This window comes from Protomyctophum bolini (assembly GCF_963924005.1).
Source record: "Protomyctophum bolini genome assembly, chromosome: 4".
Lineage (NCBI taxonomy): Eukaryota > Metazoa > Chordata > Actinopteri > Myctophiformes > Myctophidae > Protomyctophum > Protomyctophum bolini.
The window spans coordinates 36,010,176-36,132,900 of NC_137865.1; the positions used below are offsets into that span (position 1 = coordinate 36,010,176).

General features: G+C 42.3%; 2 protein-coding genes across 3 annotated transcripts; both read right to left on the minus strand.

Moving 5' to 3' along the window:
* Positions 1-27,465: 27,465 nt before the first annotated feature.
* Positions 27,466-74,029, minus strand: LOC308314316 (filamin-C-like). Its single transcript, XM_080761883.1, has 48 exons — positions 73,178-74,029; positions 68,144-68,392; positions 65,521-65,618; positions 63,756-63,906; positions 63,307-63,425; positions 62,881-62,958; positions 62,584-62,746; positions 61,869-62,069; positions 56,006-56,143; positions 55,273-55,399; positions 54,693-54,829; positions 53,718-53,911; positions 53,072-53,185; positions 52,468-52,611; positions 52,060-52,183; positions 51,612-51,772; positions 50,976-51,066; positions 50,325-50,497; positions 50,039-50,156; positions 49,376-49,638; positions 48,375-48,653; positions 47,812-47,937; positions 47,373-47,565; positions 46,697-46,870; positions 44,501-44,663; positions 43,663-43,991; positions 42,844-42,967; positions 42,465-42,621; positions 41,828-42,017; positions 41,253-41,276; positions 40,912-41,153; positions 40,148-40,247; positions 39,882-40,022; positions 39,144-39,272; positions 38,541-38,714; positions 37,698-37,865; positions 37,020-37,223; positions 35,814-35,966; positions 35,100-35,222; positions 34,431-34,688; positions 33,541-33,810; positions 33,044-33,181; positions 32,520-32,635; positions 31,641-31,773; positions 30,856-31,032; positions 30,348-30,566; positions 29,566-29,799; positions 27,466-28,665 (listed from the first exon to the last, which is right to left on the minus strand). Exons 1-48 carry the CDS (start codon positions 73,557-73,559, stop codon positions 28,478-28,480), a joined length of 8,151 nt encoding a protein of 2,716 aa, XP_080618009.1. The 5' UTR covers positions 73,560-74,029; the 3' UTR covers positions 27,466-28,477.
* Positions 74,030-76,367: 2,338 nt separating this feature from the next.
* On the minus strand, positions 76,368-116,965 carry LOC308314719 (uncharacterized protein). Of its 2 annotated transcripts, none has more exons than XM_080762379.1 (12): positions 116,727-116,965; positions 116,485-116,556; positions 102,806-102,936; positions 101,359-101,539; positions 98,990-99,064; positions 94,795-94,964; positions 93,523-93,655; positions 90,983-91,100; positions 87,405-87,696; positions 85,644-85,775; positions 82,705-82,817; positions 76,368-80,958 (listed from the first exon to the last, which is right to left on the minus strand). In XM_080762379.1, exons 2-12 carry the CDS (start codon positions 116,534-116,536, stop codon positions 80,946-80,948), a joined length of 1,410 nt encoding a protein of 469 aa, XP_080618505.1. In that variant the 5' UTR covers positions 116,537-116,556; positions 116,727-116,965; the 3' UTR covers positions 76,368-80,945. The 2 variants fall into 2 exon arrangements, with proteins under 2 accessions (XP_080618505.1, XP_080618504.1); XM_080762378.1 differs by having other exon boundaries at positions 101,359-101,554; positions 102,812-102,936; positions 116,727-116,964.
* Positions 116,966-122,725: the final 5,760 nt, after the last annotated feature.

Genomic DNA, 122,725 nt, shown 5'->3' on the forward strand with positions numbered 1-122,725 from the left:
GTCATTTCGTCATTTTTTTAAAATCTTCAAAAATGATGAAAAACTGCGCGCTATAGTATGCCGTACGATATGGGCTATAGCCCACGGTCCAAAATGATGAGAAACGAGGCTAACTTTTTTTTTCGAAATTTCAAAAAACATGGGCTATAACCCATCGTTTTTGTCATTTCGTAATTTTTTTTAAATCTTCAAAAATGATGAAAAACTGCGCGCTATAGTATGCCGTACGATATGGGCTAAAGCCCACGTTCCAAAATGATGAGAAACGAGGCTAACTTTTTTTTTCAAAATTTCAAAAAACATGGGCTATAACCCATCGTTTTTGTCATTTCGTCATTTTTTTCAAATCCTCAAAAATGATGAAAAACGGCGCGCTATAGTATGCCGTACGATATGGGCTATAGCCAATGGTCCAAAATGATGAGAAACGAGGCTAACTTTTTTTTTCAAAATTTCAAAAAACATGGGCTATAACCCATCGTTTTTGTCATTTCGTCCTTTTTTTCAAATCCTCAAAAATGATGAAAAACGGCGCGCTATAGTATGCCGTACGATATGGCCTATAGCCAATGGTCCAAAATGATGAGAAACGAGGCTAACTTTTTTTTTCAAAATTTCAAAAATCATGGGCTATAACCCATCGTTTTTGTCATTTCGTCATTTTTTTCAAATCTTCAAAAATGATGAAAAACTGCGCGCTATAGTATGCCGTACGATATGGGCTATAGCCCACGGTCCAAAATGATGAGAAACGAGGCTAACTTTTATTTTCAAAATTTTAAAAAACATGGGCTATAACCCATCGTTTTTGTCATTTCGTCATTTTTTTAAAATCTTCAAAAATGATGAAAAACTGCGCGCTATAGTATGCCGTACGATATGGGCTATAGCCCACGTTCCAAAATGATGAGAAACGAGGCTAACTTCTTTTTTTTTAATTTAAAAAAACATGGGCTATAACCCATCGTTTTTGTCATTTCGTCATTTTTTTTAAATCTTCAAAAATGATGAAAAACTGCGCGCTATAGTATGCCGTACGATATGGGCTATAGCCCACGTTCCAAAATGATGAGAAACGAGGCTAACTTTTTTTTTCGAAATTTCAAAAAACATGGGCTATAACCCATCGTTTTTGTCATTTCGTAATTTTTTTCAAATCTTCAAAAATGATGAAAAACTGCGCGCTATAGTATGCCGTACGATATGGGCTAAAGCCCACGTTCCAAAATGATGAGAAACGAGGCTAACTTTTTTTTTCAAAATTTCAAAAAACATGGGCTATAACCCATCGTTTTTGTCATTTCGTCATTTTTTTCAAATCCTCAAAAATGATGAAAAACGGCGCGCTATAGTATGCCGTACGATATGGGCTATAGCCAATGGTCCAAAATGATGAGAAACGAGGCTAACTTTTTTTTTCAAAATTTCAAAAAACATGGGCTATAACCCATCGTTTTTGTCATTTCGTCATTTTTTTCAAATCCTCAAAAATGATGAAAAACGGCGCGCTATAGTATGCCGTACGATATGGCCTATAGCCAATGGTCCAAAATGATGAGAAACGAGGCTAACTTTTTTTTTCAAAATTTCAAAAATCATGGGCTATAACCCATCGTTTTTGTCATTTCGTCATTTTTTTCAAATCTTCAAAAATGATGAAAAACTGCGCGCTATAGTATGCCGTACGATATGGGCTATAGCCCACGGTCCAAAATGATGAGAAACGAGGCTAACTTTTATTTTCAAAATTTTAAAAAACATGGGCTATAACCCATCGTTTTTGTCATTTCGTCATTTTTTTAAAATCTTCAAAAATGATGAAAAACTGCGCGCTATAGTATGCCGTACGATATGGGCTATAGCCCACGTTCCAAAATGATGAGAAACGAGGCTAACTTCTTTTTTTTTAATTTAAAAAAACATGGGCTATAACCCATCGTTTTTGTCATTTCGTCATTTTTTTCAAATCTTCAAAAATGATGAAAAACTGCGCGCTATAGTATGCCGTACGATATGGGCTATAGCCCACGGTCCAAAATGATGAGAAACGAGGCTAACTGTTTTTTTTCGAAATTTCAAAAAACATGGGCTATAACCCATCGTTTTTGTCATTTCGTCATTTTTTTAAAATCTTCAAAAATTATGAAAAACTGCGCGTTATAGTATGCCGTACGATATGGGCTAAAGCCCACGTTCCAAAATGATGAGAAACGAGGCTAACTTTTTTTTTCAAAATTTCAAAAAACATGGGCTATAACCCATCGTTTTTGTCATTTCGTCATTTTTTTCAAATCCTCAAAAATGATGAAAAACGGCGCGCTATAGTATGCCGTACGATATGGGCTATAGGCAATGGTCCAAAATGATGAGAAACGAGGCTAACCTTTTTTTTCAAAATTTCAAAAAACATGGGCTATAACCCATCGTTTTTGTCATTTCGTCATTTTTTTCAAATCTTCAAAAATGATGAAAAACTGCGCGCTATAGTATGCCGTACGATATGGGCTATAGGCCACGGTCCAAAATGATGAGAAACGAGGCTAACTTCTTTTTTCAAAATTTCAAAAAACATGGGATATAACCCATCGTTTTTGTCATTTCGTCATTTTTTTTAAATCTTCAAAAATGATGAAAAACTGCGCGCTATAGTATGCCGTACGATATGGGCTATAGCCCACGTTCCAAAATGATGAGAAACGAGGCTAACTTTTTTTTTCAAATTTTCAAAAAACATGGGCTATAACCCATCGTTTTTGTCATTTCGTCATTTTTTTCAAATCCTCAAAAATGATGAAAAACGGCGTGCTATAGTATGCCGTACGATATGGGCTATAGCCAATGGTCCAAAATGATGAGAAACGAGGCTAACCTTTTTTTTTTTAATTTCAACAAACATGGGCTATAACCCATCGTTTTTGTCATTTCGTCATTTTTTTCAAATCTTCAAAAATGATGAAAAACTGCGCGCTATAGTATGCCATACGATATGGGCTATAGCCCACGGTCCAAAATGATGAGAAACGAGGCTAACTTTTTTTTTCAAAATTTCAAAAAACATGGGCTATAACCCATCGTTTTTGTCATTTCGTCATTTTTTTCAAATCCTCAAAAATGATGAAAAACGGCGCGCTATAGTATGCCGTACGATATGGGCTATAGCCAATGGTCCAAAATGATGAGAAACGAGGCTAACTTTTTTTTTCAAAATTTCAAAAAACATGGGCTATAACCCATCGTTTTTGTCATTTCGTCATTTTTTTCAAATCCTCAAAAATGATGAAAAACGGCGCGCTATAGTATGCCGTACGATATGGCCTATAGCCAATGGTCCAAAATGATGAGAAACGAGGCTAACTTTTTTTTTCAAAATTTCAAAAAACATGGGCTATAACCCATCGTTTTTGTCATTTCGTCATTTTTTTCAAATCTTCAAAAATGATGAAAAACTGTGCGCTATAGTATGCCGTACGATATGGGCTATAGCCCACGGTCCAAAATGATGAGAAACGAGGCTAGCTTTTTTTTTCAAAATTTCAAAAAACATGGGCTATAACCCATCGTTTTTGTCATTTCGTCATTTTTTTAAAATCTTCAAAAATGATGAAAAACTGCGCGCTATAGTATGCCGTACGATATGGGCTATAGCCCACGTTCCAAAATGATGAGAAACGAGGCTAACTTCTTTTTTTTTAATTTCAAAAAACATGGGCTATAACCCATCGTTTTTGTCATTTCGTAATTTTTTTCAAATCTTCAAAAATGATGAAAAACTGCGCGCTATAGTATGCCGTACGATATGGGCTATAGCCCACGGTCCAAAATGATGAGAAACGAGGCTAACTGTTTTTTTTCGAAATTTCAAAAAACATGGGCTATAACCCATCGTTTTTGTCATTTCGTAATTTTTTTAAAATCTTCAAAAATTATGAAAAACTGCGCGTTATAGTATGCCGTACGATATGGGCTAAAGCCCACGTTCCAAAATGATGAGAAACGAGGCTAACTTTTTTTTTCAAAATTTCAAAAAACATGGGCTATAACCCATCGTTTTTGTCATTTCGTCATTTTTTTCAAATCCTCAAAAATGATGAAAAACGGCGCGCTATAGTATGCCGTACGATATGGGCTATAGGCATTGGTCCAAAATGATGAGAAACGAGGCTAACCTTTTTTTTCAAAATTTCAAAAAACATGGGCTATAACCCATCGTTTTTGTCATTTCGTCATTTTTTTCAAATCTTCAAAAATGATGAAAAACTGCGCGCTATAGTATGCCGTACGATATGGGCTATAGGCCACGGTCCAAAATGATGAGAAACGAGGCTAACTTCTTTTTTCAAAATTTCAAAAAACATGGGATATAACCCATCGTTTTTGTCATTTCGTCATTTTTTTTAAATCTTCAAAAATGATGAAAAACTGCGCGCTATAGTATGCCGTACGATATGGGCTATAGCCCACGTTCCAAAATGATGAGAAACGAGGCTAACTTTTTTTTTCAAATTTTCAAAAAACATGGGCTATAACCCATCGTTTTTGTCATTTCGTCATTTTTTTCAAATCCTCAAAAATGATGAAAAACGGCGTGCTATAGTATGCCGTACGATATGGGCTATAGCCAATGGTCCAAAATGATGAGAAACGAGGCTAACCTTTTTTTTTTAAATTTCAACAAACATGGGCTATAACCCATCGTTTTTGTCATTTCGTCATTTTTTTCAAATCTTCAAAAATGATGAAAAACTGCGCGCTATAGTATGCCGTACGATATGGGCTATAGCCCACGGTCCAAAATGATGAGAAACGAGGCTAACTTTTTTTTTCAAAATTTCAAAAAACATGGGCTATAACCCATCGTTTTTGTCATTTCGTCATTTTTTTCAAATCCTCAAAAATGATGAAAAACGGCGCGCTATAGTATGCCGTACGATATGGGCTATAGCCAATGGTCCAAAATGATGAGAAACGAGGCTAACTTTTTTTTTCAAAATTTCAAAAAACATGGGCTATAACCCATCGTTTTTGTCATTTCGTCATTTTTTTCAAATCCTCAAAAATGATGAAAAACGGCGCGCTATAGTATGCCGTACGATATGGCCTATAGCCAATGGTCCAAAATGATGAGAAACGAGGCTAACTTTTTTTTTCAAAATTTCAAAAAACATGGGCTATAACCCATCGTTTTTGTCATTTCGTCATTTTTTTCAAATCTTCAAAAATGATGAAAAACTGTGCGCTATAGTATGCCGTACGATATGGGCTATAGCCCACGGTCCAAAATGATGAGAAACGAGGCTAGCTTTTTTTTTCAAAATTTCAAAAAACATGGGCTATAACCCATCGTTTTTGTCATTTCGTCATTTTTTTAAAATCTTCAAAAATGATGAAAAACTGCGCGCTATAGTATGCCGTACGATATGGGCTATAGCCCACGTTCCAAAATGATGAGAAACGAGGCTAACTTTTTTTTTCAAAATTTCAAAAAACATGGGCTATAACCCATCGTTTTTGTCATTTCGTCATTTTTTTTCAAATCCTCAAAAATGATGAAAAACGGCGCGCTATAGTATGCCGTACGATATGGGCTATAGCCAATGGTCCAAAATGATGAGAAACGAGGCTAACTGTTTTTTTTTCAAAATTTCAAAAAACATGGGCTATAACCCATCGTTTTTGTCATTTCGTCATTTTTTTCAAATCCTCAAAAATGATGAAAAACGGCGCGCTATAGTATGCCGTACGATATGGGCTATAGCCAATGGTCCAAAATGATGAGAAACGAGGCTAACTTTTTTTTTCAAAATTTCAAAAAACATGGGCTATAACCCATCGTTTTTGTCATTTCGTCATTTTTTTCAAATCTTCAAAAATGATGAAAAACTGCGCGCTATAGTATGCCGTACGATATGGGCTATAGCCCACGGTCCAAAATGATGAGAAACGAGGCTAACTTTTTTTTTCAAAATTTCAAAAAACATGGGCTATAACCCATCGTTTTTGTCATTTCGTCATTTTTTCAAATCCTCAAAAATGATGAAAAACGGCGCGCTATAGTATGCCGTACGATATGGGCTATAGCCCACGGTCCAAAATGATGAGAAACGAGGCTAACTTTTTTTTTCAAAATTTCAAAAAACATGGGCTATAACCCATCGTTTTTGTCATTTCGTCATTTTTTTCAAATCTTCAAAAATGATGAAAAACTGCGCGCTATAGTATGCCGTACGATATGGGCTATAGCCCACGGTCCAAAATGATGAGAAACGAGGCTAACTTTTTTTTTCAAAATTTCAAAAAACATGGGCTATAACCCATCGTTTTTGTCATTTCGTCATTTTTTTCAAATCCTCAAAAATGATGAAAAACGGCGTGCTATAGTATGCCGTACGATATGGGCTATAGCCAATGGTCCAAAATGATGAGAAACGAGGCTAACCTTTTTTTTTTAAATTTCAACAAACATGGGCTATAACCCATCGTTTTTGTCATTTCGTCATTTTTTTCAAATCTTCAAAAATGATGAAAAACTGCGCGCTATAGTATGCCGTACGATATGGGCTATAGCCCACGGTCCAAAATGATGAGAAACGAGGCTAACTTTTTTTTTCAAAATTTCAAAAAACATGGGCTATAACCCATCGTTTTTGTCATTTCGTCATTTTTTTCAAATCCTCAAAAATGATGAAAAACGGCGCGCTATAGTATGCCGTACGATATGGGCTATAGCCAATGGTCCAAAATGATGAGAAACGAGGCTAACTTTTTTTTTCAAAATTTCAAAAAACATGGGCTATAACCCATCGTTTTTGTCATTTCGTCATTTTTTTCAAATCCTCAAAAATGATGAAAAACGGCGCGCTATAGTATGCCGTACGATATGGCCTATAGCCAATGGTCCAAAATGATGAGAAACGAGGCTAACTTTTTTTTTCAAAATTTCAAAAAACATGGGCTATAACCCATCGTTTTTGTCATTTCGTCATTTTTTTCAAATCTTCAAAAATGATGAAAAACTGTGCGCTATAGTATGCCGTACGATATGGGCTATAGCCCACGGTCCAAAATGATGAGAAACGAGGCTAGCTTTTTTTTTCAAAATTTCAAAAAACATGGGCTATAACCCATCGTTTTTGTCATTTCGTCATTTTTTTAAAATCTTCAAAAATGATGAAAAACTGCGCGCTATAGTATGCCGTACGATATGGGCTATAGCCCACGTTCCAAAATGATGAGAAACGAGGCTAACTTTTTTTTTCAAAATTTCAAAAAACATGGGCTATAACCCATCGTTTTTGTCATTTCGTCATTTTTTTCAAATCCTCAAAAATGATGAAAAACGGCGCGCTCTAGTATGCCGTACGATATGGGCTATAGCCAATGGTCCAAAATGATGAGAAACGAGGCTAACTGTTTTTTTTCAAAATTTCAAAAAACATGGGCTATAACCCATCGTTTTTGTCATTTCGTCATTTTTTTCAAATCCTCAAAAATGATGAAAAACGGCGCGCTATAGTATGCCGTACGATATGGGCTATAGCCAATGGTCCAAAATGATGAGAAACGAGGCTAACTTTTTTTTTCAAAATTTCAAAAAACATGGGCTATAACCCATCGTTTTTGTCATTTCGTCATTTTTTTCAAATCTTCAAAAATGATGAAAAACTGCGCGCTATAGTATGCCGTACGATATGGGCTATAGCCCACGGTCCAAAATGATGAGAAACGAGGCTAACTTTTTTTTTCAAAATTTCAAAAAACATGGGCTATAACCCATCGTTTTTGTCATTTCGTCATTTTTTCAAATCCTCAAAAATGATGAAAAACGGCGCGCTATAGTATGCCGTACGATATGGGCTATAGCCCACGGTCCAAAATGATGAGAAACGAGGCTAACTTTTTTTTTCAAAATTTCAAAAAACATGGGCTATAACCCATCGTTTTTGTCATTTCGTCATTTTTTTCAAATCTTCAAAAATGATGAAAAACTGCGCGCTATAGTATGCCGTACGATATGGGCTATAGCCCACGGTCCAAAATGATGAGAAACGAGGCTAACTTTTTTTTTCAAAATTAAAAAAAACATGGGCTATAACCCATCGTTTTTGTCATTTCGTCATTTTTTTCAAATCCTCAAAAATGATGAAAAACGGCGCGCTATAGTATGCCGTACGATATGGCCTATAGCCAATGGTCCAAAATGATGAGAAACGAGGCTAACTTTTTTTTTCAAAATTTCAAAAAACATGGGCTATAACCCATCGTTTTTGTCATTTCGTCATTTTTTTCAAATCTTCAAAAATGATGAAAAACTGCGCGCTATAGTATGCCGTACGATATGGGCTATAGCCCACGGTCCAAAATGATGAGAAACGAGGCTAACTTTTTTTTTCAAAATTTCAAAAAACATGGGCTATAACCCATCGTTTTTGTCATTTTGTCATTTTTTTAAAATCTTCAAAAATGATGAAAAACTGCGCGCTATAGTATGCCGTACGATATGGGCTATAGCCCACGTTCCAAAATGATGAGAAACGAGGCTAACTTTTTTTTTCAAATTTTCAAAAAACATGGGCTATAACCCATCGTTTTTGTCATTTCGTCATTTTTTTCAAATCTTCAAAAATGATGAAAAACTGCGCGCTATAGTATGCCGTACGATATGGGCTATAGCCCACGGTCCAAAATGATGAGAAACGAGGCTAACTTTTTTTTTCGAAATTTCCAAAAACATGGGCTATAACCCATCGTTTTTGTCATTTCGTCATTTTTTTAAAATCTTCAAAAATTATGAAAAACTGCGCGCTATAGTATGCCGTACGATATGGCTAAAGCCCACGTTCCAAAATGATGAGAAACGAGGCTAACTTTTTTTTTCAAAATTTCAAAAAACATGGGCTATAACCCATCGTTTTTGTCATTTCGTCATTTTTTTCAAATCCTCAAAAATGATGAAAAACGGCGCGCTATAGTATGCCGTACGATATGGGCTATAGCCAATGGTCCAAAATGATGAGAAACGAGGCTAACTTTTTTTTTCAAAATTTCAAAAAACATGGGCTATAACCCATCGTTTTTGTCATTTCGTCATTTTTTTCAAATCCTCAAAAATGATGAAAAACGGCGCGCTATAGTATGCCGTACGATATGGCCTATAGCCCACGGTCCAAAATGATGAGAAACGAGGCTAACTTTTTTTTTCAAAATTTCAAAAAACATGGGCTATAACCCATCGTTTTTGTCATTTCGTCATTTTTTTCAAATCCTCAAAAATGATGAAAAACGGCGCGCTATAGTATGCCGTACGATATGGCCTATAGCCAATGGTCCAAAATGATGAGAAACGAGGCTAACTTTTTTTTTCAAAATTTCAAAAAACATGGGCTATAACCCATCGTTTTTGTCATTTCGTCATTTTTTTCAAATCTTCAAAAATGATGAAAAACTGCGCGCTATAGTATGCCGTACGATATGGGCTATAGCCCACGGTCCAAAATGATGAGAAACGAGGCTAACTTTTTTTTTCAAAATTTCAAAAAACATGGGCTATAACCCATCGTTTTTGTCATTTCGTCATTTTTTTAAAATCTTCAAAAATGATGAAAAACTGCGCGCTATAGTATGCCGTACGATATGGGCTATAGCCCACGTTCCAAAATGATGAGAAACGAGGCTAACTTTTTTTTTCAAATTTTCAAAAAACATGGGCTATAACCCATCGTTTTTGTCATTTCGTCATTTTTTTCAAATCTTCAAAAATGATGAAAAACTGCGCGCTATAGTATGCCGTACGATATGGGCTATAGCCCACGGTCCAAAATGATGAGAAACGAGGCTAACTTTTTTTTTCGAAATTTCAAAAAACATGGGCTATAACCCATCGTTTTTGTCATTTCGTCATTTTTTTAAAATCTTCAAAAATTATGAAAAACTGCGCGCTATAGTATGCCGTACGATATGGCTAAAGCCCACGTTCCAAAATGATGAGAAACGAGGCTAACTTTTTTTTTCAAAATTTCAAAAAACATGGGCTATAACCCATCGTTTTTGTCATTTCGTCATTTTTTTCAAATCCTCAAAAATGATGAAAAACGGCGCGCTATAGTATGCCGTACGATATGGGCTATAGCCAATGGTCCAAAATGATGAGAAACGAGGCTAACTTTTTTTTTCAAAATTTCAAAAAACATGGGCTATAACCCATCGTTTTTGTCATTTCGTCATTTTTTTCAAATCCTCAAAAATGATGAAAAACGGCGCGCTATAGTATGCCGTACGATATGGCCTATAGCCAATGGTCCAAAATGATGAGAAACGAGGCTAACTTTTTTTTTCAAAATTTCAAAAAACATGGGCTATAACCCATCGTTTTTGTCATTTCGTCATTTTTTTCAAATCTTCAAAAATGATGAAAAACTGCGCGCTATAGTATGCCGTACGATATGGGCTATAGCCCACGGTCCAAAATGATGAGAAACGAGGCTAACTTTTATTTTCAAAATTTCAAAAAACATGGGCTATAACCCATCGTTTTTGTCATTTCGTCATTTTTTTTAAATCTTCAAAAATGATGAAAAACTGCGCGCTATAGTATGCCGTACGATATGGGCTATGGCCCACGTTCCAAAATGATGAGAAACGAGGCTAACTTTTTTTTTTAAATTTCAAAAAACATGGGCTATAACCCATCGTTTTTGTCATTTCGTCTTTTTTTTCAAATCTTCAAAAATGATGAAAAACTGCGCGCTATAGTATGCCGTACGATATGGCCTATAGCCAATGGTCCAAAATGATGAGAAACGAGGCTAACTTTTTTTTTCAAAATTTCAAAAAACATGGGCTATAACCCATCGTTTTTGTCATTTCGTCATTTTTTTCAAATCTTCAAAAATGATGAAAAACTGCGCGCTATAGTATGCCGTACGATATGGGCTATAGCCCACGGTCCAAAATGATGAGAAACGAGGCTAACTTTTATTTTCAAAATTTCAAAAAACATGGGCTATAACCCATCGTTTTTGTCATTTCGTCATTTTTTTAAAATCTTCAAAAATGATGAAAAACTGCGCGCTATAGTATGCCGTACGATATGGGCTATGGCCCACGTTCCAAAATGATGAGAAACGAGGCTAACTTTTTTTTTTTAAATTTAAAAAAACATGGGCTATAACCCATCGTTTTTGTCATTTCGTCATTTTTTTCAAATCTTCAAAAATGATGAAAAACTGCGCGCTATAGTATGCCGTACGATATGGGCTATAGCCCACGGTCTAAAATGATGAGAAACGAGGCTAACTGTTTTTTTTCGAAATTTCAAAAAACATGGGCTATAACCCATCGTTTTTGTCATTTCGTCATTTTTTTAAAATCTTCAAAAATGATGAAAAACTGCGCGCTATAGTATGCCGTACGATATGGGCTATAGCCCACGTTCCAAAATGATGAGAAACGAGGCTAACTTTTTTTTTTTAAATTTCAAAAAACATGGGCTATAACCCATCGTTTTTGTCATTTCGTCATTTTTTTCAAATCTTCAAAAATGATGAAAAACTGCGCGCTATAGTATGCCATACGATATGGGCTATAGCCCACGGTCCAAAATGATGAGAAACGAGGCTAACTGTTTTTTTTCGAAATTTCAAAAAACATGGGCTATAACCCATCGTTTTTGTCATTTCGTCATTTTTTTTAAATCTTCAAAAATTATGAAAAACTGCGCGTTATAGTATGCCGTACGATATGGGCTAAAGCCCACGTTCCAAAATGATGAGAAACGAGGCTAACTTTTTTTTTCAAAATTTCAAAAAACATGGGCTATAACCCATCGTTTTTGTCATTTCGTCATTTTTTTCAAATCCTCAAAAATGATGAAAAACGGCGCGCTATAGTATGCCGTACGATATGGGCTATAGGCAATGGTCCAAAATGATGAGAAACGAGGCTAACCTTTTTTTTCAAAATTTCAAAAAACATGGGCTATAACCCATCGTTTTTGTCATTTCGTCATTTTTTTCAAATCTTCAAAAATGATGAAAAACTGCGCGCTATAGTATGCCGTACGATATGGGCTATAGGCCACGGTCCAAAATGATGAGAAACGAGGCTAACTTCTTTTTTCAAAATTTCAAAAAACATGGGCTATAACCCATCGTTTTTGTCATTTCGTCATTTTTTTAAAATCTTCAAAAATGATGAAAAACTGCGCGCTATAGTATGCCGTACGATATGGGCTATAGCCCACGTTCCAAAATGATGAGAAACGAGGCTAACTTTTTTTTTCAAATTTTCAAAAAACATGGGCTATAACCCATCGTTTTTGTCATTTCGTCATTTTTTTCAAATCCTCAAAAATGATGAAAAACGGCGTGCTATAGTATGCCGTACGATATGGGCTATAGCCAATGGTCCAAAATGATGAGAAACGAGGCTAACCTCTTTTTTTTTTAATTTCAACAAACATGGGCTATAACCCATCGTTTTTGTCATTTCGTCATTTTTTTCAAATCTTCAAAAATGATGAAAAACTGCGCGCTATAGTATGCCGTACGATATGGGCTATAGCCCACGGTCCAAAATGATGAGAAACGAGGCTAACTTTTATTTTCAAAATTTCAAAAAACATGGGCTATAACCCATCGTTTTTGTCATTTCGTCATTTTTTTCAAATCCTCAAAAATGATGAAAAACGGCGCGCTATAGTATGCCGTACGATATGGGCTATAGCCAATGGTCCAAAATGATGAGAAACGAGGCTAACTTTTTTTTTCAAAATTTCAAAAAACATGGGCTATAACCCATCGTTTTTGTCATTTCGTCATTTTTTTCAAATCTTCAAAAATGATGAAAAACTGTGCGCTATAGTATGCCGTACGATATGGGCTATAGCCCACGGTCCAAAATGATGAGAAACGAGGCTAGCTTTTTTTTTCAAAATTTCAAAAAACATGGGCTATAACCCATCGTTTTTGTCATTTCGTCATTTTTTTAAAATCTTCAAAAATGATGAAAAACGGCGCGCTATAGTATGCCGTACGATATGGGCTATAGCCAATGGTCCAAAATGATGAGAAACGAGGCTAACTGTTTTTTTTCAAAATTTCAAAAAACATGGGATATAACCCATCGTTTTTGTCATTTCGTCATTTTTTTCAAATCCTCAAAAATGATGAAAAACGGCGCGCTATAGTATGCCGTACGATATGGGCTATAGCCCACGGTCCAAAATGATGAGAAACGAGGCTAACTTTTTTTTTCAAAATTTCAAAAAACATGGGCTATAACCCATCGTTTTTGTCATTTCGTCATTTTTTTCAAATCTTCAAAAATGATGAAAAACTGCGCGCTATAGTATGCCGTACGATATGGGCTATAGCCCACGGTCCAAAATGATGAGAAACGAGGCTAACTTTTTTTTTCAAAATTTCAAAAAACATGGGCTATAACCCATCGTTTTTGTCATTTCGTCATTTTTTTCAAATCCTCAAAAATGATGAAAAACGGCGCGCTATAGTATGCCGTACGATATGGCCTATAGCCAATGGTCCAAAATGATGAGAAACGAGGCTAACTTTTTTTTTCAAAATTTCAAAAAACATGGGCTATAACCCATCGTTTTTGTCATTTCGTCATTTTTTTCAAATCTTCAAAAATGATGAAAAACTGCGCGCTATAGTATGCCGTACGATATGGGCTATAGCCCACGGTCCAAAATGATGAGAAACGAGGCTAACTTTTTTTTTCAAAATTTCAAAAAACATGGGCTATAACCCATCGTTTTTGTCATTTCGTCATTTTTTAAAAATCTTCAAAAATGATGAAAAATTGCGCGCTATAGTATGCCGTACGATATGGGCTATAGCCCACGTTCCAAAATGATGAGAAACGAGGCTAACTTTTTTTTTCAAAATTTCAAAAAACATGGGCTATAACCCATCGTTTTTGTCATTTCGTCATTTTTTTCAAATCTTCAAAAATGATGAAAAACTGCGCGCTATAGTATGCCGTACGATATGGGCTATAGCCCACGGTCCAAAATGATGAGAAACGAGGATAACTTTTTTTTCCGAAATTTCAAAAAACATGGGCTATAACCCATCGTTTTTGTCATTTCGTCATTTTTTTAAAATCTTCAAAAATTATGAAAAACTGCGCGCTATAGTATGCCGTACGATATGGCTAAAGCCCACGTTCCAAAATGATGAGAAACGAGGCTAACTTTTTTTTTCAAAATTTCAAAAAACATGGGCTATAACCCATCGTTTTTGTCATTTCGTCATTTTTTTCAAATCCTCAAAAATGATGAAAAACGGCGCGCTATAGTATGCCGTACGATATGGGCTATAGCCAATGGTCCAAAATGATGAGAAACGAGGCTAACTTTTTTTTTCAAAATTTCAAAAAACATGGGCTATAACCCATCGTTTTTGTCATTTCGTCATTTTTTTCAAATCCTCAAAAATGATGAAAAACGGCGCGCTATAGTATGCCGTACGATATGGCCTATAGCCCACGGTCCAAAATGATGAGAAACGAGGCTAACTTTTATTTTCAAAATTTCAAAAAACATGGGCTATAACCCATCGTTTTTGTCATTTCGTCATTTTTTTAAAATCTTCAAAAAGGATGAAAAACTGCGCGCTATAGTATGCCGTACGATATGGGCTATGGCCCACGTTCCAAAATGATGAGAAACGAGGCTAACTTTTTTTTTTTAAATTTCAAAAAACATGGGCTATAACCCATCGTTTTTGTCATTTCGTCATTTTTTTCAAATCTTCAAAAATGATGAAAAACTGCGCGCTATAGTATGCCGTACGATATGGGCTATAGCCCACGGTCCAAAATGATGAGAAACGAGGCTAACTGTTTTTTTTCGAAATTTCAAAAAACATGGGCTATAACCCATCATTTTTGTCATTTCGTCATTTTTTTAAAATCTTCAAAAATTATGAAAAACTGCGCGTTATAGTATGCCGTACGATATGGGCTAAAGCCCACGTTCCAAAATGATGAGAAACGAGGCTAACTTTTTTTTTCAAAATTTCAAAAAACATGGGCTATAAGTTACCCATCGTTTTTGTCATTTCGTCATTTTTTTAAAATCCTCAAAAATGATGAAAAACGGCGCGCTATAGTATGCCGTACGATATGGGCTATAGGCAATGGTCCAAAATGATGAGAAACGAGGCTAACCTTTTTTTTCAAAATTTCAAAAAACATGGGCTATAACCCATCGTTTTTGTGATTTCGTCATTTTTTTCAAATCTTCAAAAATGATGAAAAACTGCGCGCTATAGTATGCCGTACGATATGGGCTATAGGCCACGGTCCAAAATGATGAGAAACGAGGCTAACTTCTTTTTTCAAAATTTCAAAAAACATGGGCTATAACCCATCGTTTTTGTCATTTCGTCATTTTTTTAAAATCTTCAAAAATGATGAAAAACTGCGCGCTATAGTATGCCGTACGATATGGGCTATAGCCCACGTTCCAAAATGATGAGAAACGAGGCTAACTTTTTTTTTCAAAATTTCAAAAAACATGGGCTATAAGTTACCCATCGTTTTTGTCATTTCGTCATTTTTTTAAAATCCTCAAAAATGATGAAAAACGGCGCGCTATAGTATGCCGTACGATATGGGCTATAGGCAATGGTCCAAAATGATGAGAAACGAGGCTAACCTTTTTTTTCAAAATTTCAAAAAACATGGGCTATAACCCATCGTTTTTGTGATTTCGTCATTTTTTTCAAATCTTCAAAAATGATGAAAAACTGCGCGCTATAGTATGCCGTACGATATGGGCTATAGGCCACGGTCCAAAATGATGAGAAACGAGGCTAACTTCTTTTTTCAAAATTTCAAAAAACATGGGCTATAACCCATCGTTTTTGTCATTTCGTCATTTTTTTAAAATCTTCAAAAATGATGAAAAACTGCGCGCTATAGTATGCCGTACGATATGGGCTATAGCCCACGTTCCAAAATGATGAGAAACGAGGCTAACTTTTTTTTTCAAAATTTCAAAAAACATGGGCTATAACCCATCGTTTTTGTCATTTCGTCATTTTTTTCAAATCCTCAAAAATGATGAAAAACGGCGTGCTATAGTATGCCGTACGATATGGGCTATAGCCCACGGTCCAAAATGATGAGAAACGAGGCTAACTTTTTTTTTCAAAATTTCAAAAAACATGGGCTATAACCCATCGTTTTTGTCATTTCGTCATTTTTTTCAAATCCTCAAAAATGATGAAAAACGGCGCGCTATAGTATGCCGTACGATATGGCCTATAGCCAATGGTCCAAAATGATGAGAAACGAGGCTAACTTTTTTTTTCAAAATTTCAAAAAACATGGGCTATAACCCATCGTTTTTGTCATTTCGTCATTTTTTTCAAATCTTCAAAAATGATGAAAAACTGCGCGCTATAGTATGCCGTACGATATGGGCTATAGCCCACGGTCCAAAATGATGAGAAACGAGGCTAGCTTTTTTTTTCAAAATTTCAAAAAACATGGGCTATAACCCATCGTTTTTGTCATTTCGTCATTTTTTTCAAATCCTCAAAAATGATGAAAAACGGCGCGCTATAGTATGCCGTACGATATGGGCTATAGGCAATGGTCCAAAATGATGAGAAACGAGGCTAACCTTTTTTTTCAAAATTTCAAAAAACATGGGCTATAACCCATCGTTTTTGTCATTTCGTCATTTTTTTCAAATCTTCAAAAATGATGAAAAACTGCGCGCTATAGTATGCCGTACGATATGGGCTATAGGCCACGGTCCAAAATGATGAGAAACGAGGCTAACTTCTTTTTTCAAAATTTCAAAAAACATGGGCTATAACCCATCGTTTTTGTCATTTCGTCATTTTTTTAAAATCTTCAAAAATGATGAAAAACTGCGCGCTATAGTATGCCGTACGATATGGGCTATAGCCCACGTTCCAAAATGATGAGAAACGAGGCTAACTTTTTTTTTCAAATTTTCAAAAAACATGGGCTATAACCCATCGTTTTTGTCATTTCGTCATTTTTTTCAAATCCTCAAAAATGATGAAAAACGGCGTGCTATAGTATGCCGTACGATATGGGCTATAGCCAATGGTCCAAAATGATGAGAAACGAGGCTAACCTTTTTTTTTAAAATTTCAACAAACATGGGCTATAACCCATCGTTTTTGTCATTTCGTCATTTTTTTCAAATCTTCAAAAATGATGAAAAACTGCGCGCTATAGTATGCCGTACGATATGGGCTATAGCCCACGGTCCAAAATGATGAGAAACGAGGCTAACTTTTATTTTCAAAATTTCAAAAAACATGGGCTATAACCCATCGTTTTTGTCATTTCGTCATTTTTTTCAAATCCTCAAAAATGATGAAAAACGGCGCGCTATAGTATGCCGTACGATATGGGCTATAGCCAATGGTCCAAAATGATGAGAAACGAGGCTAACTTTTTTTTTCAAAATTTCAAAAAACATGGGCTATAACCCATCGTTTTTGTCATTTCGTCATTTTTTTCAAATCCTCAAAAATGATGAAAAACGGCGCGCTATAGTATGCCGTACGATATGGCCTATAGCCAATGGTCCAAAATGATGAGAAACGAGGCTAACTTTTTTTTTCAAAATTTCAAAAAACATGGGCTATAACCCATCGTTTTTGTCATTTCGTCATTTTTTTCAAATCTTCAAAAATGATGAAAAACTGTGCGCTATAGTATGCCGTACGATATGGGCTATAGCCCACGGTCCAAAATGATGAGAAACGAGGCTAGCTTTTTTTTTCAAAATTTCAAAAAACATGGGCTATAACCCATCGTTTTTGTCATTTCGTCATTTTTTTAAAATCTTCAAAAATGATGAAAAACGGCGCGCTATAGTATGCCGTACGATATGGGCTATAGCCAATGGTCCAAAATGATGAGAAACGAGGCTAACTGTTTTTTTTCAAAATTTCAAAAAACATGGGCTATAACCCATCGTTTTTGTCATTTCGTCATTTTTTTCAAATCCTCAAAAATGATGAAAAACGGCGCGCTATAGTATGCCGTACGATATGGGCTATAGCCAATGGTCCAAAATGATGAGAAACGAGGCTAACTTTTTTTTTCAAAATTTCAAAAAACATGGGCTATAACCCATCGTTTTTGTCATTTTGTCATTTTTTTCAAATCTTCAAAAATGATGAAAAACTGCGCGCTATAGTATGCCGTACGATATGGGCTATAGCCCACGGTCCAAAATGATGAGAAACGAGGCTAACTTTTTTTTTCAAAATTTCAAAAAACATGGGCTATAACCCATCGTTTTTGTCATTTCGTCATTTTTTCAAATCCTCAAAAATGATGAAAAACGGCGCGCTATAGTATGCCGTACGATATGGGCTATAGCCCACGGTCCAAAATGATGAGAAACGAGGCTAACTTTTTTTTTCAAAATTTCAAAAAACATGGGCTATAACCCATCGTTTTTGTCATTTCGTCATTTTTTTCAAATCTTCAAAAATGATGAAAAACTGCGCGCTATAGTATGCCGTACGATATGGGCTATAGCCCACGGTCCAAAATGATGAGAAACGAGGCTAACTTTTTTTTTCAAAATTTCAAAAAACATGGGCTATAACCCATCGTTTTTGTCATTTCGTCATTTTTTTCAAATCCTCAAAAATGATGAAAAACGGCGCGCTATAGTATGCCGTACGATATGGCCTATAGCCAATGGTCCAAAATGATGAGAAACGAGGCTAACTTTTTTTTTCAAAATTTCAAAAAACATGGGCTATAACCCATCGTTTTTGTCATTTCGTCATTTTTTTCAAATCTTCAAAAATGATGAAAAACTGCGCGCTATAGTATGCCGTACGATATGGGCTATAGCCCACGGTCCAAAATGATGAGAAACGAGGCTAACTTTTTTTTTCAAAATTTCAAAAAACATGGGCTATAACCCATCGTTTTTGTCATTTCGTCATTTTTTAAAAATCTTCAAAAATGATGAAAAACTGCGCGCTATAGTATGCCGTACGATATGGGCTATAGCCCACGTTCCAAAATGATGAGAAACGAGGCTAACTTTTTTTTTCAAAATTTCAAAAAACATGGGCTATAACCCATCGTTTTTGTCATTTCGTCATTTTTTTCAAATCTTCAAAAATGATGAAAAACTGCGCGCTATAGTATGCCGTACGATATGGGCTATAGCCCACGGTCCAAAATGATGAGAAACGAGGCTAACTTTTTTTTTCGAAATTTCAAAAAACATGGGCTATAACCCATCGTTTTTGTCATTTCGTCATTTTTTTAAAATCTTCAAAAATTATGAAAAACTGCGCGCTATAGTATGCCGTACGATATGGCTAAAGCCCACGTTCCAAAATGATGAGAAACGAGGCTAACTTTTTTTTTCAAAATTTCAAAAAACATGGGCTATAACCCATCGTTTTTGTCATTTCGTCATTTTTTTCAAATCCTCAAAAATGATGAAAAACGGCGCGCTATAGTATGCCGTACGATATGGGCTATAGCCAATGGTCCAAAATGATGAGAAACGAGGCTAACTTTTTTTTTCAAAATTTCAAAAAACATGGGCTATAACCCATCGTTTTTGTCATTTCGTCATTTTTTTCAAATCCTCAAAAATGATGAAAAACGGCGCGCTATAGTATGCCGTACGATATGGCCTATAGCCCACGGTCCAAAATGATGAGAAACGAGGCTAACTTTTATTTTCAAAATTTCAAAAAACATGGGCTATAACCCATCGTTTTTGTCATTTCGTCATTTTTTTAAAATCTTCAAAAAGGATGAAAAACTGCGCGCTATAGTATGCCGTACGATATGGGCTATGGCCCACGTTCCAAAATGATGAGAAACGAGGCTAACTTTTTTTTTTTAATTTCAAAAAACATGGGCTATAACCCATCGTTTTTGTCATTTCGTCATTTTTTTCAAATCTTCAAAAATGATGAAAAACTGCGCGCTATAGTATGCCGTACGATATGGGCTATAGCCCACGGTCCAAAATGATGAGAAACGAGGCTAACTGTTTTTTTTCGAAATTTCAAAAAACATGGGCTATAACCCATCATTTTTGTCATTTCGTCATTTTTTTAAAATCTTCAAAAATTATGAAAAACTGCGCGTTATAGTATGCCGTACGATATGGGCTAAAGCCCACGTTCCAAAATGATGAGAAACGAGGCTAACTTTTTTTTTCAAAATTTCAAAAAACATGGGCTATAAGTTACCCATCGTTTTTGTCATTTCGTCATTTTTTTAAAATCCTCAAAAATGATGAAAAACGGCGCGCTATAGTATGCCGTACGATATGGGCTATAGGCAATGGTCCAAAATGATGAGAAACGAGGCTAACCTTTTTTTTCAAAATTTCAAAAAACATGGGCTATAACCCATCGTTTTTGTCATTTCGTCATTTTTTTCAAATCTTCAAAAATGATGAAAAACTGCGCGCTATAGTATGCCGTACGATATGGGCTATAGGCCACGGTCCAAAATGATGAGAAACGAGGCTAACTTCTTTTTTCAAAATTTCAAAAAACATGGGCTATAACCCATCGTTTTTGTCATTTCGTCATTTTTTTTTAATCTTCAAAAATGATGAAAAACTGCGCGCTATAGTATGCCGTACGATATGGGCTATAGCCCACGTTCCAAAATGATGAGAAACGAGGCTAACTTTTTTTTTCAAAATTTCAAAAAACATGGGCTATAACCCATCGTTTTTGTCATTTCGTCATTTTTTTCAAATCCTCAAAAATGATGAAAAACGGCGTGCTATAGTATGCCGTACGATATGGGCTATAGCCCACGGTCCAAAATGATGAGAAACGAGGCTAACTTTTTTTTTCAAAATTTCAAAAAACATGGGCTATAACCCATCGTTTTTGTCATTTCGTCATTTTTTTCAAATCCTCAAAAATGATGAAAAACGGCGCGCTATAGTATGCCGTACGATATGGCCTATAGCCAATGGTCCAAAATGATGAGAAACGAGGCTAACTTTTTTTTCAAATTTTCAAAAAACATGGGCTATAACCCATCGTTTTTGTCATTTCGTCATTTTTTTCAAATCTTCAAAAATGATGAAAAACTGCGCGCTATAGTATGCCGTACGATATGGGCTATAGCCCACGGTCCAAAATGATGAGAAACGAGGCTAGCTTTTTTTTTCAAAATTTCAAAAAACATGGGCTATAACCCATCGTTTTTGTCATTTCGTAATTTTTTTCAAATCCTCAAAAATGATGAAAAACGGCACGCTATAGTATGCCGTACGATATGGGCTATAGCCCACGGTCCAAAATGATGAGAAACGAGGCTAACTTTTTTTTTCAAAATTTCAAAAAACATGGGCTATAACCCATCGTTTTTGTCATTTCGTCATTTTTTTCAAATCCTCAAAAATGATGAAAAACGGTGCGCTATAGTATGCCGTACGATATGGGCTATAGCCAATGGTCCAAAATGATGAGAAACGAGGCTAACTTTTTTTTTCAAAATTTCAAAAAACATGGGCTATAACCCATCGTTTTTGTCATTTCGTCATTTTTTTCAAATCCTCAAAAATGATGAAAAACGGCGCGCTATAGTATGCCGTACGATATGGGCTATAGCCAATGGTCCAAAATGATGAGAAACGAGGCTAACTTTTTTTTTCAAAATTTCAAAAAACATGGGCTATAACCCATCGTTTTTGTCATTTCGTCATTTTTTTCAAATCTTCAAAAATGATGAAAAACTGCGCGCTATAGTATGCCGTACGATATGGGCTATAGCCCACGGTCCAAAATGATGAGAAACGAGGCTAACTTTTTTTTTCAAAATTTCAAAAAACATGGGCTATAACCCATCGTTTTTGTCATTTCGTCATTTTTTCAAATCCTCAAAAATGATGAAAAACGGCGCGCTATAGTATGCCATACGATATGGGCTATAGCCCACGGTCCAAAATGATGAGAAACGAGGCTAACTTTTTTTTTCAAAATTTCAAAAAACATTTCGATTTTAACATTAACGATGCGACTACATCGATGCACGTGCGTCTGGATCGGTCAAAATAGCGTCTGCATCGGACGTTGGTTCGATCCTAAAGCTGCGAATCGATATAATTCAACTAACTGCTGGAAAAACACAGATGTACAAGCCCAAAGCGCCGTGCATTGCGACGGGTAGATAGCTTGTAGATCTGCTACTTCCAGCGCAGGACGGGCGCATGCTTATGATGACGCTCTATATGCATCAGCAGCCAGCAACAACAGACGAGCACTATAGCAGCATAAACCACTCGTTGTCAGACGGAATACACATGCAGATACGAGTCACGACACAGCATTATTGCACATCTGTGCTTTGCCTTTCATCCACGCTTCTATAGCCTTTTACATTTCATTTCCCATCCACGGGCACAAGCAACGTGATATCAACAGCTTCCACCCGATCTGGATGGTCGTGTTGTTTCTGACGAGGGTAGCATATAGTTAGCATGGGAGCTAACATTAGTTTAACTCTGGTCCATATCGTTAGAATAACCTTAATAACTCTATGGTCCATTCGTTCCCCAACCCTCACAGTCGATGCTGCGTTTACACGGGCAGACACAAAGACGAATGGGAATATCATTTGGAGCAGGCCGAGCAGCTACTGTACACGTCTGTTTGCATCGACAGTATGACTGTATCGTTGCGTCCAGTGTTGCCAACTCTCCACTAACGGAAGTAGCTAGTGGCTCCTCGAAAAGTAGCTAAAAGTCGCCAGGGGTGGGATATGCGCGCGCATAGCGCGCGCCGCCCCTAGCGACTTTTTTGCGTCCCTAGCGACTTTTAGGCGCCCCTAGCAACGAAAATATGTAGCCAGCCCAGAATTTTCTTTTTCATTTATGTGCACTTAGTTTGTATCATCTCTTGCTGTTTTTTTATATTACAATGAGTTTAAACGAGCAGCGAAATTTCAGAGTTCAGACCACAGCACAGAGTGCCTCTGCTGCTGCTGCGTCGAAAAACCCCTACCCATTAAAAAACAACAAAAAATAAAATCCTCTCCAAGGACCATCACCTTACCGTGGTGGCTGCCTGACACTGTTTTTTTACACTGTTTGGATTTTATCTCTGGCGCATATCTGGCGCCTGTCAACACGATTTGTCCCCAATTCACTGAGGAAAAAAAGCTAGATTTCTCGCCAGAAGCTTTTCACTAATTCAGTCGCTAGGGGGGTCTGGAAAGAAGCTAAATATGGCGACAAATCCGCTAAGTTGGCAACACTGGTTGCGTCTGGTTTCACTGTCCACAGCAGGCAGACGCCGCAGACCTGTCAAAACAATGCACTTTCCAAAGCTCAGAGATATGCCACCACCTATAAATTCAAACCCAGAATGTCTTTCCCCAGCTATCTCATTCCACTTTCATTTATTTTATTCCATAGTCTTAGTTTTTCTCTTATAAAGTTGTTTTTATTAGTTTTCTAATGTTCCCCTTAAAAAGCGTCTAAGTACTCAGAGAAGCATTATATAAATAATAATATTATCACTATTATTATTACTACTTTTTAAATTGCCTATTCATTCATTGATTCACTAGTATCCAAATCCATTTGAAAAAAAAGCTCACTGATCAGGTCAAATAGGCCTATTGATATGTGATTAATTTAGATTAATTAATCACAAATCCTCCAATTAATTAGATGTTTTTTTTAAGTTCCAACCCTATTCTTTATAGATCTAGCTTCAAATAAAAAATCTAAAAAAGGTTAAATGTGTCAGATCGCACCGTATCGTATCGCATCGAATCGCCTCAAATTCCACAAAATCGAAATCGCATCGAATTCCACCGAATCGAATCGAATTCGAATCGTTCTGTGTATAAATGTATCGTCTCTGAATCGCATCGTAGCCCATGCATATCGATACGTCGAATCGTCTTGTAAAGGACAGATGCACACCCCTAGCTATAACCCATCGTTTTTGTCATTTCGTCATTTTTTTCAAATCCTCAAAAATGATGAAAAACGGCGCGCTATAGTATGCCGTACGATATGGGCTATAGCCCACGGTCCAAAATGATGAGAAACGAGGCTAACTTTTTTTTTCAAAATTTCAAAAAACATGGGCTATAACCCATCGTTTTTGTCATTTCGTCATTTTTTTCAAATCCTCAAAAATGATGAAAAACGGCGTGCTATAGTATGCCGTACGATATGGGCTATAGCCCACGGTCCAAAATGATGAGAAACGAGGCTAACTTTTTTTTTCAAAATTTCAAAAAACATGGGCTATAACCCATCGTTTTTGTCATTTCGTCATTTTTTTTAAATCTTCAAAAATGATGAAAAACTGCGCGCTATAGTATGCCGTACGATATGGGCTATAGCCCACGTTCCAAAATGATGAGAAACGAGGCTAACTTTTTTTTTCAAAATTTCAAAAAACATGGGCTATAACCCATCGTTTTTGTCATTTCGTCATTTTTTTCAAATCCTCAAAAATGATGAAAAACGGCGTGCTATAGTATGCCGTACGATATGGGCTATAGCCAATGGTCCAAAATGATGAGAAACGAGGCTAACATTTTTTTTCAAAATTTCAAAAAACATGGGCTATAACCCATCGTTTTTGTCATTTCGTCATTTTTTTCAAATCTTCAAAAATGTTGAAAAACTGCGCGCTATAGTATGCCGTACGATATGGGCTATAGCCCACGGTCCAAAATGATGAGAAACGAGGCTAACTTTTTTTTTCAAAATTTCAAAAAACATGGGCTATAACCCATCGTTTTTGTCATTTCGTAATTTTTTTCAAATCCTCAAAAATGATGAAAAACGGCACGCTATAGTATGCCGTATGATATGGGCTATAGCCCACGGTCCAAAATGATGAGAAACGAGGCTAACTTTTTTTTTCAAAATTTCAAAAAACATGGGCTATAACCCATCGTTTTTGTCATTTCGTCATTTTTTTCAAATCCTCAAAAATGATGAAAAACGGCGCGCTATAGTATGCCGTACGATATGGGCTATAGCCAATGGTCCAAAATGATGAGAAACGAGGCTAACTTTTTTTTTCAAAATTTCAAAAAACATGGGCTATAACCCATCGTTTTTGTCATTTCGTCATTTTTTTTAAATCTTCAAAAATGATGAAAAACTGCGCGCTATAGTATGCCGTACGATATGGGCTATAGCCCACGGTCCAAAATGATGAGAAACGAGGCTAACTTTTTTTTTCAAAATTTCAAAAAACATGGGCTATAACCCATCGTTTTTGTCATTTCGTCATTTTTTTTAAATCTTCAAAAATGATGAAAAACTGCGCGCTATAGTATGCCGTACGATATGGGCTATAGCCCACGTTCCAAAATGATGAGAAACGAGGCTAACTTTTTTTTTCAAAATTTCAAAAAACATGGGCTATAACCCATCGTTTTTGTCATTTCGTCATTTTTTTCAAATCCTCAAAAATGATGAAAAACGGCGCGCTATAGTATGCCGTACGATATGGGCTATAGCCAATGGTCCAAAATGATGAGAAACGAGGCTAACCTTTTTTTTCAAAATTTCAAAAAACATGGGCTATAACCCATCGTTTTTGTCATTTCGTAATTTTTTTAAAATCTTCAAAAATGATGAAAAACTGCGCGCTATAGTATGCCGTACGATATGGGCTATAGCCCACGGTCCAAAATGATGAGAAACGAGGCTAACTTTTTTTTTCAAAATTTCAAAAAACATGGGCTATAACCCATCGTTTTTGTCATTTCGTCATTTTTTTCAAATCCTCAAAAATGATGAAAAACGGCACGCTATAGTATGCCGTACGATATGGGCTATAGCCCACGGTCCAAAATGATGAGAAACGAGGCTAACTTTTTTTTTCAAAATGTAAAAAAACATGGGCTATAACCCATCGTTTTTGTAATTTCGTCATTTTTTTCAAATCCTCAAAAATGATGAAAAACGGCACGCTATAGTATGCCGTACGATATGGGCTATAGCCCATGGTCCAAAATGATGAGAAACGAGGCTAACTTTTTTTTTCAAAATTTCAAAAAACATGGGCTATAACCCATCGTTTTTGTCATTTCCCCATTTTTTTCAAATCTTCAAAAATGATGAAAAACGGCGCGCTATAGTATGCCGTACGATATGGGCTATAGCCCACGGTCCAAAATGATGAGAAACGAGGCTAACTTTTTTTTTTGTTTGTTTTTAGAGGATAAAGCTCACATGTTACCCAAATAGTTGAATACACAAAAGCTAAGGCACTGGTACTGGTACTTCTGGTTTACCGGAACGGGGTTCAACTCCCTGCAGTGCCCTGCTAAATGTGTTGTATTTTCCACATTTTTTCTGCAATTTCCACAATTTCCACAATTTCCGCAATTTCCGCAATTTCGAATTTCCACAATTTCCGCTTTCCGCAATTTCGGCAATTTCCAATTTCAGCAATTTGCAATTTCCGCAATTTCCGGAATTAGCAATTTCCGCAATTTCCAAAATAAAAAAAAACATGGGCTATAACCCATCGTTTTTGTCATTTCGTCATTTTTTTCAAATCCTCAAAAATGATGAAAAACGGCGCGCTATAGTATGCCGTACGATATGGGCTATATTTTCGGAATTTGCAATTTCCGCAATTTCCGCAATTTCCAAAATTAAAAAAACATGGGCTATAACCCATCGTTTTTGTCATTTCGTCAACAATACCAACAATACAGCATGGAATTGTGGACATTATATCCAACATCAACAAAATATTCAGTTTATATAAAGATGCGGAGTAGAGTCAGAGTAGAGTCGCTGCTTCTTCGCCTGGAAATGAGCCAGCTTAGGTTCAGGTTCGGGCATCTGGTTAGGATGCCTCTCAGGCGTCTCCCTAGGGAGGTGCACGTCCCACGTCCCACTGGGAGGAGACCCCGGGGCAGACCAAGGCGCAGTTGGAGGAAATACATCAGTGGAAATACAAATCACTGGCCTTGGAACGTCTCGGGATCCCCCAGGAGGAAGTCACTAATGTTGCTCTGGAGAGGTAGGTCTGGAGCACTCTGGTGGAGCTGTTGCTTGGATGGATGGATGGATGCCACTGCTGCATCCACTTGTTGGAGTCTGTGTCCTATCATCACTCATGCAACAGGATTCATTACACCCACAACAGAACAGAACAGAGACCCCTGTGGTTTACTTCAATCCAGAGGCTCCCTCTCTAGTTAATCTTCACCAGGAACAATGGAGGGATTTGTCTTGTGTTATTTGCTGCAGTAGGCCTACAGTACAGTACGGCCACGGAGAGCCACGGGGGAGCTAGTGGGACTCTGCTGCCATCTTGTGATTAGATTTGGTACAAGTATAGGCAAAATTGACACGTCAACCATGACACGACAGTCAGTCCTAAAGATCCGGATTTGCCTGCAGTCTGAACAATGAGAAATAATAAACTCCAACATAGCCTGTAGAGTTAGCAATTTCATCTTTATTAGGTCTGCAGACTAACCAAAAAATAGGTTAATATAACAAAAGTCATCTTTTTTCCTCATTCTTCAAGCATACAAAAACATATAGGCCTAATATCACACTTTAATGCTGTTTAATACTTAAAGCATCTTTTTGAACATTCACACATTAAGCCGTTCATTTGCTACACAAACTGGAAGGGCAAAGGGGGGGGGGTCAATCAATTGGACCAATCATAACACTCAACTCAAAGTGACTCAGAAGACATTCGGGCCACGCCCCATCATCACCTGACAGTGACACCCAATCACCTCGCTCTCTCAATGTACATGTAGGATAAAATGTCTATGGTGTCTAAAATGTCTTTTTTTTTACAAGTTAATACAAAAGTTTGGCACGTTTAAAATTCAAACTGGGGGAGGGCAGGAGGAACAAGTCTTTGCGTGGTTTTAGTGCACAACGAGTAGACCATTGAAGAGTGTGGACGAGGAAGGTTGGTGTTGCATCTACGCAGGCGGTGGGGGTGGTTCCGGGGTGGAGGAGAGGGGGGATAGAAGGACTGGTTCTCAAACAATGGGGATTGACTTTTTTTTCCCACATTTTGTTTTTAATTATTATTATTTCAAAACATAAAAAAAAATACATTCCCGAAAAAGCTACTTTTTTCACGAATTAAAAACAAATTCTGATGTTGTTTTCGCCCGGAATTTCATGAAGAAATCAAAGAAAAATGTGAGAAATTCCATACATTATAAAATAAATGTTTTTAAAAAGTTGTGAAAATAGCCGAGCTTGTCGATCTGTTGTTTTCACAAGTGTGTGTCCCGGGGCCCTTGCCCTTGCGAACCGGATAAGCGGTTGAAGGTGGATGGATGGATGGATGGATGGATGGGTCCCGGGGGTGAGACATCACATTTCTCTTTTGGGTCACGGGGCTAAAACATTTTTGGGAACCAACTGGGATAGAAGGGTGTAGGTGTGTGCCGTCGTGCGTGGTGACTCCTCCTCCGCTCAGGTCACCACCACTTTGTAGGGGCTCCCGGGCACGTTGTCATCGCCCCACTTGACGATGACCGTGTAGCTGCCGGTGTCCTTGACCGTGTAGGTGACGTTGTACAGCTTGTTGCCCATGTGTTTGACGTACACCTCCTCGCAGGGAGACCGCGGCCCGTGCACGCCCACCATCAGCATGTTGGTACCTGCAGAACAACACACTGCAGGTGAGTGTGTGTGTGTGTGTGTGTGTGTGTGTGTGTGTGTGTGTGTGTGTGTGTGTGTGTGTGTGTGTGTGTGTGTGTGTGTGTGTGTGTGTGTGTGTGTGTGTGTGTGTGTGTGTGTGTGTGTGTGTGTGTGTGTGTGTGTGTGTGGCGTGTGTTTCTTTATGTACATAGAGCGTCACAGATCCTGCCCCCTTTCATGACGACGAGAGGCCCGGAAGAGAATTCCCCAGAATAAAAAGAAAAGGAAATGTTGTACCCTGCACTTTTTTTCTTCGTTCTAATTATTTGATTGGCTCAAAACATTGTGTTTATTGTCATGATTTGTCACAATAAGAGTTGGCTTTGGCTTGTCCAAGGCTTAAAAGGTTTTGAAATGTCTATGGGGAAAATTAATGGGGAATTCTCTTCCAGGCCTGTCGTCGGATGTGGGACTGCGATGCTCTATAGCAGTGGTTCACAAACATTTTCATGTCAAGGACCCCCAGATTTGACACTAATTAGCCCCGCGGACCCCCATTTGAAGAGATATGCCAGGGACCTCCATAAGAGAATATGTTAACCACTCTAGCAGTGATTCTCAGCCCGTTTAATTTCAAGGACCCTCAGTTTGAAATGCATTAGTCTACGCCAGACCCACCATTTAATGGCATTTCTATCTCTGAGACCCCCATTTATATTGTAAAAGCAATGTTAATTTAACTCCAAGTGTGTACAAATGGAACCAAACGGATCCTAACGGGTCCATTTGGTTCCAAACTATCATTTAGTTGTGGACCTCCTGGGGGTCCCTGGACCCCCCTTTGAGAACCACTGCTCTATAGTTATGTGTATACTGTATGTGTTTTCATTGTCCAACCACCAACTCCCCCAGTAACTCACCTGCTTTGCTGCAGTCCACAGTGAAGTTGTTCTTCTGGCCCACCAGAGCCGTGGACAGGCCCTGGCCCCGACACACCACCTTGCTGGCGTCCGACGAGAGCTTCACGGCCGTGGAGGAGGACGAGGAGGAGGAGGAGGAGCTGAAGGCTCCACCCACCTTGGACGTCTTCGTGACCGTTTCTACGAGAACGGAGGACGTCTCGTGGAGGCTGTGGCCCCCTGATAGACGAACGCCTGTAGGAGGGGAGAAGAGAAGAGAAGAGGGGAGGGGAGGGGAAGAGGGGAGGGGAGGGGAAGGGGAAGAGAAGAGAAGAGAAGAGAAGAGAAGAGAAGAGAAGAGAAGAGAAGAGAAGAGAAGAGAAGAGAAGAGAAGAGAAGAGAAGAGAAGAGAAGAGAAGAGAAGAGAAGAGAAGAGAAGAGAAGAGAAGAGAAGAGAAGAGAAGAGAACTTAAGTGAAACATAGAACCACTTATTTCCTCTCCTCTCTAAGGAAAAGCACCACAACATGTACTAACACATCTGTTGAATGTTCTACACCATGTCCAGTTGTCCACAGTAAAGTATTCCACATTCTCAAATCCCTTTGCAGCCTTAAAGATGGAGTGCTGTGATTGTGATGTGATTGATCCTAAAACAAAAGCATTCCATTGATGTCATACTGATGAAAGGTCTCCCTGACATTCTGATTTGTCCGTCTGTTTGTTTTGCAGTCACACATGCTTTCCATCAGAGACATGTCCATTAGAATGAGAGTCACAGCCAAAGCGAATCGTATAACACACCTGTGACTTTGGCTTTGAAGGGGCTGCCCACGATGTGCTGCGGGCCGCCGTATTTGATGGCAATGAGATAGCTGCCTGGCGCCATGGGGGTGTAGGTGACCTTGTAGCCCTCGGAACACTCCTGGCAGTTCATCTTGACCTTGGACGGCCCGTCGATGTTCACCGACAGAGCTCCCGAACCTGCATTGCAGGTCTTGACGATAAACTCGGAGGGCACACCTGCAGAGATTGAGAAAGAGAGAGAGAGATGAGAGAGAGAGAGAGAGAGAGAGAGAGAGAGAGAGAGAGAGAGATAGAGAGTTGAGAGAGAAAGAGGTTTATACAACATTTGTACAGATGATGTCAGGACAAAATTGCTATCAGCAGATGGTATATAATTGTAGGATTGGGGAATTGTAGGATTACAATAATTAATAATTGTGTGTGTGTGTGTGTGTGTGTGTGTGTGTGTGTGTGTGTGTGTGTGTGTGTGTGTGTGTGTGTGTGTGTGTGTGTGTCCATAGTGTACCTGTGGTTCCTCCCTGCAGTCCAGGGCCATGTGCAGTCACCATGCCGGGGTCTCCCACCTGCCCTGGCTCTCCCACGCGCACCTTGAAGGGACTGCCTGGGATGTGGCAGCCGTTGAACTTCACGTCTATGGAGTGCACGCCGTTCTCCCGTGGAATGAAGCGGATCGCATTCTTGTCTAAAAAGGGGATGAAAAGTTGTACAGATTATTATCACTGCCGGATCATAGAAGAGAAGCAGTAAAAAAAAAAAAGACTTGATGTTGTGTATGAATTAATGGTGAATTCTTGGGACAACACATTTTGTCTGTCTGTCTGTCGAGCCCGATCTCACCCAAACACAGTGAAATAGCACGGATTGGCAATTCCATATACACCTAGAAAACCCCCAAATCCATACATATTGCAGTTTTGAACGCAACGGAGGCGTGGCTTTCACTAGTATTGTACTTAACGTAAATACGGAACTTAGCAACGTTTGTCATGGCAACTCGCTCGCTTTGGCTCGCTCGGTGGAGTCGTGTCTCCCGTGGCTCAAGTTCGGTAGAGACGGCGCCCCTCCGTTGCGGTCTATGGAGGAGGATTTCAGTGTCATATGTATGGGTTTTGGGGTTTTCTAGGCGTGTATGCGAAATGCCAATCCGTGCTATTTCACCGTGTTTGTCTGGGTTGTCTGTCTGTATGTCGATCTCTTGTTGACAAATATCACTCTGATCATGAGACACATGCTGAGGTCTAAAAGTATTCTGTTGATGATCTGGTGACAGGCTAGGTGAGGTGTGCGTACCACTGTCCAGCTCGGTGACATAGCATTCCTCGGCCGCGCCAGAGGGCGTGTGGACCTTGGCATCGACTACGCCTCGTGCCCCGTTGCGCTGCACCATGAAGGACGCTTCCTGGTTCACTTTCAGGTCCTTCTCCTAAAAAAAACATACAAAAAAGTGAGTCAGAGTCACTTTTATTGCCTAAAAATGTGTGTACAGAATGTGACTACAACTAAAACTAAAGTAAAACTATTCAAAAGACTATGACTAAAACTAAAAATCTAAATTTGCTGTCAGAAACAACACTGTACTGTTGATAGTTACCTGTGTGGTCCATATTAATGATGGCACAGTTAATCCTAGTCACTCGATGCTGGCTAGGATAACACTGGCTGATAATTATAATACACTGGGCCAATGTTGGCATGTGCTTTCATGTCAAGGGCAAAGCAGTACTTTCCTATAAACAACCTGTCACATTATGCTGCATGCAATGTACTTTCCAACACGCATTAAGGGAGGGATATTTTGAGCGTTGTTTATGATTATTTCAGGGTTATTATTAAGTTGAGCTGTTGATTTTATTTCCTAAGGAGGGAACGAGGATGTTTGTGTGTGTGTGTGTGTGTGTGTGTGTGTGTGTGTGTGTGTGTGTGTGTGTGTGTGTGTGTGTGTGTGTGTGTGTGCGTGTGTGTGTGTGTGTGTGTGTGTGTGTGTGTGTGTGTGTGTGTGCGTGTGTGTGTGTGTGTGCGACTGTGTGCGTGCGTGCGACTGTGTGTGCGACTGTGTGTGCGTGCGGGTAAGTGCACGTGTGTTTGTCGTTGCTTGTGTGTATGTTTACTGTGCATGCATTCATCTCTCTGCGTGCGTGCGTGCGTGCGTGCATGCACATGTGATCTCACCTGGAGGCTTGTGACACTCAACCTGCTGGCCTCGTCTGACAGCGTTGCTATAGGAACGATGAACGGACTGTCTGGGATGTGCTCATTGTTGAACTTGACTGACACTTCATAGTCACCTGGAGAAATGCACGTGCACGCACACACACACACACACACACACACACACACACACACACACACACACACACACACACATGCTAGAGTTGTATTACCAAAACATTGAAACTCAATCTTTAAACTAAAGTATACCCAGAGTTATAGAGCCTGTAAGGGTCCATAACTATACGTTCCTAACTGGTTCAAACTATACGTAATTTAGCCATGGGGACCCACTGCATGGAACCCCCTCAAGGACCCCTGGGCATCCCCCCATGTTGAGAACCAGTGTGTAAGTGCTGTTGCGAATAGTACTATTGGTTTGAAGAGGTGGCCTTCCCCTCTTCAGCTTTTCTGAGAAAAATAATTATAACTTAATAACTTATAAATCAAGTCTGTTTGACATGACGTTGTCAAGTTGATCTCACCTGGCTCCTTCACGACATAGGAGACCCCACAGGAGCCGTCCTTCCTGTCCTCGAAGGAGATCTCAGCCTTGCTGGGACCCTCCACAGCGATGGACAGACCACCAGCACCAGCCTCTCTGGTCCAGATACTGAACTCAGCTGCAGAGGCAAAGAGAGGCACAGGATGACAGGATTACTGACGTTTTCATGAAAAACGTATCAGTGGTGCGCACACTTTTTCATGTCAAGGACCCCCATAATTATCTGTATTTGGCCACATACCCCCTCTGAAAATATGTTGTTCCAGGCGCCCCCCAGAAGCAAATATTTGAGTTAAAAACGTTTGCTGTGAAATAATATATATTCAAAGATTTGCGCCATATTTTCACGATTTTTCAAAAACATCAGCTATTTTTCAACAGCTAAAGCATAAAAAAGAATGGTTTTAAAAGTGGTTAAAAGCCATAAGGCAACACAGGACTTTTTGAACCAACCAATAAATAAAGACACAAACTTACTGGCAACCCCCGCCACTCCTCTCTCCAGGCCCGAGCCGCCGGCACGGACCTTGTGCGCCCCGCCCTCGCCCATGGGCCCCACGGTGAACTGGAAGGGGCTCCCGGGGACGTGCTGGCCCCTGTACTTGACGTTGACCGTGTGGGGGCCCATCTCCTGGGGGATGAAGCGCACGCTGTACGTGCTGTTCCCTCCGTCCATGAGGTCGGCGTCCACCGTCTTGCCGCCAGGGCTGGTCACCTGAGCCGTCATGGCCTGAGAGCCGCTCTCCACTGCATGAGCAGAAACCACAATTTACAATTTAGGCATTTTAGCTAGACGCTCAATTCATAATTAACTACTCATGAACTAAAAACTGGTTCTGAACTGAACCGGTTCCCAACCGGTGGAAAAGTGGTCACATTGAAAGCAGCATGAAGACTGTGGTTGACAGGAAATTTTGATTTTAGTTTTTTGTCATGGTCTTTTGAATAGTTTTGATTTAGTTTTTGTCACATTTTTGTCACCTAGAATGTTTCAGTGTTACTCTCCTTTACTAAATATCATAAGATTTTGGTCGACTGACTACAGTTGATTAAGTCGACTAAAATGTATTTTGGCGAGCCTTGATGCCGTTGTCGTAATGGCTGATTTTACACTTGCTGAAAATAGCCGATCTACGAAGCTTGTACTGTAGATCTTCTATTTTCAGCATGCAACCATGTGTAAAATGACTTGTGTCTTTTACTTATACTTGTCCACTAGTCATTTAGTTTCCATTTGGTTTTCGTCAGTGGAAAAAGGGATAGTCAACGAACATTTTTCGTCACAGTTTCAGTCGACTAAATCAACAGTGCGTGGTACCACAGATGGTACCACAGATGCCCATCATTTATGTATGATGGATTCTCACCCTCAGGTCTGGCGGTGAGGCCGGCGAAGCTGCTGAGGCTCTCTCGGCCCAGGAAGTCTCCGAAGATGTCTCTGAATGGGCTCGCTCCTCCTCCTGGTCCGCCCATCTGGGAGCTCTCCTCCACTCGCACCTCCCTCTTGGTCTCTCCGCCGCGCACCTTGCTGATTTCCGTGCGCTCCGTGCGGGTGTAGGTGTGACTGCTGCGCGTGAACGTCCGGGTCAGTCTCTCCTGGGCGGACACCATCTGGAACCAGTTTCCTACGCAGACAACGTCATCACCCATTAGACACCATTTTGTAATCGGTAAATGCTTTATATTACACTTGCAGAATACAATATTGGTTGCTGTCGGGAGGAAACCACCTAACTCCATTTTAGTTTTTTTGCTTTTTTTGTTTTTACATAAATCTGTGCTATTGAACGTCTGTGTGTTGGTTAAAAAGAAAATAACCAATAAAAATTGGAGTTACATAGGTGGTTTCTTCCAGACAGCAGAGATATACAGTAATAGTATACATAAATGTATTTAATCAGTAAAAACATTGAGTCCTAAGTCTCTTTGACAAGAATAAGTGTGTTGATACTTGTGCTAACTAGCTGCCAAACTGATCAACCCCATTGTGTGAGAGCAAAATGGTGCGAACATGGTCAATTAATGATGGCACTGACCTGGGATCTTGAGATTGAGGCCACAGGCACTCCCTACGGAGGCAATGGAAGACGCCTGTCTCTTCCTCGTAATGCTCTCTTTCATTCTTCCTTCTCCCGTCATCTTCACGGTGAAAGGGCTTCCTGTGTGAGCGGAAAGGAAACCGTATCAAACCAATCAGTCGCATGATTGCACACATGAGTCTCAGGAGCACGGTCCAAATGCTCATCATGAAATGCTTTCATCGATGCTTTTCAAAAGCTTTTTTTCATGCTTTCATAGTCATAGATGATTATAATTCAATGCTGTTCATAAGCGAATACGTGATTTAACCTATGATGCTTTTAACCTTTCAATGGGCTGTATATGCACACATAATAAGTTATAACACAGAATAATTACTGATTATACCAATCCATTTAGTGTGCAGTGGTTCTCAAACTTCTTAATTCCAAGTACCCCCATAACTCTGTTATAACTAACTCTGGCCTCCGTACAACGGGGCCATTTAGAACCCAGTCAAGGACACTTTGAGACCCACTGGTGTGTTTCCAGTGAGCTAACATGTATTAAATATCAGCACCCTGACTCTGTTTGACCAGAATGGAACAGCTAGAGCCTTCATTAGCATCATCAGTAACATCGGAAGTATGGAACAAGGGAAGGGGCCCAAGTTCTTTCCAAAATGGCGTGTGCATAGAGCCCATTAAGTAACTGTTAATTTGTTGTCTTACCTGGGATGTGCTTTTCAGCAAATTTGATGTTGACAGTGTAGTTGCCGGGCTCTGTGGGGCAGTAGGTGACCCTACATGTACCGTCCTCCATGTCTTCACAGTTGATATCCACTTTGCTCGGCCCCTCGACTGACAGCGCTAAACCTCCATAACCTTCAGGGAGTGAGAGGGATAATCGAGAGACAGTGAGAGGTGAATTGCTCGCTCTGTATTAAGACAAGAAAGTAGAACTCTCTTGACTCCACTGTGCTGTCACAGCTGCCGGTAAGATTACCGGTAGACACAGAGCTGAAGGAAGAGGATTTTCTGTAGCAGCAAAAAAAACACAACAACAATGCCTTAAAAAATGTTCAGCGTTGAAAAGTGCAGCGTTGAGCGCAGTGTTAAAAAAAGAAATCATAATAGACACATAGAGATGCTTGCTTAGACACAAAGATATGACAAAAAAGTCAAACAAATACTGCACAGATATGTGCTGTCTCTCCTGCTAGCAGTTCCCAATGTTATCAGATGATTTAATCAGCCCCTGCAATGCAGCTGGTACGGACATCTCCACATACTGACGTTGTTGTCAGCCATTGTCCGAGGTTTAGCCTTAGTCTTTTGAACACACCATTTAGCTTTAGGCCTGTTTAGGCAATTTAAACTATTTAGTCTTAGTCTAGTGTTAGTCAACTAAAAATAAAACTGAAAATGTATTTTTTAGGGATGTCCCTATACACTTTTTTCATTCCCAATCCGATCCCGATACTACAATTACTGTGTTAGCCAATACCGATACCAAAGAATAATATTTATAATAGAAAATTACTTATTTTTCTCTTATTTTAGACTCCTCACTCAAATATGCACTTGCAGTTTGGGCAACTCCAAAGCAAACTCCACATGCCCCAACATCTTATTTACCTGCCATAGTGTCAACCCCTTACCCCTGTGTGATCGGTGGTTAGACTGGCATATTCGCAGATACCGATATTACCAGATATGTCCAAAAAGGGCAAATACCGATACTTTTCCCCATACGTCATATCAGCCTTAACCGGCGACATAAGTCCCCTAACCTCATATCAGTCTTAACCGGCGACGTAAGTCCCCTAACCTCATATGAGTCTTAACCGGCCACGTAAGTCAGTTTCACAATGTTTAGGATTATTGGTTGAGAACATTGGAAACTGGTGGTGCATGCTGCAATGCTGAATTCTGTACCTGCATTCCGCGTATCCACAAAGAACTCGGCCATCTCGAAGGTGTGTGCCTCCACCAGGCCCTTCCCGAAGGCCTTGACCCTGCTGGCCTCGCCGATCTCCGACTGGCCCACCATGATCTTGAAGGGGCTGTTGGCCACGTGCACACCGCTCTTCCTCACACTCACCTCATGCTCGCCCACCTCCTTGGGAGTAAAGGAGATACCTATAGGGGGAGGATCAGTTGAAGGAGTTTTGAGGATTTGCTAAGCATTTTTGCACTATTGTTATGCATTCTTTCCTTTGCACAGAAATCTGTACTACTTTTGTATATTTTGAACCAGTTTAGTTTTAGTTTTCTTCTGAATGACATTGAGAAGGTCATTGAGACATTGAGGAAATTAAATTACATTTCATTTATGAAAAGGGGCATGCAAATAAAGTTTGAATTGATTTGATACATAGACCAAACAACGCTTTACAGTTCTGTCTGACTGTTATTGTTCTCTTCCTACAAGCTATGACACTGCACATGTTAGACACAAGAGTATAATTGTCATTGTTCAATTTAACTCTGACAGTGTACACATGTAACCAAATGGACCCGTAAGGGGTACAATTGAACGCTCTTTGAGTTACAAATGGATAAATGAACACGGAGGATGTTACTGTGGGGCAGACCAGTGTGCACGTAGCTCACCGATGTGTCTGTTAGGAAGCCTCTTGAGCAGGCAGGGCTCCTCGTTGCCAGACGGGGCTCTGATGCTGGCCGTCAGAGAGCTCAGGTCCGTCTCTGCGATCTTCAGGGACACGTCGGCCGACGAGCCCACGTTCAGTTGAGACGTCCTGCAGGTGATGGAGTCGTCACCTGACCACACAAAGAAGAGGGACACTTATTAGGGATGGAGCTTGATAAACGATACCTGGGGGGAAAATCCGATAACAAGCTTATTGAGGAGTACCCGTTATAAAGTTAAGCTTTGGGCTTATCAAGCCTGTTGCCGAGCATAGCGGCCCATGACGTCATGTTTAAACAATCAAGACAAGAAGCGGTCAAGAAATAAATGTAATCATCCATGTTGGTCTAAAAGTGTAAACTAAATTACACTTGTGACGGTCCACATATTAACCGGTTAACAGTTTCTTTATTTATTGGTAATAAGGTCAATTGCCTTCTGTCTGTACAGTATTTGAAGGCCCTAGTAAAAAATACTGTTTCTGTTCAGAATTTATTGTCTCCCGTCTTTCCACAAAATAATAGAAAATGCTCGATAAAAATCGATAAGGTACTCGTTATCAATAAAATGTACGAGCTCCATCCCTACTTATTAGTCCTGCAGGTGATGGAGTCATCGCCTGATCCGTATAATATCGGAATTTCACAATTGTGAATTGCCATTTGTAATGTCATATGAAATGTGTATTATGAGCCATTATGTGACATTTCCAGCGCTATTTACAATACATCACTATTCACAACCCTAACTACAGTATAAAGCATAGAGTATAGCGTGAGAGAATGTCATGGTGAATGTTATCTTACCTGTGATTTTGGCAGTGAAAGGGCTGCCAGCAATGTGCTTGTTGTCAAACTTGACAATAACGCTGTAGTCTCCGGGCGCGGAGGGCAGGTAGGACACAGTGCAGGTTCCATCTTTATTGTCCTTACATGTGATCTCTGCCTTGGAAGGACCCTCCACGGCTAGGGACAAACCCCCTGGGAGAGGAACACAGTGTATTATGAATACAGTCTATGTAAACAACATATTCACAACAATACCAGTAAGATGCACTGAGGGCGATAAGCGACCTCTTCCTAAAAGGCAAGGTCGCGTGTACACATCCGCCTGGGTGACGGCAGACTGCTGGGCGAGCGCTGGGACTTTGGCATGGGGGGTCAGATCAACATATGGAATGAATTCTTCACTGGCCATATATGGAGCCTGTCTTGTACAGGGTTTGATGAGGTCAGATCAACATATGGAATGTCAGAACAGGTCAGCTCCATATATGGAGATCTAAGGGTTTGAGGTCAGATGTAGAGTTGCTGCCCGGCTACATACATATATGCAGATCTAGGTGATGATCCAGTCATTGTTTATGTGCGTATCGAATCGAGGTCAAATGCTCAAATAAGACGGCGTACCTTCGCCAGCATTCTTGGTGACCACGATGAAGGAGGCAGCCTTGTTGACCATGCCGTAACTCAGACCTGAACCATACGCCGTCACCACTCCACTGTTCATGGCATCCACGTAGAACTGGAGAGGACTTCCTGCAACCAGGATTGGAGAAGACAGTGACAAGAACTTGTGTTAAAAAAAATGTAAAAGCTTTTCAGCATTTTCGATCATCAAAGCAAGATTTTTCTTTTTTCCCCAGATCATGTGGATTTGGTTTGGTGTGTGGTCTGACCCGACCTACTTCTACTCCACTACATCTCAGAGGCAAATATTGTACTTTTACTCCACTACATGTATTTGAAAACTTTACTTACTAGTATAGTATATAATAGTATATATCTGTATATTCTGATTATTATTACAAAACATAGAGTAACCACTTTTTGAAAATAACCGATCCACAAGCTCACAAAGTGTCGCAGAGTTGTGAGCTTGCACATTGTGCTGACAATACTTTGTACGTTTACTCAAGTACCAAGATTGGAGAAGAGAGTGACTTAGAACGTGTGTTAAATGTGTTAAATATATATATATATATATATATATATATATATATATATATATATATATATATATATATATATATTCATTTTAATTCAGATGATGTGGTTTTGGTTTGGTGTGTGTGTGTGTGTGTGTGTGTGTGTGTGTGTGTGTGTGTGTGTGTGTGTGTGTGTGTGTGTGTGTGTGTGTGGTCGAACCTGGAATGTGGTTGCCTTCGTATTTGATGTCCATCTCATGCAGGCCTCTCTCGGTGGGCTGGTACTTGACCGTAATGGTGCCGTCTTTGTTGTCGGTGATGTGAGGACGCATGGTCTTTCCTGAAGGCATACGCACCTCGCCTACACATGGTAACAACAACAGCACAAACAGAGGTCACAGCCTTGACATAGAGTGAATGTATGTGTCTATACACATGCTTGTATGTATGTCATACTGTATGTGTGCGTGTGTGCACGCAGCCCACCTGTGATCTCTCCCTGCTGTGGAGTGAAGGGAACCACCAGGTTCAGAGGACGGAACATGGGGTCCACGCTGTCGCGAGGGACCACCGGCTCATTGGACGCCTGCAGGGGAACCAACAGCCAATCGTATTATCACAACTAAAACAATGAAACCACACACCACATAGATCCTTGCCGCCTGCTTTCTAACCCTACCGCAAAAGCAAATGGAGGCAGCCCTACTACTAGTAGTAGCGATTTTCACCTTCTAATACAAACTGGGCACCAATTTTGCTAGCCAACTTGCTAGCTTAATGGTCTAATCATTAAACTATGGATCCACACCTCCTGGGTTTAAATCCTGCTGCCGCCACTACTTTTTCCAACAACCGCCGACTAGTTGGTTTTTTTGGCTGATAAAGTATAGTTTAAGACCGCAACGGAGGGGCGCCCGGGACCCTTCTCTAGCGAACTTGAGCCACGGGAGACAACATCATACGACAAAAGACATTTTAGTCGACTAAATCAATTGTAGATGATATGATATTTAGTCGACACTAAAACATTTCAGGTGACTAAAATGTGACTAAAACAAAGTAACTAAATTAAAACTATTCAAAAGACTATGACTAAAACTAAAATCTAAATTTGCTGTCAAAATCAACACAGGTCAAAGGCACGCCTCCGTTTGCTTTTGCGGTATAGGATCAGATAGAAAGGAGGCCATCCTTGCCAAATCATTCACCAACTCTCTGAGACCGTCTCTGCACCACCACTCTGCACTCACCACCACGTGGAAGGGGCTCTTGGGGATGTCCTGGCCTCCGAAGCGTATGGTGATGACGTACTTGCCCGGCGAGGGCGCCGTGTAGTAGATGTCGTAGGTACCGTCGCGGTTCTCCACCACATCCATGTCCAGCTCGCGGCCCTCGGGCGTCTGCACCTTGCACGTCACCTTGCCTGTTCCGGCCGCCTTGGCGTCCACCGTGATCACCGTGTCCTCGGACGTCTGGAGCCTCTGGAGGCTCGCTGTTGGGGAGGGGGGGAGGAGAGAACTGGTGAGATGGGTTTGAGGAAATGGGTGAGGTGTAGGGTGGAGAAAAGGAATAAAACGTTGAGTATACTCACACACTACGTGTCCTCCGATAGACACTGGAAAGGAAGACATGACATGATGGAGATTAATATAGATTCACAAACCGTACAGCTTAAAGGACTACCTATATAATGCTGTCATGTAGTCTACTTTGTTGTCATTCATTACTATGATTATTTACATTGTATATGAAGTACACTGTATGTAGACTATTATTCAGAGCAAAACTACATATCTCTGCTGTCGGGAAGAAACCACCTAACCTACCGGTATGTTCATTTTTCAGGAAATGAAAAATATGAATTTATCAGGAAATTAAATATAAACCTTATATTATTGAAAACAAAGCAATACTGCCTCTTCAAAGTTGGTGTTGTGACTTCAAATATTGTCAATTACTTCCATGAGAGGGGGAGAGGTGGTGCATGGAGTTAGTTGCTTTAGCAGACATAAAAAAGGGAGTTAGGTCGTTTCCTCCCGACAGCAACGATATGAAGTAGACTCAACTGTAGACTATTCTTTAAAAAGAAAAAAAGGAAAAAGAAATAGACATACATTTTTATATCCTGTATTGATCATCACCATCCATAAAGTGTCTTTGTTATACCTGTAAGAAGGCACTTGCTGGCGTCCCCGGTGGGCAGGGACTGGATGCGATACGGAGAATAAGGTATCTCGTCGCCTCCGTACTTTATGGTGATGGTGTAGGGACCGGTGGAGTCAGGCACGTAGGACACCGTGTACGTCCCGTCCCTGTTGTCCTGGATGGTGGCCTTCTTGGGCTTGCCCTCCGGGTCCTGCGTGAGAGGACAAGAATAATGGTGTAATTTCAAGCAGTGGTTCCCAAACTATTTATAGCTCCGTGACCCAAAAGAGACATTATTAGAGGTTTGGGCCCGGGGCGGGGACCCAAACCACTTCACTACTTTTCACTATACTTCTGTTTCATAATTTATGGAGTTGCTTTGATCTTTCTTTGATTTCTTCATGAAATTACTGACAAAAAAATCATAGAATTTAGTTCTTAATTCATGATTATTATTATGTTTTTTGAAAATGTTTTGAAATAATAATAATTAAAAACTAAATGTAGGAAAAAAAACAAAGGGACCCAATAAAAACGTGTCCCACAGATGGGTCCAGACCGACCCAGTGTCTGGGAACCAGTGGTGTAAAGGACCAAATAGCAAAACTGAAAAATGTCACAAAAGCTAGTAGGTTTGAAAAAGAGGTTGAACTTATACCAGAATCTGCACAGTGAGCAGGCCCTCGCCAGCGTCGCGGGCATCGATGGTGAACTCAACAGGCAGGCTGGCCGACACGCCATTGGTGTCCAGTCCAGGGCCGCTGGCGCGCACTTTGCTGGCATCATGCCCTGGCTGGGACAAGACCTTGAATGGACTGTGAACACAGAGGGAAAGTAAAATTATATGTATTTGGCCACCAATATTTAAAACTAGTTTGTTCCAGCGACCCCCAGAAGCTAAGATTTGAGTTAAAAAATATTAACTTTAAAACTATGTACGTATATCAAAGATTTCAAAAATAAATCACAATATTTCAATACCTAAAGTTAAAAAATAATGGTTAAAGTGGTTAATGAGTGACTGTATTCGTGGGTACCTGTGTGGGACCTGTTGCTCGGCGTATTTGATATCCACAGTGTAAGGACCGTCCTGAGCAGGGGTGTAGTGGACCGTGTGGGTCCTGTCTCCGTTGTTCTTCACACCAATCGGCTCTGCTGTGCCTGGAAATAATACAGTATGGCATTGATGAAGACCAAATAATACAGTATGTGATTGATGAAGACGCAGGGGTGAGCTGTCTGTGGGGCCTACTGGGGCGGCGCAGTAGCTGTCAGAAGCAGTCTAGGGTTTAACAGTTGCTGCTGATGGATTCATGAAATAATAAGTACATACCGGTAGATGAAAATTTGATATACAGTATATTGTGGGTTAATAAATAGGCCAACATATTAATAAGGTTATTTCAATCAGTGATATCTGATTATTTGCAGAGTTATATCTGCCGATATCGATTCTGACCGATTCTGATATTATACAGAGGAACACAATGGAAACAAGCCTAGGCCCTATAGGGGCTTGGCCCAAAGCCTGTTAATAAAGCATTCAATCAATCAATAAATATACTCTTCCAATTGTTTTCACTACGGAATGTCTACTAAATGAGATGAGTACACGAATTTTACGTAGAATTTAGCCATTGATGGTCACATTATTATTGCATCATCATTCATCAATATCGGTGAAACGAATCTGGAAGAAATCCACAGCACATCCCTGTGAAGAAGACAAATGGAGTGGAGATTCCAGTCTCCTTTTGCACCAGTCTGTTATTGATACAGATATCTGCGAGGGTGGATGCACAGCAGAGAAGACAGGATAAACATTGTTTGTGTGCATTCAAACTGATCCCACTAACCCGAGGGGCCATAGAGCTTGACGTCCAGCGGGGCTTGTCCCGCCTGCTTGCAGTCCACGGAGAAGGTCTGGGGGACATGCGCCCTCACACCGGTGCCCAGCCCGGGGCCGGAGCACTTGACCTTGCTGGGGTCCACGGGGTCCCTGACAGGCACGCGGAATGGGCTGCCCGGGATGGGGTGACCCCCGTAGTTGATGTTGATGTCGTACTCTCCGGGAGTGAAGGGAATGTACTCCACGCTGCAGCTCCCGTCCTTGTTGTCCTTGCAGGACATCTTGGACTCGGAGGCTCCCTCGATGGTCAGACCCAAGCCCCCTGTACCAGCACCCCTATAGCGGAGGAAAAAAACAGATTAGCTTCAATATGTAGCATATGCATTTCCTATTTTCAATATGTATCTGTGCCTCTTGTGAGAGCGGTTTCGGATGTTATATCCTTATTTAAGCGTCATCAACTAAAACTAACCTAAAACTAACCCTAACTAACCTCAGTCTTAACCAGCCATGTAACTCCCTTAACCTCATATCAGTCTTAACGGGAAATGTAAGTCAATTTCACCATGTTTTCTCTTCGGCGGCAGTCATTTCACATCCGCATTTCCTAGTCACCCACTCGTGTTACGCAGTATGTGGTAAATGAACATACTGGTGGTGAAAGCTGGTGGCACCAACAGGGTGTATTTGTGCCGGTTCCACTTAGCCAGGCATAATATATTCTTATTGCATTCATAAGACATGAGACTCATGTGCAAAGCATTGTCTTTTTTTCAACAGACACTGCTGGGATTGGGAATAACATTTTAATGAGCGTCCTCATTGTGTGTGTCATTCATTGTTACCTGGTCTCCACGGTGAAGCAGTTGGCCTGGTTGGTGGTTCCTCCCTCCAGGCCCGGACCGTAGGCCCGCACCCGCGTTGGGTCACAGCCCTCCACCACCGACACCCTGAACGGGCTCTTTGGCACGGACGCCTCATCGAACAGCACCTCGATCAGATGGATACCTGCACACACACACAAATGTTTTGGTGTTAGTCTAGTTTTAGTCTACGAAATTGCGTAAGACTTTAGTCGACTCAATCTACAGTTGATTTAGTCGACTAAAATGTATTTTGGCAGATCAGATCAGTCTTAATGGCAGATTTTTAACAACCTGAAAATAGGTGATCTACTGTACAAGCGCACAACGCGTCGCGCTGTGATTTTCAGCATGCAACCAAACATTTTAGTTCTACATGATCTCTTTTCCACCACTCTCCCTGAACATTTAAACATTAACGAAATTGTCCATAGATTTTTCTAGTCTTAGTTTAAGTCATCATAGCATGGTTTTTATTTCGTTTTCATCAGTGAAAAACGTTACGTCGACAAACATTTTTCGTCATGGTTTTAGGCGACGAAATCAACACTACTCAAAAAGCGAGCACATTTTGTATTATAGCTGTCGGTTTGAATAATGCTGTGCTGTGGCCATGACTCCCTTTTTGGGGGGGAAGGAAGGAACATCTGCTTATAATTCATAAAATATGTCTGTCTGTCTCCTGCTCAGAGGCTCAGGCTGGCATATAACGAGTACAAGATGCTACATTATGTTTTCGACGTGATTATCTGTCCTGCGGCCATTTTCTGACAGCTAGTTCTTATAATGATATAGGAAGACAGGCAGCTGGTTCCCACTGCCAGCCATGCCAACGTTAAGATTAGAACGTGTCGGGCTGGTAGAGTATAGAGAGCTGCACCCTGTGATCTTTTCACTTAGAGGTGTCTATTAATAAACGATCACATCTCCCCGCCATGTAGCAGCCCCCTCTCTGTCATATTGCTGTTTTGCTGGCAGCCCTGCATGGCAGCATACATACCTGCCTGGCTAAGAGCCTCTGTTCCACAACACACTCTATTTATAAAATACAGCCTCTATGTGTTTCTCTCTGTCTGTCCCTCTCTCTGTTTCTCTCCACATGCTCTTTGCCCTTCACATCATTGTTCAAATGTATCATTTTGTATTTATACCCTCCTTTCATATAGTGCCTGATATACAACAGATATAAACTTGTTCGTCTGCGATGTGTCAGTCGATCTAAAAAGCCGTCTTTATCTAATAAGGTTCATGAATATGTCTCTGCTGTCGGGAAGAAACCACTTAAGTCCAAAATGTTTATTTTTTCAGCAAAAGAAAAATAAACATTATTCAGTAAATGAAGAAAACCGTATGTTTTGAAAAAAAAGCAATACTGCCTCATCAAGATTGGTGTTGTAACTGTATATATTCTCAATTACTTCCACGAGAGGTGGAGAGGTGGTGGAGTTATCTGTTTTAGCAGACAGTTTGAGGGTCCAATGGAGTTACAAGTTACAACACACAGACGTAAATGCTGTTCAATAGCACTGATATATGGTTTCCTCCTGACAGCAACAATATCCTATTTTTGAGGGGCGCTAGCCCCTCCTATATTCAGCTATTAGTGTAGATTTTGGTCTTACACAAACATTAAATTCCCATTGACAACAAATGGGGAATTTACATCAATGTGGATGAGCAAATCGTCATGTTGTGAAGTGAGTGCCCCTCACTTCACACGGATGTGATTTTTTAAATACAGATCTCCTAGTATATTGATATATCACACCACTAAATATACAGTCACACTCGCTGGATTCTGCTATACAATTTCTGATGCACAAATATCTTTTTAGATCATGAATTTAGATCACTGGTGCAGCGCCCATGAAGCCATTATTGCTTGTGGTTTACATGCTTTCCTGTGAAAACCAATCGATTTCACACTCAACACTACTCTCTCTCTCTCTCTCTCTCTTGGGACCTCAGCAATACACCCACGCATTAAATTGATCAGATGAACGTTGCCCAGGATATGAAAATGAAAAATAATGGTAATGGTAATGTGAGTACTTTGCCCACCATTTATTTAAATCTTTGGATGTGCTACCTTTTTGGAGTTTTTCTTTTTTGTTCTAGCACTCCACTGAAAACCATTTCTTTCTCTCATTCAATGAAATGAAGAAGGTGTGTTCCTACCATCTTCGAAGGCGGTGTACTCCACTCGGTAGGTGCCGTCTCCCTTGTCGGTGACATAGGTGTCCGTGTTGGCGCCTGACGGGTTAATGATGTGCACCTTGACGTGACTGCCACCGCTCACGTTGACCGCACGGGCATCCACGATGAAATGGGTCGTGACCTCTCGGAGGACCCCTGCACATTGAACCACGTAAACAATTGGAAAGCTTAATATATGAATGATTCATGACATGATTATAAAGAATACAACTAATGTCCCGATCACGTTTTTTAGCTCCCAATCCGATTCCGATCATTAGATTTTGAGTATCTGCCGAATACAGATTTTTCCTGATCCAATATTTATAGAACACTTATGCCATATCAATAGTACAATATCCCAAATCACCCCCCTTCCAACTCGGTTCCACAGACAAATATTGTGAAAATAGCCGATCTACAAGCTTGTAGATCAGCTATTTTCACAATGGTTGCCTCTTTCTTATATTGTTAACAACTTTGACCAGTTTTCATAGCATAGTTTGTTCATTACTTTTGATGCAGTAATGCTCTTAAAAGCCTTAAAAGTCCTTAAATGGTCACTTCACTGTCATCTGGGGACCCCCAAAACACCTGGGGGTCCCGACCCACAAGTTGAGAACCCCTGTCTAGGCACAGTTAATATTGTTGATGTCACCTCTGGGCTCCACTCCTGGGCCGTAGACCTGCACGCCCCTGGTGTCCACGGCCGGCTCCACCTGCACCACCTTGGGGCACTGGGGGATGACATGGCCGCCGTACTTGATGGTGATGATGTGCGTTCCGTGGAACGGCGGGATGTAGGTGACCGAGAAGGTACCCTCCGCCGTCTTCTGGATGTGCACCTCCGCCTTGCAATTTACAATTTATAATTTAGGCATTTAGCAGACGCTCTTAATCCAGAGCGATTTACAGTAAGCAAGAACAACACATGGTAAACATCCATCTAACAGTGGAATATCTAATGAAACTATGCGCATACACTATAGAGTGCTATGTCTACATATAATGCTATCTAAATGTCATAAATTGAGCCTTTGCGTACGCCTGTAAGGTCGTCAGACTACGCCGGTGGAGGTAGATTTGGGAGTGCTCACCTTGGCGCCGGTCTCGGACACGATCTCGATGGTCAGCTCGGCGTCGCCTGCGCTGGTGCAGTCCACGGTGAAGGTGGCCGGCTCGCCCGCCTTGGCCTTCTCCAGGCCGGGCCCGCTGACCGCCACCTTCAAGGAAATTACAATTAAATAAAACAAACAAAAAAAACTAATACTAAAATGTACATTTTCGTTAACTGAACTAAATAAAAACTAGAAAAGGAAAGGAAAAACGATAATTAACTGAAACTGTATTTTGTGTTAACTAAAACAAACTAAAATTATAGATAAAATGCCCTTAGTTTTAGTTGTTTAATCTGTAACTGAATATTCTTTTATAAAATGCTATCTTTTCTTGAGTTTATATTACACAATACTTACTCTGGCCCTTTTTCAATCCTGCACCTGACTTATTTGTCAGGTGCAGGATTGAAAAGGGCCGGAAAATAAATAAAACTAACACTGAAACTAATCGTTGTCACAGAACTAAAACTAACTGAATTAGAAAAAAATCAAGTCAAAACTATAAAGAAATATCCCCAAACTATTATAATAACCTTGCTCACCTTGGCGGGGTCGACGGCCGGGCGCACTGTGGCCTTGAAGGGCGAGCCGGGGATGTGCTGCTCGGCGAACAGGATGTTGATGGCGTACTCGCCGGGCTCCGTGGGCAGGTAAGCCACGGCGCACGTGCCATCGCCGTGGTCCAGGCACTCCATCTTGGCCTCGCACGGCCCCTCCACCGTCAGGCCCAGGCCGCCCGCGCCCGCTCCCTTGGTGTCGATGGCGAACGGAGCCGGTTTGCCCACGATGCCACCCTTCAGGCCTGGCCCGTACGCTCGCACCTGTAAATAAATAACAAATAACAAACGGCAATACGTTCTTTAACAGGAAAACTCATAGTACTCAAAGCTCTGTGGCTGGTAAAAAAATACAAATAAAATCAATCAAATAAAGTATATTGAAGAGGCCATCAAGACCCACATTTTTTTTCACGGAATGGTGTTTGTAACAATTATTACCTGCCCTGTTTTCTTGTCGTGACCCACATACCATATAAGGGAGGCTGTCATCGTCATTGATTTTGTCACCCGATGAAGGCCAACCGTGGCCGAAACGTTGTTTGATACTAATGCCAGTGTTTTTAAAATAAATTAAACACCGTGTGGAGCAGAGCTGTGTGCGCACTTTTACTTTGTATCTACTTACTGTCCAGCACCACCAGCGAGGGACTGGATGTGCGCAAGTTTTTAAACCTGCAACCTTGGGCCTGGGCCAGCCTAACGGTCCAGGTACCTAGGCTGGTAATCCAGCTTGACAGCGTGTCATGGGTTCGAGTCCCGATCCCCGACGACCTTTGCTGCGTGTCACCAATTCACCCCCCTATCTCTCTCCATGTCAACCTACTCTCTATCAAATAAAGGCAAGAAATCCCCCAAAAAGATCTTAACACTTTCCCCTGCGGATCACGACATTCCTGACTTTTTCCCCGTTGCCTTTCCCTGCTTTAATCCCGCAGTCTAAGTGTTAAAATAATAAAACTTGCAACCTTGAAGAGAGAGCGTACCTTTGAGGGGTCGGCGGGCATCACTCCCTCCACGCTGAAGGGGCTCCCCATGACGGGGTTTCCATCATAGCTGACGTCCACCTTGTACTGGCCCTCTTCGGGGGGGATATACTTCACACCGTGGACACATCTGTCTTTGTCCGATTCCAGCTTGCACGGGATGGGACGACCAGAGGGTGAGGTCATCTTCACTGCCACGTTGCCCTGCCCGCCGGCGCCCAGCGAGTTGACGGTGAACTCCTGATCCTTTCCAACCTCCACTTCTGCACGACACAAAGTCAGATACTATGACAGTCACTCTTTTTGATACAGAGACAGTCATGGCGGCAAGACTAACTGTTCAGGAGAGGAGGAAAACTGACTTTTATTAATAAAAAATATCCAAAATGAGTTAATAGCACATACTAGAGCATGTCTGAAATAAATGTCTGAGCTGAAATCGACTGAAATAAATGCTTAAACATGTAGCCTGGTGTAATGTTAGAGTCCACATATTGTAGGTGAACCTTTCAAGCCTGTTTTCTCTGTGTGTGTGTGTGTGTGTGTGTGTGTGTGTGTGTGTGTGTGTGTGTGTGTGTGTGTGTGTGTGTGTGTGTGTGTGTGTGTGTGTGTGTGTGTGTGTGTGTGTGTGTGTGTGTGTGTGTGTGTGTGTGTGTGACTTACTGGTGTCCAATCCGTCTACTTGAACCTTGCCCAGGTCCAGTGCAGGGGCCACAGTGATGTGGAAGGGACTCTTAGGAACGGCATCTCCTCCATATGTCACTGAGATGGTCATATTACCCTGCAAGGAAAGAAAAATATATTTATAAAAAAAAATACAATACAATGTTATTAAAACTTCCTTTTGTACACATGTGTGTTGTTGTACAATCCCCACTTGATTCCAGATTGAGAGAGAGAGAGAGAGAGAGAGAGAGAGAGAGAGAGAGAGAGAGAGAGAGACATTCACCTGTTGCAGAGCGGTGTATTTGACCGTGTACGAGTAGTCGTGATTGTCGATGATCTCAAAGTCACGCACAGCCTCTCCCCCTGGGCTGGGTGCTGTGAAATGCACTTCTGGCTTGGCCTTGCCTGCTCCCTTGGTGTAGATGGTGAAATGTGTCGGGGCGCCCACCTCCACTCCTGGAACACACATAAAGCTTCATGTCAGGGCTATACCCGTCCGCCCCAACTTAACCCAAAAATGTTATGACGTACTGTAGGTGCCAAGTAGTAGTCATTTAATCAGCATGATGCCCAATTATTTCCATTTCCTTGGCAATTTAAAAGAATAAACATTTTGACTATCGTCTACTAATCGCGAGCAAACAATAGTTCTCTAAAGTCATCTATTTACTTCCACGTACTTTGTGCTATAAATCTAGTTCAGCTTTATGAAGTTATTTATGCTTGTATTTTTATTTTTATTTTGTAAAGGTTTTTGCATGATGAAGGCTTATTTCTTCAAACCTGGACTGGACCGGATCAGATAATGTTCTACTGTACATCATATACATTGCAGGTTTTCAGTGAGCTCACGCAGTTTCTGCAGGAACTGCTTTTCTAGTTTAAATTCTGATTCTGGTTCTGAATGTGGCTGTGATTCGGACATGGTTCTCACCTGTCTTGTTGAGCCCAGGGCCTTCAGCCCTCACCTTGCCCGTATCGTGCGAGGGATCCACTTTGACCTTGAACGGACTGACGGGAATTTCCTGAACATAACATATTCACAGGAGTCATTCACCAGATTGACGAGAAGGTATTAAGAAGGTCATATGCAGTGGTGTATAGTCATCTTGGATCTAAATATTGTACTTTTACTCCACTACATTTATTTGAAAACTTTAGATACAGTTACTTTGTAGATTTCGATTATTAAGACAAAACATATACAGTAACAACTTCAGCCTATATACATTTCGGCCATTTGAAAGTAGCCGATCTACAAGCTCGCAATGTGTCGCGTTGCGACGCATTGCAAGCTTGTAGATCGGCTATTTTCAAATGATTTTTAGACATTTGAAATTTTCAAATGAGACATTCGGCACAATGAGTACTTTTACTTTAAGTACATTTTGATGCCAATACTTTTGTACTTTTTGGATACATTTTGAATTCCGGACTTTAACTTGTAACAGAGTAGTTCTATATTGCAGTATTGATACTTTTACCTAGGCCTAAGTCAAAACTTTGAATATGACTTTTTCTACCACTGGTCCATCCATCCCTCCATCGTTCGTACAATGGCTATGTTTACCTGGTCAGCAAACAGCACCATGATGGTGTATCGTCCAGCGCCGGGAGGCGTGTATTTGACGGTGAACGTGTCATTGTCGTTCTTGATGATGTCAAATTCGATGTCCGCCTCGGCGGGGCCAACCACTCCCGGGGCACACTTGATTCCAATGCTGATGTCCCCTAAACGACACGCAGAAATATACTCCCAGCATTAATGTTGCTCAGTGTTTCACGCATCTATCCTAACAATTTACTCATTGGTCAGATCTAAAGGTCAGAGGTCTTTTTTGACGAATGGGCGTGAGCTTCAGTTCCTGAGGGATTCTCACGGCCCTCAACCATATTGCCGAAATTCGTGAAGAACGATACCACAGAACTGCCAAAACTGCTAAAATGGCAGTCAAACATTTGAGTAGTTTTTCCACCACCGAACGAACAAACGCACATACAGCGTCTCCTCCTACTACCTTGTCCTGCTTCACTGCAGTCCACCGTGAAGTAGGTCGGCTCGTTGGCCTTCAGGCCGTTCTTCTCCACTCCCGGCCCGTACACCTTGACCTTGTCTGGGTGGCAGCCTTCCCCAACCAGCACCTAATATTGAATTACACACAGTATACTGTATGTCTGGGTGGCAGCCTTCCCCAAGGTGTGTGTGTGTGTGTGTGTGTGTGTGTGTGTGTGTGTGTGTGTGTGTGTGTGTGTGTGTGTGTGTGTGTGTGTGTGTGTGTGTGTGTCTGTGTGTGTGTGTGTGTGTGTGTGTGTGTGTGTGTGTGTGTGTGTGTGTGTGTGTGTGTGTGTGTGTGTGTGTGTGTGTGTGTGTGTGTGCGTGTGTGTGTGTGTGTGTGTGTGTGCGTGCGTGCGCGTGCGTGTCTTACCCTGAACGGGCTGCTGGGGACATTGACCTCTCCCCAGGTGATGATGATGGTGTGTTTAATGGACTTGGTGGGCGTGTACACACACAGGAAGGTTCCGTCTGCCTTGTCAGTGACGGTGATGTCAATGGTGCAACCCTCTGCGTCCTATGAGTGAATACCGACGCATGTCAGGTGGTCCAGCCCCCATGCCAGTGTTCATTTTGTTGACTAAGACTTAAGACTAATTATTTTCTGGCAAAAATAACATTGCATTATAAGACTAAAAGACTAAAATACCATGGGGCTCTATTTTCGTCCATGCTAAACCCCTTATCCCTAAACTACTTTGACTTTTTTTTTTTTACTATTTTGAAAATAATTTTTGAATAGTTCATCTAGCCAATCTACATCGACACGTTGCGAGCTTGTAGAATGGCTATTTTAACTATTTAACTATTTGAACTAAAAGTAGTTTTGGAATAAGGGGTTTAGCATGGATGAAAATAGATTAATATTTTGATATTTAGTCGACTAAGACTAGACTAAGACTAAATAAAAATCAGCTGAAACAATTTAATATGGTTTGTGGGAAAGTAGAGAAGCTCCATGATGGAATGACTCCTACCTGGGCGTATATCTTGAGGTGACCCTTTCCAGCCATACGGGCGTCGATGGTGAACTCAGTTTTCTTGTTGACGATGACACCGCTAGGCGCCAGGCCTGGACCAAAGGCTTTCACCTGCAAAGAAATGACAGTATATTATTCAATGTACTTTATTTTCCCCCCTGCATGTACTATCTATGTCTATGGCCTTTGCAATGCGACATGATCCTTCTATGATGAATGGAGCCTATACAATGTCATATCAACATATTCTGTTCATGACAAGGTCAGCAGCACTGTGGTGAACTGCAGTTTCCTTTTAATATATTAACACATTAAGACCTGGGCTCGCATCTGTGTGACCTTTTAACCAGTTTAACCATTATTTTAAACGTTAGCTGATCTACAAAATCGTGAAAATGGGTGCAAATCTATGAATATATATTCTTTCACAGTGAACGTTTTTAACTCAAATCTATGCTTCTGGGGGGTCTCTGGAACAACACTTTTTGAGATGGGGGGGTGTCTACGGCCAAATATTTATCATTCTGGTGATGAAATAGTGTGAGCACCACTGATAAAGAAACATATAGGTTTTTCAGAAAACTGTTTAGGATTTAGAAGACATTTTGTAGGGATCTGTTCTCAGGTCTAAAATGGGTTATACCTTCTCTGGGAAAAGGTCATTGGCTGCTGGGAGGATGTGGGCCATGAACGGGCTGTCCTTAATGTCCTCGTCGTCGCAGACCACGTGCACGGCATAGTCTCCGGGCTCGGTGGGCCAGTAGCGCACGTCACACGAGCCGTCGCCCTTATCGTCACACTCGATCTTCGCCTGGGACGGACCCTCGATGGAGAAGCCTGCATGGTGGGAACATTTGAGGCATTGATAGTGCGTTTAGATTTAAGAGTTGTTTTCATCCTGCCTAGGGCCACGCCTTCGCATTCGACCTGGTGTCCCTGCTGGAATAGCAAGGACATCAAATGGAGACAAAAGGTTTCCCAAGATGAGAGCACTTGTGGTACTCAAAAAACATCACACTCGTTTATACATCATCATTCCGTGCTCAGCCAATCAAATCATCTCAAATTTGGTACAAATCATCTCAAATTTGGTACACGCAGACGCACAAAGCAGCATCTGCTCAGCCAATCAAATCATCTAAAATTTGGTACACACATACGCACAAAGCTGGACATAGGATGGTCTGGCGCCCCTCAAAAACCTGTGTGAATTGAGCGGTGCGGGCTGCTCAACAACACCACTGGCTGGCTGCAGTTATGGTTATAGTGCTCAGGGTGAATGGCCCTTTTAGGCCCATTAAGGGTCACCCAGCGCGGTAGAGGGTATGTGCATGACATCATCATCAACCCTGAAAGTTATGCAGGAAGGCCTACTGAGTGCCTACTGAGTGACTGAGTGAAAAAATACTTTCTGGCCTTGACAGCCCATACATCCAAACAGAAAAGTCCTTTCTGATTGCATTAAAAATCGTTAAACTATGTTAAACTCACTTTGCCTCTCACTTTGCCACTCGATTTGCCATTCACTTTATGCATGCGCATACCCTCTATTGCAGCTGTTGAGGCCTCGTATACAGTATGATACATACACACACACACAAAAACAGGTCGAACTCACCCAGAGTTCCCACTTCGGTGCCGATGGCCTCCACCACAAAGTCAGCTGATTTTCCCACCATGCCGGTCACCAGACCTGGACCCCAAGCCCTCACCTTCTGGAAGCCTGCCTCCTCACCCACCTCCACCTCGAAGGGGCTGCAAGCACACAAACAACACATAACAACACAATAAACACAAGTAATAAATGCACTTAAGTTGTGCCTGCATGCATGGCTTTGAAATAGTAGGAGATTTTGAGATGTTATTGTGTGTTCTGATTTTGTTTTGTTCATGATAATCATAAAAGGAATTGATTTGTATTGCGCTTTTCCAAAAAAGGTTACAAAGTGCTTTACAGAACAAGGTAAAAGAGCAGCATGATAAATAAAATGGATAGATAATCAAATAAAACAATGTTCTATTGTCTCTGTTGTCTTTTCTGCAATCATCTTCCAATCTAAATCTTTCTATTGCAGTGTGTCATCTACAGCCTCATATTTGGTGTGGTGAAATCTTGGACATTAATAAACATGTATTTAGCTCAAGGCGGTATTAATTCAATCTTAGTTGTTGGTGGGAGACAGGGAGTTGAATCCTACCTGCGAGGGATAGGCTGTCCTCCCCAGGCGATGGTGACAGTGTATTTCCCAGGCGTAACGGGGTAATATTCACATGCGTAGACCCCATCCCCTGCATCGGTCACTTTCACCTTCTCCTCGGCTCCACCTGGGGATGTTATCAGTTGACAAAATAACTTTGATGCATCTTGTGATGCACTCAATAACATTCAATAACACACTCAATAACATTCAATAACACACTCAATAACATTCACAAGCCAGAGCATCTGGCAGAGAAAACTGTTTGGACAGAACAGTGGTTTTCAACCGTTTTCATATCAAGGCCCATTATTTATTCGCATTTGAGTCCATGGACCACCATTTGAGGAGATTTAGCCTCGGTAGACCCAAAACTAACGATTTTATTTTTTTATCATTGGATAAGATGTTGTCCATATAATTCCTTGCTGTATTGATGTGGTACCATTAAGAGAGATACAGTAACAGGCAAACGTTGATCAAAATAATTATTTAGCATTCTCTAATTGTGTAGACTTCTTGTAAATTAAGTAATGCAGATGTTTAACAAAAGTGTAACTCTTGAGAGCCATTTTACACTCTCAAGAGTCAAAGATCTATTAAGGGTCCATTTGGTTACACCAACTCTCCATAATTTAGCTGGGGACCACATGGAAGTTGGAACACCCTCAAGGACCACCGGTGGTCCCCGGACCACTGGTTGAGAGGAAGACGGGACAGCAGAAAGACTCACTTGGCCCTCTCACAGAGACTTGGAGCTCTCCACTGCCGGCTCCCTTGGTGTCCACCTTGAAGTCGGCCACCTCTTTCACCCTCACCCCTTTGGGCTGCAGGCCTCTGCCCGAGGCTCGGCACGCGTTGTTGTTGGTGGCTGTAAAATTAATGATTGGAATAATTAAATGGAGAAACGTTGTATTAGAGAGATAACAGGCCAACAGTAGCCATTGGTTGATGATGGCGGCATTAGCAGCATCGATGTGATGTTTCTTTCAAACGGGAGTCTAGATTGACCCAAGAGACTGAAAATCACTCATCAAGCATCATCATCTGCAAACGAGAGACTATAGAGTCGATTGGCATTAAAGGGATTGTGACATTTAAAAAAAGGTTTTTGTAGTTTTTTTTTTTTAGGTTTTGGTTAGACATAATATTAGTCCGACTGGATTAAGGTTGGTGAGGGGTGCGTTAAGGGTTGGGAGAGAGTTAAGGTTAGATTTAGGTGTGCTGCCCCGTGGGAGGTTAGGGTTAGGGTGAGGGTTTGAGATATCGGACCAATGGTATATGTCTAACCACTTCACAGACACCGAGAAAATCCCAGACCAGAGAAAATCCACTGAATGTTCAAAGTTCAGGTTTTTCGGGTGTAATTGAGGTCATAAAACCTAGAATAAAAATAAAAATAAATGAATAATAATGTCACGAAACCTTTAAAGCTGTATGCGGTATAGGCCTATAGCCTATGAAACTGCTCAAACCAAACTGTTGTGACAGAAATGCAGATATAGCAGGCATCGCAGTACATGGAATGATTCATACTCGGAAATCAATGCCAAAGAATAAAAGAGAACAACGGCACAATCATATCAGACTGGTCACAAATGCAAACTCTGACAAACTCCAACTGTTCCCAACTCTGGTCCTTGAACTGCTGGCGTATAGTGAGTGAATGAAATCTGTACCAAGTAGACTGCTAGACCTACAGCACATGTAAACAGAGCTGCTATACACATCTTAAATCTGAGGGTTTTTTGTATACTATTTGTCCCAAAGAGACTGTAAAAAACATTGACAAATTAATAAATTAATGACGCAATGTGACATAGCTCTGTTTACAAAATGCTGTACCTCCTCCAACTGTATACTTTCCCCATTTCCAACAGTTTTTTATTATATTTTGACACTTGATTTGGTTTTTGTCGCGCTATCGAGAAAGCGAGAGTTTTTGTCGCGCTATCGAGAAAGCGCGAGTTTTTGTCACGCTATCGAGGAAACATATGTTTTCTCATGCCAATAAAGCTCCTTTGAATTGAATCGAATACATTTAACAAACTTAAAATTTTAATTATGGACAGCAGCTTTTTAAGGTGCAACTATCCAGCAGTAGTATAAAACTAGCAAGCACCAGTGTTGGGAATCACTGCACACTACTACACATCACCTCACCTCACCCCGCCGTTCTCTGAAATCATCACCTGAAACTAACATCGAGCTACACATGATGCACGGGAGCAGGCTGAAACTAACATCAAGCTATAGCTTGATCATATATACATGATGCACGATGCACGGGAGCAGGCAACCATAAGCACAGCACGGAACCGAGACGATGCATTGGAGCGACCTCATTCGGAGGAAACATACTAGATGCAGGGCATAGCATAGAGAGAGTGGTTGAGGCTGGGGCCCGGCGGCTAGCATGTCCGCACGAGCAAAAAGGCACGGGCTCCATCCCAGCAGACCATATACTAACTTGGTCGGCCACGTTTGGGAGGGTGAGCAGCGCCCTTCGCTCCGGGAGGGGTGCACACTGTCTGAGGGACTATCTGCACAGGGGGGGCTCCGGGTGGAGGAGCGACAGGTTGAGCTAGAAACGAACAAATGGGTGGTGAGTGGGGGAGTGGGGTTAAAAGCTAGCTCAGTGTGTTGTCCGACGAAATTAACACAATCGTCGAAACCAACGGCCTTCATCTGTTTCATTTGAATGTGAATAGCCTCAGTCGCAAACTGGCAGAGATCAGACATCTATTTCAAAACGGTAAGGCAAACATCCTGTGTTTTTCTGAAACTAAGCTTGACGAGTCCACTAAGGACCCAGAGATAGAAATAGAAAACTATACTGTCATTAGGAACGACAGAAACAGGCATGGTGGTGGCGTGTGCATGTATATTCACAAAGACACTGAATATGTTACTCGTACTGAATTACAGCATGATGAAATTGAAACTGTGTGGGTTGAATTAATTTTCAAAAATGCTAAATCAGTACTAGTTGGCACCGTCTATAGACCGCCTGATCAGCACGGGTTCTATGATATTCTTGAGGGGTGCTTAGCTGGGGAGGAATCTGTAGAGAAAATCCTGATTGGCGACTGGAATACGGACATGCATCGTAAGGAAGTGCCTGTGTTTAAATCGTTTAGTCGGCTCTGTGATCTGCATGGTTTCAGCCAGCTAATTACCCAACCCACAAGAGTGTGTGATTCTACTCAAACTGTCATTGATCTCATTCTGACCTCGGACAAATCCAGAATCTCCAAGAAAGGGGTTATTGTATGTGGGCTCAGTGATCATTTTATGATTTTCTGTACCCGCAAAATACAGAAACTAAAATTTGACTGTCACAAAACAGTCATATCTAGGGACCTCAAAACCTACTCTAGTGAGGCCTTTAACCTAGAACTGGAGAGACTGGATTGGTCCGATGTGCTCAGGAGCTCACTAGTCGAAGAAGCATGGCTTGGCTTTAAAACCAAATTTACAACAGTACTAAACAACATGGCTCCTCTGAGAACCATCAGGGTCAAAACCCGCTCGGAGCCATGGATGAATTCGGACATACTGACTGCAATGAAAGCCAGAGACAACAAATGCTCTGAACTTCTTAAATGCAAGTCCAAGCTAGCTAAGCGCTTCGACAGTGATCTCCAAACCAAACTGTGCATCCTTAAAACCCAATGTAACAAGCTAAGAAACGGTGTAATTGCCATGACCAAATCAGCCAAAAGTAACTTTATCAATGATAAAGCCGAGGAAATCAAAAACAATCCTCGGGAGCTCTGGAAGCTACTAAACAACCAACTAGGCTGTGGTCAGAAACTTAAAACCAGGTTTACTAACATAAACATCAAATCAAATAACACCCTCATCACTGACAAGGTTGATGTAGCCAATCACTTGAACATCTTCTTTACAAACATTGCAACAATGCTGGTTAACAAACTGCCCTCCCACTCTGGGCGTTTTGGTGTAGAGCACATCAAAGGCTTCTACAAAAACCTAGGTGTTTGTAAAGATGATTTTAAAATGACAATGGTAACAACTGAGGAGGTACTTAAGAAACTGAGTGCCCTCCAACCCCACAAGGCCACTGGCCATGACAATATTCCCTCCAAATTTCTCAGAGACTCAGCCATTTCCATAGCTCCAGTCATCACCCACATAGTTAACCTCTCCATCAAACAAGGACAGGTCCCCAGAGATTTTAAACTGGCCAAAGTAACCCCCCTGTACAAAAAAGGGAGCAAATTAGAACCCGGCAACTACCGCCCTATTTCTATTCTAAGCTCCATCTCGAAAGTGATGGAAAAAATAGTCTATGAACAGGTTGAAAAGTATCTTGCCACTAATAAATTGTTGTACGAGTTCCAATCTGGTTTCAGAACATCCCACTCCACTGACACATGCCTTCTCTATTTGAGCGACCACATCAAACACGAGGTGGATGCTGGAAAATACTGCGGCATGGTCATGCTGGACCTCCAAAAGGCTTTTGACACCGTGAACCACTCCATACTGGTTAACAAGCTTAAAGCTATTGGTTTTGATAGCACATCAGTGAGCTGGATGCAATCCTACCTGGAGGGGAGAGAACAGATGGTGGAAGTGAACGGAACACTGTCCCCCCCCCTCCCAGTGAGCTGTGGCGTCCCACAAGGAAGCATACTAGGGCCTTTACTGTTCCTAATATATGTAAACGACATGACTTCAGCTTGTGACTGCAACTTGTTCCTGTTCGCAGACGACTCAGCACTGCTGGTCTCGGACAGGAACAAACTGCAGGTTGAAAAGACCCTCAGCTCTGAACTCGGTAGAATCTGCACCTGGCTCGCTGATAACAAACTATCCTTACACCTGGGAAAAACTGAATCCATTCTCTTCGGATCAAATAGTAATCTCAAAAAGGCAGATGGCTTCTTGGTTAGAGTTGGTGATGATATTATCACACGGAAGGATCAAATTACCTACCTAGGTTCCATCCTGGAGGCCAATCTTTCCGGTGATAAAATGGCCACCAACGTAATCAAAAAAGTCAATCAAAGAACAAGATTCCTCTACAGGATCTCCTCACTGGTCGACAAAAACACCTTGAAGACCTTAACAGGAGCCCTTGTACAAGGTTTCTTTGACTATGCATCCACCTCCTGGTACCACAGCACCTCAAAGGCCCTTAAAACAAGGCTCCAGACCTCCCAAAACAAACTGGTCAGGCTCCTACTTGGCCTCACCCCCCGAACCCACCTCACCCCTGCCCACTTTGACAGGCTGGGATGGCTTAGGGTCGACGACAGAGTACAGCATCTTGCAATGGGTCTGGTCCACAAGATTAGATACACCACCAAGATACCCATGTACCTGTCTAAATACTTCCTTAATGTAAACGAAGTCCACACCCACAACACCAGAGGGAGTGCAACAAACCATGTACAACCCAGATTCGGCACAAACAAGGGACTAAATTCTTTTCGCTCCTATGCGACCAAAATGTGGAACGCCCTACCAACAGTCATTAAGACATGTGAATCCCTTGGCTCCTTCAAAACTGCTCTCAAAGGGCACCTACGGATGGCTGCAATTCGAAACTGGCCTCTGTAAAAGCTGAATTTGTATCTGGATTGTACTATGTTTTTGTATGGACGTGGTGTTGGGTGCCTGCACATATGCACACATGGCATCAACGCATGGTGTTGTGTGCAGGCGCCCTACACTCTGTCTTTGTACTATGGATTGTACTATGTTTTTGAATGGACGTGGTGTTGGGTGCCTGCACATATGCACACATGGCATCAACGCATGGTGTTGTGTGCAGGCGCCCTACACTCTGTCTTTCGTTTTCTTTTCTTTTATCCCCCTGTTCCCCTCACTGTATATATACTTTTTTTCCTATATGATGAATTCCTGTTCTGTTCTTTAACTACATAGAAGTGTCTATTTGTTTGTCTCTAAATGTTTTGATGAATTGAACAATGTGGACCCTGTTGTAAACAAGTGTAAGGCTTAATTGGGTCGTCCACTCACAGTTAACAGTCTTTGTATTGAGTTTGTGCTTGAAATGTACTGTAATTCTGCAAACTGTTAATAAAGATTTCAATCAATCAATCAATGTCCCCAGTACCGACTGACAGTCATCTAAAGCATAGAACTGGTGCCCGAGGACCCCCACCTTAATTTAATCTGTCCCGTAGGTTAATAACGGCTGTTACAATTCCAAACATGCAATCATAACCCACTTTAGTTATTATTACTTCAGTCTACATTAGTAGCTTAATGACTAGTATTAAAATATTATTGTCTTTTTTATGTACAATGTATTGTATTTAAGTTCATAAGGTTAACATAAATATTACTAACTTTCCAATTCCAGTTCCAATTTTAATTCCAATTAAAAATAGCAAAACAGTTGAGGATTGCAAAAAAAAAAGAACAGCTAAAATAGCCGATCTACAAGCTCAAACTGCGGCCCAGCTCGGATATTTTTGTTAGAATAGAAGAAGGGCATTTATTATGAAAAAAGTTAAAATACAGAGAAAAGAGGTTCCGGGCCTCTGGAGTGAATGTGGAAATATAGTGTCCCCTGGACACTCTAAAGGGGGGCTCACCTTCGGCGATGTTTACGCTGTACGGGCTCCGGGGGATCTCCTGCCCGGCAAACAGCACATGGACGGTGTGGGGGCCCTCCATCATGGGACAGTACGTGCATCGGAAAACGCTGTCCCCCTTGTCCTCCAGGACGAGCTCCACCGTGTCCTTCCTGCCCTGAGGGTCCACGATCACAACGCTCACGTCACCGTTACCGGCACCTGAGCAAAGAAATGACCGGATCAGCTATCACACAAACACAGAATTAAACGCCAGCGTTAATTAATTAATTCACCCGTACCACCAGCCAGTATTTTCCAATGCGGAACGGATATACGTCTATCGCCTGGAGACCACAAAGGATTACCGCGAGCATGGGCTATTGGCTATGGGCCGTCGAATAAATCTTGTTTTGACCAGAAATCAGAAACAGTGCACGTGGATGCACGCGCCGATCAGGTTGGACGCTTTTTTTCTGCTTACACCATCACCTACTGTAGCAACCCAATGCTAAAGCATTACTACACCATCGATCATAAACACTATAAAATATAATTTGCCGTAGATCTGATTGATTGATTGATTGAACACTTGATTGAACAAACTATTTGTAATGACGTAGATCTACGTCAAAAGCGGGGAATGGGATATAGCACCATGTCACCACGGTTATATGATTCTTTAACATCTCTGAGTCCCTGTGTGTGTTGATCGTACTGTACTTTGCCTACTCACCGGCTGTATAGATGTCAAAGTAAGTGGGCTTGTTGGCCAGGTTTCCTGTGGCATCCAGGCCTGGTCCTCTGGCGTGGACCTTGCTTGGATCCCCTACGTCCTTTGACACGTTCACCGTGTAGGGGCTCTTGTCAATGTCCTGACCAGCGAACAACACTTTCACCTATATGGGGAGGAGGACGCATCATGCAAAAGAGCTTTGACATTGCGTTCAAATCCAAGAGCTGCTTGTCATTATTGGGAGGAGATTTTTCCTTGTGTAGCTGTAGAAATGAATTGGTGGCAGCGGTTTCTTACCCTGTGAACACCCTCCACCTTGGGCACATAGGTAACAGTGTATGTTCCATGTTTATCTTTGTTGGGCTTCACTTTAGCCTGTATGGAGAACAAGGCATGTCAGATCAAAAGTCATTTACCGTACATACCGTTGAACTTAGGCCCCATTTAGACTACAGTCACATCCAGTCAAATCTGATTTATTTCTCAAATCTGATCTTTTAGCCGCGACCGTTCACACTGCATTTGCAAGTGACCAGATCAGATCTGTCACATTTATACTGGCAGCCACATCTAGCCCGAATCTAGCCTGAATCAGATCTGTCACATGGAATATGATTTAGATCAGGTTGTCGCATTCAGACTGAGACGGATCTCCTGAAATCAGATTTGAAACCACAACGAGTGCTTTTTCATCCGTATCGGCCGGGCAGAACAGCCTAGTACCTCCTCTTTGTATCCCTCTGGGTCCTCCACATACACCAGCACCTCGCCACTTCCTGCCTCCACAGTCTCCACGGTGAACACAGCTGGTTTCAGCACCTTGTTACCCTCAGGTTCAATACCTATGGTAGGAAATACAAAGCCATAAGAGTGGTGGTGCTAGTGCTACACCAACTATTATGTGCAAAGGCATTTCTCCTTTAGGGAAAGGGAAGACGGGAATGGGGAGAGACGAGAGAGAGAGAGAGAGAGAGAGAGAGAGAGAGAGAGAAGAAAGGGGTCGAGAATTTACACTGAAAGCAGGAACATTGCAGCTACAAAGGGACTAAAGGAGAGAGGAGCTGGCCAAAAGGTTATCCTGTGTATCCCACTGTCTTAAACCTTGTATTATATCGACAAACTGTACTTGTGCAACGATTGAGTACAATAACCTGTGTGTTTTGAGCACTTACCGGGTCCATATGCCTTGACCATGTTGGGGAATAGCTGTTTGTTTTTGAGGGGAGCGCCAGGCTTCAGCTTGGCCTTAGGGAACTGGGACAGGTACGTCATGACTGAATGGTCGTCTACATCTGGATCCACTATCTCTTCGGGGGCAATCACCTGGAATATGAGTAAAAAATATGTATAATTAAAGGGATCGTGACATAAAAAAAGACGTTTTTGTAGATCTCAACCAATAAGTGTTTGGGAAACCTCGCTCAAATAGAGACTCGAATATAGGAGGGGTGGACGACATCGCTGCACGCTCGCGGTACATCAGGCCAGTCTCATTGAAAAACATGTATTCTACTTGCTAGCATCGCTGGCAGGTGTTTTATCGGTGCAACTATAAATTTATTGTTATAGTTACTGTACTGTGCTCTGTACTGTATTGTAGTGCACTGTGCGGGGGTCCCTGGAACATCCAGAGCCCCAGGAATGGCCCAGGGCTCGTACTGTAGTGTACTCTGTGCCACTTTATTCTGTGCTGTACTGTACTGGCCACTTTAGGTGTGGCAGCTTTCCGTGCTCGGACACATACGGACACAGAGACAGACATACGGACACACATACTCGAATGATTTGTTTGCTTATCTTTATGGGCAGTTCATTCCCTTTTAAATGATTCTCCTCACAGGCTGTATAGCACGGCTAAGTTTAGCAAGAGGAGGTGAGGGAGGGAGGCTCCGGTGGGAGTCAGTCAGGCCAATGAGGCAAGCATCTCTAGCGTGAAATGTGGTCCTCTCTAAACATGTAAGCTTGGTTGACTCTGTGTACAAATTTCTCCTGTCAAGCATTGCAGAATGGCATTTAGCATGGATTAAACCGTCTTATTTCCCACTCGCTCATCTCTCTCTCTCTCTCTCTCTCTCTCCCTCTCTCTCTCTCTCTCCCGCGCGTGCACTCGCTCTCTCTGCCTGTTCTGGGCTAGTTTCCCTCTCTGTCACACAGCAGGGTATAAAGCCACGCTGCTCTCTGTCTATATTTAACGACACAACGGCGTGGGTTAATGGCCGCTGCTCTCGGTAAGCCAGCCAGCAGGGATTTAGTCTGAGCCATGCGGACCTCTGCCACATCCCCTTTCACCGACCCCTTGGAATCCAGCCCGCCCCCCGAGTCAACACAGCAATGACACACACCTCTCAGCTATGTCACCAATGTAATGCCTCACAGAGGATAGCTATATGAACCCCTGTGTTAGGGTAAACACCCTCGCAATGGTAACATGCGGTGGGTTTGTTCTGTTTGTTATTCAGGTGAACACAAGCATATTATTACACATGTGTAGTGCCTCTGAAGGTGAAATAATGAAATATTACACCTACACATCCTAGTGATGTGGAAAATAATACATGCAAATGATGGGGACCTTTGGGACAGCAAAGTAAATATGGATATGAATAAATGTAATTTGATTTCTCCTGTATGTATTCAGTATGCATAAAAAGACACTGATACAGGAAGAAGAACACTTTAGCTCCGGTGAAAGGTTGTACATATAAACACTGACCGGCACCTATAGAACAAGGTGAGCGTTTTTATGAACTGTGTTTACTATACATCTTCATCTGATGAAGAGCTAAGAGGCTTGCAATGTAATGTCCACTATATGGTGTAAGGAACTTCCAATCAATCAATCAATCAATCAATCAATCAATCAATCAATCAATCAATCAATCTGGAGCATTACCCAGTGTGCGGACCTTACGTCTGTTCTATAGGTGTCCATCTTACCTGTGGCACACCAAGCCAGTCGTCTGCCTGCTGCATGGCCTCTCTGGCATTCTCCACAGGCTGGTTAGGATCCCATTCCGCCCAGTCAGGACACAACCCTATCAGCAAGAAAGAAAGAAAGACAGCAAATTCAGCCAATGACAAACAGGCCGGGCTCACAAAACAATTCCACGCAGGCTGATGAAACCTGTTGCATTGCTGTAGCTATTAATAAGACACCCCTGAGCCTGTCACCACTATCTCCGCAACACCTTGAGTCTACCCACAATGCTCTCTGTTCCAGGGTGGATGACTATATGACAATCTTTCCACTACAACTCTCCCTCTCACGCAATAACAGCAATGACAACTGTCTGCATGCATGGGCCAAAACCCCACGGCTAAACCCCTTCACGCTGCTAATACCTAAATTGGATTAGCGTTAGCAATGAAGAGAGTTCACTCACTCAAAAGGCCCCATAGCACGACACTGGACACCATTATCCAATTAATACTGACATGATACTAGTGGCTACTGTAGTAGAGCGCAAACAGTGGATTTGAGACGGCGCTTACATATTTCTGCTATAAAGAGAATTGGACTATAATGTACTGTATGTCATGTTACTTTATCAATAGACAGCAGAGGACTTTTGTGATACTTAAAGCCGTCCAAAAGGGATGGGTTATGGTGGACTTTTGAAATGATTTATTCCCACCACAAGGGATTATCGCTTTTCAATTAGTTGTGATGTCAAGTTTAGAGGAAAGCCCCAGTCTCTTCATGTAATATTAACCCATTTAGGTGTCGCTTTGTCATTTACCCACTTTAACCAGTATTTTAAACTTTAGCTGTTGGAAAAATAGAAGATCTGCTATTTATAGTGAAAATGTGTGAAAATCGTTGAATATATATTATCGAACGCTTTTAACTCAAATGTTAGACTCTGGGGGGTCCCTGGAACAATATATTTTCAGATGGCGGTCCACAGACAAATACAGATAATTCTGGGGGTCCTTGACATGAAATAGTTTGAGAACCACTGACATAGAAGACCATGATTTAGAAGACCTTTGTAGAATCTGGTCTCAGGTCTCAATGGATTAATGGGTTATCTAATTTGCAGCTTGGGTTATCTAATTGGGTTATCTAATTTGCAGCTTTATAAGCTTTATTTCCCCCTAATGGTGTCTGTACTAGACCACATGAAGACATCACAACCTTGTATGGTGCAGCACACTGAGCGCAGTGTTTAAACGATGTTTCAGCTCAGATCATTGGCTCGTATAAACACAGTGCTCATTAGTCTGTATCTGCACCTTTGTCTCTGAGAGGCAATGCCAAGAGACGTCTCTCGCTAAAAAAATGAAATGAAATGTGTGTGTGTGTGTGTGTCACAGGCACCCTATATCTGTCTGTGTGACAGATCGCTCTACTTGGTGAGACGGTGCCAAACAAGCATCCCTCTCGTCCCTCCCTGGACACGAAGAGAAGGAATGGTGCCCAAATTTGGGGGTGTTGTTGTGTGGTGCTGACTCTGAGGCTATAAACGTTAAAGCCACATGGCTTGGGCCTCCGGGCCCGGGCCGGAGAGACAGAGAGACGGAGTGAGCACTTCAGTCATTGTGGGACAGCTGACAGAGAGAGACATCCCCGCCTGGGGCAGCCGCATGCCCCCCCCCATAAGTAACACATAGTGTATACGCATACTGACACTACCTGCTCTCCAGAGACGGATTAGTCTGGCTGACATCCAAACCTGGGTTTATATGCGTTATGTACATGTACATGTGCGTGCGTACATGTGCGTACATGTGCGTGCGTGCGTGCGTGCAGCATATCTCTCATCTTGTAGACAGGGAGAGAAGGAGAGAAATTCTCCGGAGAGAAGGTGATACGGTATCAGATTCGTCGGCTGGCACATGCCTGACCCTGGACTCCATGGCGACCGACTGTAAACGATGGTATACAGTAGTCCCTCTTAACGAGCCACAGAACCTGATCCTTGAGTCAGCATTTATAACCTCTCGTCCTTAGAGAGACCTAAGCTCGCTCCTCCCTTTTGGTAACCAACTCTCCATCATTTAGCTGGGGACAACCTGGGACCCCCCCTCAAGGACCACTGGTTGAGAACCACCGCTCTGTGAGGTGCGTAAGCCTGTCACAATTAGGGTATTACTGTAACTGCCCTTTTCCCCTAATCACAATGATTTTTGGCATAATGGTTAGAATTGTTCCCTTCCTTTCATCTGCATAAAAACACCTGGATGACATTAACAGAAATGCCATATTTCCATAAATAATTCCACATCGTTGTTCATGCTCTTCTAAGCCTCAACCTGGAGTCCCTATTTTGGGGCAAAGATCTCTCATGAATTGCGAACATAGCAGATCTACAAGCTCACAAAAACGTTGCATCGTGTATTAAAGGAAATAAAACGCAACTTTAAAATGGTTAATTATTTCGCAATGACAATTAATCGTCAACTTTAATGTCATGATGGTGATGGCCTCAGGCATGGACGGATTAAAGTGAAAATCGCATAGGCACCCACCTTTTTAAGGGGTTGGCACGGGTTTATCAACTGCCCCTAACAGCCTAACGGTAATTGAAGTGGAGGTGTTGGAGGTGGGGGTTCTTACCGGGGGCACAGTTGTCCACAAGGGCTCCCAGGGCCTTGCCGTCCCTCCAGTCCTTGTTGAAGTTTTTGATGGGCAGCTGGGGCACCTTGTTCTGGATCCAGCCCAGAAGACGCTGCTTGGGTGTCAGCTTCTTGGCCTCCTCGTCATCCTCGTCGTCCCACATGGGCATGGAGATGGAGTAATGGAGGATGAGAGTCCAGATCAGACCCAGGATCAGCTTCAGGTTCCCGTCCACGATGGCTTTGCTGTCTGTGGAAGTATTGTCGACACAGAGATGGGATTTAAATTATATTGGTTCTGTGCAGGCAGGAGTTGGAACTTTTTTGAGGGGTGTCACTCAGAGCAATATGAGTAATCGTATACAAATTATCAAGTTGACTTTTAAAAAGCCTAAATTTTGTCAATTGCATTGGCTTTTGGCTGTAATAATAACAATAATAATGTATTTTCTGTGCAAATTGAATGAGGAGGATGACGAGTCACTGAAATGATGTGATCCAACCTGACATTGTGTCATTCAGTCACAATGTAACACTGGAGGCAGAAACAGCTGAGGCTGTGTGTGTGTGTGTGTGTGTGTGTGTGTGTGTGTGTGTGTGTGTGTGTGTGTGTGTGTGTGTGTGTGTGTGTGTGTGTGTGTGTGTGTGTGTGTGTGTGTGTGTGTGTGTGTGTGTGTGTGTGTGTGCGTGCGTGTGTGTGTGTGTGTGTGTGTGTGTGTGTGTGTGTGTGTGCGTGTGTGTGTGTGTGTGTGTGTGCGTGTGCGCATGTGTACAGTATGTGTGTCAAAGTGAGTCTCTGCATAAACACCAGTTGGATTTAAAATGTTTTCAAACCACAATATATATATCTCACATTTCAAAATATACAAAATGAACTGTATGATGGACATGGATACGAATGAACAGACAGTACAGACAGGAATTATGGGATTTGACTATAAGAAGATTAAGAATGACAGACTGTGGCTAATGAGACACAGCAAACAGCAGGGAGTGGATCGGGAGAGAGAAGAAAAACACAAAACCACTACAATAAAATGCTAATTATGAGTAGCATATATACCCATCCCCAACCACACTTATGAAATATTATGATATTGCCAACGGACTTCATATCGTATCATTTAAATTTGATATCTCCCTGAGAGCAATAATAACGTTGGCTGGTTATAGAGTTACCAATTCGATATGAATGCAGGGGGTAAAACATTTCTATTTCTCTCGGCCTGGATGTTTGCGCTGTGTTTGATGTGTCACAGTTTGACTGGCACAGGCAGGTGGGTGGCCAGCATGGCACAGTGCGGGTTTTTGATCCATCCATCTCTGACTTTTAGGACGTGTGGTTCAACAGACATCAGTCTCTGGTTACACTTTGTGACACAAATTTTTTAGGAAAAGCAAACTCTTTATGATATATTATTGTATATATTTCTCTTTTATGTTTCAAAATACACACTTTTGTACCTGTATAACTTTAACTGTATCACCTCGAATTCCTCCCCTCTGGGGATTAATATGTTATCTATCTATAGTATGGCCTATGTTTCCTATATGGAGAATGTCAATGCCTATATGGTGTACTGTTTCCATCAGCTGTGCAGTTGTGAATGCGGATACATTTGGCCAGATGCCCCTCCCTCTGCCAGACACATCCCATCCTCTCTAAGACATGTGGTTCCCAAACTTTTTTCATGTCAAGAACCCCCAAATTGTCACTAATTAGCCCGCGGACCCCCATTTAAAGAGATATGCCAGGGACCCTGCATAAGAGAAGATCTAGCAGTGATTCTCAACCCGTTTAATTTCAAGGACCCCTAGTTTGACATGGATTAGTTTACGGACCCCCATTCAATGGCATTTCGTTCTCTGGGATCCCACATTTTTTTTATGTAAAGTCAATGTTAATTTAACTCTGAGAGTGTACAAATGCAAATACAAATGTATACACTCTTAGAGTGTCCATTTGGTTACAAACTATCATTTAGCTGGGGATCCCCTAGAACTCCCTTAAGGACCCCTGGGGGTCCCCGGACCCCACATTGAGAAGTTAATAAGAAAATAAAACAAGTTAATAAGAAACTATACTCAAGAGAGTCCGATATTCCTTGTTCTATGTACGTATCTTCAATAATCTGCACCCATGCTATTGAGACTATAGTATAAAGACTCCCCCCTGAGTAGAGCACGCCTTCGCCTAACGTTTCTCTCTTCTTCTTTTTTGCTTTCTGCCTTAATTGATAGGATATAGTGAAGATAGACAGGAAACAGGGAGAGAGAGAGAGACTGGGAATGCATGCAGCAAAGGTTGCCGGGATTTGGACTCGAACCCGGACACACTGTCAGGCATATATGTACTGTATGTGGCCTCTCCTAGCGGTGGGAGATTTGTCCTGAACAGTTAGTTCAGGACACCTTTGGGGGAACACCACGCAGCAGCGGGACACTCCCGATTGAGGGGCTGGTTGAGCGCAGAGGAGACCTGTTCAGATGGCACACAGTCAGACGCTCTGCACTGCACGTGATGTATGGGACACACCGTGTCGCCTTCACAGGGCTCTGCTAAAAAGCCTCGACCACACCGGGAATTTCACCCGAGTGTGTGGGTGGATCATCAGTCACTGGAACCGCAGGCTTCACTGTCAGAATTTTAATAACTATTCTCCTTGCATGAAATATGGGGCAGGGGTCTATCTATCTATCCGCGGCTGACTGATTAGCAGTCATAACTCTTCAGTTATCCACCACGTCGCCATGCAATTCGGATCTCCTCAGAGATATGGGAGGTATACAAAGGACCCACTCACACACACGCTATGTATGCACCTACTACCAGTGTACAGTATACCCAGTGGTATATTCCCAGTAATGCAATACAGCAGCCCTTAGTGCTGACATACAGTAACTGTTCTCTCTATTACACACTAATACAGACATACACCAATACAGACATACACCAATGCAGTGTATTGACACTGCAGTGCAGATGATAGCAAAACCTCAGTCATTCAGTGAAAATAAAACCTTGGAATAGAAGGTATGCGCCTGATATCATCATCATACTCAGAGGTTATGTGGGAACGCCTGAGTGGCAAAAAACTATCCTTTCTGGCCTTGACAGCTCATACATCCAGACAGAAAGGTCCTATATGATTGCATTAGACGTCGTTAAAGTTGCCACTTATTGACTTGCCACTCACTTGATGCATGCGCATGCCCTACTTATACAACAGCTGACCAACATTCTAATGCTATTTAATAAGCAGACAATACATTTTCAAGTGGGTGACAACTTTTCAGCCAATCAGGGGAGAGTAGTACCCATTCATCAGCTTCATTTTTAGTTCCGGTCTTATTTCTTTGTCAACACTTCAATTACACTAACATGTGATCCAGACTGAGTTCTCTATCCTGATTGATATACTGTATCCTGAGCTGGAAACACATGTTCTGTTATTACTGTGTACTGTGTAGCCTGCAAGATCACAACGCATTGTGAGCTTGTAGATCGGATAATCGTGGCAAAGATAATTGGTGTAGAGGGAAAAATCAGTCCGACTATACAGAGCCAACTCAGGTTCATTGTTCTAAGTCTCTAGACGGTTTCAGTGGAAGAGACTGTGTTTTGGCTGGTTCTTCCTCCTAATGTGGGATTACGGGAATTGCAGGCAGCAGTTAGGGCATTTTATACTCTTGTGTTAAGTGACATTAACGTGCCATCCAGGATGCTCTGGTTACACTACTATGTCTGGAGAGCTTTAGTGAAGTGAGAGTGGCTGTCAACTACAGTATACGGCAGCTCCTTGATCTGTGGCCTGACACCACTGACCTTCACTGAGGTGTGATTGCAAGCTGCGGCGTGTGTGTGTGTGTGTGTGTGTGTGTGTGTGTGTGTGTGTGTGTGTGCAATCGCACACATGTAGAGTGGAGTGCTTGTCTTGCATACATTCTAATTAACACTGCCCTAGGGAATTTCCACTTTCCAGTGTAAAGTTTGTCACCCAACCACAGCAGTCACGGAGTAAAATCATGTATTTTGATATATGCCCAACTAGGCCTCGTAAACCGGGCATTGACTGTCTGAAATTAACCAGTGATCTAAATGGCACTCTGGTGTCATTGTTTCCTGCGTTTCCATATCTGACTCAGCTCATGCAGCCATGTAGACAGACACACTGTGAAAGACAAGGGGCAGCAGTGCCTCAGGCGTAGAGTGGCCGGATGGTAACCACAAGGTTGCCAGTTCGAACTGGCAACAGGGCTCCCCCAGAGTTAGAAGTGTCCTTGAGCAAGACTCTGAACACCTCCTGATGTGCAGGTTGGTGCCTTGCATGGTTTCCACCGCCTTCGGTGTATGAATGTGTGTGTGAATGGGTGAATGAAATGTACAATATATGTAAAGCGCATTGGATAAAGGCGCTGTTAAACATGCCAGACAAACAGCTGTTGTATAGTTTGAATTTGAGGACAAATGGATGTAGGCCTACTCTGTGTATGGTACTGAGAATGGCCTACGTATGTATTCATAAACTGTTCGATTTATTGTAGAAGGTCTACAATTAGTCAATTACCAATGAGGCCACTACTGAAATAGCTGGTTAGTTAGTCCCATACTCCAGTGGTTTTCAACCAGTGGTCCGGGGACCACCAGTGGTCCTTGAGGGGGTTCAAGATGGTCCCCAGCTAAATGATGGAGAGTTTGTAACCAAATGGACCTTTAAGTGCTTTCACTTTTGAGTGTTCAAAAATCTCAAGAGTTACATTATTGTTACACATCTGCATTAGCCTATAGGCCTACTTAATTTACAAGAAGTCTACACAATTAGAGAACGGAATTGTGGACAACATCCTGTCCAACGATAACAATTATTTTAAGTCTAAATCTCATCAACTGGTAGGCTACCAGTCCGTGGATGAAATGCTGAAAAAATAATAATATGAAAAGGGTTGAAATGAAAACCACTGCCATACTCCCATTACTACTTATCCTTATTTAATATCCTATAAAAATAAAATATAAAATAAAAATAAAACATACCTATGGATACCAGCTTGATGTGCTCCCTGTCCAGGAACTCCAGGGCCACGGACACGTTCTCCAGCTTCATCTGTCTGAAGTTGGGCCTGGTGTGATACTTCCTGTACATCTTCTTCTGACTCAGGACCTCCAGCAGAGCGACCAGCTTCAGACCGTCACCGAAGTCCCTCTGCAGGTCCTGGATGCTCTTGTTGGCGCACTTGAGGTGCTCGTTGCACCAGCGCGTGAACGTGTTCTGCTGGATCTTCTTCCACGGCGCGTCCTCGGCCAGGTCCTTCTCCGTGGCGGGCATCTCGTCGTCTTCGTCCTGGTCCCCGAAGTCCGTCTCCTGGTAGTACTGTGGAGGAAGCTGGTCCTGGTCGTTGTAGTTGTTGCTCATCATGGTGGCGTTTTCCGTGTCCACTTTTATACCGCAGTTAAGACCAAGGTGTGAAAAATGTGCCGCAGGAACTTTAGCGGGTCGTTGCCACTTATTGCCAAGCGAGCGCACTCGGTGGTGAAAGTTCAAAAAAACTCTCCGGGAGTTTAAAACGATCGAGGCTTCTTTTCGGATGTACTTGCGAAGGAGCAAGTTTCTGTCAGGAGCAGGCAGTGATGAATTCAATTATCCGATTTACAGTGTGCTGTGCAAGGCTGGTCCGCTGTTTCTTCTAATTTGCAGTGTCTTGGCAAATATATTCGTTGCTTGAGTTGAGTTTCACTGCAGGTCAGTTGGGTTTTACGCACGGTTCAGTGGGTAAGAGTTGAGTTTGTAGCTTGTGTTTAAAACTTTGAGTAGTGAGAGAGGAGCAGGCGAAGGGCTTTATATAAAAGACCCCCCGCCCGGGCCATGGCACACCCACCCATGCCATATCATCGTGTGTCATAACTACAATCATAGACTATTTTCTAATCCTAAGGATAGCGGTAAGAGTTGCGATTGGTGCTGGTAAGGTGGGGGAGGGATTGGTCAGATCCCATGATGAAGCAACACTTGTGGCAGTGCCTGATATTTTTAGTCGCTCCTATTTGGGTGACAGGTGGGCTGTGACTTCACTTCTCGCTTGTTGTGAATGCGCGGGGCGGCGGGGTCCAAGTGGCTGAACAATTGATCACTAATAAAAGAAAGTGAGAGCAGTGTGTTATTATTTTTAATATAAGCCTACTGGACAAAAAGATTATTAATATGAATCCCCCTGGCTACTATATTTATTGTGTGGCTATAGGCTCCTGCTCTTGAAAAATCACACCCATGTGAAGTGAGTGGTGCAACTCCGTGTGGGGGTCCCCAGTGGTTCCCCGGGAACTTCCAGACCCACAGGAACTCGACCAGGGTGCCGGCCCTGTGTCCAAAACGGTCAAGAAATTACAGTTTACCGTGTGGGGGTCCCTGGAACATCCAGACCCCCAGGAACGGGCCCAGCGGGCCGGGCTGGTTCCGGCGAGCCGCCCGTGTCTGAAACGGTTGAGAAATGACAGTTACTGCGTGGGGCCCGGGGTCCCTCTACTGTACTGTATGGACTGTACTGTACTGTCACACCCAAAAGCATCATATATACAGGTAATATGTGTATTATAGGCTGCACAACAGTGACACAGTTTGGATGAAAACCAACCAAACGCTATTTTCGTGCTCAGACACAGCCAGGGACAAACATTTTTGGATTTCTTATTTAAAGGGATATGGTGACATACTTTTCTTTTAGGTTTTCTGAGCTCAATTACACCCAAAAAACCTGAACTTTTAATGTTAATTATATTTTCTGTGGTCTGGGGTTTTCTGTCTCAAACAAGTGCTCTGATTTACCTGTGGATTGTGAGGTAGGACTCCACAGATCCCATATATGACCTAGGAATCTGCCAGCAGATGTCACTGTTTTGCCTGTTTTCATTGCAGCTCAAAAGTCTTCAGAACACAAAGAAAATTCCAGACCACAGAAAATCCACTCAATGTTCAAAGCTCAGGTTGTGTGGGTGTGTGTCAAAATTATTTCCATGGGAAGATTCAGGTAGGATTAGACAATTAGGGGTTCTGATGTTGGGGGGGGGGGGGGTAGAATATAAAATGAAGGTGACACTTGGTTGCTTACATTGACACGCAACTTTAAAAAAAATAAAAGGAATGAGGTTATGTAGGCCCTGCAGGTTAAGAGACTTCAGAGGACATAATTATAGCCTGCATGTACATCACATGGGTTAGTATAAATTGAGTATATGATATAATTAAAAACTAATAGAACTATATCTATGATTAAAAACAATGTCAGCAGAGCAGTTACTCAGCAGTCAGTAAACATGGCAGTGACACCAAACATGACTGGTAGTGACCTTTGCAAGGCGGCAGGAGGTAAGAATAACTGTGACACATGCGGACATGCTTAGGATACTCACTGTCAGGCTAGCTGGACACAGACAGGATGGTCTCCATGGTAATCATAAATCATGCTTACAAGAACACCTTTTTAGTTTGTAGTCGCTTTAGAACGGTGAATCATTAAAGTATCATGTCAGACTCGGCATCATGTCGATCAATTCGATTCGATTTGATCAATTTGCTCATGGTGGAAAAAACTCTCCCAAAGTTTGAAGCCACAGAATAACAAATGCTTTGAATATGCAGTGGTTTCTATGAAGAAGACCAATGTAAACATACTTACTTAAAATTAAATTATATTGCTGATGCCTGTGATTATGTGTTATAAGCCGATGCTTTGTAAATATGTTTACAATGTATTATAGACATCTATCATCATAGACAGGCTTCGTAGAAAGTGTTAGCGAAGTTAAGCAAGGATGACATATATAGTGCATAAGTATGTTAATTAACCAAAGTTGCCTTTGAAACAGACAAGGAAGTTAGTATAAGGCCACTTTTAGACACCTTACATCATTTAAACTCACTAAACCATGACTGTTGGCAACAGGGTAAGGACTAGTCTGGAAATATAGAAGGCTTCGTCATCTGTGTTGACGAGCAGATCTTTGGCCTCTGTAAAAAAAAATGTGTTGGAAAGTTCATAACATGACTTTGGAGAACGTTTATTAATAACCATACAACCTGGTTGTAACGGGACACCAGCGAAGAGCTGCTCATCAGTCAAGACAACTTCCTGAATGGCATTCCTTCCTCGACACCTTAGAAGTCTGGTGGTGACGGCTTCATAGGGTGAGGTCAGCCCCCATGAAAAGAACCAACTCATCAGACATGATGTTCAGTGCATACGTTACGTAAGTATATATATTTATTCTCTCAAGTCATTTACAGTACAAAATAGACCTCCAGGTAACAAAATAGCCACGACTATAATATATAACCAACTCCATTAATGAGAAAAGCAGAAAAGCGAAGAAACACTGTGGTGTCACAGAGCAGTGGTTCTCAACCTGCAGGTCATCGGGACCCCCAGATTTCGGGGGGAGACCCAGATGACAGTGAAGTGACAATTCAAGGACCTTTTAATAAATGTATAGTATAGTCTACAGGGGTTTTCACCCATTTTCATATCAAGGCCCATCATTTATTCTGCATTTGAGCCACAGACCACCATTTCATGAGATTTAGCCTCTCTAAAAGAATAAAGAATATGTACACATGTCCATGCTGTATTGATGTTGGAGGGATAACAGGCAAACGTTGATCAAAATAACAATTATTCTACATTTTCTAATTGTGTAGAATTCTTGTAAATTACCGTAAGTAATGCAGCTGTTTAACAATAGTTTATCTCTTGAGAGTGTAAAATGAAATCATATGGACCTATAAGGGTCCATCTACTTTCATTTTACACTCTCAAGAGTTAAAGATCTTAACCAACTCTCCATCATTTAGCTGGGGACAACCTGGAAGTTGGAACCCCCTCAAGGACCACTGGTTGAGAACCACTTCTGTACCAAAATAAATAAAAATCACACTTGTGTGTAGGGCACACTTATATATCATTATACACCAGCCAATCAATTAATCACATTCCGTGATACAAACACACAAAGCTGTGCATAGGAGGGGCTGGTGCCCCTCAAAAAGGGGGTGGGGGGAGAAACATTACTAAATCAAAAGTAACCAACAAACTGTACTATAAAAATCACACCCGTGTGAAGTGAGGGGCGCTCTTATCATCGTACATCATGTCATTCCGGCCAATCAGAATTTGCGTCCTCACCTTCGTCTTCAATGTTTGTAATAATATAAGAAAGAGGAACAAATTGTGAAAAAAGCAGATCTACAAGATTACAAGCTTTTAGATCTGAGCTTGTAGACCTGCTATTTTCACAAGTCAAACAAAGTGTAATGCCTCAACTGCTACATTCCAAGTTTTTGTGAGGATGGGGGGTCCCCAGATATATCAAATACGATAATTCTTTCTTTTTTTGGGGGGGGGGGGGGGGGGAAGACGACTACTATACATTTATGATCACTACTGAATGAGTCAATGTGTACTACAGCAGTTGCTACTATAGGAAGTGATCTGTCATTACAAAGTTATGCAGTCGACAGTGGAAATAATTGCAGTCCTGTGGGTCATTGAACCGAGTTAGTGGAATGTAAATTCAACTGCTTTTTCTTTTTCCGAATTTTTATCCCATGATTTAGAAAACCTTTTTTTCACCTAGTGTCAATTGTCTAGTAGTGTAATCCTGGGCTCTAGACTCCCTCTGCTAACCTGGGGAGAGCAACGGACTGACCTCATGCTTCCTCCAAGCCACTTCTTTTCACCTGACAGGGTGCAGTTTTGCCCGGTTGGACGTAGCGTGTGGTAGGAACACGTAATTCCAATCAGTTCCTTTCCCCTCCATCAGGCGCCCTGGCTGGCCAGTGGGAGGCTTCTTAATGAAACCTTTTTTTAACCCGGTAGACCATCTATTTTATGAAGCGCCAAGAGGAGAGAATACATTATTTCTCCGAGCTCAGTTAAATTTATACAAAATGCTTTCAGAAAATATCTAAATGCATACCTTAAATATGGGAAAGGGTCTGGGAAGAACAGGAGTAATATTGCTCTATAACATGGCAACTAAGATCAAATGCAGTCAATAATATGCATGCAGTACCCACACGACCAATGAACACAGAAGTAGGCCTATTGAAAATGTTAAGTAATTCTTAGTAGATTTTGTGAATAATGCAACCATAAATAAACATTTAAATAGTATATTATTTGGCTATCAAATATACAATACTCTGTCAAAATAGAATCAACCTTTCTACAAAGCTAGTACAAATGGATTTAAGAAATATTTCTCACATGGTACAATAATGTCACGTCTGACTATTTACATCAAATACAAAGGAACAAACATCATACCAAACACTAAATTAAATATTGTTCTTCTATATTATGCACATTAACATGCAGACCCCTTTCTAAGAGTTCATTACCAAGTCACAAGTCATTTCACGAATGATACAACGTAACGTTTAGAGTCTTGACGTAGGCCTACTTTTGAAATGACACGAATGAAATCGTGTCATTATTACATAGCATGAAGTGTTACACATTCTCGGCTCTAAATATTGGATTTGGGTACATAATGCCCTCTGCATTTGATGAACCCTTGTTCCCATCGCATTAGCGGCCTCAGTGGTCAAAAGTGAGTCGGGCCCATATCATGTCCAAGTGAGACCAACTGTCAAAAAAAAGAAGAGATTGCTGACAGTCCACATTCCCTCGATGCGTACCTGGAATGAATGAATGAATGAATGCTGTTTCTCCACTGATTTTAGAGTCAGTCACACCTAAATAAAACACACACGCTGCTAACAAGCTTCAGGGCCTGCTCATCTAGACGAGGTCACAGATAAACAAAGATCCCAGTACTGTATGTACAAAGAGCCACAGTGGGATGAACCAGCACTCAGCAGGGAGGGTATACATACGCCTTACATACTCTCACCCATTTGAGGGGCATTTAGGAAAAAAAAGAAGATGTGCAAATGTCAAGCAGCCTGGAATGAATGCAACTGGATGGAGTTGATTTGTCCATTTGGATAGTATTTCAAAGTTTTTGGATTTATTGCATTTAGAATTTTGGGTAAGTGAGATTTGACTGAAAACTATGATAAATTGCCCTTAATGGAATCGGGGTCTTTGCAATGCCAGGCAGTCCGGGATTCACTGAGACTGAGTCCGTTTCATTTGAACCGTTTCCGAATACGGTTGCCTGGTCCCCGTTGGCCATGATTCAACAGCGCACCTGGGTACACTTGCATAACACACTTTGATCCTCCAGGTGGCGGGGTGCTTGAAGGCTGGCTCGCACGGACACTGACCATCAACTCTGCGACATTGTCTCCAATAAATCCTGACACACTGCATTGCCTCTTTGCCGTTACTTCACTGTCAGCCTGCCTGCTATTCACTGTGTCAGTCAGCTCTGTGCTCCAGTGTCGTGTTTGCTATGGATTCTATTTCTACTTTAGCATTATTATTATTTGTTTTACTTTGGAGACTATGCTAAGCCCAAGAGCCACATGTAGTCCGCAGAATAAGATCAGCGAGTATACTGCGTGTATATGCAGATTCAACAGGAGACATTGTGAAATGCGCTGGTGTTACGCGTCGTGCAACGTCTGTGTGGTGTGTTAATGCTTGGCTCGTCGACTAGATGTCACGTTCTAAAAAAAAAGAAAAAGTCCACTTCCTTCTTTAGGTACGCATGCATTCACATTGGAACGATCCCTATCCGAATACACTTCAACGGTCCAGGGACCTAATCATTCACACTAACCACACCAGAGTGTGGTCCAGAGTGCGCACCCGGGACCATAGTGTGAATCTATGTTCCCGGGTGAACTATGGGTGAACTATGGTCACTCGGGTGAATGCGAATGCATTCGTGTGAATGCTGTGTACCGTTCCCCCGGAGCGGATCACCCAACCGTTCCCGGGACCGCATGGAGGTAGTCTCGGGACCGATTGAAGTGTACTCGGATACGGATCGATGCATTGTAAATACAGTTGAATGAAGTGTACTCGGGTGCGGAAGAATCAAGGCCAATGTGAATCATGGCCAGTGGTGACCAGGCAATCGTATTCGGGAACAGTTTGACTCAAACGGACTCAGTGTGAATCTGCCCATAGATGAGATAACGGTGACTTTTAAATTGTACTGTAAGGAAAAAAACTAATTTGAAACTACACTTTTGATCAAATCTTTCAAGGGCCTATTATGTATAGGGTGTTCAGTGCATAAACATAATGTTTTGCGATGAGGAAAAACCACAAAACCACAAATAAATAAATAAAAAATGACCAAATACAAGAACCTTAATGACAGATGACAGAAGACATTCATTTTCAGAGCCATTATCCTAGTCCCATATTACAATAACCACTGACGAAAAACAAAAAAGTAAGAAACCTAGTGGAGAGGGAGATGGTGTTTGTGTCATAGCTTATCTGTGCTTCAACCCAGCCCATGGAGCCACCTCTTTGTCATTTATCGGTCTCCTCATGTCAAAGTGAGATGACTCTCTTTGTGCGTGGCGTACCCCTCTCATTTCCTATAAGAACATTCCAAGGATTTGTCCTCCCTCTTGGCTGGTCAGTTTGAGGGAAGGTATTACAATACATTGATTACAGAACAGTTCCTGTTCTATAGTCTTTCGACGTGTGGCAGGAGGAGGAAGTGAGGCGCTGGGCCAAAGTGGACGCCTGTCCGTCCATGTCCGTCTGTCGCCCGACTCGCCCCACACACACACACAGTTAGCATCGCGCAAGAGCTCTCAACAAGCTAACCATGGTCAACACCGCCGCAGAGGCAGCGGTGACAGACAAGATGTGGTTCCAACCTACCTCACTCCCCTGTGGAAAGAGAGACTAATTAGTATGAGTAAAAAGGCCTGTGATTCTCAGTACTCATCCTCAGGAATGCTATTTAAGGCATATAAGGAAGTTAACATTACATTCCTGGCAGGATAGATATAGGGAAACCAGCTATAGGGCATAGCAGTGGGAGTGGTTTTATGGTTCATTCGATTTTCCCATAGAGATTTACACAAATGATCATAACAACTTTGATTCTTTGATTTCCTTTCCAGAATCAAAGGTAGTATTGTCATGATTCACCAGGATCCTGGATGGTTTGATTCTAGGCTTAAAATAATTGATATAAATATTTTTGTAAATCCCTATGGGAAAAATGAATGGCCAATTTTGCAGTGGAACCATAAAACCCACAGAAAGCCAACTGCTATAGGCCCCCCTCTACTAGGGGTCTGGAGGAACTGGGTTGGGAGAGCTGCTCGTATCGACAAATCCACAGAGGGGTGTTACTAAGGTGTAATCCACGGAGCAGTAGACCAGGTGTGGCTAATCAGTGCCTGCTGCGCTTAACCCATTCAGGACGGGAACCCTTTTTGGTGTTTTAAGCATTATGTTATACTTTAGCTATTGAAAAATAGCAGATCTACAAGCTTGTAGTGTGGCACCGAGGGCCATTACTGTACACCTCAGTAATGGCCGCGCCCAGCAGGGCACCCCTCTGTGGATTTGTCTAATATAGGATACCACTATTAACCACCCTGACTATAGGTCCTTTCACACGGGCAGCGATTAACGCGCCTAGTAAAATTCCTTTTCAATAAGGTCTGCGTTTTTTTTTCTGTAGACGTCGAGTGGCGACAATGCAATCGTGCTCGTTTCGTGCACACTCCCGCGACTGACCAGACCTGGATTGAGTTGAGCTTTTTTTTTGACGCTTGCGTTGTCGCCCCTCTCGTGAGCAGACCTGGAGCAGAGCTGTCGTTGATCCAGCCGACAACGTCTGCATTAATCGATGCCCGCCTGAAAGTAGGCGACCTATACACTGTATATTGGACATTCATTAACATGGTGGTTTGTACAAGACGATTTGCCAAGCTGCCCGCCCCGTCCCATGTCCATCTTCCACATATTTTATTACACCGCAATTTAAGACACCTGTTTAATTCATACCGAGTGCACCTGGATGAATTCTGTGTGTGTGCACGGTAGCAAAGCAATACAAGCCCTATATTATATTCCACATGGTGAGTGTGTAAAACACATTACTGTACGTTAGCAGAAGACGGAAGACGCCCCACCAGGGGTCATCGCCATGTTTGCTTATGGTGGACATTTTTGTCACAATTCCATTTTTGCCACGGACACAATGTTGTTTCTGGTAATGAGTATTAACAGAAACAACATAAAGAGATAGCCCTGAATGACCATGACAGGTCTGTAACTCTGAGAGTGTACAAATGGAACCAACTGGACCCGTACCGGTCTATTTGGTTCCATTTGTACACTCGAGTTAAGGGGGGTCCATGCAAATAAAACATTTGAGCACCGCTAGTAGCCTACGAGTGCACTCCTAATGTGTCATAGTGTCGTAGTAAATAAGTGTCATAAATATTGTGAAGAAAACCTGGAAACTGACATTCAGTAATTGGGTCTTATGATGAACATTACGTGTAAAACAGAAAATCTAATATTTGCCATGGACCAGGACAAGTCTTTGCCACGCACGGACACATCCTGTCTGTGTGTATACGGACATGTTGCTGACCCCTGCATGCCCACCCGTACCTTGCTTTCTGGGACGCCAGCTCCGACAACCAGCACCAAACCACTGCTACTATTATAATCATTCCTATGAAGGGGATGGAGAGAACAGGGTGCTCAGACGGATGGATGAAGCTCTGAGGAGGACAAAAAGGAAAAAAACGCACACACATACACACACACACAGACACACACACACACACAACAGGAAAATGGACATGGAAGGAATGAATGAGGGAGTGAATAGATGGATGGAGCAACAACAACCAACCACCACCAAAGTCATTATGAAACACAAAAATATGAATGCAGGAACTGTGTGGCATTTGAGGTTGGGGGGGGGGGGGGGGTGAGGGCAGGGCAGCGATGGAGGGAGTCATTTAGTTTTTTCCTAAAAAGAACAATGCAAAAGGTTTATGCCAAATTAAAAATAATCAGATACCCAGTGGTATAAAGTAACTAAGTACATTTACTCAAGTACATCTTCGTGGTACTTTTAGTTTGAGTATTTTTAATTTTTTAGCTTTTACATTACTCGACTACAATTATTTGACAGATTTATTATGACAAAACAAACGAATGAAGCCGAGTCTTACATTTGGTTATTTGACAAGCTCAAAACGTTATGTTGTTGTGCAGCTTGTACATCTGCTATTTTCGAACGATTTTGAAACCTGGGTTAGTTTTACTTTTTGCGTATATATTTTATATATATTGTGAATACAGATTGTTTACTTGTCAGCGTTACAGCAACAGTAAAGACTTCTACACCATTGCATTTACTACAATCTGAGTCAATGTGAGCCTTCCTGTGTGAATCTCATGTAGCCGTGTGTGGCATTATGCTGATCAAATGAGAGAGAGAGAGAGAGAGAGAGAGAGAGAGTTTACCTACAGTATGATCACAACCACAAAATGTAGTGTTTTGCTGAAGTGGCAGTCTTCCCTCATCAAATTTAACTCACAGAATTACAGGATGCTAAAGACGTGTATAAGCGTCTTTTTCTTTGGGGGGGGGGGGTTGGCATCTACTTCTGCAATGTACTCCTTGTTGATTTGCTCATGCGCACTGTCGTTCACTTCCTTGTTTGTGGCTCCGAAAGAATGGCTCGTATTTATCCTAATCTAGGGAACTCTCCATTGTTTTGACCAGATGGGCAATGTTCTATCTTCATTTCTGACTTCAGCATGCCTCTCGTTTGGATATATTAACGCTTCTAGAGAGACTTTAGCATGACCAGCAAGAGGTAAGAATGGAAGATTATGCCTCCCGGTTTTGGTGGGGAAAGGAAGGGGGGGGGGGGACCTCAGAGTAAAATCTGCCATATCTATTTTGAATATTTTGTTCCATGCCTGCACAGCTCAGAGGAAACATTTTGCACCGACTGTTCCATGCCTGCACAGCTCAGAGGAAACATTTTGGAGATGACAATGCATGTCACATGAAAAATATGAACCAGCTGGTTTGATCCGTGTTAAAACACACAAGTGATTGTTTTGTTTTATACTGTATATCCAAATGTTTTACATATTTCATTTATTTAAGATATTGTTCTGTAATGATAGCATTCATTAGACAGACTGCGAAGTCATGGACACTGAGAAAACATGGACAGATTGAGGACAGGGACAGAGCAGACAATTTGACACAACGCAAAGACAACGCTATATATATTTGTATCGTTGCAGAGGGGGAAAAACACGTAACTGCAAGAGTTTCTCTGAATGTATTGACATTTTTCATTCACATGTCTTCAGTGAATGATGGGCTCTTCTTGGCCCTGAAATTAATTGTGCTTTGATGAGAAATTAAGCATTTTCTTTTATTCCTAAAAAATAATTTTGAGCGGTGCCTAACCGCTCCATTAGGCAGCTATGTGTGTATGTACTCTGTGTCTGTATGTCTGAGCACGGACAGCTGCAACACCTCGCCAAAACCGCTGGATGGCACTGTTGAGCAGCAGCATCACACACACACACACACACACACACACACACACACACAGGCCAGGGAGGAGGTCTACTAGGCTTATGTATAGTTGCACCGCTCAGTTCACACAGGTGTGATTCTTTTTAGTTTTTAGTTTGCTGTTACGTGTGTTTTCATTAGAACAACATTAGGACATTATTCTAATCTAGAACAAGAGCGTTCTAGTACTGCTGTGAGAGTGGACAAGACAGACAAAAAAACAGAGTGCAGTAACCCCAGTCTAAAAGAGAAACACACACCGATAAGACAGGCTTAGTCTGTTCACTTGCAAACATGCTTGACTGACTGACTGACTACAATATAAGATTTAGACACATAACATGTGAGTTCGACAGAAATGGGTATGGGTGTATTAGTTGTACCAGTGAGTGCAAAGAACAAGGTTAGTAGATCAGGAATAGGTTAGAAACATTTATGTGCTCACCACTAATACAATTCAACTAATTAATTTATCTTTATTTGAGTCTATCTTTAATATCTTTGAGTAGCTAAAATGCGTTGAAATACAATTTTCCTAAGCACACGTGAACTAAACTTTTTTATTTTTATTAACACATTACATTCTCAATCCAGTGCATGGAATAAAGCAAAAAAGAATCTCAAGACTGAAAATGTAATGATGATGTTTTACGCCAGACCAGCTGAAGAAATCATGACATTTCTGAGACCATTCATGTATCTGGAAGATGCTTCTAAACTTGTATTCTACTGCTAGTTTGATCACTTGAAATTTTTTCTCATCTTAAAATAACTAATGACCAAAAATAGCAGATCTACAAGCTCACAACATCTCGGACTGCAATGTGTTGTGAGCTCGTAGATCTGCTATTTATTTTTTGGTGTGCGCAGCATAATTTCACAGAAGACACGCTCGCTGACGTCTATGGAATCCAAATGACTGAAATCAGTCGTGGCGACTGAGAACTTTAATCCATGAATCCAGTGCCGTGTTGCTCCTGTGTTGTCCACTTACCCGAGTCCCCCCAGCTAGCTTTTCCAGCTCCGCCTTGCAGCGCTGTAGCTCCTCCTCGAGCTCAGCCCTCTCCCTCTGGCTGCTGTCGAACAAAACCTGCAGCTCCTGCAGCTCTGTTTTCAGACCGTCACACTGGGAGACAAAATGGACAAGAAACATTACGCTCTGCTCCTCGGTCAAATGTTAATATAAGCAAGGTCAGTTCCGCGGGTACCTATCTTATCCATTCTTTTGTTCTATGGCATTGAAAGGGGTCTGCAAAGCTGGCTAATGTGGACACTGAGGTATACAGTGAGCTGAATCCATTGTGCCACCTGGCCTAGCGGTCCAGGCGCATGCCACAGATAGGCTCTGGCCTGACAGCGTTCATGACGAACTTCGCTGCATCATGTCTCCCCCTGTCTCTCTCTCCCTCTTTACTGTCAATCTTCACTTGTATCTATCAATAAAGGCAGAAAAGCAAATAAAACAAATCTAAAAAAACGAAACAAAAAAGCAATTCCCATCACAATTGAGCTCGCGAGTGCTGGTTTTGACTTATTCAAGGTTTTACAACAAATGCATGACTTTTCAAATCACTTGACAACTGACTGAGGTATACCGTGAGCTGAATCCATTGCGCTTAACTTAAGCAATTCCCGTCAAATTGAGCACGGGAGCGCTCGTTTTGATGCATCCAAGGTTTTACAACAAATGCATGACTATATAAATCACTAGTCAACAAACCTCGAGGCCTTGCTGTCGATGAGTAACTGACCAAGCAGCCAATATGGCCTCACGATGAGTAAGCTGTCTGAGTTGTCATGCCGGAATGTTGTCACATGAGCCAAAACGAGTGCTCCCTCCTCCCCTCCTCTATGTTTGGAGGTCAAGCCGGATGGGGGAACTGCTTACATATTCACTAGTCTTAATTAAATCCAGTTAGGTTAACCTGGCTAGGAGTCAGTCACATAGAATGATGCCATTTTTCTGTCACTACATTTTTAACAAAAAAACAATATTGTACTTTTTTTATTTTATGCAATGCTGACACAGCGGGACATGACAGCAGCCAGCTAATGATAACACATTCCAGGCCAGCTAAGAATAGCTCTGCTCATCGTGTCGTGTCAGCTATCGTTGTGTAACCCAATTATCCATAATATGTGTGTCAGTTTTAGGACAGCTGATTCAACACTGTTATGCATTTTCATGGTAGTTGTGTTGTTTTCTGTTACAAATTGATTGTAATTGTCACGGGACTAAACAATATGTACCAGAATGTTAGACAGTTTTAAGTCTCACATGGTTCCGCAATTATATAAAAAAAATCTGCTCTGAAGAAGGCTCTGCTGTTTCGGCAGAGCATCAGCATCTGTTACTCTGTCAAGGTCAAAACCAACACTGAGAAGTCCAAATTCACTAGGCCCCATTTAGACTACAGTCACATCAGTTCAAATCTAATTCAAATCTGATTTATTCCTCAAATCTGATCTTTTAGCCTGCACGCCCGCACGACTGTGTGACTGCGTGACTGCATTGCAGTATGCTTGATTGCCAATTGTCCCTCATTACAGGTTGGTGTGCTGCAGAGGCTGTGTTGTCTAATGCCTGCTGCATTGTGTGTGTTTATTTCATGATGCAGAAATAAATATGCCACAGTGTCGGCTGAATTGAGACCTCGAGTCCCCGTGTCCACTCCATAAAAAAACCATCAAAGAACTTGACCGGTTCTGGAAAGTTTCAGGTTCTGGGAGTTTATATGCTTAGCCACCTGTATACCTCTCTCTGGACCTGTGATGCTTTCTCCTCAGCCTGTTTGAGCTGGTCTCTCAGGGAGACAATCTCCCCGATGCCTCCATTCCAGCTCGTGGCGGTCATGGGCTTTCCATCGAATGAGATGTTCTTCTGGATCGAAGCGTCGACCAGGCGGCAGTTAACGGTGCTCTCGGTCTGGGCCATGGTCATGTAGCTCTCCGTCACGGTGCCCTCTGAGCCGGTCCCGACGTCCTTCTCCTCCGTCCCGTCCGCAGGGTCCTCCTCTTTCAGGGAGAGGTAGACGCTGTTGTTGGAACTGTTCACAAAGGGATGAAGACAATTCCGACAGGATAATTAAACGCAGAGACGAAATCGAGATATTTAATCATCCTGAAAGGGATTTTATTTCTCGATAATGACCGCCGACCCGTTTATTGTCCCGCTTGTTACACGGCTTCTTCATAAATTAATGCATTGACCCAAAAGCAACAACAAAACTAGGTATTTCCTTGCTTACCAAGTATTCCATCAGTCTTGCACTGGCCTTCTGTTATTGCATTGTCTATTTCTCGGTTCAAATGTTTTCAAAAACATTCTTGAGAGCAAGTTGTTAAGTTTAGTTGTACATGACATTGTGTGTGTGTTTACAGGGCTGTCATGTTGGGTACAGCATAAAATCCAAGCAGCGCAGCCAGGTGCTCTGAGGCTTTGATTAGACAGCGGTCTGTTATAGAGCAGAGCGGTCTGTTATCAAGAAATAACACAGCTGAATTCATCGATTGACCAATCAGAATCAAGCATTCAACCAAGCCCTGGAATAATGGACAATAGTTATGTTATTTCACAATGGAAATACAATGCGGGGGACGAGGCGGGGCGATTGTCATCTTCCCTCCCTTTCCAGCTGTGCTGAAAATGGCAAAGAAGCCCCATTAGCCACGCTATATCGAAGGTTCAATATGGAAATTATTGTTGTAACGAGGGAGCTAATTAACAATCTCGCTCTCATGTTTTTTATGATCCTATATGATATTTATTTATTTATGTATTTATTTATTTTACTTCAAACGTGTGATGCTATAGTAAAAGTTGTATCAAGGCCATTATGCCATAGAACAGCATTTCTTATAAATCTGGTCCTGGGGAGCCAAACTTCTGCAGCTTTTCTATTCTCCCCAGGGACCAAAGCAGCTGCTAGCTTTCCATTCCACCAGTTAATTACATTCCCATGGTATTCCAGGCCTAACATAGTCCATGATAGATAATACAGCTACAATGACCCAGAGCCATAGAGTAAGACAGAGTTACTGCAACAGCTGGTGGCTCTTATTATTATTATTATCTTATAAACCCATGAGGGGCATTGTGTGCAGGACACTGAAATAAATAAACAATCATATTACACTGCACTAGTCTTAGCCCTCACTCACACCTAAGACACACTTGTGTCCTGTGTCTTCTGTGTGTCAATGCATTTCTAATGGGAGTTATGACACATGACACAACCTTGTTGCATGGCTGTCTTCTGCCCTCCACCCCCCCATGCAAGGTTGTGTCTTCAAACCATGTGACTCCCATTGGAAATGCATTGAGATGCCATGACACACAGAAGACACAGGACACAAGTGTGTCTTGCGTGTGTGTGAGTGAGGCCTTAAGGCGCCACTATGGCTAGTGTTGTTGTTTGCTGTGTTGACTGTGCTTATCCCAGCTACAGACCGAAAACCGGTAGAAGCTACTGTATGTGAGGGTCTGATCAACCCCATTGGTCAAAGCCGGTCATGTGACTAGCAGAGGAACTGCAGGCCTCTGTGCGTCTCCTATAAATATCAGTGTGTCTGGACTGCGACGAGACAAAATCATTTATCTTACTCCAGCCATTCGTTATTAGTTACCTTTGCTTATACCTTTTTGTTATAGGTTTAGGTTTAGGTTGTCCTCTTGTTATCGGTTAGGGTTCGGTTTGGTTATGTTAGTGTTATGTTGGTCTCCTTTTACTTTTGGAACACCATACCACTGTAACGTCTGTAAGTGCTTATAAATAGTCAGCTGTAATATCTTTCTCTCTAACTTATACTACTTATTACTCTTATAATAAATGATAGCCAATGTACTTGAAAGTCAATTAACTTCCACCAACTGAAACAAATAGTTTTGTAACTTTGTAACCTTTTTCTGCAAGTGCAAGTAAAAGCATTTTCGAATCTGCAGTCGGTTTTCTGTCCGTTTTATGTTATGAGTACATTTGCCCCTAGACTTATTGGGCCGTAACAGTTATGACAACTCCGTTCACTTCATGGGGCCAGTCCAATGTCTTCTACATAGACTAGACTATTGCCAAAGAGCATAGCAAACAGTGACAACCCTGTGACTGCCCTCTCAATGTCGTAACTCTGTCTTACTCTATGGATCTGCAATGACCAACCAGCAGGACAGGAGAGTTTAGAACACTGGTATCCCAAACGGTTGGTCGGGACACATTTGTGGGTCGCAAAAACATTTCGATGGGTCTCTCATTTCAGTTTACTACATTTAGTTTTTAATCATAATTATTTCAAAACATTTACAAAAAACAAAACAAAAAAAACATTGAAATCGAAGAAATCCCATAAATTTGAAAACAAGTGTTTAAGAAGTAAAACATTTTTGTGAGCTTGTATATCGGCTATGTTTGGGAACCAAACATTGTGTTTTAGAACCACAGCTGCAGAGGACAATATGCTTCACTGTCACACTGCAGATATTTTTGGCAATGGCCGGCCGCAGTACCCACTACCCTGGCATGAACCTAGCTGCACCGCCATCTCACTAACAATCATAAAAGGCGACCTGATAAGCCTCCTTCCCCTCAATGACTTGTCATCACTCATGGCAGACTGGCAGTGTCACGGGGGTCACCTCGACTATGCAACAGGTGCAATTTAACTGCTTAAGCCATATATATATTTTGCCGTGTGACAAATCGTGAAAATAGCCAATCGACGAGCTCACATTATGCATCATGATGTGATGCATTGTGAGCTTGTAGATCTGTTTGTTTGTTTTTATTGTCCAGGGTTAATGTGGTCAAATATCACCACCCAGTGATAATGTCACGTGTAAAGCCCAAACCACACCAATAGGTCACCATTAGGGTTGTCCCGATCTAATCACGTGATCGGAAATCAGGGCCGATCACGTCATTTTCAAATGATCGGAATCGGATCGGGAGCCAAAAAACACGTGACCGAGACATCCCTATAGTCGCCATGCAACTCCTTGCAACCAAACGATTGTGAGTAGACGCATGTAGTTGCAAGCAACCATTGAATTAAATGTTTTGAGTCACTTGGGTCGACATGCGCCGACGTGCAACAGGACACCGCTGGGGCGAAGGCTAAAACCGTTTTGTTGCGTCTATCTCCACCCATTTGGTGTGGTTTGGGCTTAAGGCTGTGCACTCTCTGGGCTTGCCCCCAGACGGTGTGTGTGTGTGTGTGTGTGTGTATTGTCTGTGTTATAATAATGATGTGTGTGTTCCCGACCATCTGACCAAGAAAAGCTCCGCCGGCCGGTGACAGAGCACTGAGCAGCCGTTTTGCCATCTCAGTGATCTCACTCACCCCGTCCTCTGCCTGTGCAGCAGCTGCAGCCTCTCCGAGAGACGTCTGTTGTCCTCCTTCAACGCCTGGCACTCGTCCCTCAGGCCACGGCACTCTTCCTTCAGCTGGTCCACGTCACCTGAGAGACCCACAGTACAGCTCTTTAGTGCCCTGGTTCACCTGAGACAGCTCTTTATTAGCCCATTCAGGACGGGAACCCCTTTTGGTGTTTTAAAGCATTGTGTTATACTTTAGCTATTGAAAAATAGCAGATCTACAAGCTACGAGCTTGTAGATCTTCTATTTCTTTTTAATCGTGAAAATGTTGTGCAAATCTTTGAATATATATTCTTTCAGAGCGAACGTTTTTAACTCAAATCTTTGCTTCTTCAGGGTCCCTGGAACATGTTTTCAGATCGGGCCAATTATATATAAATTTGGGGTTCTTTCACAACCTTCCTTTCACATGAAATAGTTTGAGCACCACTGATACAGAAACATAGGTTTTTCACATAAATACATTTTCTGGTCTTAATGGTGCACTGGTTACTGAGACCCACAGTACAGCTCTTTGGTTTTATTTATTTAGCACAGTATAAAAACAATACAATATGGAAAACCCCTTTTGAAACATCCTGATGAAGCAACGATAGACACGATGAACCAGTAAGCCCGGGGGGATATATACATTTGGACACATGATAATGGTACACGGTCAATTCTGAATCTATATGAAGGAACTGATGAAAATGATGGGTTTTCCACCGTCCAATGACCTGTGACTTTTTGCTGCACACAGCATACAGTCGTCTGTCCCTGCAGTGCGATTCCAACCCACCCCCCCCCCCCGTCACCCCCGCCCGCGTCTTCCCTCTCCTTTTCCTTCAGTCAGCCCTCAGGGCTGAGCCCAGAGCGCTGCAGTGATGTCATGTGCTGGAAGTGTGCGTCTGACGCGCTGCAGTGGCTCTGCCTTGCCTTGCCTCTCCGTCTCTGTCTAACGCTGAGTGTGACTTCACCTCACTGGTATCTTAACAGCACGCACATGCACCGCGCACACACACACACAGACAAACGCATACTAACACAGGCAAAATGCATACATACACACGCATGCAGACACTAGCAACACAAATCTATACCCTGGTTAACCACTCCCCCTTGAAAACATTTCATTCACTCCGAATGAAACGCAAATATGTATGTAATATTTATGTGTGTGTGTGTGTGTGTGTGTGTGTGTGTGTGTGTGTGTGTGTGTGTGTGTGTGTGTGTGTGTGTGTGTGTGTGTGTGTGTGTGTGTGTGTGTATGTGTGTGCGCGTGCGTGCGTGCGTGTGGGCGTGTATACCATCAAGTCTGATTGATGTGAGACTGTGGATTGACTGTGGATTGACTGTGGATTGACTGTGGATTGTGAACGCTAGAGTTCAAGTGGTTAAAATGTCACTGAGCCTTTGCGACATTTCGGTTGAGTGCTACTGGTCGATGTGTGTTTACATTAGGAGGTGAGGAGCTCACTATCTACCATACCTGTAAGTAGATAACTGCTACCTTTCCTCTCTTGTCCTCCTCTCCTCTGATATTCTCTCCTCTCCTCTGCTCTGCTCTGATATTCATTAAAAGCCATTGACAATGAATGGAGAATTTAAGTCATATGTGTCTGAGCAAATCGGCTGTCGGTATGAACCCTTGGCCAATAAGGGACCACCATTCTTGGTGACGTAACTAAGGTACATTTCAAGGATGGTATAAGGTCAATAATTGATTAGAGCACCTCGCACTTCACAAGGGTGTGAGTTTTTATTTCCATTTATGCTAAGCAGCAAAGCTATGCTTAGATGATTGCGATTTATACTAGGATACATTTGTGCGACTGTGAAGATGAAACGGAAGTGGGGAGGAGGCTCCACTTCCACTTTATCGAGCTTCCGTTGCTCCAGACTGTATGAAAATTGGGAGAGGCAACAGTCTGGCAACGCGAGACTAATCTCAATGTCTCTCACCCTCTCTCCTCTCAGACAGAACAGTAGTCTCTCACCCTCTCTCCTCTCATACAGAACAGTAGTCTCTCACCCTCTCTCCTCTCATACAGAACAGTAGTCTCTCGCCCTCTCTCCTCTCATACAGAACAGTAGTCTCTCACCCTCTCTCCTCTCATACAGAACAGTAGTCTCTCACCCTCTCTCCTCTCATACAGAACAGTAGTCTCTCACCCTCTCTCCTCTCATACAGAACAGTAGTCTCTCGCCCTCTCTCCTCTCATACAGAACAGTAGTCTCTCACCCTCTCTCCTCTCATACAGAACAGTAGTCTCTCGCCCTCTCTCCTCTCATACAGAACAGTAGTCTCTCACCCTCTCTCCTCTCATACAGAACAGTAGTCTCTCACCCTCTCTCCTCTCATACAGAACAGTAGTCTCTCACCCTCTCTCCTCTCATACAGAACAGTAGTCTCTCACCCTCTCTCCTCTCATACAGAACAGTAGTCTCTCGCCCTCTCTCCTCTCATACAGAACAGTAGTCTCTCACCCTCTCTCCGCTCATACAGAATAGTAGTCTCTCACCCTCTCTCCTCTCGGCCTCTCTGCGCTGGCTCTTCATAGTGATCTCGGCCCTCAGGGTGGTGATCTCCAGCTCGTAGTCCTGCGTCTCCACCGTGAGGCGCTGCAGCTGAGCCCTGAGGCGGCACAGCTCCTCCTATAGCAGGCGGGGAGGCAAACATCTTTATGTGGTTTTTTAGTCGTAGTCTGTAGTTTTTGTCATGTTTTAGTCACCTGAAATGTTTTAATCTAGTTTTAGTCAACAAAATATTTAGATTTGTTTTTAGTCCACTAAAATATGTATGTTGGCAGGGCCTTGATGGTGTCATTATACCTTATTTGACACTTGGTTGCATGCTGAAAATAATGCACAAGCTGCTGCAAAAGATACAGCAGCTACAAAGCATAAAAAAGATGAGCTGGTTTCAACTTCAGCTACAAAGATGCAAAGCTAGAAATATGCTGTGTAGCTTTGCATCTTCTTATCTTTTGCATCGGCCCGCAATCGTTTTTATTTAGTTTTTGTCAGTGAAAAAAGGTAGCCGACATCATAGTTTCAGTCTACAAAACCAACACTATACTACTGTACCTGCAGTAGGGGTGTGCCAATATATCACTATCGCGATATATTGTATCGGCCTCCTGGCAATATCGCAATATAATTCATATTGCTTAGAGATTGATAGATTGATTGATAGATTGTCTGTCCATTGTTGTGGACAAGTTGCAAAGTTGCAGTCAGTGTTTTACTGTTTGGAGGAGGCAAGATTCATGTAAAGCTTATAAGATTTTGGAATAAATACATAATTCCAGAGTTTTGCATTTATTTTTTTCATTTTCAGTTACAGATATCGTGAGATCTCGCTGACGAAATCTCTTGCAATAAATTGAATATAGCAATATATCGCATATCGCGATATTATGATCATCGAGGGCCTAATATGGCCACAGATATCATATGGTGAGGTACAGTATGGTCCCAGCCCTAACCTAGGGAGTGAGGTACCCGTATGGTCCCAGCCCTAACCTAGGGAGTGAGGTACCCGTATGGTCCCAGCCCTAACCTGCAGGTAGTGAGGTACCCGTATGGTCCCAGCCCTAACCTGCAGGTAGTGAGGTACCCGTATGGTCCCAGCCCTAACCTGCAGGTAGTGAGGTACCCGTATGGTCCCAGCCCTAACCTGCAGGTAGTGAGGTACCCGTATGGTCCCAGCCCTAACCTAGGGAGTGAGGTACCCGTATGGTCCCAGCCCTAACCTGCAGGTAGTGAGGTACCCGTATGGTCCCAGCCCTAACCTGCAGGGAGGCGATGTCGTTCTCCCTCTCCCCCGCAGCCTCCTCGGCAGCCTGCTGCAGGAGCTCCACCTCCTCGTGGGCCATGCGCAGATCCTCCTGCGCCTCCAGCAGCTCTGCCTCCTTCTCCTCCTCCAGACACTCCATCTGCGTCTGCACCGAGCGCAGCTGGGCTGCGACCGGGACACCACAGGGCATTTTACAATTTAGGCATTCATGCAGATGCGCAAGAACAACACATGGTAATACATCAAGTACATCAACAATAGTCATCTAGAATCGTAGGGAAGCTAAGATCCTAACATCCATCCAACAGTAGAATATCTGTGCAATGAAACTATGCGTATACTATAGAGTGCTATGTCTACATAAAATGCTATCTAAATTACATCAGTTCAGCCTTTGCATACAGTTTAGGTGTGTCAGTGTTGATGTACTGTATGGTCTTTTGAATACAATTCCATGTATATTTTAGTCATCTGAAATGTTTAGTTTTAGTTACAGTTTTAGTTAATTACGACATGCATCAGGAGGCTACTTCTAATTATCTCTCCCTATTAATTAGCTAATAGTTAATTCATATATAGCCTACTCCCACTACTGTCTGTTTCTCATTTGTTTCAAGCTAACTTGCACATGCCCACAGTACGTCATGCGTTCCATTTTAAGCAGTCTCTACTATGCGAATTTGCGTTCACTCTACGCTCACTGAGACAGTACTGTCTGCGTTCAAATTCCCTCCAACTCCTCCCTGTGGCATTTAGTTCTGTAATGGATGATTCAGTGATTATAATGTGATATGTGGTATCTAGTTGTGCAATGGATGATTCAGTGATAATGTGATTTATGGATTGTTCTATATTTGTGGTATATGGCATACAATTGAAAGTTGTAATGTTGTTCATGTGATGTCTTCATCTCGTGCTCTGCCCTGGGGGGGGTTGTGATCTCAGACTGGCATACAGGTTGTACTTTATGTATTCCGAACATGTTAAAATATAAATGAGGAAAGACAAAGGAAAATTTGATTATTTAAAAAGAAAAAAGAAGCACCCAACAAACAAACAAACAAACAAACAAACAAATAAATAAATATTCTTACATAATAATAATCTTACATAATCCTTAATTTATGTTTAATATTGTTCATGTTCGAAAAAGGAGTAGGAGGAAGTTTACTGAAAAGCGTATCGTGTCCTACCCCTTCTTTGTGTATCTCAATACATCTTCAGGTTGATTTTTTGTCTTTCCGCCCCAGTGTTTACACACTCACAATATAAAAAACAACTAAATGGAAATGGACTAAATACACTAATATACTAATACTAATATAAAGTAACAAACACAATCATGAGCATGAGCAGAGACACACCGCAAAGCTGAATGCAATATAATTTAATTGATTGCGTGTGTGTGTGTGTGTGTGCGTACATGCGTGCGTGCGTTTGTGTGTGCGTTGTGCGTCCGTGTGTGCGTGCTAGCATATGTGTGTGTGTGTGTGTGTGTGTGTGTGTGTGTGTGTGTTAATTGATGGATGAAGCTAGATGGATAGATAATAATAAGCAGCAGTTCACAGCTGATGTAACTGACTGTAACCAATGTGCTGCCATTCAGACTCAGATCACAGAGCGTAACATTTGACACGCGCAACGTTCCCACAGCTCAGAAATAAAGCTAAGCTACCCGACCAAGAAGAGCTAAAAATATAACATCAAACAAACAAAGCATCAAGGCGAGAACAAGACCAAGAGCTAGAGACATCTTTTCAGAACATTAGCATCTTTATTACACTATAACGGGAGGGACCTATAAGGAGGGACCTATGAGTCACTATAAATAGAATATCTCAGAACGAAAAATAATAATACAAAAATAAATATATATAATATTATATATAATTTATTTATTTTAATTATGGATGAATGTCAATTAATCAAATCTCGTAATCACGTTTTGGCACAGTGGGGTAGGCTACAGTAGCTACGGTATTTACAGATTTCAGCACAGATTGTATTATTGGCCGAAACATGAAATAGCCTTGTTATCAATCAGCCCCGAGACGTCACAGTGTTAAGATCAATACATAGCAAAGCCGTACCTCAGAATCAATCATATTGGCACACATCATCGCGATGGTCCACAAGGACAAAATGAATGCTTTCATTTTAACCCATTAAAGTAGCTACAGTATATAAGCAACAATATAATAAGACCCGAGACCAGATCCTACAAATGTCTTCTAAATCCTGACAGTTTCCTGTTTCTATATCAGTGGTGTTTTTTGTGGACATTTTCATGTCAAGGACCCCAGAAATTATATGTAATTGGCCGCCGACCCCCATCTGAAAATATGTTGTTCCAGGGACCAAATATGAGTTTAAAAAAATATATATATATTCAAAGACTGGCACTCGGTGCCACGCTATGATCTTGTAGATCTGCTATTTTTCAATAGCTAAAGTTTAAATTAAAGCTAAGGTGACACAGATGCGTTCCAGGTGTTAATGGGCTAACAGATACTGTACGTATTCAAGGTTGATGATACTCTTGAAGCCTCAGTCTGAATGGCCGACTCTTCATTACAAAACCAACGGCACAAAACAAATCCATACTGCGTCATGAGATGAGCAGGCTGCTTATTGTTGCAAGTGTGCAACATCTGCGGTTTATGGCCGAAACCTTTGCCTTGATGGCAGATCATTGACATAAAATACATGTCACACGAGACAAACGTCAATTCAATGATCCTGCTTTGTGTCTCAGTATTGAGGGCATAGCATGGCAGTTGACAGACACACTGCACAATAATTACCCCCTGCTGGCCGGCTCAGGATCGAAATCCCACTAGAGTGTCTTCCTTCTTTGTCTTAACCCATTTTGGGCGGGAACGCCTTTTGGTGTTAGCATTATGTTATGCTTTAGCTATTGAAAAATAGCAGATCTACAAGCTCATAGCGCGCCACTCGGTGGCGCGCTACGAGCTTGTAGGTCTGCTATTTTTGAAAAATCTGAAAACTGTCATTTTCAAACAGACATTTTTAGAATCTGATCTCAGGTCAGAATGGATTAATTACCTCCACATTCCACAGTGGAGCCCTCCGTGTGAACATTTCTCCTACAATCTTAACCACTTAAGCCCTGCCTAGACTAGACTACCGTATGTACAGTAATATAGACTATACTACCGTATGTAATATACAGTAGCTGTTCTACAAGCACATGGGACTTTGTTTGACTGTGATATCCTTTTAGACTAAGTGTTTGACAGCACTGACTGTGCTGTTTACATCTCTGCTTAATAAAATATTCAATCAATCAATGTCAACCGTTTGTTGACATTGTAGATTTGCTAATTTGGCAATTCTTGAAGAAAAATAATTGCATAAATAAATAAACATTTTGAAACATTAAAAAATGTTCAGAAAATGTGCCCCAAAAAACGAATCTATCCTTGGCCCCCTCATTTTCTCCCTCGTCTACACCAATGGTTTTCAACCATTTTCACATCGAGGTCCATTATTTATTCAGCATTTGAGCCACGGACCACCATTTGATGACATTCAGCCTCTCAGACACAAGACTGAAGAATATTTCGTTATCGTTGGATACGATTTTGTCCACAATTCCGTGCTGTATTGATCAGAATAACAATTATTCTACAATCTATTGTGTAAATTAAGTAATGCAGATATTTAGCAAACAGTTAACTCTTGAGAGTGTAAAATGAAACCAAATGGACACGTACGGAGTCCAACTCTCCATCATTTAGCTGGGGACCCCCTGGAACCCCCCCAGGACCACTGGTGGTCCACGGAACACTGGTTGAGAACCACTGCTCTACACCAAATCTCTTTGTTGCTATTTTTCCCTGAATATTTTCTCCAGAACAAAGATTCCAGGGATCATGAGGCTAATGAGAGAAAACAATACTAATGCATAGTCACCAAGAACAATTCAGTCTCTATTGTCTCTTGGCCTTTCAGAGCAGACATAAGGTATCCGTTATTGATCATCTGCTTGATGTCTGGTGCATTATCTGGGACAGCATATTAAAATACATGTAGATTTGATATGTTGAATAGAACATGCAGGAGCTTAATTCCATCCTCTTCACACATTCAGTTGTCGTATCAGTCAGTAGGCCTACAGCTACAACATACACCAGGGAGACAAAAGAACATGGAAAAGAAAATTATACCTTGTAGATTTAGGATCTGGTGTGTAAAGGCCTCTGCCTGGTGAGCACTAGACAGACGCTCATCCTCCAACAAACCTGTCAAGAGGGAGAGCAGAGGAGAGGAGAAGAGAAGAGGTCAACTTGCAATAAGACATATCACACCACAGGGACAACGCTAAAACCGTCTTGACCCTTTGGTGTGGTTAGGGCTTAAGTCCATAATTTATTCTGACCCCTCCCCGAAAAGGCCTAGCTGTCCTGACCCCATATCCATCATTTATACATTATGGATAATTACTAATTATCCATAATTAATAACTTAGACTGTTATTCGTCTCAACTGCCAGATCAATATTCAAGATATCTTTATTTGTATTTTTCAGCATCAGGAAGAAAACTCTTCTGGTCACCGCCGGTGTGTCAGACACTAGCTGTCTGCGTGCACTCATGTCAGCATCAACTGAACACAAGGCCAGTACGTAATGACCTCATAACAAAAAACGGTAATATGACTGCATGTGGCAGCTGGTGTTAATAATCATCTGTAACGGGGGGAGGGGGGGGGGGGGGGGGGGTGACCACGGGGTATATTGGGACCTTGTGGCTTTGGGGGTCTTTCCTCACACACATTATGAGTCAGCCTATGAATATGTTACCCCTCCCCTTCCCTGACACACACACACAGGGTGCAGGCACATTTTCACGTCAAGAGGCGGCAAGAAAACGCCTTGAGCAGGCGCCTCTTCCATGTTTTTTAGACAGCTGGTGGATGGAAATGACGCTGGCGTGTGGATTCAACTTGTAGCGTCGGCAATGCCTTTCTGTTTTTATCTTTTTTGGTTGAAGTTGAAGCGCGTGATTTCCATCCACCAGCTGTTTAAAAACCCGGCAGGGACGCCCGTGTCTCTATAGGCGTTTTCTGACGCGTAAGTGTGCCTGTGCCCAAACACACACACACACACACACACACACACACACACACACACCACAAAAAAAAAAGAATAGCATGGACAGCTGAGCATGGGAGTAACCCCACACCTCCTCCCAGCAGTGATGTCACGGTGCGTCGGTGCACTCTGTGTGTCTGGAAGCTTCCTCGAGGCATGGCCGCCGGGGTGAGCGAACGCAAAGCGTCTGAGGAATGCCTGCCTTGAAGCTCTCTGCCAGACAAACAACTGACCTCACTGCACCCACTGTGACACCCTACCCCACCCACCAGTGGTGGAAAGTAATCAAGTACATTAGGTCTTAAGTACTGTACCCAATTTTTAGGTAATTTTATTTTACTTGAGTAGTTAATGTGTCATGTACATGGCAGCACTTTTACTTCTACTCCACTACATTTCAGAGGCGCGTTATATTGTACTTTTGCTCCAGTACAATTACCGTATTTGAAAACGTATATAAGTTACTGGTTACTTTGTAGATTTTAATTGCTATTACAAAACAGTACATAACCTACTTCAGCCTATACATTTTGGGCATTTGAAAATAGCTGATCTACAAGCTCACAATGTGTCACGATGCGACACGTTGTGAGCTTGTAGATCGGCTATTTTCAAAAGTTTTGAAAACTTGAAATGAGACATTCTGCATAATAAGGAGTACTTTCTTTTTTCGGTACTTTAAGTTCATTTTGATGCCAATACTTTTGTACTTTTACTCAAGTTAATTTCCAGACTTCACTTGTAACAGTGTATACTTCTACACTACAGTATTGATACTCTTACTCAAGTAAAACATTTGAGTACTTTTCCCACCACTATCCAGTATCCACCCACCCTCCCTCCCTCACGCACGCACGGACGCACCACAGTGCGCTATGTTCAGAATCTTCCTCGCCTAAATATCTCGCACGGCACATCATCGACACATCATTTCTGAGACGTGACGTTGCAATCCTAATAGCTGTGGCGAAGGAGCCCTGTCAGTGGTCGACTGGTTACACGTAAACATTTAGACTGGAAGATGTTACACTGGATTACAGGACTAAAAGATTGTGTGTCCACAGTAACTCTGAGAGTGTTAAACTAACAGAGATTTTACAATATATAAATTGGGGGTCCCAGAGATAGAAATGCCATTAAATGGGGGTCGGTAGACTAATGCATGTCAAACTATGGGGGTCCTTGAAATTAAATGGGTTGAGAATCTCTGCTAGAGCCGTAAAATCTTCTCTTATGGGGGTCCCTGGCATATCTTTTTCAAATGGGGGTCCGCGGGCTGATTAGTGTCAATTTGACATGAAAAAGTTTGGGAACCACTGTTAGTCGACGAAATCAACACTGTGTCTCTCTCTCTCTCTGTGTCTCTCTCTGTGTGTGTCTCTCTCTCTCTCTCTCTCTCTCTCTCTCTCTCTCTCTCTCTCTCTCTCTCTCTCTGTGTCTCACCCTGCAGTTCGTGGAAGCTCTCCTGGTGCTTGTTGGACCTCTCCCTGGCCTCGTCCAGCTCCAGAAACAGATGCAGCACCTGCGAGCGCAGCTCCTCCAGCTCCTGCTCCTCCGTCAGAGGGTCCTCCTCCTCCTTCTCCTCCTCCTCTCTCCTCTTCCTCTCCTCGCCTTCCTCCTCCGCCTCCTCCCGCGCTCTCTGATTGATTGATTGATTGATTGATTGAACATTTTATCCACAGGTTGTAGAATAAGTCAATATACAAAAACTGCTACGAGGATAATACCATAAAAAGCACTAAGACTTGTTTTACATCAGGATCCTCCATTTTCAATTCATCAGAACAAATATACACTTCTATGAAAAACAGGAGATCTTCATACAGTACAGTGCAGTACAGTACAGTTTAAGAAAGTTAAAAGGGGGGGGTGACTGATACTTTTTTACAGGGGCAAGTTTAGATTCGCAAAATTCGAATTGTAGATGCTCTTTGAGAGCGGTTTTGAAGGAGTCAAGAGATTCACATTTCTTAATGGCTGTTGGCAGGGCGTTCCACATTTTAGTGGCATAAGAGCGAAATTAATTTAACCCCTTGTTTGAGCCGAATCTGGGTTGCACGTGGTTTGTTGAACTTCCTCTGGTGTATATCATCATCATACTATAATTCTAACAATGTCTGAGTGTCTGTCTGTCTGTGTGTGTGTGTGTGTGTGTGTGTGTGTCAGAAACACCGCCGTAGCTCCTCATTGCCTGCACCAATCGCTCCCACTATAACTATATATAGTTATATATAACTCTATAACTCTATGGAAGCAGCCTTATAACTCTATGGAAGCAGCCTTATAACTCTATGGGAGCAGCCTTATAACTCTATGGGAGCAGCCTTATAACTCTATGGAAGCAGCCTTATAACTCTATGGGAGCAGCCTTATAACTCTATGGAAGCAGCCTTATAACTCTATGGGAGCAGCCTTATAACTCTATGGGAGCAGCCTTATAACTCTATGGGAGCAGCCATATAACTCTATAACTCTATGGGAGCAGCCTTATAACTCTATGGGAGCAGCGGCGATAGTGCTGGCGGTGCGCTGAACGCACACGCTGAACGCAGAAGGCGTTATTCTTGATTGCGTTACGCGCACGCGAATCACATGCAAGCGTGTGTGCATGGGGCCAGGGCCCTCGGAGGGGTTGATTCGTACATGGGTGTCTTGGTGGTGTAGCGAATCTTTAAAGATTTATTTTTTGGGCTTTTTCTGCCTTTAGTGGATAGACTACTGTACAGAATGGTGACAGGAAATGGGGAGAGAGATGGGGGATGACACGCAGCAAAGGTCGTCAGGATCGGGAGTCGAACCAGCGACACGCCGTCAGGCTGGCTTAGCAGCCTAGGTGCCTGGACCACTACACTAGCCGCCCGGGGTGCATAGCGAATCTTGTAGACGAGACCCATACCTCCTCCTGGTCCATGTGCTCCTTCTCGTTGTCCTCCTCCAGGACGCCGCGCTCCTTGGCCGACGTGATGTCGTTGTCCATGGTGGGGGTGGGGCTGCACTCGGCCTTCAGGTCGCACTGCTCATCTGTCCGAGAGAGAGAGAGATGAAAAAAGGGGTTGTGAAGTGCAGTGGTGGAAGAACTACTCAAAAAAATTGCCAGGTGCTTGAAAAGCGCCTGGACTACATTTGCTACTACCTCTAGTATAGCGACCGTAGTGGATACTTTTTCATGATTGTCTGCCTCGTCTCTAGGCTGCCTCTAAGCCAATGGGAGACTTACCCAAAAAAGTCTGAACGGCATAAGCTGTGAGGCTCACGGCTTCAGCGTGGGCTGCGGTACACAGACTGATTATACTGTAAACGAGAGCTTTCTGCACCTGGCAGTTATGACTGAGTCAATCTCGTTTTTTTTACTAAAGTAAAAGACCAATACCACAATGTAAGAATGTTACAAGTAATAGTTCGGTATTCAACTCATTGACTGATTGACTCGAGTAAAAAGTACAAAAGTATAGGCATCAAAATGTACATAAAGTATCAAAGTAAAAGTACTCATTGTGCAGAAAGTCCCATTTCACAAGTTCTCAAAATGCATTAAAATCTTTTGAAAATAGTAGATCTACAAGCGTGTAAAGTTGTGAAGCGTAGATATATTGGCTATTATCAAATAGCCAATATAGGGCTGAAGTGGTAAATGTATGTTTTGTAATAATAATCAAAATCGACAAAGTACGTAGTAAGTCAATTTTCAAATAATTCTAGTGGAGTAGGCCTTTGTCTCTGGGATGTAATGGAGTAGAAGTAAAAGTATAGACAATTGGAAATACTCCGGTAAAGTAAAAGTAGCTCAACATTGTACAGAAGTACAGCAGATAAGTACATGCACTGAGTGAGCCTGCTGCATCTGATCACTTTTCAAAGGACAACAGCGCCATCTTGTGGTTCACATTTCACCAGATCTAGTGCACACAACTCAGACTGTAAGTGTATGCACAAATCAGGCTGTATGCCCAAATCAGACGGTAGGCCCAAATCAGACGGCCCAAATCAGACTGTATGCCAAGGTCTGTTTTTAGATGCTAATTTGCAACATGATGACTGACACCAACACGTCCCCACCGGAAGCATGAGATCAGAGATGACGCTTTGACAAGACATTTCTCCCCCAAGAGGACAAGTCCTCCTGGAGAAGAATGAAACAACGTGTGACGAAACAAACGTATCGAACTGTCGACTGTGCGAAACATTGACGTTAAGGACGGTACAGACTTGAACAAAGACCCATGCATGACGGCCATGTTGTCCAGTGCAATTTACAATACACGGCTTGGTTTAGGAACCACACATGGATTTGAATTCATGTCCAGTAGGTGGAGTGATATGCTTAGTTCAACGAAGGGGAGAGAGAGAGAGAGAGAGAGAGAGAGAGAGAGAGAGAGAGAGATGACTCACCCCTCAGCAATGCACCCCAAAGTCCACAACAACACAAACTACCATTCACACATTTCAACAGCTGGCCTGTTGCTCACTGGAGCACTGAGTGTAGTCGGTGTACCCTGGACTATTTATTCCAAAAACACAGATACAAAGCAAAAAAATACACCATTAATAGGAAGTCGCTTTCCCCATTTATCGTTTTAGATTTAGGAGGCAAAAACAAAACAAAAAGGTCACATGATATTTGGGCTACACCGACCGAAGCCAGTGGCTAAGTGGAGACCGGTGGCAGTCACACTCACATCCCAAGAAATATGCTATCACTGAATGTGAACACGTGTGCATGGACGCACACACACACACACACACACACACACACACACACACACACACGGGACCATCAATCATTTCACAGTTCCTCGCTGGCCCACTGTATAGGGTCAAATCCATTTCAGAGATAAATGGTTATGTGGCATTCACATGGGAGCTATCTCTGAGTGCCCTAGCTGCTATTGCTATTTTCCCTGAGAGTGTGTGAGACAGATTAATGTTCACCGAGCAAGTAGCCGATAGCAGGGAGAGGGAGGTGTGGCAAAGGTAGAGGAAGGAGCCAGATAAACTAGACTAACTCAAAGGCTGCTTGCAATTTACAATTTACAATGTAGGCATTTAGCAGACGCTCTTCATCCAGAGCGATTTACAGTAAGAAAGAACAACACATATATGAAATACATAGATGTATTCTACAACAGTAGAATATGTGAAGCGATGCGTATACACTATAGACTGCTATGTCTACATAAATGCTATCTAAATTACATAAATGTAACCTTTGCGTATACTGCCTGTAAGCTTGTGCTTGATTTAGAATGACGCCATCCGGCATTATTCTGGCCTGGTTGCGTGATTCAAACTGTGATGTGCGAGGCAGCAGAATAGTTTCTTTGTCTTGCTAGGCGAGAGTTAACCTTTAAACGTTACAATGGGAGCGCGCAGGACACAGATTATACGTTTTCATCACACTACTGTATTCATATGACATCAATAGAGGGCATTGCGGCTTTATCCTCTCTCTGTCTGGTAATGATGTTAATTTGTACAATGTTGCCCCTCGGAGAGCCCTGGCGAGAGAGGTTTTCATGAGCACTGGCTGGGCGAACGTCTCATTAAAGTTTGATACCGGAGTAATGAGCTAGTCATAAATTAGAGAGCCGGAAGGAGCGGAGGGATTTGGAGAGCCGGCTGTGCAGCAACAGGCCATCAGGAGACCAAACCAAACCCTGTGCAGCCACAGGCAGCAACAGGCTATCAGAGCCAAAACCTAAACCGAACATTACTCGCCCCTACTTTTCTACTAGTGGAGGAAGAAGTACTCAACTGTTTCGCTCAATACTTATGTAGGACTATTCCGTTACAAGTAAAAGTTCGGAATTCAAAATGTATTTGAGGTGTAACCAGGTCTTCGCGGGCCGGGCTATGGCATGAGAACGTGCCAGCCCAGGACTCTGGACATTCAGCGGCACTATAAGAGGTGCTTTAGCGCCTTCAAAGAAGTCCATAGCACCATAGCATTTTTTGGGGGTGTTCCCCCAAAAAATGCTAAACCAAAATGTACTTTTTTCCCCACCGTCTGCTAATATAACTATTAGCAGACGGGGGGACGGGGGGGACGACACCTCCATTGCTAGTCAAGCTAGCTCCCTTCCAGCACCCTCAGTAAAAAAAGGTCTGGAGCCGCCACTGGTGACATCTGCACATAATAGGCCATAAAGGCACCACTTTGTTACATCATCATCATCATCTTGGACTGCTATGCGCATTCTGGCTGGCTGCAGCACCTGAGATGACGCTGCTGGCTACATGCTGCAGGCTTGGCCCAGCGTCTGCGTCACACTGGGATCGCATTGGACACACAATAGAGAGACGGACTTCGAGTGTCGAGAGAGAGAGAGGCGACTCCTCAGGGGGACTGACAGTTATCTAACCCAGCGTTTCCCAAACAGCCCATATGTGGGTCGCGGACACATTTTCATGGGTCCCTTAAACTTCTTGTTTCCCACATTTTGTTTTTAATTATTAATACATTTTCAAAAGATTTGAAAAATCATGTCACAAATTGAAAACAAAATTCAAAGACCTGTGCCCTCAGGGCACAGGTCGTGGCCTCCTGGTGGCGCTATAATAGGCCAATGTGAAAAGGGTGCCATTTCTTCTTACGCCTTGGATGGCAATTGGATGATTTGAGTCATTTTGTTCCAAAAATGTGTTTTGTAAAAACCACCTGTTGGTGGCGCTATAACAGGCCAATGTGAAAAGGGTGGGATATATTCCTCAGCCTAGTAGGAAAGTCTGTGAAACGCTGCTTTCATGATTTCAAGCTTTTTGTTCAAAATGGGCCAATCCTGCCAACTTTGAAAGCCAATGTTAGCCAATAGGGATGGAATATGAAATATCAGACAGATCCGGCTTGAACACTTGACTATAGAGATTGTGTGTAACGATTTGCGAGATTTTTGGACAGAGTAATATCAAAAAAGAATTGGGACAGAGGTTCATCATTGGCATCCATGGGAGTGTGTGTGCAAAAAAGTTGTGTGCGCCGGGCTGACTGAAATCAAATTTATACATTAGCACGGTGACAATTCCGCTTGTTTCCCTGGCTCACCCGTGTCTTAAACAACGACCGAACGACGGAGCACACTCTGAAAATGAAGTGTGTTTTTATAGAGACGTAGGCAACGAGACTTTGAGCAGAGTGCAAAGTGTTTGGGAAAGCACTACTGCTTCTTTGAAGTTGCCATTCCAAGGCCTTCTATACCTCAAGAGATTAATTGCATAATACTGTGTAGTGTCGCGTTTGAAGAAGAAAAAGATGAAACGTCTTACAGTATATAGCAGAGTTTTTTTGTCATAGAATTCCTGAAATGTTTGTTGGCACGTTGCCAACTGCTACAGGATAATCTCATCTTATCGCGAGGTAACATCTGGAACCAAACAGACTTTGAAAATGAACCTTGAACAGAAAGAGCCGGAAGCTGTCATCATCATCAGATCCACTGAGCACCCAAGTTGACAACGCAGACTTGAACAGGCAGGTGCCAGTGGTGGTGATGATGGTGTTTGTGTGCGTTGTGTGCGTGCGTGCGTGTGTGGCCTTGGGATATAACTGTCAACGTATTGTCTGGGAGTCTTGTCACCAGAACATAAAATCGCTCTGGATTAAAGGAGAATTCCATGCTAGAAGGCTTTCTTACCTTTATTTGTAGTTGTTACGTCCCCACCAAAGAGGTCCAGGTGTTATTTTGTGCAAAAGTGCATTATTGGCTATTTCCCCTAATATAAGCCCTCAATGGGGGTTGGGTTTTTGTGCTAATTCGCTTAATTCCATCGAAATAAGTAGTAAAGTGTGCCGCTTGGGATACTATTTACATTATGAAGAGAGGATAATATGCACAAAAAAATCAATTCAATTCATTAAGGGCTCATGGTAGGGGAAATAGCCAATAATGCGCTTTTGCACAAAATAACACCCGGAGCTCTTTGGTGGGGACGTAACAACTACAAATAAAGGTAAGAAAGCCTTCTAGCATGAAAGATTTCTCTTTTAAGAGCGTCTGCTAAATGCCTAAATTGTAATGATCACAAACTTGTGCTCCGTGGCCTGCAATTGGGAGGATTGCAAAAGACAAACGCTAAAAAGTTGGATAAATACTGTTCTGTCTCGGCTATATGATGATGGGCAGCCTGCATGTCTATCTGGAGAAGACGAGTGGCTAAGGGGGGAGAAAAAGAATCACCTGTCAAATTATTGTATATCAATGTGCTATCTTCTTTTCCCCTCTGTGTGTTTATAAATATGTGCAGAAGTTGTATCCGGTTTGACCGTCAGTGTTTGAATCTATTATGTATAGCGCTTTTTGTGCAGATCCGAGTGTGTGTGTGTGTGTGTGTGTGTGTGTGTGTGTGTGTGTGTGTGTGTGTGTGTGTGTGTGTGTGTGTGTGTGTGTGTGTGTGTGTGTGTGTGAATGTTTGTTACATATAGAAAAGAGAAAAGCAAGTGTAATCTTGATTCCATAAGTGTGCGTGTGTGGTACACATACAGTCTATTGCAGTATACAGTATATGCCCAGTGTGCGTGGCCTGTCCCTACACAATGCTGCTCCCCTGTGTGCGTGTGCCATGGATGTGTGTGGCTGCGTGTGTAGGAGGCCATGCATAATGCACAACGCCTCCTCCCTCTCTCTGCCTGCTTTGCTTTCAACGCGGCCCAGCACTGATGTTCATGGAGCTCATCTCTCTTGTTGGCATGCACGCTCCCCCAGCAACAACCAACCAACCGACACCGACCAATGTCTGTGTGAAATTTGTGTCTAAATGTATGAAAAATGTATGATTTTTGGCATCCGTGGAGCAGCTTGAAAAGGAGACGACGATACATCTCAAGGTGTTTGTTGTCCCCGATGAAATAATTTGGACACAACAAACACTGTTATGAACATGAAGGCGGAGTGGTCGAGTCACAACTCGTAGTCACGACGCAAGACTGCAACGTTTCAGGCATGCCTTCATACCCTGAAGGCCTTTTTTGTCGAAACGTTGGTCGTTTTCAATCAAGTATTTGCATCGTGACTACGACAACGAGTCGTACGACATCTCCCCCGTCGTGTTCAAGATTACTGTATCTCCCGTGGTCAGCACCTCCCCACTGTTGGTGTGCGCTTCCTACCTCTTTGTTTGTTCTCATGGATTAAAGCAAAATGTAATCTCACGACTGAAACAGTGTGTCACTACACTATACTGGCTCCGTTTCCAAAACAATTAACACAATATTTAAATAAAATGGTGTTTTAGCAATATTGTTCCTGCCGTTACATAATACTGACAATCGGGTGAATAAATCACAGACTGAGGCTTTAACCTTTACGTTTATATGAAATATCCGAGACCATTAGGGGTTTTATGGAAGCTGTTTCTGCAAAATTTGACCACTCGAAATGCTAAAATAACCATAATTATAGTCTATTCTACAACCTCTCAATGTGTCTGCCATGCAGTGGCAGACTACTTTCACCTCAGTGTTCAGGGTCCATACCATATGGAACGTCCCCATGCTAATAAGCACCACACTGTGTCATTTCCCCTCTGTGATTTTCTGGCTCTGGTTTAAGAAGTTCTCCATCTTTCTTCCATCTGCCTCTCCTCTCCTCTATCACCAGAGCCATAGAGTAAGACAGTTACGACATTGAGGGGGCAGAAAAACTGTGCGCTCGAGCGCTGTTCATGCAGCCTGCAGTGACAAGCTGGAGTTTGAAATACATTGTTTTCAACGAGGGTGGCGCAGATATCAGCAATTTTAGGCATGTGTGCAACATGACAACTGTTTTTAAGTATTGTACAGTGACAACTAGTCTCTGTAATGTTTATGTTGTACTATTACTAAAAAACAATCTAAAACTAAGGGACTTAAGATCATTAAAGCTGGGCTGTTGCCTGAGTCCAGTGCATTCTGCCAACTTCCGGTCCAGGACTTTGTCACTGTTTGCTCTTTGGAAATAGAGTGTCGCAGTCCCGCCCCCTACCAGGGCCCAGGAAATGATTCCCCGTTCATTTTCCACATTTCAAAAAGTATTTATTTAAGCCTTATACAAAGCCAACTCGAGTTGTGAGAAATCATGACAACAAACAAAACATTTCGAGCCGAACAATTAATTAGAAAGAAGAAGAAAATGGCAACACATTTTTTCTTGTTTTTCTTCTTTGTAATTATTTGTTTGGTCCAAAATATTGTGTTTACTGTCATGATTTGTCACAACTCGAGTTGGCTTTGTATGACGCTTAAAAGGTCTTTAAATAAATACTTTTTGAAATGATATGGGTAAAATGCATTGGGAAGTATTTCCTGGGCCTGGCGTCGTCATGAAAGGGGGCGGGACTGTGACGCTCTATAGAAGTCTATGTAGAAGAGCCGCCATTGGACTGGCCCCATGAAGTGAACAGAGTTGTCTTACTCTATGGCTCTGGGTATCACCTGCCCGTGACAACATGGCTCCGCTATGATGGCATTATTGGGTCATCGTCAAAGATTGACAACACTAATCCCACATGACATGAAGCAGCCCCTGGGAGACAATCGCAGAGTATGTGTATGTGTATGTGTGTGTGTGTGTGTGTGTGCACGTGCGTGCGCGCTTGCGTGCGCACGTGCGTATGTGTGCATGTGCGTGCACATGTGTGTGTGGGAGGCACAACCTATAGCAACCACAAGCACGTAACCCTGTGGGGCCTAATGAGCCGCATCTTTACTTAAATGGTAAATCCATGTTTGCACTTTTCAAAAGGGAGAGATGAGACATGCAGAAAGTGGGTCAGTTGAGTACAGATGAAGTACAGTTGAATACAGATGTGATGCAAAATGTGTTGTAATTTGACCTCATTAAAAGAGCACAAACACAACATGTGTGCCACTGTGTATACGTGGGCGATCGTATCAGGGGATGCGTGTTTCTCCTCGCTTGCAAGTGCGCATGCGTTCAGCTTAAGGTATGCCTGTGTGTGTGTGTGTGTGTGTGTGTGTGTGTGTGTGTGTGTGTGTGTGTGTGTGTGTGTGTGTGTGTGTGTGTGTGTGTGTGTGTGTGTGTGTGTGTGTGCGTGCGTCTGTTGGGGAGGTTGGTTGGCGAGTGAATTTCACACAGCCATTGAGTCTATTGAGGGCTATGAATAGAGGGAAAGTACAAAGCAAGCCTTGCAGGATTAATCCTTTAGATCACATTCACAAATGAGTGGCCTCCCACCTGAAAAGATATCTCTATGCAAAAGCTATCCCAAAAGGAAGGAAGGTTAGTGCGTGTGTGCGTGCGTGAGTGAGTGCGCACGCACATGCATGTGTGTTTAGCTAGGCTATAGGCTACACTATTGCTAATAATGTAACCTCCACACAGAGAGAAAAAGAAACAGCTGTACAGGAAAAACAAGAAGAAGGAGCCCTGTGTGACATCATAGACCTCTCTCCACTGGAAGTGCAAAGTTTTCCATTATGCAAGCAAAGGGGAAAAGCATATGGCACAGTCAATTTGGTCAGGAGGCCGTGAAAGCATTGTGTGCGCTCGCGCGAGAGAGCGAGAGAATATAGTTAGAAAAACCTAAAAACTGTGTAAAACACCTGCTGTTTGCTGTTTTGTAAATATTGTAAATGAGTGTGGATGGATATCACATATCGTCATTCATCTTCCATGTGTTTCATTCAGTTATACACAGGGGGAAAAAATAACAAAACTAAAGTTTGTGGTTTGGACAGGGATCAAAGAGAAAAGAGAGAGGAGAGGAGAGGAGAGGAGAGGAGAGGAGAGGAGAGGAGAGGAGAGGAGAGGAGAGGAGAAATTATGTATACTGGCATATACCGGTACTACCCAGTAAAAATCCTGTGTTAAAAGGAAGTTTTAAAAGCAAAAGGAGTGAGTTCAAGACAGCTTTCAGGAAGGAATGGGGCGAGAGAAAGATAACAGGAAGATGTCAGGAGGAGAGATATAAGGAAGGTCACTATACGAGCGTGTGTGGTTGGGAAAGATTGCGGATGATGATGGCGGCTGTAAGATAAAGCAGAGAGCTTTTATATCACTCGCTGTCACTCCAATCAGCGAGTGTTTTTGTGAGTGCAGTGCACTCTCGATTCCCCTGAGGATAGTGGCACAAATCATCAGGGGGGCATACGTTTTCCCACATTTTTCCAACACACCATGTGTAACAAATACTCGCCTACGCCTATACAATTAACACAGTGATGCGTTGACAAAAGGATACAAACAAAGTCAAACGTAGGCTACAATTATGGAGCAGCACCAACAACAAACAAACTGCATATACCATTACCTTGTATTTATTTACTATTCAATTAATTTGAAAATGTATATATTTATAATAATCATGAAGAACATATAGATTTAACATTTAAAACATTTAAATATCGGTAGGGGGGAGGTCATATGTGGCGCATGCCACATATAGGCTCTGGCGCGTCGGGTGTTTGAGTCCCGTTCATGACGACCTTTGATGCATGTCTCTCCCGTCTCTCTCTCTCTCTCTTTCCTGTCCATCTTCACTTGATACTATCAATAAAGGCAGAAAAGCCTAAAACTAAAAATCTTTAAAATCTTGGTAGAGTAGGGTACTACAATCTGGTCTGGAGGGGCACAAAGTCCAATCTGGGTGGGCGTTGCCAGAGCCTTAGATATAGACAGAGTTACGCAAACTGTGTTCACTTCATGGGGCTTCAGTCCAATGGCGGCTCTCCTACATAGACTTCTATTGAGAATAGGGACAACCAACTGGGACAAGTCCTGGACCGGAAATAGGCAAAAATGCATTGAGTCAGGCAACAGCCCAGCTTTAATGATCTTAAATCCCTTTATTTTAGATTGTTTTGTAGTAATAGTACAACATAAACATTAAAGAGACTTTAGTTGTTACTGTACAATACTTAAAAACAGTTGCCATGTTGCACACATGCTAAAAATAGCTCTTATTTGCGCCGCCCTCGTTGAAAACAATATATTTCCAACTCCAGCTTGTCTCAGTTCAGGCTGCATGAACAGCACTCTAGCGCTCGGTTTCTGCCCCCTCAATATCGTAACTCTTCTATTAGATGGCTCTGGGCGTTGTCCCCCAATGCTCCCCTGTAGTGCCGCCATTGCATGAGGACGTAGGCAGGTGAAGCCTGATTTATACTTCGTGTCGGGCTGTGTCACGCGCCAACTATAGCCGATCTACAAGCTCACAAGGCCTTGCGTCCGCAATGCACCGCGGGGGTTCAGGTCGGCTGTTTCCGCGCACGCGACAGGGAATAGCTTATCGCCACAGACATCAGCGAGGAGGCCTTGTAGCTTAAAACAGAACTGCTTTGAACAAAGTCACCTTTTTCTGCCCAAGGAAAGGAAAGCAGAGACATTACATTACACTCGCAAATGACACGCTCGGTCACAGGAGATTATAAATACACCGTAATCCATGTGGATCCTTCAGTGTGTCTGTGAAGTGAACCGATAGGAGTTAGCATTACAAGCTAAGCTCTGTCTGTTTATTAGGCCGATTTTATACCTCATCACACGATGATCTAGAACGATGGTTTTCATTCAACCAGTGGTCCTTGAGGGGGTTCCAGGTGGTCCCCAGCTAAATGATGGAGAGTTGGTAACCAAAAACTTGGGCAGGTGAGAGATGGTCTCTCTCTCTGCCTGGACTTAAGAACGAGACAGTTGGGGAAGAAGTAAGCCTCCACGGATTAGATGGCAATGGCATCCGTCTTCTGAAAGTCAACCTTGTTATTGAGCCTGCATACAGAAAAATCCTCAGTGTTCCATTTTTGAGCGGTGCACACAACGCCGCTCCAACGCCTGGCTTTTTTGCGTCCCTGTGTGTCTGTTTGGGGTATGAACAGTACCGCTAAGTGGCCTCAAATGGAACTGTTGAGGAGCTTACAGGCCCATTCACACTGAGCACTATGACTATAACGATAACAGTACAGTACAGTACAGTACAGTACAGTACAGTACAGTACAGTACAGTACAGTACAGTACAGTACAGTACAGTACAGTACAGTACAGTACAGTACAGTACAGTACAGTACAGTACAGTACAGTACAGTACAGTACAAAAAATCACACCTGTTTGAACCAAGTGGTGCAACTCCCCTCTCTCTCTCTCTCTCTCTCTCTCTCTCAGAGACACAGCACTACCCCTCTCTCTGTTTCTGGCGCCCCCTACTGCTATGAATAAGTCACATACTTGTCCGCGGTTCGAATCCCGGCTCCTCTTGTCCACATAACTAAGTGTCCTTAGGCAAGACACTGAACCCCACCTTGCTTCCATTGGTCGCACCATTGGTGTGTGAATGTGGGAAATGAGGACGTTGGCGTTGATTGTTCGCCACTTCACCTCCCAATGAAAGAATGAATGGACCATTGTATTATGGGCCCAATTTTAGTCCATGCTAAACCCTTTATCCCTTTTTTTATCTACATCGACACGTTGTGAGCTTGTAGATTGGCTATTTTAACTATTCAAAAATGTTTTTCAAAATAGTAAAAAAGGCAAAGTAGTTTAGGGATAAGGGTTTTAGCATGGACAGGGTTTAGCCCATCTCTAAACTGGCCCTGGAACGCTTCAGGATCCCCCAGGAGGAAGTTACTAATGTTGCTCTGGAGAGGGAAATCGGGAGCTCTTTGGTGGAGCTGTTGCCCCTGTGACCAGACTACGGATAAGCGGTTGAAGATGTATGGATGGATAGATGGACTTTTCACTGAAAACTGGACTATGAATATGCCTTAAGGTTCGGTCTCCACCGACCAGCACCTCACAGGAAGAGAGACTCTGCTCAGCCAGCGGTCAGCGGGCATTGACCTGTGCTCTGCTCTCTCTGACCGTGTCCATAACAACATCCATCCTTCTATAGCCCCGCCTGCCTCAAACACTGCTTCTCTGTCACAAAACACACTCACAGGCCACACACACACACACACACACTCTCTCTCTCTCTCTCTCTCTCTCTCTCCTAGGCTCTTCCTACAGTACTACTTGGGTCACACAGAGATCGGAGAAACATTCCTCAAATTCCACCCATAGCTTTAAATCCCCCCCCCCCCCCCCCGTCCATTTCTGATGATGGTTAGAGATAGGTTGTAGTTGTAGGACTAATGACTGGTCTAACCAATGACTAGTCTAAACCAAAAACTGTCTAAACTAAGTACTGCACCCGTTTCAGGGACCCCACGGAAGCAATGATTTGAGTTAAAAACATTTGCTCTGAAAGAATATATTCAAAGATTTGCACCACATTTTCAAGATTTTTCAAAAATAGCAGATATACAGATCACGCATGTATAGATCTTCTATTTTACAATAGCTAAAGTATAACATGCTTAAAACTTAAACACCAAAAGGGGTTCGCGTCCTGAATAGGATAAGCAGATGCACACAGGAAGACACTCTCCTAAAGGAATTCATTTGTAGCCTGAATATGTCACACAAACCCTTCATACTATAAATGCCACGCATACGCAGCGGTCGACATAGAAAAAAACAAACAACAAGCGCGCCACACGTCAGATGAATTCTTAAAACGACAACTCGTCATCAGCGCAAACACAGATGACTGCATCAATGCAGCTTGAACCACTAACAAGACCAGGGCTCATCACTATATGCTGCATGGCTTGTGATTGTCATTTTGTCGAAATGAAATGTTTGCCACGGATACGTGTACAACATGACCGGATTATATTACCAGAAACACATAAAGAGCTAGTCCTGAATGACCATAACAGGTCTGTAACTCGAAGAGTGTTTAAAAGGAACTAAAATGATTAGGTTCTATTTGTACACTCTCAGAGTTAATATTAAAATACAACATTACATTTCAGAATCACTAGTACTAGTTGGGACTCCAAGTGTCATAGTAAATAAGTGTATTTCTAAAGAAAACCTGGACACTTGACATTCAGTAATGGGTATTATGATCGAAATGAAAGATTATAAGATTAAAAAGAAGATTATAATGGTGTGTTTAAAACTAGAAAATCTAGAAATTGCCACGGACGAGCGCAAGTCTTTGCCACGGACATATTTCTGAGTACAGACATGTTGATGATCCCTGGACAAGACTATTCCATATCTCTCTCTCTCTCCCGTTACCTGCCACTGTGTAGACTCCATCAGATGCCCACAGATGCTATCATCTGTGCCAATCGTGCCCGCTGCTGCTAGATAGATTAGGATGATGGCTCAAAACAAGAGACAGAAGCTCCGTCAGCACATCAGTCACTTCACCTCCTTCCTCCACCTGACTGGCTCTCTCTCTCTCTCTCTCTCTCTCTCTCTCCTCCCCCACCTCCCACCCACCCACCCACCCACCTCGTCCTCCTCCTCCTCAGTTCATCAAGCCACCGTCCTCTCCATTTGAGAAGTGAAGTCGTGAGAGATGCTGTTTACCTTCTTCCGATAAGAATCTGTGCTTTGTTTGTGGCGCTTGGCTCAAACTGGGTAGCACACGCCGGCTGACGCAAATAAACACATGATGCAAGCATGCAGGGCAAAACACACCGCGTACGTGTGCACACAACAATGAGAGCGGTGGCTGCACACACACACACACACACACGCGCGCGCGCGCGCGTGCACACACACACACACACACACACACAGACCTGTGGCGTCCAACGCCTCTTCGATGAGCGGCGGTAAGCTGAGTCCGTCCATGGTGGCCCCCCTCCTGAAGGCTGCAGGAGAGGAGAGAGAGAGAGAGAGAGTGGGTGAGAGGGTCAGAGGCTCCACACACCCACATCGGCAGCATCAAGAGAGAACAATACAGGGAACATTGCAGTACAAGAGTGTGCGCGCATGGACATACACGCACGCACACACACACGCATGCACAAACAAGCTGTACCTCCTCGGGAGAATTGGTAGGATCCGGGCAGCTGAAAAGCCTAAACTGAGCGGACTCAGCGGAGCGTGGGAGAGATGCCGAGAGGAGGAAGTGGGGTGGAGCAGAGAGAGAGATGCTGTTTTCCAGACAGCAAGCAAGCTCTGTCACACTATCTGTTGCTCGCTCTCTCTCTCTCTCTCTCTCTCTCTCTCTCTCTCTCCTCTCACTTTCACTCTGTGTTGCTCCCTCCCCTTTCTCTAATTCTCTCTCTCCCCCCCCCCGCTCTCGCTCTCTCTGTGTGTGTGTCTCTCTCTCTCTCACCCACTCTAGTATTTCTGTACTTAGCTCTTGTTTCCACTCCGTTTTTCAGTGCCCTTGAGTTATTCGTTTCCTGCACACACACACACACACAAACAAACACACACACACACACACACACACACACACACACACACACACACACACACACACACACACACACACACACACACACACACACACACACCTATAATGAGATCCAGACGTGCTGTTGCAGCAGCAGGTCTGACGGCTATACAGATTACTGATCACTTCCCCCCTATTGTTCACTGCCTCTCCAACTCATGACCGCAGAAAACCTCTCTCTCAACCTCCCCCTTTAGTTCTCTCTCTCCCCTCTCTCTCTCTGATGTCTTCCTTGTTCACTCTCCTTGTCCCCTTTCATCTCTCACCCTCCATCTCTGTTCCCTCTTTTTATGTACTTCTCGTCAGTCAATCAGTCAGTCTGTATTTATGTGCAAAAAGAAGATTGACCGAAGTAAGCAGCATCTGAAAACCTTCTCACTCCTTTTCGCTACCCACGTTTCTCTCTCTCTCTCACATATCTGGCAGCTTATCAACCTCACGTAATAACAGACAGAAAAATGTGAGGTGTGTCATGACACATTCAGGAAACTTGAAATTGTGGACGGACAAGATAGAGGAGAGGAGAGGAGGACCTCGCTTGACCCCTTACCCAAGTCAAAGGATGTTCTTGTCACAGAGCAGGAAGTGAGATTTACACACACATTATGATGTCAACCTGAGGCTTCATACACACATAAAGAACAACTGTTCTGTGCTCTGCCTGTGTTTGATGGCCGCCTCAATGCTTTTCCAATGGAAGTCACATGGTTTGACCAAACATTTTTGTTTGATGCGGGGGAGGGGGGCAATCAAACACAAGTGTTTGGTCAAACCATTTTTTTTAATTGCGAATTTTCTAGTTTCATAGTGTTGGTGGAAATATTGATGGTGCTGCTGACTGAATAAATATGCTTTCAAATATGGCCAATTTGAAATGTGTTATTTTGCATTGTGGTGGGTGGAAATATTGATGGTGCCGACGTGTCACTCTGCTGGTACGTCTGTGAAGAAGTGTTTATTCTGTTTGGCTCACGTCATAATAGAGTCTGTTTGGCTCACGTCATAATGGAGTCTGTTTGGCTCACGTCATAATGGAGTCTGTTTGGCTCACGTCATAATAGAGTCTGTTTGGCTCACGTCATAATGGAGTCTGTTTGGCTCACGTCATAATAGAGTCTGTTTGGCTCACGTCATAATAGAGTCTGTTTGGCTCACGTCATAATAGAGTCTGTTTGGCTCACATCATAATAGAGTCTGTTTGGCTCACGTCATAATAGAGTCTGTTTGGCTCACGTCATAATAGAGTCTGTTTGGCTCACGTCATAATAGAGTCTGTTTGGCTCACGTCATAATAGAGTCTGTTTGGCTCACGTCATAATAGAGTCTGTTTGGCTCACGTCATAATAGAGTCTGTTTGGCTCACATCATAATAGAGTCTGTTTGGCTCACGTCATAATAGAGTCTGTTTGGCTCACGTCATAATGGAGTCTGTTTGGCTCACGTCATAATGGAGTCTGTTTGGCTCACGTCATAATGGAGTCTGTTTGGCTCACGTCATAATAGAGTCTGTTTGGCTCACGTCATAATAGAGTCCGTTTGGCTCACGTCATAATAGAGTCCGTTTGGCTCACGTCATAATGGAGTCTGTTTGGCTCACGTCATAATGGAGTCTGTTTGGCTCACGTCATAATAGAGTCTGTTTGGCTCACATCATAATAGAGTCCGTTTGGCTCACGTCATAATGGAGTCTGTTTGGCTCACGTCATAATAGAGTCTGTTTGGCTCACGTCATAATAGAGTCCGTTTGGCTCACGTCATAATGGAGTCTGTTTGGCTCACGTCATAATGGAGTCTGTTTGGCTCACGTCATAATGGAGTCTGCAAATAAGTCTCGCTGCTCGTATAACAAGGGTGCGGCTTAACTGGCTGGATGATTGAAATCATTCTAAATAAATGAAAACATAACTTCAATAGAGGGTGTGCGCATGCATACAGTGAGTGCAGTGCCGGATTTAGAGGAGTTGAGGCCCCTGGGCTACAGTATTTTTTGTAGGCCCCTTGCGGCCGTGCGGAAGAAATTATTTGGGGGGAGCGGAAAAATAACCCTATAAATACTAAATATATAATAAACACAAATCTCACTAGACTTGGATGGAAATATTTAAAATTTAAAAAAATATATTTATTGCCGGTTTCCCCCCCCTCCCCCAGTCGGGGGCCCATGGGCTGCAGCCCACCCTATATCCCAATGGTAACTCCGTCCCTGGGTGAGTGTCAAATCGAATAGCAAAGTGAGTTTAACATTGTTTAACGTCGTTTAATGCAATCAGACAGGACTTTTCTGTTTGGACGTATGGGCTGTCAAGACCAGAAAGTCATTTTTTTTGCCACTCAGTAGGCTCCGGGCATGATATGATGTCATACCCTCTATAGCTAGCTGCACCCTGATTTGGCTATAGTGTTATCTAACTTGCCAAATGTCAACAACAGAAAAGCAGTGAATTGACTCGTCAATCATTGATCAAGCATTGACCACCAGGATAAATTAATCCAACATTGACCACTATACAAGACAGTATAGGATAAACTAATCCATACCAAGTATTTCCGGGAAACTGGTGGTGGCTCCACCTGTTTTGTGTCGTTGAACATCATTTCCTCTCCTTCCTCTCCTTTCCTCTCCTGCGCTGTGAAGGCAGACAGAGGAAACAGTCAACTATAGCACCAAATGATTGATGACATTAGGGTTGACCCGATCCGATCACGTGATCTGAAATCTTATATAATAACCATATGCTAACCATATCATGATATTAGACTGGACATTGTGATTTTGGTTATTGATTGTACTATTGTGATATGGCATAAATGTTCTATAAAAATCGGCAAAATCAAATGAGCGGAATCGGACCGGGGCCAAGTGCAAAGAAGCAAAAACACGTTTCAATGTGAATGTTGCAGCTGGTCAGATGTTGGCTGGATGATGCAGTGCGTGTCTGGCAGAGGAGACGGTTGTTCCTGAACACAGAGCGGTCTAACTTGTTACTCATGTGTAGGTCATACGGGCGGACACCCTCTTCCACTCATACTGCTGTCGTTGTTTTGTCCATATTCAACCAGCAGTATGCATGGAAGCCATAGCCAAAGAGCTAAGGAATGTACGCCTACTACTCGCCACACACACCCGCACACACACACACACACACACACGCACACATAAAGCACTGCCTGTTCTTTTTCTTTTCTTTTTACCCTGGAGTAATTTGGATTTCATGTTTGTGGTTTCTTGATAATCAACCGTAGTGGAATCACTGGTTTCAGCGACTGTGTTTACATTACGGCTTCTCCTTCATGTATGTCTTACTCATAAAATGTGTGGCATGAAATAGGATAATGGTTGGAATGCATGCATGCATGCAGTCTGTATTATACTGACAGGGTTGTGCTGTGGATTGTTTAAGTAGTGTGGGCTAAGTCACGCACACGTGCACGCGAGCAATGATTGAAATAACCTCTTATAAATACTATTTTGACCTCCTATGCCCAGCTTTGTGTGTCTGTGTACCCCATAGCAATGGTTTGATTGGCTGATCACCCCTTAGAGATGATTTGATTGGCTGAGAAAAGTAAAGATTGAAGTTAAAAGTGAGGGCGCAAATTGTGATTGGCCAGAATGAGATGATGTACATATGATGATAAGAGCACCCCTCACTTCACAACAGGTGTTATTCGTGTTACTTTTGTGTGATACTGTAACTGTAGTGTGATACTGTAGTGTGGCGCATTCATCCCTTCTGCAATTCATTTCAGACCTTCTTTAAGAACTAGCATTCATCCCTTCTGACATTCATTTCAGACCTTCTTTAAGAACTAGCATTCATCCCTACTGCCATTCATTTCAAACCTTCTTTAAGAACTAGCATTCATCCCTTCTCCCATTCATTTCAGACCTTTATTAAAGCTACCCTCAGGCACATGTCCTTCATTTACAATAGGGTGTCAAATTAACAACATAGAACAATACAAATAAGGAAAGAGACGAAAGAAAACAGAAAGAAAGAAAGAAAACAAAAAGAAAGAAAGAACCCCAAAAAAAGAAAGAAAACAAAAAGAAAGAACGCAAAAAGAAAGAACCCAAAAAGAAAGAAACCAAAAAGAAAGAAACCAGAACAGAACAGAACAGAACAGAACAGAACCATAATAGCTATTGAAGTTATACAAACCAGTCCTGTTTCCCCCAAAGTCAGTGGCCTATAGAAAGACGTTAGAGTTATATGTGTTATATGTGTTTGTCATTGTCACGGTCGTGCTCCGCCCTGTTTCCGCCTTATTTAAGTTGAATTTGCTAAAACATAATTTTTGGATAACACTAAAACAAACATATGTCCAGTCACCTATGATGTTCCTTTTTACTGACACCAAGTTTAAAATAAGAATTGAATACACAGAATATCAATACGAAGCAACTGAAAAACACATTATTTCAATGGTAGTGGATGGAAAGACAGGATTTTTGTCCAACCACGAAACGGCAACCAACGGCTGTGAAGAGAGGCACAACCACGGCGGGACTTGACAAAGGGTGAATTCACTTTCCAGCCACTGGGCTGCCTGCCTCGCCTTAACGCTACATGGTTGCTTAGCAACTAAAGGAAATTGGAGGTGCCTTTGAATTGGGGTTAACAAGTTGCTATATGAAGACCAGAAGCATAATGAATGATGAATGTTTCCCAGAGCTGGATTTTGTTGACACACACCAAGCTATGATGACTAAAACTAAGTCTAAATATATTGACAATTTCGTCAACAAATAAAAACTAGACTAAAATGTTAAGAAGGGACTAGAAGAGATCCAGTAGGCCTATAAGTCGTTTTACACTTGGTTGCATGCTGAAAATAGCAGATCTACAAGCTCACAACGCATCGTGACGCGCTGTGAGCTTGTAGATTTAGTCGACTAAAATCGTATGACATTTAGTCGACTAAAACTAGACTAACACTAAAACATTCCAGGAGACTAAAATGTAACTAAAACTAAATTAAAACTATTCAGGAGAAAAATTCTGTCCAAAACTATTCTGAAATGTCTGTGTGAGTGTGTGCGTGCATGTACACGTCTACGTGAGCGTGTGTGCTTGTGTGCATGTGATAGGCAAATGCAACGTGGACTGTTGCCATGACAGCATTGACAGGAAATAGGAAGGGCCTGGTTTAGTTGGTGCTGCCTGAGGATTCTAAATATGCATGGAAGTTACTGAAGAGGTCACAACCTTCCCATGTTGAATGACGTAAACGCTCACGTTCATGCACGCATGCACGCACGCACGTGTTGTTGCAGAGAAAGCATTAGGGCATATGAGGCCACTAATAAAAGGTATATGGTTCACACCGTTTCAAAATACTGGACCCTAGTAGGGAACACAATTATCGTTGGGTGTAGTGTTTGTTATATATGTCCAAAACTGTTACTTTTCAGGAAATGGAAAAGATAACCTGTGTTCCAATGGTTTCAATTAGTTTTTTGGTTCAATATTTATAAAACCTAGACACATTTAACCACTTTCACTTAAAAAAGAAAATCTAATATAGCAAAAATAACATTGCATGGATGCACCTGGGACATATTCTCAGTGATG

Excerpts from the sequence above, each read along its gene's own strand:
- LOC308314719 (XM_080762378.1), bottom strand. The coding sequence starts at position 116,536 with ATGGACGGACTCAGCTTACCGCCGCTCATCGAAGAGGCGTTGGACGCC. Across the intron at positions 91,101-93,522 it reads AGAGGCCGAGAGGAGAGAGG|GTGACGTGGACCAGCTGAAG; the intron begins GTGAGAGACTAC and ends TGGGTCTCTCAG. Across the intron at positions 82,818-85,643 it reads AGCTAGCTGGGGGGACTCGG|AGCTTCATCCATCCGTCTGA; the intron begins GTAAGTGGACAA and ends TGTCCTCCTCAG.
- LOC308314316 (XM_080761883.1), bottom strand. The coding sequence starts at position 73,559 with ATGATGAGCAACAACTACAACGACCAGGACCAGCTTCCTCCACAGTAC. Across the intron at positions 62,959-63,306 it reads CAGAGGGATACAAAGAGGAG|GCTAAAGTGAAGCCCAACAA; the intron begins GTACTAGGCTGT and ends TTCTCCATACAG. Across the intron at positions 52,612-53,071 it reads ACCTCAAGATATACGCCCAG|GACGCAGAGGGTTGCACCAT; the intron begins GTAGGAGTCATT and ends ATTCACTCATAG.